This window comes from Sorex fumeus, unplaced genomic scaffold, assembly GCF_029834395.1.
Source record: "Sorex fumeus unplaced genomic scaffold, SorFum_2.1 ptg000131l, whole genome shotgun sequence".
Taxonomy (NCBI): domain Eukaryota; kingdom Metazoa; phylum Chordata; class Mammalia; order Eulipotyphla; family Soricidae; genus Sorex; species Sorex fumeus.
The window spans coordinates 24596271-24740449 of record NW_026606188.1 but is presented as its reverse complement, the minus strand read 5'-3'; the positions used below and the strand labels follow the sequence as shown (position 1 = coordinate 24740449).

The window sequence follows — 144179 nt, the reverse complement described above, 5'->3', positions numbered from 1 at the left end:
TGACACTCAAGCTTATGCCAAGACTCCCAGGAACAGTTCCTCCTGTGCCTGCAGAAGAAGCAGCCTCTGCCAACCACCCCTCCACCAACCCCAAAAGTGTCCTTCAGTTGTGGTGATCATTGCCCTGCCACCAGCCCCTAGAATTGCCCACCCTGACTCCCAGCTACTGGTCCACACTTGCTCCATTCAATGGGACCAGCCGCTCCTCTCGTGAGGCTCCAGGCCAACCTGCTATCCTTCCCAGGACCCTCAGAAGAGGGGAGCTCCAGTCAGGAAACACAGCAACCCCAACACACTCTTTACTCTGAGGCTCTGTGGAAGAAAGGGCATTCAAAAGTCCCAGCAAGGTGGAACCTTGGAATAAATAAATGTTTCCTTCCTTTGTAGTTCCTGTGGTAGCTGAATATGTTCAGATGTGGGCAGCGGGAGACTGCCATGCTTTCCTACAAGTATCCAAAGGGTGGATGGACAGTAGAGAAGCTGCCATGGACACATCTGGCTACTGCTGGAACGTTATTAATAAAACTTCATGTCATCCTCCCAGGAGGGGAGATGCATGTTGAAAGTAGACTATGGACTGAATATGATTGCCACTCAATGCCTCTTTTGCAGACCACAACACCCAAAAGGAGAGAGAGAACAAAAGGGAATGCCCTGTCACAGAGGCAGGGTGGGATGGGGGAATGGGTGTGGGAGGGATACTGGGATCCATGGTGGTGGAAAATGGGCACTGGTGGAGGGATGGGTATTTGATCATTGTATAATCGAAACCCAAACACAAAAATTTGTAAATCTACAACTGTACCTCATGGTGTTTCACTAATAAAAATTTTTTAAAAACTTCATGTCACTTCCCCTCTATGGGGAACAGGAACTGTGTAAATTGGGAAGTCAAACTGAATTACCACCCCAATTAATATTTGCTTTGTATCTTTGGGGGGGTGGGGTGGGAGAACTGACCTGTGGTTTAAAAAAATTTTTTTAGGTTTTGATCATTTTTTTATATTCACTGGGTATTTTCCTTTTTACCATCTGAAAAAAGATTCCTAGTACTAATTATTGTAGAGGTCACTTGATCACTTGACATTTGATCACTTGACATCCTGTTACTCATTGATTTGCTCAAGCGGGTGCCAGTAACGTCTCCATTCGTCCCTATCATGTGCTAGTGTAGCCCAATGGCATCTGCTCATTCTAGGAACACGAACAGCCTCAAACCAATTGTTCAGGGCCTTAACAAAGAAGTCTGACTATCTCATAGGTGGGCAGCGATGCAATCTTTTGATGTCCCGTGGAATCCAGTTGGTAATGGCTCTAGTCCTGAGGTCGTTTCCAAATCACATTACATGTCCAACCCATCTGGTTTTCGATGTCTTGGCAAACGAGACAGCATCCTTGATTCTTAATCGTCGACAGAGGTCGGAATTCCAGATTCTTGAGTGAAATGTGATACTCCAAGCATAGCTCTTTGGGAGACCCAAATAGCGTTCTCATCCTGTTTTTGTAGGGCCCAGGTCTCTGAGGTATACGTTAATGCAGGAAGAACAGTGGAATCAAAGAGATGTGCCTGGAGCCAGAGGTTCTTCGTCCTCTTAGCTATTTCTTTGATGCTCTTGAAGTTGTTCCAAGCCGCTCTCTTCCTCCTGCGCAACTCAGGTGCCAGATCATTCGTCATGTTGACTTCTCGACCTAGGTACACATAACTGTTGCACTCGGAGATGTTCGTTCCGTTGAGAGCATTTCTCATAAACATTTTCTTCATGAAATTTAGCTGTAGTCTGACCTTTCCACACTCACAGTCGAAGTCGGCCAGCATTTGTACCACTTGGCTGATATTTGGTGTTATTAGAATGATATCATCAGTGAAGCGGAGATGGTGTAGTTGCTGACCGTCTATCTTCACTCCCATTCCTTCCCATTCCAGTCATTGCATGACTCAAGGGTGGCACTGAAGAGTTTTGGTGAAATGGTATCACCCTGCTGAACCCCTCTCTTGATATCAATGATCACCTCTCTGTAGAATGGTGAGATCCCAGTAGTGAATCTGCAATACAGCCCACGGAGGATCCTGATGTATTGAGTTTGAATGCCCTGTTTGGCTAGGGCTTCAATGACCACTTCAATTTCAACAGAATCAAAGGCGTTCTTTAGATCAATGAATGTTAGACAGAGCGGCATCTTGAACTCCCGAGAAACCTCAATGAGCTTGTTTATCCTGTGGATATGGTCGATCGTGTTGATTCGTTTTTGAAAACTGGCTTGCTCGCATGGTTGTTCTTCATCTAGTATTATGCCAATCCTGTTCAGGATGACTCAAGTGAACAACTTGTAGACTACAGACAACAAGCAGATCGGGCGGTAATTGCCAATGTCGTGGTTGTCTCCCTTCTTATACAGTAGTACAGTCCTGCTCATTTTCCATTGGAATGGAACCTTGCATTCAGACAGGTAGCGTGTGAAGAGCTGAGCTAGTGTACTGATGAGCACTGAAGGCAGGTTCTTCAAGTGTTTGGGTCTGACCTTGTCTGCGTCAGGTGCTGCTTGCTTCTTTACTGATGAAATGGTGTTTCAGATTTCAGAAGGGAGAACGTTGGGAACAACATATCCATCCTGCAGAATTTGGTATGTGGAGGTAGTGGAGGTCTGCTGGGCTCCTGGGAGCAGGCAGAGGATCTCTGTTTCTGGATCCATTGTGCCCAGAGTCCAAGGTATAAAATGAGGTAAAAATGTAATTTAATACTTGTGAAGTGACCCTCAGCAAGGCAAATAGGAACTAGCACCCAGCTTTAGCCAGGCCATTTTTTGCCTCTCCTTTCCTCTTTTGTTCTCCCTTCCGAAATCCGACATGCCATTTCGTCAGTAAAAGAAACAAACAGCACCCGGCCCAGACAAGGTCAGACCTGAACACCTAAAGAACCTGCCGTCAGTACTCATCAATACACTGGCTCGGCTCTTCACACGCTACCTGTCTGAATGCAAGGTTCCGTCCCAATGGAAAACCAGCAGGACCGTACTACTATTCAAGAAGGGAGACATCCATGACATTGGCAACTATCGCCCTATCTACCTATTGTCTGTCATCTACAAGTTGTTCACTCGAGTCATCCTAAATAGGATTGGCAGAACACTAGATGAAGGACAACCATGCGAGCAAGCCGGGTTCCGCAAAGGATTCAGCACCATCGACCATATCCAAACGATAACCAAGCTCATTGAGGTTTCTCGGGAGTTCAAGATGCCACTCTGTTTAACGTTCATTGATTTAAAGAAGGCCTTTGATTCTGTTGAGACGGAAGCGGTCATTGAAGCCCTAGCCAATCAGGGCATTCAAGCCCAATACATCAGGATCCTCCGTGAGCTATATTGCGGATTCACTACCAGGATCTCACCATTCTACAAAGAAGTGATCGTTGATGTCAAGAGAGGGGTGCGGCAGGGTGATACCATTTCACCGAAACTCTTCAGTGCCACCCTCGAGAACATCATGCGACGACTGGAATGGGAAGGAATGGGAGTGAAGATAGATGGTCGGCAACTACACCACCTCCGCTTTGCTGATGACATTGTTCTAATAACACCAAACATCAGCCAAGCGGCACAAATGCTGGCCAACTTTGACCTTGAGTGTGGAAAGGTGGGACTACAGCTGAATCTTACGAAGACAATGTTTATGAGAAACAGCCTCGTTCCTGATGCCCCATTCGCTCTCAATGGAACGACCATCTCCGAATGCAACAGCTATGTGTACCTAGGTCGAGAGGTCAACATGACAAATGACCTGGCACCCGAGCTGCGCAGGAGGAAGAGAGCGGCTTGGAACGCCTTCAAGAACGTCGAAGAAATAGCTAAGAGGACGAAGAACCTCCGGCTCCGGGCACATCTCTTTGATTCCACTGTTCTTCCTGCATTAACATATGCCTCAGAGACCTGGGCCCTACGCAAACAAGATGAGAACGCTATTCAGGTCTCCCAAAGAAGAATAGAAAGAGCTATGCTTGGAATATCACATTTCACTCAAATGAGAGAAAGAATCCGGAGTTCTGACATCCGTCGACGATCAAGAATCAGGGACGCTGTCTCATTTGCCAAGGTGTCAAAAATCAGATGGGTTGGTCACGTAATGAGATTTAAAGATGACCGCTGGACTAGAGCTGTTACTGACTGGATTCCACGGGATGTCAAAAGACCGCGTGGCCGCCCACCTTCCAGATGGTCAGACTTCTTCGTCAAGATCATGAATGATCGGTTTGAGGCCCTTCATGTTCCCGGAGCGAACAGATGCCATTGGGCTACACTAGCACGCGACAGGGACAAATGGAGACGTTACTGGCGCCCGCTCGAGCAAATCGACGACTAACGGGAAGTTAAGTGATTAAGTGATTAAGTGATTCCTCTTTTATTACTGATAAAAGAGGAAATTAATTACTGATCGAAATTACTGATAATTTTACTTGTATCCACTACCAAAAAGAGACAAAACCAAAATTTTATTCCTGTCAGTCAGATGGAAACATAAATTTCTTGAAGTATGTGTCTTTGAAGAAACCCAGTGTCTGGAATGAAATAATTTTCAGAAACTTCCTATAGACACTTTCACAAACTGACATGAAAACCCATGGGAGCGTTTGAGCCGAAGACTCTGACTCCAGCTGGAAGTCCCACCTTCATCATCACCTGTGTGTCTTCAGTCTTATTCGAATCCCCAGCTCTGGCAGAAGTTGGGGATTAGTCTTAAAATATTTGGATCTAACTAAATTGTACTGGTTTTTATTTTTTAAAAATTTAAATGGGTTGGGACTGGAGCGATAGCACAGTGGGTAGGGCGTTTGCTTACATGCGGCCAACCCAGGTTTGATTCCCAGCATCCCATTTGGTCCCCTGAGCACCGCCAGAAGTAATTCCTGAGTGCCGAGCCCAGAATAACCCCATACATTGCTGGGTGTGACCCAAAAAGCAAAAACAATAGCAGCAACAACAACAACAAAATTTAAATGGTCAATTTTTAAAAAAGATGACAACGTGCACACACACACAAACACACACACAAAGACTCACAGACACACATATAAAAGAAACAAAGACATAGGACTAGAGAGATAGTAGAGCAGGTAGGGCACTTGCCTTGCATGTGACAGATCTGGGTTTGATCCCCAGTATCCAACATGGTCCCCTGAACACCACCAGGAGTGATCTCTGAGCATAAAATAAGAAGTGAACCCTAAGCACTGCTAGGTGTGGTCCCAAAACAAACAAACAAACAAACAAACAAAAACAAATTGCAGAAAGATGAAACCAAATATTGAAAAACAAAACAAACAAAAAAACAAAGACAGAGGCTAGTGTCAGAGCTTGATGGCAAAGCATGTGCCTGGTATGTGTGAGACCTAGGTTCTATACTCATCACTGTATAACAAGCAAACAACAAAAATTCATTTTTTCATTTTCATCATCCTGTTATTCGTCGATTGCCTCGAGCAGGCCCCAGTAACGTCTCTTTCATCCTAGCCCTGAGATTATATTCAAGGCTCTTTAGGAGAATGAGACCCATCATTGTTACTGGTATTTGGCATATTTGGTACGCCACGGGGAGTTTGCCAGACTCTGCCCTGTGGGCAGGCTACATTCGATAGCCTGCAAGTTTGTCCAAAGTAGGAGTGAGATAATAAATGTCATAAAAAGATGTCCTGATAAGACGTCGCGCTGCTGCATTTGCGGCCGCACGGTTCCGGGAGCTAGATTTTATAGTCTCTGAGTCTTGGCCGTTGATGGGATTACGCAGCACCAGGGGGCCAGGTGGTGGGTGTGTGCGGAGAGTGGTCTCAGCATGGTGGTGGCTGGTCCTGGATGTCTTCGGCTGCCGGAGCCCTGGTCGGGGCGGGGAGGAAAGCTCAACCTGCTCCCCTCCAAGGGGCCTCGGCGAGGAACAGCCAGGAGCGGGGGCAGAAGACTGCACTGTTCTCATCCGGGAGCTGGATTTTATAGTCTCTGAGTCTTGGCCGTTGATGGGATTACACGGCGCCAGGGGGCCAGGTGGTGGGTGTGACCCCCGCCTACTGGGATTTGGAGGATCTGGGTGGAAGATGCTCGACTTCAGTCCGAGTAGGCTTGGAGATCTCGGCCCCGGAACCCGCATGGCTTTGTCCCTCTGCCAGTACCTTCATGTGTGCGGAGAGTGGTCTCAGCATGGTGGTGGCTGGTCCTGGAGGTCTTCGGCTGCCAGAGCCCTGGTCGGGGCGGGGAGGAAAGCTCAACCCGCTCCCCTCCAAGGGGCCTCAGCGAGGAACAGCCAGGTGCGGGGGCAGAAGACTGCCCCTCAAAATTATCCCCTCAAAATTATCCCCTCAAAAATTATTATCTGGAGCTGAAGAGATGGTACAGTAGGTAAGGCTCTTGCCTTGAGTGTGGCTGACCTGAGTGTGATCCCTGGCATCCCCTACGTTCCCTGGAGCGCCTCCAGGAGTAAGTTCTGAGTGTACAGCCAGGAGTAGCCCCTGATCATCACCAGGTGTGGCCCAGAGACAAAAACAAAAGAAATCATTGTCCTCGTGAAAATAAATGAAAAGGAGTTCCTTCCTACTTCTCACATAATTTTACCTTTTGGCAGTAGCACACCCAATAGTGCTCAGGGGCTACTCCCAGCTCTGTGCTGTAGGGTTGCTCCTGGCAGTACTAAAGGGACTAAGTCAGACTGGAAGTTGAATCCAGGCCTCTGTCACCCATCGCATATGTCCACTGAGCTCTTTCCAGTGCTCATTTTGCATTGTTTATTTGCTTTCAGTGCTACTGTTTCTGCTTCCCTTCTTAGGTTTTTATTTGCCTTCTTTATACCTTTTCCCTGATTACTCATTTTGGATAAACTCCTTGATAAGCATCTCACAAAAATGGCTGGACAGTAAATTTCTTGTCTTATAAATGTAACCCCAAATAATTGTTTGATTCAGGCAGCCCTAGGCCCTTCACCCAGAATGGTTAGCATATCCTTGGCGGCTTTGAGCCTCCCACCTCTGTAAACACACCTAGAACTGTTTATCTCCATTTCTGAAGCCACCAACCTCTGACTCCAGTTTCCTACTGTGAGCTGCTTCAGAGCTCACTGTGAGATGAAAACCTACTGGCAGAAGCTCAAGTTAGTAGTGATAATGATCCACTAAACCTCAGCCCGAAGACTGACATGGGTTTGCTTGCCAGCACTCCATGACCCCGGAACTAATGTGATTTCCAAGATTCAGGATCTTCTTCATGGTCCTGATCACCTAACAACCAACATGGGGATAGGGGGCACCTCAACCCAGTCTGCCCAGAGTGGGGTGGGCACGAGTTGGCCTCCTGCACGTTGTGGTTTGTCCATTTGTGTGTGTGTGTGTGTGTATGTGTGTGTGTGTGTGTGTGTGTGGTTTGCCATTATTTTGGCAAGCTGAAAGTCCCCAAGGGCTGATTTACCCCACTGATTTCCACTTAACAAAGCAAAAACAAACACTCATGTTTGTTTATAGAGCAGAAAACCAAAGCTTTGGCAGAAGACAGAGACAATGTCTTTTAATCTCCAGGGTTTGATGGTCTAAGAAAATATTTATTGAGGTCATTTGAATCCTCTGAGAGTTGGTTAATCACATGTAATTTTCCAAATCATTTTGGTCTTGGAACTTCCTTGGCGGGTAGATAGTTGCGTTTGAGTAGAATCAGGTAATGGGCTAAGTAATCTCAATGTTTATAAAACCAGAAGAGAAGCAGAGAGATCCTGGACATCCCCATCCCCTCTAGGGCTTAAACCTAGCTGATCGTTCCATTGAGGTCCCATTTAAAATGTTTCTCTGTAAAGATGGGAAAGCAGGGGCAAGGAGAGAGGGTCAAAAAATGGTCACCAAGTTGGTCAGAAACCCCAGCGTTTTTACAGGCCAAACTCTTGGCAGAAGAGAGAAAACAATTAGGCAATCGGATTGGCGTGTGCTTCTCCGCGGTCAAGTCTGAGTCCCCAGGGCCGCTGCTCCCTCTGTTCAGAAGACAATTTGTCCAGGCTGTGCAGCTGGGGCTGCAGGGTGACCAATACAAAAGCCTCAGCAGCTGAAAGAAAATCAAAATAATCCCCATTATCTTAAAATTTAGAAACCCTAATGAGAAGCTCTCAGAGTGAGTTGAGCAGCAGGAGGGCACCTCTGATGGATACTGTCCTTGGTGAGAATGTCACTGTCAAGACAAACGTGTGTGGGACTCAGTGCCTCTGAATAGTAGCCAACATGTATAGGCCCACCACCCCCTCCAGCTAAAAAGCCTTGATGAAGACTCAGGAACAGCACTAAAGCAAGATCAATTCCCACCGCAGAGATCCTTGGCTTTCGGGTGACTGTTTTTCACCCCTGTTGTTTCCCAGGTCTTGAATAGATTGAACCCTCATAGTCCCCAATTCTTGAAGTCATGGTGCTGTCCTAAAGGAAGGCAAAATACCCATATGGGACACCCTCTATGGGTCTCCAACTGTGTTACTACAATTTCAAGTGAAAGAGCTTCTTAGGCAGTGATAGCTGGGAAGGCCTGGTGCCCTGGGTATCCAGTTGTGGAAGTTAGCTCACATGCGACCTTGACAAACGACTTCAGGCTGTTTTCTGTCCAAATATCATATCTCCTCAATTATAGCAGATTAGGTGCTTACACACGGTTGACCAGGATTTGATCCCCAGCAGATGGTTCCCTGATTACTGCCAAGAGTGATCCCTGAGCACAGAGCCAAGAGTCAGCCCTGACCACTGCTTGCTATGTGGGGCCCCCTAACAAATAAATTCCACAGCTCTTCACGGTAGGGCTGCATCTCAGTGTAGTGTGGCCCAACATGACCCAGCAGAACCACCTGGTTTGGGGGCATGGAGCCAAGATTTTGCCCTTGGTGCTTAGCGCCTCACAAGAGAGGGAATCTGTGAGGCTCAGAGCTGTCTTCGTCTCGCTGCTGCCGGGACAGAGGGGGGCATCAGGCAGCAAGACACAGTGTTGTTATTATTACCCTGATGTGTAATAAATCTGCATGGTGCAATAAATTAAGGCAAGGCTCTGTTCTCACTTTACAGGCTGCCAATGGTTTTATTGTAACAGCTCAAGAAGGGGGGTTTCCTTTTTAGGCAGAGCAGAGGAAGCTGTGAAATTTGAAGCTGGAACAAAAGGAAATTTGAATGCAGTTGGCAGGACAGGTATTGGCTCCTCCAACCAAGAACATTCTCATGCTGTGTGGTGTTAGCCAAGTGCAAAGTTACAATATCCCCAAGAATTAACTGAATTCATTCTCTTTATAATGTTTTGAGACTATCAGCACTTCCTGTAATGATAAACCTTAGATGACTGTCTGTAAAACTGTAAATTAATTCTTGGGGACAGCATGATAGAGGTAAGGCCTTCACCTTGCATACCGCAGACCCAGTTTGATCCCTGGCACCACATATGGTCCCATGAGCACTGCCAGGAATGACCCTAAACATTAATTGGTGTGGTCAAAATAAAAACCAAAACCCTCAAATTTTGATTCTAGAATTAAAGTCAGAAGATGAGCATTATGAGAGTTTCAGAGGCACAAATTATGATAATCTGTTCATGTCGGTTATCACAATGGAGATGGAGAAGGACAATGACAACCCCACAACTCCCAACTGGAAGACGAAGCTCCTCCCCAAATGCCTGCCCGAGAAGCAACACCCTTCCTCTTCCTCCTCCTCCCAGACACCTGCCAGAGGCAAAGGGCAGGCTTGAGAAGTTCTTCTCCTCTCCCCTATGCCAAGTTCAAAGCCAGGTGAGGCCTTCAGTCTTGTCCCAGGCACACCTGGCAATTAGTCTGTGTGGTCAGGAATCCTCCAAGGTAGCAGATCACAGTACTGTAGGATTTAGCCCTGTGTTAATCTGTTGATCTACTCCAATGTTAGTCTCTGCAGACTTCTCTCTTCCCTTTGTGTCTTTGTGGTTGCAGGGCTGGGCATAGGAGTGTAGGAACTCACCAGCATGCATGTGATTTGGTTGCAGAGTTCACATTTGATTGCCTTGCACTGGAGATCAAAGGCTGTTGTGGCGCCAGGAATCCCCAAAGACTGCACCCCGATTGGCCTGCCGCCTGCAAGGCAGGTGTTCTACCAGCTAAGCATTCCCTGGAGCTTGCTCCAAACACTACCTGGAGAGTATTTTCTCTTCCTGGTCCCATTCAGGCTCATAAGTTCCTTAGCCCTGCAGACCTCCTGGGAGCTGTGTCTCTGCTTTGTGTTACTGAATCCCCTGAATGCTTGGTGATCGGTTGGACACATAGCCAATATTCTATAAACACTGACCAATGGACTTTCAAAAGAGTCTTCAAACTCATTCTGCAAACCCCAGCACTTTTCCCCTAGTTTGCCATCACCCTTATATTGTCCTACAAAAACATGTCCTCCACATTTGCTTCCAGTCTCAAAGGACTTCACGCCTTGGTCATTCTGTACACAAAACCTTAATACTCTGCTCTACTTTTTGGTAGAAAATATTCAACTCTATTGCTTGAGTCTCATTTGTTAGTATCAAAGGCTAAGACAGGAGATTTCTTTCTCTGGTATGTAAGTAGTCTCATGAATTCTACTTTTCTCTCCAATTTTTAAAAATACATTCTACCTCTGGTTAATCTGTAACAAGTCTAATCAGTAGAAGCTCTGGAAAAGCTGAGGTCATAATTTCTGAATCTGGTTTGAATTTGGAATTTGTTCCTTGAACTCAGACTTAATATTGTAGAGAGACTAGAAATGATTTTTCAACTTTCTGGCTTTGAACTAATATTTTATGTTCACAAAATTTGGTATCTGGTTTAACTAGTTATTCAAACGAAGAGGAACTTTCCAACTCCTCTTTTGGCTTTGCACCAATCTTATCGACACCCCCCTCACCCGCACCCTCTGCACCCACACACCCACAGGAGTTCCAGGAGATGGGGAAGATAGAGTCCTTGCTTGAATTCCCCTTAGGTTGTATCATTGTTTGGAAGTTCCTGGTTCTGTTCCAGAAGCCAACACTAACAGTTAGAAGTTACTGTTTTAGCTCAGCTCTATCAAAGTAGTAAACTCCATGTTTTAACCTTCCTGTGTCTTCTCTGCTATAGAGTCTCACTGAGGGCAGAAGGGGAGTGACAGTCTTTCTTTCTGGGGAAAGAGGCTAGTGACACCCAGCAGTCCTCAGGAATCATTCCTAGTGGGGCTCTTGGGCGCCCCATATGGGGCTCTAGGGAATTGAATAGAGTCAGTTACATACTAGGCAACTGTATGCAACATCCCCGCTAGTATAGTGTAGTATAGTGTATAGTGCCTTTGCCACTATACTTTCTCTTTGGCCTTACTTCTGATAGATGATTAGATTCATATTAACAACAATTTATCAAGCACTTATTTTGTTTCCAGCATGATATTGTCTTTTATATTATCTAATTTAATTTTCCTCTTTAAGGCGGGTAGGGCCTTGCACACGGCTGACCCGGGTTTGATTCCTCCGTCCCTCTTGGAGAGCTCGGCAAGCTACCGAGAGTATCCCACCCACACGGCAGAGCCTCGCAAGCTACCCCTGGTGTATTTGATATGCCAAAAACAGTAACAAGTCTCACAATGGAGACGTTACTAGTGCCCATTCAAGCAAATCGATGAATAATGGGAGGATAGTGCTACAGTGCTAAGGTAGTATAGAGCAGAGCTGGTTGGGCTACACCTGGTGGTGCTCAGGGCTTACTCCTGGCTCAGGGATCACTCCCGGTGATGCTTGGGGACCATATGCCATTCCTGGGATAAAACTGTGGTAAAAGGCAAGAGTCTTAACCCCTGTATTATCTCTTTAGTCCCATTTATGATAGTATTAATATTTTTTTAATGTAGCAGTACTGCTATTTATTCAGCCATTGATTAGCTCATTGAATTGTGCATGAACTCCACCTTACTTTTTTTTCATTTTTTATAATTTTATTTATTGAATCACCATGAGAGCAGTTACAAAGCTTTCGGGTCTAAGTCTCGGTCATACAATGAAACACCCGTACCTTCACCAGTGTCCATTCTCCACCACCAAAAGCCCCAGTATACTCCCATCCCACACCCTCCCCCTACCTGTGGGGCAGATGATTCCCACATTACTCTCTCTCTACTTTGATCACATTCAATATTTCAACTCCAGACCCACCATTATTATTTGAGATTTTACCCCAACACTCAGATATGCTGAAAAGGCAACAGTAGACAATTTGTGTTCTATTGCTGGTTATGAATAACATATGATGTTGCGTGGCTGCAGTAGGGCCATGTGATTTTGTAATTCCGTAATTTTAACACTTAAATCTGGAGGGATTTCTGCCAAAAGCCACTGGGTTTCGAGATTTGCTCCTGAGTCTCTGGGATCATGGCCGTTGAGCAGCTTGATCAGGAGCCAGAGAGGCCATTCGTGGGCGATGACTTGGGGTCTCATTGGAACGGGGATACCAGGACTGGGGATACCCCCATCCTGTGAGGCCCAACAAGTTTTGTCACTGCGGGCCCAGACCTGACTATCCAATGGCCTCTGAAGGATGATGGCCACCTAGCTGCCAAGGGGGAGCAGACTGAGGGACAACACCCTTTCCCCCCTGGGGTGGCCCAAGGAAAGTAACCTACTGCGAGGTCCGGCCGCATTTCTGCCAAAAGCCGCTGGGTTTTGAGATTTGTTTCTGAGTCTCTAGGACCATGGCCCTTAAGCAGCTTGATCAGGAGCCAGAGAGGCCATTCGTGGGCGATGACTTGGGATCTCGTTGGGGTGGGGAGGACAGGTCCGGCTCCACCCACATCCCATGAGGCCCCATGTGTCTCGTCACTGGGGGCCCAAACCTGACTGTTCAGTGGCTTCTGAAGGATGGCGCCACCGGGCCGCCCGGGGGAACAGGCCAAGGCACGAAACCTATTCCCACCTGGGTTGGCCCAGCACCGGTAACCTACTGCAGGGACCGGACGCATTTCTGCCAAAAGCCGCTGGGTTTCGAGATTTGTTTCAGAGTCTCTGGGATCATGGCCATTAAGCAGTTCAATCAGGAACAAGAGAGGCCATGCTTCCAATTATATAGCTGAGCCGGAGGTGGTTTGTGGGTGTGTCTCCCACATACCTAACTTTTGGCCGTTTACTTTCTTGGTAAACTTTGCCCCAAGTTTTTGGAGTCTGGCCAAAGGCACAGCAGAAACTTTGGGGTATCTGGAAGTCTGAAGGCGCCATCAGGCTGCTGATGTGCTCTCCTCACAGGCACAGACTGACCTGCTGGCGGCACCATACCCCCCTAGTATTAATATTTTTATTTTATAAATGAGGATGCAAATGTTCAAAAGTATTAGGTGTGTGGTAGAAACGAGTAGTGTTTACTGACTTGGATTTGTCTTCTGGTACTATATGTCCTCCGAACATCACCATGTATAGTTCTGGAGGTCCCTGTCCCAGGTATCATTTGGGAGCCACCAAAATATTAATTTTAAAAAATTAAGGATTAATTGACTTGGACTGGGTGGTTGAATCAGATTTTTAGACATTAAAATTCTCTGCATTTTACATTTCACCATGTTTCCTTTTGCTTGACTTTTAACTTTGTTCTGAAAATGCCATATACATGAACTGAATCCATGTAAGTTGCTTGCTATAGAGTATGAAAATCCCATTATAACAGATGCCATTCAGGCAAAACTCTTAGCTCAGGCCTTAACTCCTGAGTTTCATCCAATCAGAAATATATAAAAGTTAACCCAAATTCTCTCACAAGAAATTTGAAGCTTAGGGGGTGAAGAGATAATACAGTGGAAAGGATGATCACCTTGCATGAGGTCAACCAGGGTTCAGTATGGTCCCTGGCATCTGATATGGTCCCCACTAAGCACCACCAGGAGTGATCTCTGAGCATAGAGCCAGGAGTAAGCCCTAAGCACCCCTAAATGTAGCCCCCATACAAAACAGAAATTAGAAGCCTCAGACACTTTCAAGATTAGGTTTAGGCCAGAGAGACCCGAGCCCCATCACATGTGAACATGAATGCAGGATGAGGAGTAAACTTGAGCACTGCTGGGTGTGACACACACAAAAAACAAAACCAGAAACAATCAAAGCCAAACAACAACAACAAATTTGGATTCGAGTGTTAAAACATGTTTTCATTTTGCCACACTCAGCAGTGTGCACGGCTTACTCTTAGACCTGCACTCAGGGATCACTCCTGTGATGCTCAGGGAACCATATGAGATGACACAATTGAAGCACTGGTCAGCTGTGTGTAATGCAAGCTCCCTAACCACTATACTAGCTCTCTAGTCCTCAAATGTCAAGGTTTAACTGAAAGACAAGAAGCCAGATGTTCTTTTTGCCACAGATAGTAACTCTAAACTGTCATGGAAATAGGGGTAAAAAAACACCTCCAAGGTGGATTTTTATTCAAGAATGGGGATTAAACCTATACCTGCAAGGCAAGGGTTCTACTGCTAAATCATATTCCCCGCTGTAGGATAACATTGATCTGTCCTTTTCGCCTTGCCATAGGGAGCTTAGGTTTATTGGGTTACTCCAATCACAGTGCTCCCATTCCTCTGTGTTTATTTGTAACCTCTTTCTTTGTGCTCTGTTAACTTGTAAATATTGTTTTTCTCTTCCCCTTAAGTTCTTTGCACAGCTAATTCAGAGCAATGTCCTTTTTGTTTGAACACAGGAAGATAGTTAATGCTATGGTTCTGTAACTTGGGAGTTAATTGGCTCTGAATGATATTCACTCTGGGGCATCTGTTCTCTCGACTTAAGCCTCAGTTGCCCTTAGTTCCTGGCACTCCAAGATCAGGGTCCTGACAAGTGACTGGATGAACCCAGGGCAAGCAGTGAGCTACCCTGTCATCAAAATGGGCCTGGCCAAAGTGCCACAATGCTTAAGTATAAGTTAAGAGCTTGGCCGTGAACAAATTCTAGGCTGGAGAGATAGCAGAGCCGGTAGGGCGTTTGCCTTGCACGCGGCCAACCCGGGTTCAATTCCTAGCACCCCATATGGTCCCCTGAGCATCGCCAGAAGTAACTCCTGAGTGCAGAGCCAGGAGTAACCCCTGTGCATCACCAGGTGTGATTTCCCCCCCAAAAAAAGCAAAAAAAAAAAAAGAGCTTGGTCATGGACAAATTCTACCATGACCCAAAAATTAATAACTAGATTCGGACCCTGCTAGGATTGGGAATAATTAATCTGGCCTGAGCACTGTAGTCTGAGTCTTTGGCAAGTTGTCCCCAAGGAGAGCCACTCTATAAGCTCAATGTATCTCTTACTGTGTCCATACAAAATAATTAATATTAAGAAGTAGAATTAAGATATTAATTAAGATGTTAATTGTGTTATTGGACCAAGGAAAGGAGGAACACCCGTAGGTGGAATTTTCACCCTTGAGCCTGATGGGCACTCAGGAAGTGCTTTGATATGTGATGTGCTACCCCCAATGCTGGGGAGTTGGAGAGTTGGAGAGAGGTAAGAGAGAGAGATCAGGGCAGCAAGATGGAGCGCGGAGAGACTAGCAAGGAGGGCAGAGGGAGAAAAATGTAGGGAAAGAACACAGGAGCAGGCGCACGCGCGCGTGTGTGTGTGTGTGTGTGTGTGTGTGTGTGTGTGGAGAGAGAGAGAGAGAGAGAGAGAGAGAGAGAGAGAGAGAGAGAGAGCAGGCTGTGAGAGACAATGTGGACTCCCAGCACTGCTTGACTGCTGCCCCATGGGGCTGGAGGGATTTGTATCTGTGCCATGTAGGTGCTTATGGCAGACTACAACAATCCTGACCCACACCAGGCATTTCCAAGAGCACTGACGGCGGAGATGGGTCTTGCAGAAAGTGGAAGCACTTTCTTGAATTTACCTCCCTTGCTCCCACTTTACCAAGCCACTGACGATAGAATCATAATGTCAATTAAAAACCTAATTTGGTTCATAACTAACTTTTTATTTTTCTCGTAAAGGTTTTTTCAGCATTTGCTATATATCATCTACAACTATAGACTTTTCCTTTTGGTTTTATGGCCACATCCAGTTGTGCTCAGGGACTTCTCCCTGCGTGGTCCTTAGGAGTGTCAGTACTGGAGATGTTCAGGGACCAGGTGGTACTGATGCATTTAACCCTTCGAGCTATCTCTCTCACCCCATTTTAAACTTTTATGTGTTAATTCATCTCCACAATTCTAGGAGATAAATGCTACCCTCTGTTTAAACAGAGAGAAACTGAAGCTCAGAGAAGTTTAGTAATTTGTCTAAGATTACACAGCTGGTGCCTGACAGGATTAGAACCTGAACTCACAGAGTGTGACTCTCAAGTTTACAGGTTTAATGCATTTAGAAATTGCAGGACAAATATAGGATACTCAAATCCTCTATCACATCCCCAATACTACAAGGGACATATTTATTCTAAAAACAATTTTTGTTGACTTTTTTCAGAGATTCAAATGTAACCAGATATCACACATCTATATTTGCTAAATCTAGAAACCCAAACCACTCTATTCTGCCATCTCTAACTTTATATATCTATAGAAATGGATTTAGCAGAAATTTCTCAATGTGTGAAGTACATCCACTTCAGTTTCATTACAGAATAAATGATGTTTACTCACATCCATAAGCTAGAGCAAACTGAGTTCTTGGATTACTTTTCCCTCCCTTTACTGAGCACTGGGTTGGTCTGGGGATGGTCCTGCCCCCGATAGGACAGCTAAGTGCAAGCTTTCCTCTCCTGATAAGAAAAGGCATACTTGCTGAAGGCATATTCTGGTTTTCTGCCTATGTTGAGTTTTGACTTTCATGCTAGCTATGTCCTGCCTAATGCTCTGCCTCCTCCAGCCTCCTCTCTGCAGAAGTCCTAATTCTAGGAGCTGCAAGGCTGCATCTTGGAGCAGCAGTGGAAAAGAATGAGTTTAATATGAGTTAGCAGAAAGGGACCCCACATATCAAGTCTGTTGTATAAAACATGTAAATAATAAATATCTGAAATACCAACTCTTGATTATCTGGCTACTCTAATGTACTTCATGCAGCGTACATGTCCTGATCTGGCTGTCTTCTTTTATCACCCAGACAACCAAAGCTGAAGAAGCACAAGCTGTCTTCATATATTTTCTTAACTGGGACAGAAGGGAGCAGGGGGATAGTTCAGGAATTAAAGCCTTGACTTGCATGTGCCTGGCTTCAGTTCAACTCATAGCACCGCATCTGGTCCTTCAAGCACAACCAGGAGTGACTCCTGAGTACAGAACTAGGACCACCCCCTGAGCATTACCAGATGTAGCACAAAAATAACAAAGCAAAGAAAAAATGGATGGAGGGTGCTCAGTAGTGTTGAGGGAGCCCAGGAGTCTCTCCTGGCAATACTCAGCCAACCTGAGCAGCATCTCAGTGCCAGGGCTTGACGCTGTCTTTCTGTGAGGTCCTGGAAGCTACTAGGGCTATCCCAGAAGTGCTCTGGAGTCTCCAGAGTCACACTTGGAAATGCTGGTGGGGCCCCTAATGCTTGGGGGTAGCAAATGATATTGGCAACCATACCCGAGTTGAGTGTATGCAAGGCTTGCACCCTAACCCCTGTACTGTCCCTGCCCCTACGAATGGCTAACTGTCCTCCCAGATCACCTAATATACTAAAAGACAATATGAAGGACTTTGTAATTAGCTGATCTTTATTAGCTTTTAGTAATGTGTGTCATTGAAAAGTGACCTTTTATTTACAAGCCTGGCAAGTTAAAGAATTGCTGCTACCATCGAGACTTTGGCTTGTTTTGGTTTGGTTTGGTTTGGGGCCACAACCAACAGTGCTGGGAAAAACCACTGCCATTGGATTCAGGAGTTGCTTCTGTCTGTTCTCAGGGGACTATGCATGCCAGGGGTCAAACTGAGACCACCTTCTTTCACAGTGTGCAATCAGTCTTGTCCATTGACCTCTCTGGCCCAAGAATTTTCTCAATTTTTCAAACAGCATGAATTATTATAAACTTAGATTAAAATAAGAAATAATGTTTATTATGACAACAAAACAGTATTTTGTCACTACATTCCAGACTCTATGAAAAGCACTTTCCTTAGCTAATAGCTTAATTTCTACTCTAACCCTGTGAAATTTTGTGTGCCCTTCTTATTACCATATCCTTCTCAATGCCGGATTGCTGACTCCTTCAGGGTCAGGGGAATGAGACTCATTGTACTTACTGGTTTTGGCATATCAAATCAGGGACGCTGTCTCATTTGCCAAGGCGTCAAAAATCAGATGGGCTGGACACGTAATGAGATTTGGAGACGACTGCTGAACTAGAGCCGTTACTGACTGGATTCCATGGGTCGTCAAAAGGCCATGTGGCCGCCACCTACCAGATGGTCAGACTTCTTCGTCAAGACCCTGAACGATCAGTTTGAGACTCTTCATGTTCCTAGAATGAACAGACACCATTGGGCTACACTAGCACGTGACAGGGATGAATGGAGACGCTACTGGCGCCTGCTCGAACAAATTGATGAGTAACGGGAAGTCAAGTGATCTTATTACCATTTCACATTTGAGTACGTCAAAGCTTTAAGAGTTAAACAATTTGCCTGAGGCCCGACAGTTGGTAGATGGCAGAAACTGTATCAAATTTTTGTCTCACTCTAGAGTTCCTTATGCTTAATAATGTTTTCACATTCAAAAAATAAGAAATGCAGTATCTGTATAAAAAGCAATTAAAAAAATTCCAAACCTTGGTACCAGAGAGATAGTACAATGGGTAGGGTGCTTGCTTTGTATGCGGTCAACCCAGGTTCAATCCTAGTACTCCATATGGTTCCCTAAGCACTGTCAGGAATAATTCCTGAGTGCAGACCCAAGTCTAACTCCTGAGCATTGTCAAGTGCAGCCTCAAAATAAAAACAAAAAATTCAAATCTTACAGCTCACTTGGACCAAAGGCATAAAGTATTCTTTTTCTGAAAAAGTAAAGAATATCCAGGAAGAGAGGAAGGTGGGAAGCGAATAGCTCCCAAATTGTTAGGGTTAAATGAAATGCTGTTTCACTAGTCCTCAGTTCCTAACGCAGGTGAGTTGGCCAGAACCCATACTGCTCTCTGCCTTGCCCAGCCAGACAAGCCTACTGATCACGAGCTTGTTTTCACAGAAATGCTGAAGTGCCACAAAACATTTGAAAGTTTACTTTTGTTTTCTGCACTTACCTTAAGGTCAGCAGGTGCTATGGTCTGAATGTGTGTGTTCCTTCAAAAGTCCTGTGTTGGTAGCATAACTCCCTGAAAATATTATTAGGAAGCAGAGACTTGGGAGGTACTTAGGTCAATAGGTTAGGGCTGTTATGAGTGGGAATTGCACCCTTGTAACAGAGCTTCCTTAGTCCCTTCTGTCAGGTGGAAAGTCATCAAGAAGGCACCATTATTAAACCAGAAAAAGGAACATAGCCAGAATATTACCATACTGCTAATGTATCTCAGACTTTTGGATCTCAGCGCTATTGAAATATAGGCTAGAGTGATAGTACAGCAGGTAGGTGTTCACTTTGCACCTGAGCAACCTGGGTTCAATCCCTGGTGTTCCATATGTTCCCCCAACTCCCATCAGGAGTGATCCCTGAGCACAGAACCAGGGGTAAGCCCTGAGCATTGCTGGGTGTAGCTCAAAAAAAGAACTGTTGAAATAAATTTCTGTTATTTTTAAGCTACCCACATTGTATTTATTCCAAAAGACAACTGGAAATAGTTTGTGAACCAGTACCAGTGGATCAGTTCAGCCCATGATTATGCTAATGCCTTAGATGACTGACACTTTTTCTCCACATACATGTATAACTACAATGTTAATTAAGAACATACTGTATACCTGGTATTTTTCTAGACTTTGGGAATATAGGAATGAATAAGACTCCCTCCCATTTTTATTTTTTCAAAACCTAAAGACCTGGGTTCCAGTTTGACACCCTGTCAATAAATAGCTCTATGAAATTCATTTAATTCCTATGAACAAAGAACAAGTCTTCTCCCTTAAAAAGCGAGATTCATATCTTTTTTTGGGGAGTGAGAGTGCAGTCAAGTAATGCTCAGGGGTCTTCAAGGCTACAAGAGGGTCTGAGCAGGGTAAGGCAAGGCATGTGTTACCTTGCACATGCAAGATATCTGTCTCTGATCCCTTAACTCTCTCCCAGGTTCCATATTATTATTTTAATAAATGCTTTTGGTAGGATAAAATTAGAATCATTTTGAAAACTGAAATGACAAACCAGTGCTAGGTCATAATTCATGTACTTTTCTTCTTATCCTGCTCCTCCTCCTCCTTCTTCTGCTCCTCCTCCTTCTCCTCCTTCTCCTCCTCCTCCTCCTCCTCCTCTTCCTCCTTTTCCTTCCCCTTTTCCTTCTCCTTCTCCTCCTCCTTCTCCTTCCCCTTCTCCTTCTCCTTCTTCTCATTCTCATTCTCTTTCTCCTCCTCCTCCTCCTCCTCCTCCTCCTTCTCCTCTTCATCTTCCTCCTCCTCCTCTTCCTCCTCCTCCTCCTCCTCCTCCTCCTCCTCCTCGTCCTCTTCCTCCTTCTCCTCTCTTACTTATTTTGTGGCCTCACACAACTGTGCTGGGGAATTATTCCTGGCTCTATTCTCAAGAATCACTCCTGGAAGCCTCAGGGAATCTGGTATAATGCCATGGATCAAACCCAGGTTAAATGCATGCAAGGCAGAACCTTACTGGGTGTAATATCTTTCTGGCCCCTCATGCATTCTTCTTGAGACAGGGAACATAGTTTTCCTGTGTCCTTCAGCAACAAGTTAGGTATCTGGCAAGCACTCAATTAAGGTTTTTTTGAATAAATGTGTAAAGTCCTATATAATGAGGTATTTTTGTGGAAAATATAACACTTGCTCTTCAAATACTCAAAAACAGTGCACCAAAAAGAAAAGCATATTAGTTATTACAAGGCATCACATATGCCTTATGAATTTCTAAGAGTTCTAGTTCAAAATTTTTTTTTCAGATGTTGGCTGGAAGAAACCTCTTCCACTGATTTATATCACAATCTGAATGCTTCTTACAGGCCATTTCAACAGTGCCTCTGACTAACTTTCTGGCCCTGTCAGTTTTAAGCACGCCCCTACTCTCTAGGATTATAAGCTACAAGTGAGCTGTCAAAGATTGGAAGCATTCACAAGAAATTTCAGACAACAGCAGCATGCAAAAAATATATAGTAACTCCACTTCTCTTCAAAAGTTTAAATCTTGGGGCCAGAGAGATTCTACAAGGGTTAAGGTGACAGCATTACACGAAACTGACCCTGGTTGGATCCCAGTCACCCCAGATGGTCTCCCAATCACCACTAGGGGTGATCTCTGAACACAGAGCCAGGAGTAAGGCCCCAGACACAGTGGACATGGCCCCAAAACTGAAAAGAAAAAAGTTGGTAGGAATTACAATAATTAAATTCTGCTTGATATCCGACTCTACACATGTAAAAGGTAAGTCTGGGAAAGCGAGACACAAAGCTGGGTAAATGTCAGAATTAAGCCATTTATATATCTAAATTTACAGCCAACTAACTCCTGATAATTTTTGAACGAGGGTGGGGTTGTGATCTGGTCACTGCCTCACAACGATAGTCCTGGCAAGAACACAAGATGGACTGATATAAAGCAATTATTCAGGACGCTCAATAGGCTGCAGCAAACCTGTGGGTCAAGAAGTGATCCGGACCTGACCTTGGGTAGTGGCACGGAAGAGACACTGTTTTGGAAGAACCTATACCTGTTCCGTACAACAGCCTTTATGCAACTACTTACATCAAAACTCAAATTCATTGAAATAAAGTATACAACTGAAAGTCCAAATCGCCAGCCCTATCAGCCACACTTTTTATGCTCAGTGGTCCCATGACCACTGTAGTGTAGCAGGCGATAAAGCACGCTCTGTGGGGCAGTGCCGGCCACTACTCTGTGCAGATTAATGGTGGTGGGGCGGGGGGGGGGGGGTGGTTAAAGCAGCTAAGGTGGTGCATGAGCCAAAAAGGGAAGGAAAGTCGGGGGGCGGGGAGGTGACAGAATTAGGAGAAACAATATCCTGTAGCTTCTGTCAAACACTGGGAAAGATAAAGTACACAAATGCCCAAGAACCTCCTCTCCTCTTCCATCCCCTTCCCGTTCCCCTCTCTTCCCCTCCTCTTCACTCCCTTTCCCTCCCTGGCCCTCCCCTTCCCTCATTCCTTTCTGGGCACACCTGGCAGTGTTCAGGGGAGCATGCACTATTGGGTCCCCGCCCTGAAATCCCACATGCAAGGCATGTGCTCCAGCCCTTCCAGCATCTCTGCGGATCTGAGCCCCTTTTTCCTTAGGTATCTTCCTTCCCTTTCTCCCAAGTGTCTCATTCCCCATTTATAATGGTGGATCCTTGAAAAGTCCCCTTGTTCCCACTTCCTTTTTGAACTTGCCCTGGGGAGCACCAAATCATTGACTTCTTCCTTGCCTTCTCTTCCCTCCTTGTTTAGATCTAAAATCTGCTCCCCGGCATATATCCCTCTAACCCTTCATAAATTTTTGTCCTCAAAACCCAACACTGGACAGAGCCAGTTCTCCTTCAACCCCCTCAGAGTGAAATATGGCTGAAGAAAAAACCACACAGCCTGGCTGAGTGTCTCACTTTAAGAACAGGACCATCAACTGAGGAGGAATTGAGCATAGTGCATACTCAACTTCTCTAGTATCTCTTCCTTGATTGGAAGAAATCTTTCTCTCCTCCCATCTCCTGAAATAACCAATAACCCCCAACCCTCTTACAGTTTTCAATGTTTGAACTAAAGGAAGGCATAGCCGCTAAGTATCTTAGCAAATCCAGTGATGCAGGTGGCACAGACAACTCACTGCAAACTGGGGAAAGGTACACAATAGTGTGTGTGTGTGTGTGTGTGTGTGTGTGTGTGTGTGTGACTTCTAAAATACTGCAGCAATTAGAGAATGCACTCCTTAAGGCAGATCAGAACCCATGAGGTCTGGTTTGCAAAACCAGGAGCAAGAAGGTGGATGTCACCTCCCACCTCCCCCCTGTGGTCAGCACACACCACCACTAAGCTTGACCTACCTACCTTTGCATCTACAACTTATCCTCCCCTCCAAAAATACTGTATAAACTGACTCTGCTCTGATCCAAGGCCATTGCTTCTTTTTTTTAGTTGTTGTATCTTTTTGGTTCTTGTTTGGGGTCACACCCAACTGTGTTCAGGGCTTACTCTTGGCTCTGTGTTCAGGGCTGGTGTTTGGGGATGGGGTGCCAGATATTAAACCCAGGTTGGTGGCATGCAAAGCAAGTGCCCTACCTGCTGTACTACTGCTCCAACCCCACAGCCATTGCTTTTACCTACTGAAGGTTGTTTACCTACTTACCAGTTGTCTCCTTTTATCTCCTTCCCTTCACTTTTATCCCTCACCTTAACTTCTTTTATCCCTCACCTTCATTTCTCTAAAGAATAGTTCCAGGGGCTAGAGCGATAGCACAGCGGGTAGGGCGTTTGCCTTGCACACGGCCGACCCAGGTTTGATTCCCAGCATCCCATATGGTCCCTGAGCACTGCCAGGCCTGAGTGCAGAGCTAGGAGTAACCCCTGAGCATCACCAGGTATGATGCAAAAAGCTAATAAGAAGAAGAAGAAAGAAAGAAAGAAAGAAAAGTGCCAACAGGAGGAACCGTTTTCCTTTTAAAATATCCTGTCTCATGGGCAGGAGACATAGAAGTTAAGATCTTATAAGTGGCCAATTCAGGTTTGATTCCTGCACCGAATATGGTTTTCTGAGCAACCTTCTGAGCACACAGCCAGGACAGCTCTGAAATACTATGGGGTGTGACTCCAACACCCTCCCACCCTTGCCCTCCAAAACCCTCCCAGATGAAGTTCAGTGGTTGAATGGGTGTTTCATATGTTGAGGTTTGATCCTAAACAAAGAACACAATAAAGAAACCATAAAATACCCTCCTTTCTTTCCAAGTACTCCTCTGGTTCTTTTCAGCAAAGCTATTTAAAAGCAGTTTGGTTTTGCTAAAAAACAAAAACAAAGAAACAAAAAACGCTTTCCTTCTTCTCCACTCCCCTTCTCTCATTAACTTACCTGAATCACTTTCTCCCCTGACTCCACTGAAACTGCTTTTGGTCAACCTGTCAGAAATCCTCATCAGGTTGAATCTAGTCTTCAAACTCAGTCCTCAGGTTACTTACTCCCACAGTATTTGATAAGACCAATCACTCCCACCTTCCTGAAATAATTCTCTTATCTCTGAATACTCCACCCTTTCGGTTCCTCTTGTCCCTGGCCCTGGAACTACAAGGGCTGTAGTTCCTTTAATCCTCTCCTCCAGTTACTTCTTTTCCTCCCTAAGGTGTTTATGTAGATTTAATGATTAAAATGCATCTATGTGCTGTTGAGTGGCAAATTTGCATCTTCGGACTCTCATACTCAATTGTTTATTCAATATTTAGACATATAACAACCACCTTATATAACATGCAGTAACCAAAGCTCTTGATTTTCTCCACCCAATTTTGCTCTTTGGAAATCTTCTCAATTTGTTAAAAGAGCATTGAGAACTTTGTTTCTTCACTTTCTGTTAAATCTATTCCAATTCACATCTATCTGAACGGCCTGCTTCTGAACAGCTGACCTCACAAAACAGCATCCTCTTGACAGATATTTGTGCTTTCAGATGGTGTATTTCACACTTTTTAAGAAGTTAACTTTAAAAAAGTCCAAAAGGTGGCCATTCCTTGTCTTATCTTCCCACATGTATCCTCTGATGACTTTGTAACTTTTCGTAAGACTCCAGTCACTTTCCCACCTCTCTCAATCTATCTACTACTACCTTCTGGGCTTTTTTTTGGTGGGGTTGGGGTGGGTTTGTGCCACACCCAACAGTCTTCAGGGGCGTGTGCTCAGGGAACACACCTGGCGGTTCCCTTGGCATCATATGCGGTGCCCAGGGTAAAAAACGGTTACATGCAAGACAAGTGTTTTAAAATCCTGTACTATCACTCTTGCCCCGGGCTTTGTTATTTTTGCAACATGACGCATGTATTCCCCTCTCTGGATTTAGGATGGGTTTTCTTTCAGCTTGGAGAGCTTGAACCAGCAGCTTCCCAGCTTCGTCCAGGGTGTTAAGCTCTATGCTGTGCCTATGTGTCTTGGAGGTCTCTCGGGCAAAGAATGTCCAGCTACACCACTGTCACTACTTGTAATCTTTGCCTACTTTTTTTTAACCACCCCTGTCCTCTTCCCTCACTATTAAAATGCAGAGCTTTAGCTTGCTTTACTTCCTAAATCTAGAGGGAATAAAGGCAGCAAAGTAGGTAGGCACCTAACTAGCTGCTCAATTAGCACTTGACGAGTAGTACGCATTCCCTCCAAAAGTCTATTCTCGCCTGACCCGTCCTCCTTTCACTTCCGGCCTTCCTTCGCCTCACCTCCCACCCCACCCGCACCCCCGCCCCTCCGCGCTTCCGGCGCGGCTCCTTTAAGCGGACTGCCGGAACGCGGAGGGGGGCGGGGCCGAGCCCGGCGACCGGGCCGGGGGGGCGGGGCGCCCTGGGGGGCGGGGCGTGCGTGCTGCGTGCGTGCGCGCTCCCGAGGCGCCCGCGCTCCCGAGGCCGCCGCCGCCGCTGCCGCCGCCGCCGCCGCCGTGCCGGAGCCGGAGCCGGAGCCGGAGCCCCGGCTAGAGGAGGGAGGAGGAGGAGGCGGAGGAGGTGCCGGCCCCGGGGTGAGTGAGGGGCGGGGAGCCGCGGGCGCGGGGGGCGCGAGGGGCGCGCCCGGCTCGTGCGGCCGCTCGGCGCCGCGGCGCCCTGGCGTCCGCGTCCGCCGCTGTCCGGGGCGGCGGCCGGGGGCCTGCGGGCGGGCGGGCGGGCGGGCCGGGCCGGGAGGCGCCGCGGAGCAGCCACACCCGGAGCCGGCCGGAGAAAGAGGACATTGTGTCCCCCGGCCCGCGGGTCCCGGGTGTCACGGCGCGCACCCGCCCCTCGGGCGGCCGGGCGGGGGTCGGGCGGCGGGACCCCGCGGGGCTCCTCCTGCCGCCGGGCTGACACCGCGGCGCCCGGCCCCTTTCCCGCCTCCCGTCCGCGGTCGCGGCGGCCCCGGGCGCCTTCTCCGGGGGTCGCCGAGAGGGGGTCGCCGCGTCCGTCGGCCGGAGGGGGCGGGGGCGCGTGCCGCTCGGCCCCGTGCGGGAAGTTGGGGAGCGCGGCGGCGGCGGGCAGAGGGAGGCCGGAGAGCCGCGCCAGCCCGCGGGACGGGACGGACCCTGGGGCTCGGACCCGCGCGCGGGGTGCGGCGGCCGGCCTGGGGCTCGCGGGGCCGTTCCCGGGGAAGGGCGTTTCGTGGCCGCGTGGAAGGGAGGAGGGTGTGAGAGAGGAAGGGGAGTTAGGAGGGCAGGAGGCCACGGGGCCACTGCCGTACAGGTGGCCGGAGTGTTCTGCTTCCTGGGTGTTTCCGCCCTGTCCGAGCATGGAAATGGGCTCATGGTTTGCATGTGGCGCCCCGCTCAGAGGCGTGATGCAGGGCAGCCTCAGAAGGTAGGTGCTGGCAACAGGATTTGGAAACTTGCATTGGTTTCCTGTCTCTGCCTGGGGGGGTGGGGGGCCCTTAGGGCAGTGCTCGTGCGGTGCTGGGGCTTTTTTTGCTTTTTGATGTAATTTGTGTCTTGCTACTTTGGTGTAATAATCTCTGAACGAGACTCCCATCTCCTGTCTGACTTTGTTATGATTTCCTACTGTACTTGTTTTTTATTTTTATTAATTTCGTTTTGAGCTGAGGCAGGGGTGGAACTCAGGACCTCCTGCGTGCTAGGCAGCAAGCACTGAATCACCGAGCATCCCCGGCCCACTTTCTGTTTTGAAATTGTGCTTGTGTTGGTTGAAATTCTCTTTAAATCTGCAGTTTCCTGCATGTTTTGAATTGTGCTGTGAATACTAGGTCCTGGTTTAAATGAGTGATTGCAAAGATAGTCGAGGTATTACATATTTTGTATCCTTTTACGTGGTAGAATATTGCGCTTGAATATTTCAAGGCCACTGACAACTTTGAAAGTATCAAGACAGAAGTTGATTCTGTCCCAGAAAAAAAGTAATAGGCGAATAGGCGTTTATGCAGAGTTTTGCATTCCCTTTCAGGGATCCTCTGAAACCAACCTTGGATACCTGCCTCAGAAGTAAAGTGGAGCTATTCAATATTATTCAGTTCCATGCTGAAGCTTCAAGAACCTTTGTTCGTGTTGTCATTAATAACTGTTAGCAGGTTTTGGAGGTTGGGCCACACCTGGCAGTGCTTAGGGCCTATTCCTTGCTCTGGTCAGGAGTGACCCCTGGCAGTGCTGGGGGTCCATACATGGTGCCATTTGAACTGGGTTCTGGTGTGCCCCTGATCTCATGCCATCTCTCTAGTTGCTGTCGTTTTTAAGCTGATAAAGAGATGACTTCTGAGAAAATAGAATTATTATAGTCACCTTGATAACTTGCGATAACTGGTTATTTTTATTGTGAAACCCCCTCCTTAGGATCAGCATTTGAGGGTGTTCACAAATTACTCATTTCCCCTGTTTCATTCCAAGCTTGTTTGTTGCCTGCTTTTTCATGTAGCTAATAATTACTGTATCAGCATTCAATATTAATTCAACAGGTACCTTTTGAATGCCTGCTATGTAAATAAAGCAAAAGTTCTAGTAAGAACTTACATTCTCAAGTTATGGGAAAGCTGGACCATAACAAGATGAGTTTATCATGATAAGAGCCACGCAGTGGAGTAAAGGCCGGTAAAGAGTAAAGGTGGGTGGAGAAAGGCAGTTAAGGGAAAACTCAAGAGCTGAGCAGAACCTGAAGGAGTGAGGGATATGCAATTCTCTGGGGAAGAAGGTCTTGGGCAGAGAGAACTCCAGTGCACTTGGCCCTTTTGAGAACAACTGGAAGCAAGTGGCAAGTGGGAGTTTGGGATGCAGAGGGGGCGAAGGCCCTGGTAAGGACTTTGGGTCTTTCTTGACCAGATGGGAAACCCCCAGAGGGTTCTGAGTGGAAGAGAGAACTGTTGTAACTTAAGCTCGTGAGAATCATTCTGGCTACTGTGTGGAAATCAGCTTGGCTGTGAGAGACGGGAAGGGCAAAAGTGGAATTGAGAAAACCAAATAGGAAGTTTATCCTCCATTTATTTTCTTTTAATTCACTTTTGGAGGGGCTACACTTGGCAGTGCTTGGGAGTTACTCCTGGCAATGCTTTCTGGCAATGCTTTCTGTGGTGCTGGGGCATGAATAAGCCAGGTCAACTCCCGTGCACAGATTGCACAGCTAACCTACCAAAGAGCTATCTCTTTGGCCCCTGATCTTCATTTCAAACCCAAAGGTAATTTCAGTGTAGCCCATTTATCAGCTGTGGATCATATATCCCCCCCCCACCCCCCACACACACACGTTAAGACAATAAATTCAACACTTTTCTGTCTATACTGTATACATTTTTCTTTTGGAATATTTCATTGGGATTGCTTTCCAGCAGGATTACTGAGTGATAGTATGTGAGTGTGCTTTTCTTGTTTCTGAGTTCTTCCAAAGTCTAAGTGACAACCAGAGGACCAGATAGTACGGAGGGTTAAGGCAGTTGGCCTTGCATGCAGCTGTGACTGTGACAGTGACAGTGGTTTGAATTCTGGTATCAAGTAAGTCCCCTGAGTACAAAGCCAGGTGTGTTCTCTCGCTTGTCCTGGCCTCCTCCCCCACCAAAAGTGACAACCACCGTTGTTGGTCTTAAGTTTCATGGCATTGTGACTAGCATTATTATTATTATTATTGTTATTTAGTATAGTAAACATAATTTGGGTTATACAGGTCTTTCAGTTAGGTTGAATTTTTCTATTCCTTTTTGCAGTAGTGGGGATTGAACCCAGAGCCTCAGACACGTAAGGAATATACTCTAGGACTAAACCACATCCCTGCCTCACGTTGAAGTTTTCAGCAGCTCCCAAAGAGTTCTTGTTCTCTCAGTTTTTGTTTCATTTTGTTTGTTGTTGGCTTTTTGGTTTTGGGGGGTAAGAAGGGGGCAGGAAGAGGAGCACACCCAGAGGTGCTCAGGGTTTACTCCTGGCTCTGTATAAGTCAGGGATCACTCCTGGCCCAACCAGAGGACCATATCAGGGACCGGATTTAACCCCATTGGCCCATGTAAGACAAGTGCCCTACCCGCTGTACTACTGCTTCGGCCCCTGTTAGTTCACTTTTAACATTCAACAACAGAGTGTTGGATTTACACAGGGTCTCTGCCTTCAGGGAGTTTTATGTTCTGTGGAAATTTGTTATCTAATAGTTAAATCATTCCAGATTTCCGTTATCATTTATTGTTACCCATGGACTTTGTATGTAGTTGCTGATCTTACATAAAATACACTTCCACTTGCGCGTCTACTATCAAATAAAGGTATTTTTTAACTTACAAAGGGATTTTTTAAAATTGGTATCTGCAATTTAATTTGTTTTGTCTGTCTTTAAAATCTTAAAACTATGACAGGCCTGTTTTGTTCTTTGTGGGTAAATTATGCAACTAGTACTCTTGAGGACTCTCACAGATGAATTTTTGAATTGTTGTAATTCTTTATAGTTATTCAAAACAAGAGACTATTGTTTCTATTAAATAGGGTCAGCATTGCATCTTTGAGATTTTATTGTTTATAAGATAGTATGATACCAGTCTGTTTTGATAGAAATTACATCACTGGAGGCATTATTCTCCATTTCTTGTCTGAAATCTACATGACTAGATGTGGCTTGTGTTGGAAATAGCAAATGAATGAATAGGGCAAGTTGAGTTGCCTGCAAGCACATGGATTAGTGTATATGTGCTTGGGACCCAGTAAATGTCATTGAACCTCTGATAATCTCTGAGCTCCCAGTTCAGAAGTTTTCTTATTTTAGAAGTTTAGTAATTCATTTTACAAGTAAAAGTAACTCGAAGCATTTATATTTTTATGTTGTGATGAGATTAAAGTGTGAATTTAAAATAAATTTAAAATTGTGAATATAAATTTACATTTGACCTGTTCAGATTAAATTCATCAATTGAAAAAAGGACATATTTCTAAGTATTTTTTGCTAATTCTTATGTCATATATTGTTGCATGACTTAATGCCTAATTTACCGCTTACAGAAACAATTCATGTTAAAGATAAAAATGTTAGAGCTTTCATGTTATTAAGCCAGATGAAGTGTACACTCCCCCCTTACCAATGTGGGGCATCCCAGCAGTTTTTGTGTGCTTTTTATCTATTTATTTAAATGCAGAGCTAATACTGGCCTATTTCCATTTTTAATTGGTAATAGTGGTTATGTGTTTGTCCTTTTTTTGATCTGCTGTACACACATTTTGTGATTAATGGTTAAGAGGGCACTCTGTTTCAAAGTTAAATGATCCAGATAGTATTGAATTTAAAGCTTAGCTTATCATAAAGTTCTGATCAACAAAGCAGTTCATCAGAGAACTATGCATACCATTTTCTCATTTCTAATTGAAAATAGGCCTTTCAGAGGAAGAAGGTACACAGGCACCAATAGAAAAAGGAAATTATGTTGATTAACGTGAAGTTAAAGCAAGAAATAGTGTACCTTTATAAGTGTCTAAAAATGATCATCCTTGTAATGAGATTTTCAAAAGTATATGACTTAACACAGAGAACTAAATATGTTCTATAAAATTAACTGCAGCTATTGGTCTAATGACATGTTCATTTAGGCTATATAAATTTGGGATAGCTAAATCGGAAGAAAAAAATATCCTTTGCATATTCCGTTTTCCCAAATAAGAGATCCTTTTTTCTCTCTAGCCTGGTGCAGACATATTGATAGGGATTCAGTTACTCAAGTTTGAATTAAATATGTAATCATGTTTGGTATCAGAATATACTTAAATTAAGTCATATTTTATGATAATAGCAATATACTATTCTACACTTTATAACTGATAAAAAGCACTGTTGAGGAAAGGCTGTAGCTCAGAGGGGAGGGACTTGCTTGCATGTCTGAGGCCTTGGGTTGCATCCCCACCCCTGTATCACTGTATCACTGTTGTCCTGTTATTTATTGATTTGCTCTAGTCAGCGCCAGTAACGTCTTCATTCGTCCCAGCCCTGAGATTTTAGAAGCCTCTCCTTACTCGTCTTTCCCAACGCTGCTGTATTGGAGGCTCTTTCAGGGGAATGAGGCCCGTTTACAGGAGGTAAAAAATGGACTAATTAAAATTTTGAAATGCCTTACTTAGAATTCACAAATCACAAGCACACACATTTGTTAGCAATACTATGTTACATTCTGATTTTGAAAAAATAATTTACTCAATATAGAATGCTGTGATTAGTTATCAGTGACAAAAGTATAAAATCAGAGAGACATAAGACCTGGTTGCAACTGTTTCTTTGGGTAAATCCCAAATGCAACTTGTACAGTTGTAAGGAAGTAGTAGTGGGAAATTCTCTTATCACAGACTGAACATTTCAGTTGTGTCAGATATGTAATTGTGAGACTAAATTCATTCACTGTATTTTCAGTGATATTTTAAAATTCATTTATAAATAGGATCATTCTGTATTGAAGTCGCCTCCTTTATAGAACATTACGCAAGCAGCCTTAACATAATTATTTTAGCAGTTGAAATTTAATACTTATTCTTTGGATGTTTTGTATTTTTCAGTATGTAGTCCAAATGTTGATGTCTTTGAACTACCTTTGCTTGTGAAAATGTTTCATAATATATATTTCATTAATAATAAATGTTTCATTTCATTTCATTCATAATAAATGTTTCTTTAATATATTTTAGGTTTATTCATTGAGCAGTAGTTGACTCATTATAAAACTCTTTAATGAAAACCAAACTTTGAAACTATAATTTCTAATAAATTTATAGTCTTTTGGTTAATTTTGTTTGCCAGAACAGGAGATTTTTATAAATATTGTACCATAAAATAGAAGGTACTATAGAATGCCTTAAAATAACACTTCTTTTTTTAACCACACCTGTATATGCTCAGGGCTTCCTCCTGTCTCTGTGCTTAAAAATCACTCCTGGCCGGCTCTAAGAACTTTATGGGGTACAGGGGGTCAAACCCTGACCAGCCATGTGCAAGGCAAGTTCCTTACCTCCTGTACTGTCTCTCCAGCTCCTAAAGTAATTCTTTAAAAATTTTAATTCTAAAAATATTCCTGTGCCATAAAAATTTAATGATACACATTCTCAGTAAAGTATAATAATTCATTATAAACTCATTTTGATACACATTCTAAGTAAATTCATTTAATGATACACATGCTCAGTAAATTCATTATATTTCAGATCCTCTTAGTTGATCAGCATCCATTTCTTTTGGTCTTATTTTCTAACAGCTTTTTAGTATTAGAGGAAATAATGTTCCAGTTTAAGAGTAAAAGCAGGACTATTTATGCTACTGTTGATTTTGCTTAAGTCCAAGTCTTTTTTTCCTTTGCAGATGCTTTTCTGCTTATATGCCATGTCATTAAAAGTTTTTTCCTATTTTAGTAAGTAGGGTTTTGTTTTAATTTTTACTTTTAATTAAACTTTTAATTTTTTTTTTGAGGGGGGACACTCTGGGTTGTGCTCATGGCTTACTCTGGACTCTGCTTAGAGGTAACTCCTGGTGGTTTTCATGCCCTGGACATAAGTGGTGCAGAGGATTGAACCTAGGTCAGAGGGCCTGCAAGACAACTGCATGGGACCTGCTGGACTATTGCTCTGACTCCTGAGTTTCACTTTTCTGTTTCATGTTGCAGTTTTAGAGAACAGTAGTTTTTATACACTATTTAAAATTATGCTGTGCCACAGAAGTTCTTGTTGCCTAGAACAGAAATTCAGTGATAAAATGCATCATTGTGTGTTTTTAGTGAATATGGATAGCCTGTCAGTTTTATTTTCAAGTTCTTCCTGCTTTAGACAAGATATTCTTGTAAATTAGTAACAGAATATTTAGTTAATTTGCAGAGCAAGACTTTTTTACTTTGCATATTTTGAGTAGGATTAGTTGGTCATTTATTCTCAATGTTCATAAAATAGTTCATTTAATGGGTGTGCTTTCTGTTGGAGTCTTGGCTGACTTAGAGATAATGTACCTTAAATACTCTCATAATACTTTCATAAATACTTTCATAAATACTGCTGAGTTTGGAGTGACGTTCTTTACCTAATTTAAAGTAAATGTGAACATAATAGAAATAGGAAACAGTAAACTTGATGTCATTTTTGGACTAGGAAATGTTATTTCTATTTCAGGTCATGTGCCCTTTATTAGGTTCAGGATCATTTTCACTGGCTATAAATGCTTACTTTTTTTTGTTTGTTTTTGTTTAAAAGAGTTTGTGTTTATCGTGGCAGATTTTGAAGAGAACATAACTATAGAGAAGTTGAAATTCATCCACAAACTTATCACCACATGATAGTTGTACTGACATTTAATGTATTTTTTTTAATTCTTAGCTTTAAATTTCTTTTAATTGAAAATAAAGTCATACATTTTGTTTTGCTCCTTTTTTCTCTGAGGAGATATTGGTCTTCTATGTGGAGCTTTTGTGGGTTGATTTTTTAAAAAATATTTCTGTTTTAAATAACACGGGACAAACAGTTTTGCACATTTACCTTTGATTACATCTCTCTCTTTTTTTTCTTCCTTCAGGCTAGATTCCCGAGGTGGGATAACTGGATCAGAGGGTGCTTACCCTGTGTATAAGAGTATGTGTCTCACTGCACCTTCAATGGCAATGTATAGGTCAGTTTTTACAATCTTTGCCAGTTTGATAGATATCTGTCACAGGTCTTGGGTGGTAGTTGTGAAACCTTAGTAAGCTGTAAAATCAGATTATATGATTAGTACTTTTTGCAGTAACCTTTGAAAAGTTGATTGGAATGAATTTCTTTGAAAAAATCTTAGTTAAAAGTAATCATGATAGATAATTCCTTGAAGTTGCAATTTGAGTATCTTTATATTTTGTTTAAAAGAAATAGATTTTTAATGATCTTTACTAAAATGGCAAGCGTGAGAAATCTTACATTTTAATACGGAGTAAGTTGAAATGCCTGGAGGAACTGTATTTTTCAAAAAGGCATTTAAAGTAATGTAGCTATTGTTAAATCTGGAGGGAGTTTTGTGCATTTAAAGAATTTGTGTTTAAAGGAATCAAAGTTAAAAAGTTGAAGAATAAAATTACATGCAGTTCTGGAAGGCTCCACAGGAGTTACCATTTTTGTTCCCTTGTTTGCATGATTACAGAGATGCAAAAGGCAAGTTGGAGGGGAGTGGTAGACTTTCCTTGTGTTAAGGAAGAGAACCAAGATAGTTCTGGACAAGCTGGAGATCTGGGAGACTTCACTTAAAAATGTGCATGCATAAGGCCATAAGTATTTATTAGGGACTTAAAAACTAGGTTTGGAAACTATGTTCAGAATCACATGTGTTGATTTCTCTCTCCATTGGAGAGAAATTATTACCCCCATCAGACTTTGTCTTTTGGAAACTGAATGCAGTTCCTAGAATACAAAATAGATCGAGGAAAGAAAATTCTGAAGACAGGGAGGCTAGATTAATGTTACGGGTAAAGCAAGATTTGAGATTTATTAGAAAGCAGGAGGAAGGGTTTGGGGAGAGTCTTTGCAGTAAAGATCTTTGCATACATTTCAAGAGTTTCCAGTTTGAAGAGGTTATTCAGAGGAAAGAGTCTTAAGCTTAAAACTCATTTACTTGGGTTATCCTAGTAGGATACAGTACACTTTGGTCATTGCTTTCTTTGTCTTGTTTTGTTTTATTTTGAGTCTTGGGGCCACAACTGGCTGTGCTCAAGGATCACTCCTGGCAGAACTCTGGGTAACCTGTGCTGTGCAAGAGATTGAAGTAGGGTTGGCTACATGCAAGCTCAAATCCTTAATCCCTGTACTATCTCTCCAGCCCCTATTGCTGTCTAGCTTTTTTTAAAGTGAGAAATAAAGATTCCCAGTATTTCACCAGTGCAAGGCATATTTATGTTGCAATATATAGTCTGCAGAAATTTTGACACTTTTGAGTTCTTAATAAGAATCCTTGCCTTTGGACTCTCTGTAGAGGTAATCTCTGCATAAATTCTTTCTACGTTCGTGAATGATTTCGGATTTTAAAAGCGTAATATAAGCAAGAAGTGATTAAAAGTGAAGCATAGTTTATTAAGAAGATGTTTGTTGAGGACAGTGATACATAGAGCAGTAAAAAAGAAGTTGAGTATTTGATCTTTAGAAAAATATGACTTTTAATACTTTGATTATCTTCCTTAATTTCTTAAAGAGAAGTAATAGTAATGCCATTTGTAACCATTCTGGTTTATGGCTCAAGTTTTATTCTGCTTACAATTTCTGCTTGGCTGAATAATAATAATAATGTATGCAAGTTCCCTGAAAGTTGATATTAATGTTTCTTTGAACTGATAAATCTGTGAACTGTGAGTTATCTGTTTAATATTTAAGAAGCAACACTTTTTAAAAAAATTACCACATGCCTGCGAAACTTTGAGGGTGTTTGCATTTTTTAAACCATTGCATTGTATCTTTTTTAATGTTTCTAATGTTTTCTAAACTCAGAATTAAATCCCTTATTATTTAGTTATTCAAATCTTGGCTTTTGAAAAATATCTTTAAAACTTTAAAATCAATGAATATAGCACACATAGTATTGGAGAGTGTGTGCATTTCTCTTTTGCAAATACCGTCACGATCCTGTTGTTCGTTGATTGCCTTGAGCAGGCACCAGTAACGTCTCCTTCGTCCTAGCCCTGAGATTTTAAAAAGTGCCATATTCAAGGCTCTTTCAGGGTTAGGAGAATGAGACCCATCATTGTTACTGGTATTTGGCATATTGGATACGCCACGGGGAGTTTGCCAAACTCCTGCCATGTGGGCAGGCTACATTCAGTAGCAGATACCATGTTCTAGGTAAAACTGTAAAAGCTCAGGCCTGGTCAATTGATTTGTCTTTTATTTACTAAATAATTTAGTGAATGATAATCAGAACTCCGATTCAGTGTCAGAACTCTAAAGATTCCAGTTGAGTCTGTTTTGATCGGCTTGAAGATAATTTTATCTATCAACAGAAATCAGAACTACCATTATTCCTCGAGCTGATCATTCTTACCCTTTCCCCCAAACTGTTGTTGAGAACACGGTCTTCCTAGTTTGAACCATTTTGGCACTGAATGCAGATGGCAGTGAAAGCCTTCCCAGTCTGCGTGTTTTACTTTCTTAGAAGCTTGCTTGCAACTTGGCAGGAGAAATCACTGACTTGAGTAGCTGGGTCTGGAGAGATAGCTGAGCAGGCGCGAGTACATATTTTGCATGTAAGAGGCCAGGTTGGATCCCTGCACACCACGGTCTCTCCAGTGCAGCCAGGAGTAATACTAGTATCCCCAGACTCAGATCCAGGAGTAGCCCTGAGCACTGCTGGGTATGATCCCAAAGCCAAAAAAAAGTTTTAAAAAGTTAAAAAAATAAATTTGTTTCATTTTAAATATTGTTGTTACTGTGTCTGGCATATCGAATACTCTCGGTACCCGAGTTCGATTCCTCCGCCCCTCTCGGAGAGCCCGCCAAGCTACCGAGAGTATTCGATATGCCAGACACAGTAACAACAAAGTCTCCAATGGAGACGTTACTGGGCCCGCTCGAGCAAATCGACGATCAACGGGAGGGCCTTTACCTTTACCTTTAATCACTTAATCACTTAATCCCCGTTATTCATCGATTTATTCGAGCGAGTGCCAGTAACGTCTCCATTCATCCCGGTTGCGTGCTAGCGTAGCCCAATGGTATCTGTTCGTTTTAGGAACATGTAGAGCCTCAAACCGATCATTTAGGGTCTTGACGAAGAAGTCTGACCATCTTATAGGTGGGCGTCCACGTGATCTTTTGATGTCTCGTGGAATCCAATCAGTAATGGCTCTAGTCCAGCGGTTGTCTGTAAACCTCATTACGTGTCCAGCCCATCTGATTTTTGATGTCTTGGCAAATGAGACAGCGTCCCTGATTCTTGAGCGTTGACGAAGATCAGAACTCCGGATTCTATCTCTCATTTGAGTGAATCGTGATATTCCAAGCATAGTTCTTTCGATTCCTCTTTGATTACCTTTAAATATTAGGTTTTCTTTTGAAAAAGATTAATAAGGTCATTGAATATTATTACAGGAAAATTTTAGCCTTGGAGAGATAGTACAGGAGGTAAGTTGCCTACTGGCCTGACCCCGCAGCTGACCCTGGTTCATGTCTCCAGACTACAGGTCATGTCTGAGCACATAATCAGGAGTTGTCCCTGAGCACTGCCAGGTGTGGACCGAAATGAGCTACTTTATATTTTTGTTGTTGTTGGCGGAGGGTCACACCGCCAAGTCAGTGTTCAGGGCTTACTCCTAGCTCTGTGCTTAGGGATCCTGGCAGGCTCGGGGACCATATAGTGTACTAGGGACAGAATCCAGAGCAGCTGCGTGCGAGGTAAACACCCTGTTCACTGTACTTTATCTCAGGCCTCCAAATGGACTATTTGATATGTCAGTAATTCCTCACTATATTGAAAGTTGGAAGAAAGGGGGTTTGAGCCACACCAGCTGTGCTCAGGACTTAAACCTGTCTCTGTGCTCAGGGCTTATTCGTGGTAGGATTCAGGAAATCATGTGGGGTGCAAGGGATTATATTTGGGTCAGCTGAATGTAAAGCAAGCACCTTACCCACTATAGTATCTTTTCAGTCCTGATACGTTAAAATCTACTTTTTATTTATTTTTCATTTATTGGATTTTGGCCATACCCAGCAGTATTCAAAGCTTATTCCTGATGGGGTTTAGAATAAACATGCAGTTGGAAATTGAATCCATGGTACATGGCTGTACTATCTCCACAGCCCTATACTGAAATTTTTAAAAGTGCAGCATTTTGGACTGGAGAAACAGTACGGTGGCCATCGGGGTTGGGGGCTTGTGCCTTACATGCAGCTGGCCCAGGTTTAAACCTGGGAGCCACATGCTCACTCGGCAGGCTCGCTCTAGAGGCCCCTGAATGCAGCCAGAGTTGGCCAGCGTCATTTCTCGCCAGGGCCTGAGCAGCACAGCATCCTTAGGCCCTTGTATGGACACCCTGCTCCTCACCAACCACCCAGTGTTACTGGGAGACCCCCACCCTTGGTAAAAATAAATCAACTTTTTAGGGACTGGGGGGTACTGGGGATTAAAGTCAGGTCACATGCTTGCAAGGTAAGTACTGAGCAATACCCTGTGCCCAGAGTTAATTAAATTTTTACTTGTGGTGACTTGAAATAAAAGAAATATGAGTAATCTTAATCCTAATGGATTATAATTAGAAGAAAGCCTAAATAGAATGATCTTGCTCCCCTTAACTAAAGAATTGCTCTCATGGAACTCTTTTGAGGGAAAACTCCTGAGATGATATTCAGTGTGAAAACTCAATGGTGAAAAGCCAGGCATGTGATGGTCTATAAGAGGAAGCGGGAAGTAGCAGCAAGTCTTCCAGAGCCTGTTGTGGTGAGCTGAAAAAGAAAGGAGAGTGGCAGTTCATTCAAGACAAAGATACAGGCTGTCACTACCTGCCTTTGTGGAAAATAAGTGTAAAATTTGATTTTGAAGGTGATGTTGCTAATGACTTTTGCCTAAAACAAATCTGTTTGGTGACTATTAGTTTCCCTAGACATAGAAAATCAGCAGTTCATGGTATGTGAGTTTCCCAGGGACATACAGAGGTAAGCATAAATTATTTTTAGTAGGGAGGGAGCATATGTTTTTGTCTTCTGTTAGTACATTGAGGGTGTGGCTTGTTCAGAAATATGAACTGATAGTTCTGAGGCATTTAATAGCCAGTAGGTTTTTTTTTTTTTTTTTATGTAGGAGAACTGTGATTTATTTAGCCACTGATTAGGCTGATTGAGCCAATAGGGTTATTTTTAAAAAAATTTTTAAGATTTTAAAAACTCACAGTGGGGTGAGTTTTTTTTTTTAAAACGGATGTCAGCACCTAGGTAAATGCTCTGAGAGTGATAAGTATGGTTTATATATAGACATATTTCTAATTCTTTAAATTAATATTCATATAAATTTCCCAACATTGTTTTTTCCCCACCCTTTTTTATTGTCTTACTGTCGGGACCCAGAGATGTTGTGGTCCAAGACTCACACAACTGGTTATTGTGCTCTAGGGGCCTACACTTCATTGTGGTACTTGCACAATCAGTTGTAGTGTGTCATGGGTCACACTTGTGACACCTGGGGTCATACCAGCAGTGCTGGGAACCATAGCTTCAGTGTGGTTGGTGAAGGAACTTTCAATGAACTTTAAAGAAGTGGATATTTAAGTAGATGTAGATAATCCACATGTAAAAAGTGGGTTTAGTGGAAGTTTGAGGGGGAATTTTGATAGAGGATTTGCCCTAGGGAAATGTATACCATGCAAAAATTGAACTGTGGGGGAGAAATTTATTTTCACTGGAAGAGAAAAAAATAATGGGATGAAGGCAATAAGGAGATAAATTGTTAGTAAACTGGTAGGAAGAACACTCTGGGTTAGATAAGGTAGCTTATAGGGAGTGTCAGAGAGAATATGCTGAATCTTTTGTGTGTGGCACCCTTTTCTCAGAGTAAGGCATCTGCCTTTTTGGTTCGATTCAGAAGTATTCTCAAAGGTAGAAGAGGTAGAAGAGGTTTGCTTTGGGGAAGAAGGAATGTTTTGTTTTGTTTTGTGTTTTGTTTTTACATGAATCTCTGTGAGGTACAGTTACAGACTTACAAACTTTCTTGCTTACATTTCAGTCATTCAATGATCGAGTACCCATCCCTCCACCAGTGCCCATTCTCCACCACCAATGATGCCAGTATCCCTCCTACCATCCAGGAACGTATTTTTTAATTGGTTTCTAGTAGTCTGAGACTATGGTTATTATATGACTGACAGGTATCTATGAAAAATAGTTTTATATGATATTTTGGTCCTTGGTATACTCAAAATGCCTTTTTTCTGATGGGTGGGGTGTGGTGTCCCAAGTGGTGCTGAGGAAGTCTGGGTGCTGGAGATTGAGAGTCTAGTCCTGTAGTGTGAGTCAGCTACGCTCTGCTGGCTCGGGGAGTTTGAGGGCTACTCTCTGTGGTGGTCAGGGCTTCTTGTGTGTGGTGAGTGGGGGAAGGGGAGTGGGGCTAGGTTTCTGAGTGACCACTTTTAGACTGTCTGCTCTTGTAGCTTTCACTGTTCATTCAAGTCACAGAATCTGGTTAGTTGTAATAGACATAATCTCTAATTCAGAAGGGATCATGTCTTCAAGTATCAGTTTGTCCTCTAGATGGTTGATATGTAAAAGTTATGTGGCTGAAATGTGTATAAATATAATTATTTAAGAAAATCAAATTAAGTGTAACTACCATGGGCAAGCAAATTTATTTGCAAGGTAAATCTTATGTCTCAGCCCATCCTTATTTATATATTTAGATGTTCAGAAAGCAGATTATTTTGATATATCTTGTACATGAAAATGATGAACTAGAGGGCTGGAGTTCAAGGGGTAAGGCACCTGTCTTGCATACAGTCAACCCTATCTCTTTCTAGCACCATACAGTCCCCTGAGCATCGCTGGGTACAGGCCTGGAGGCACACAGGCAGTGCTGGGGCAACAGGGCAATTCCTGCCACCCACCACAGGGCCCGAGCAGCACCACAACCTCAGGCCGTGGGGTTGAACCACTAGCAGGTTGGCCGAGAATCGCCTGAGCACCGCTTGGGAGTCCTCTCCCTTCTTCCCCTCTCCCAGAAAAACTCTGACCCTTTGGAAATTGAGAGTTGGTGAAATGATTTGTACCCTTTCAAAAAAAGTTTTCATGCCTTTTAGATGTTGAGTATCACATTTAGGACAGATTTCATTTGTAAAATATCCTTTTGAGTTTTAAATGTTTAGTGATTTCTCCTTAGTACTCAAATGTCAGGTTTTTAAATTAAAATTTTATTAATTTACCATTGTTTTGCAGTGTTATTTGCAGTTTATCATTCGAAGTGCTAAATTTCAGGAGTGTGTAACGTTACATTTCTTTTTTAAAGAAAGTTGCAGCTTTACAATTCTAAACGTATATAAACCACACTGCACCTGTATCACTGTGTCACTGTCATCTTGTTGGTCATTGATTGCCTCGAGCAGGCCCCAGTAATGTCTCCTTCGTCCTAGCCCTGAGATTTTAAAAGTGCCACATTCGAGGCTCTTTCAGGGTCAGGAGAATGAGACCCATCATTGTTACTGGTTTTTGGTATATTGAATACGACATGGGGAGTTTGCCAGACTCTGCCGTATTTTTGGTACCCTGCCAGGTTCTCCAGAGTAAGACCTAGATAATAAGATGTCACGAGGCTGCAAATGCAGCGCGCACTTCTGGGAGCAGGGTTTCACAGTCTCTGGGTCTTGGCCGTTGATGGGATTACACAGTGCCGGGGGCAGTTGGTGGGTGTAATGCCTACAAACTGGAAGATGAGTGGGGGATCTGGGTGGAGGAGGCCCCAGTCCCAATCCGAGCAGGCTTGGAGATCTACGCCCCAGGTCCCGCACGCCTGGGTCCTCTGCCGGTTCCTTCATGTGTGAGGCTCGTCCGAACGTGTGAAGAGTGGTCTTAAGCATGGCTGTGGCTGGAACTGGAGGTCTTCAGCTGCTGGGGCTCTGCTCGGGGTGGGGAGGGAAACAACCCACCCTCCTCCAAGGGACCCCGGTGAGGACAGCCAGGCGTGGAGGCAGGAGACTCTACACTTTTCTCTTCCGGGAGCAGGGTTTTATAGTCTCTGGGTCTTGGCCCTAACCCTAACCCTGTGTTGTGTGTTGTGTGTCCCATCAACACTGCACCTACTGCCAAAATTTTAGTCCTGTCATAATTCTTTATATTGGGATGTGATAGCATTATAACGGAAGGACTGACCAAAATCTGCAGTTAATATCATGGGTAGAGGAGTTTTTTTTTTTTTCATTTTTTATAATTTTATTTATTGAATCACCATGAGAGCAGTTACAAAGCTTTCGGGTCTAAGTCTCGGTCATACAATGAAACACCCGTACCTTCACGAGTGCCCATTCTCCACCACCAAAAACCCCAGTATACTCCCAACCCACACCCTCCCCCTACCTGTGGGGCAGATGATTTCCACATTACTCTCTCTCTACTTTGATCACATTCAATATTTCAACTCCAGACCCACCATTATTATTTGAGATTTTACCCCAACTCAGATCTGCTGAAAAGGCAGCAGTAGACAATTTGTGTTCTATTGCTGGTTATGAATAACATATGATGTAGTGTGACTGCAGTAGTGGCCGCACGATTTTGAAATTCTGAAATTTTAACACTTAAATACGGAGGGATTTCTGCCAAAACCTGCTGGGTTCCAAAATTTGCTCCTGAGTCTCTGGGATCATGGCCGTTAAGCAGCTTGATCAGGAGCCAGAGAGGCCATTCGTGGGTGATGACTTGGGGTCTCATTGGCGTGGGGAGGACAGGCCCGGCTTCACCCCCATCCTGTGAGGCCCAAAATGTCTCGCCACTGCAGGCCCAGACCTGACTGTCCAGTGGCCTCTGGAGGATGACGGCCACCGAGCCACCAAGGGGGAGCAGGCGGAGTGACAAGACCCTTTCCTCCCTGGGGTGGCCCAGCAACAGTAACATACTGTGGGATCTGGACGCATTTCTACCAAAAGCCACTGGGTTTTGAGATTTGTTCCTGAGTCTCTGGGATCATGGCCATTAAGCATCTTGATCAGAAGCCAGAGAGGCCATTTGTGGGTGATGACTGGGGGTCTCATTGGGGTGGGGAGGACAGGCCCGGCTCCACCCCCATCCCGTGAGGCCACATGTGTCTCGTCACTGGGGGTCCAAACCTGACTGTCCAGTGGCCTCTGAAAGATGGCGGCCACTAGGCCGCCAGGGGAAACAGGCCAAGGCACGAAACCTATTCCCACCTGGGTTGGCCCAGCACCGGTAACCTACTGCAGGGACCGGACGCATTTCTGCCAAAAGCCGCTGGGTTTCGAGATTTGTTTCAGAGTCTCTGGGATCATGGCCATTAAGCAGTTCAATCAGGAACCAAAGAGGCCTTGCCTCCAATTATATAGCTGAGCCGGAGGTGGTTTGTGGGTATGTTTCCCACATACCTAACTTTTGGCTGTTTACTTTCTTGGTAAAGTTTGCCCCAAGTTTTTGGGGTCTGGCCAAAGGCACAGCAGCACTTTTGGGGTATCTGGAAGTCTGAAGGAGCCATCAGGCTGCTGATGCACTCGCCTCACAGGTACAGATTGACCTGCTGGCGGCACCATACCCCCCGTAGAGGAGTTTTAGATGAAGTCATTCTGTTATTCCCACAATGCATTAGACTGAAATACTGTCATCGGCAGAACAAACGTGAGGTCATGTCACCACCCAGTGCCATCTGTTTGTGTATGTTTCATGTAGGAAATAGTAGGCCCTAGCAGCCAGATCTGAAGAATCATTGCTCTCTGATACTCTAAGCTGGCTCTGCTTAGGTTCAAACATCTCCTTGGTTGAGCTTATGTGTAGAGTGAATTAACATAGTTTGATCTTTTGCAACCTCATCACTTTAAAACCATGGCATTTAGTGTTTTTGTGTGTTGACATGCTAAAGATGGACAAGTGATGGTTTTTTAGTCATGCAGAGAAAATGCCTATTTAATCAGTAAAACTTAAATGCTTTTTTTATTTTGTGTACTGCAGGTAAAACACAGGTTTCACACATGAAATTTCATGCATGTGTTTTACCCACTGAGCTGCATTGTAGTCCAAAGAGCCTGTCCTGGCAGTGGAGGACAGGGGTCAAACCCACACATCCTGTATGCAAAGTCTACTTTTCATCGTATACTCAGCCCTCTGAGCTGTCTGTCCAGCCCGAGCCTAAATAATTTTGGTTTTGGTTTTGGGTTTGGTTTTTTTTGGCATGTGGGGTGTGTGTGTGTAAGGGACATACCCAGTGGCGCTCAGGATTTACTTCTGGCTCTGGCCTTAGGAATCACTCCTGGTAGGCTCAGGGAACTATATAGGGTGCCATGGATTGAACCTAGGTCAGCTGTGTACAAGGCAAGTGGCTAACCCACTGTACTATTGCTCTGGCATGGCCTAAATGTTTTTTTTTTTTTTAAATATATGAGCATTGGGGCTGAAGTGATAGCACAGCGGGTAGGCGTTTGCCTTGCATGCGACCGACCCGGGTTCGATTCCCAGCATCCCATATGGTCCCCACAGCACCGCCAGGAGTAATTCCTGAGTGCAAAGCCAGGAATAACCCTGAGCATTGCCAGGTGTGACCCAAAAAGAAAAAAAAATTATGAGCATTTGCAAAAGAATTTGGCCACGGGATAAATAGCCCCAGTGGTAGAGCAAGGCTTTTATCATGCCCCTGGCCCTGAGTTCATCCGTCTCCACCCTGTGTGCATTACCCCCACCCCTGCATTGGCTAGACTGAGATTACAAGTGGCCCCGAACACACCTTCTTCCGTCACAACTGGGTTGCCCCCACCTTTTTTTTTGAAGAGAGAACTATGTGCAGAATCAGCTATTCTGTCTCTACCTTGTGGTTTATTTCCAGTGTTTTAGTCTTAAAAGCTGAAATTTTTTTAAATTTAGATTTTAATTAGTAAAAAACCATGAGGTACAGTTGTAGACTTACACATTTTTGTGCTTGGGTTTCAATTATACAATGATCAAATACCCATCCCTCCACCAGTGCCCATTCTCCACCACCACTGATCCCAGTATTCCTCCCACCCCACCCTGCCTCTGTGGCAGGGCATTCCCCCTTGTTCTCTCTCTCCTTTTGGATGCTCTGGTTTGCAAAAGAGGCATTGAGTGGCAGTCATATTTGGTCTAGAGTCTACTCTCAGCACGCATCTCCCATCCTGGGAGGATCCTCCCAACACCCTTCATTTGGTCCTCCCTTCTCTATCTGAGCTGCCTTTTCCCCCAGCATGTGCGGCTGGCCTCCAAGCCATGGAGTAAACCTCCTGGTACCTAAAACCTGGTACTCTGCTATTCTTGGGTGTTAGTCTCCTATTTTGTTACTTTATGTTCCCCAGATGAATGCAGTCTTTCTATGTCTGTCCCTCTCTTTCTGACTCATTTTCGCTTAGCATGATACTTTCCAGGTAGTACCACTTGTATGTAAATTTCATGACTTCATCTTTTCTAACAGCTACATAGTACTCCATTGTGTAGATGTACCAAAGTTTCTTTAACCAATCATCTGTTCTCAGGCACTCAGGTTTTTTCCAGATTCTGGCTATTGTAAAGAGTGCTGCAGTGAACAAACAAGTGCAGATGTCACTTCAACTATACTTTTTTGCCCCTCTGGGGTATATTCCCAGGAGTGGTATTGCTGGGGCAAATGGGAGCTCCATTTCTAATTTTTTGAGAATCGTCCATACTGTTTTCCAAAAGGGCTGAACCAGTGGGCATTCCCACCAGCAGTGAAGGAGGGTCCCTTTCTCGCCACATCCGCACCAGTATCGGTTGCTTTTGTTCTTGTGGATGTGGGCCAGTCTCTGTGGTGTGAAATGATATCTCATTGTGGTTTTGATCTGCATCTCCCTGATGATTAATGATGTGGAGCATTTTCTCATGTGCCTTTTAGCCATTCAGATTTCTTCTTTGAGAAAGTTTCTGTTCATTTCGTCGCCCCATTTTTTGATGGGGTTGGATGTTTTCTTCTTGTGAAGTTCAACCAATACTTTGTATATCCTTGATATCAACCCTTTGTCAGATGTGTATTCGGCGAATATCCGTTTCCATTCTGTAGACTGTTTTTTATTTTGGTCACTGTTTCTTTTGACGTGCAGAAGCTTCTTAGTTTTAGATAGTCCCATTTGTCTATCTCTGTTTTCATTTGCTTGGCCAGTGGCGTGGCATCTTTGAAGATACCATTAGCTTCAATGTCATGGAGGGTTTTGCCAATTTTTCCTTCAGTGTACCTTATGAATTCCAGTCTGATGTTGAGGTCTTTAATCCACTTTGATCTTACTTTTGTACATGGTATTAGGCAGAGATCTGAGCCCAGTTTTTTGCATGTAGCCATCCAGTGATGCCAGCACAATTTGTTAAAGAGGCTTTCCTTGCTCCACTTCACATTTCTTGCTCCCTTATCAAAGATTAGATGATCATATGCTTGGGGGGAGATGTCAGTATGTTCTACTCTGTTCCATTGGTCTGCTGTTCTGCCTTTGTTCCAGTACCATGCTGTTTTAATTATTACTGCTTTGTAGTAGAGTTTGAAGTTAGAAAGGTTGATTCCTTCCATTTTCTTTTTCCCAAGAATTGCTTTAGCTATTCGTGGGGGCTTATTGTTTCATATGAATGTTTGCTCCATTTCTTTGAAGAATGTCATGGGTATCGTTATGGGGATCACATTGAATTTGTACAATGTAAAAGCTGAAATTTTATAGAAAATTCAGTCATATAATTCCACTTGTCTGCACTTTTTTGTTACGTTTGTTTTGGGGCGAAGTATTTCCAGTGGTTCTAGGGGCTACTTCTTGCCTGTGCTCAGATATCACTCCTTGTATCCTGGGGTGACCTTGTTGTGCCAGGAATTGAATCTGGGCTCCCTGCATGCAAAGCATGTTGCTCCAGCACTTTTAAACTATGTCCCTAATCTTACTGTCTGTCCTCTTTTTTTATAGGGCGCGGGGGGATGAGGAGCAGAGGGTGTTGTTTAGGCTACACTCAGTGATGCTCACGGGTTACTCCTGGCAATACTCAAGGGGCCATATGGAATAGTGGGTATTGAACCCTGGTTAACTGGATACCTGCCGTACTCTCTCTGCACCAAGGCGAAGCTTGTCTGCCCTGTTCTTAAAAGTGTGTTCTAGTAAAGGGGGAAAGCAATTTTTCATGGTTTATATTGGCATGGTTTTACTTTTACTTTTTCAACTGTCTATTCATATGTCCAATGTAGGCTTAAAGGAAACACCAAAAGACTGAAGAGTTTTTTTTTTTTTTCTAATCATGAATTAGTTGTTCTGCCCACTGGAGCAAATCGATGAATAATGGGAGGACAGTGCAGTGCAATGCAGTGCACTTTGTTAAGTTTTTATAGGGATCTCTAGTGATGCTGGGAGCTAAGAGCCCTCCTTGGAGTAGTAAGGGGATGCATGTGGTACCATTGGTTTTAATTTTGGCGCTAGAATATGAAAGACATAGTTGATCCCTTTGCATTGCCGGACTTTGGGGATCATGTGCATTGCTGGAGATTAAACTCACCAGTCACATGCAAGGCCTTAACCATTGTACTCTCTCTCCTACCCCACAGTGAGATTTTTTTTTCAATGCACGAGTACTAGGAAAGTTAATTCTTATAATGTAGATTTTGGATACAACTAGGATAGAAATTGCTGATAATGCTAATAATTGATACTCATTGTTTACATGCAGGACAGTTTGCTCTGTTGAAGTAAAATAACTTTCATTTAGGGATGTGAGGGGGGAGAGAGGAAGGAGGACAGGGAGAGGATGTGGGTAATGGCTGGAGGGAGCAGTAAGAAGCTTCTCTACAGGGAAGAGTGGAGGGATCCCATCTAGCTTTCCCTTGTAGTGGTCTTTAAAAACTTAACATCTCAAATATGTTTTTATTTATTGAAGCTATTGTTTAACTATGCTGGAGACTATTCCTTGGTGCGTAATTTAACATGTTTGCGAGTGTGCATGAAACTGGCTGATCCTTCACTGTAAACAGATGACAGTAAGACATGAGAGTTAATTCACCTGTGACTTCAGGTCATGTGCAAGACAGGTGCCCGCCCCAATACTCTCTCTCCTGTCCCAGATATTTTAACTGAATGTAATGTGAGACTATTAAAAATTCGTACAGCACAAGTTAAAATGTGGAGACTGGCTGGAGAGCTAGTACAGGGGTTCAGATCCTGGCCTCCATGTGGGCTGCTCAGGTTTGATCCTCAGCATCGTGTGGTCACCTGAGAACTCCAGGAAGCAACCTCTGAGCACTACCAGGTGTGGCCCCATGCCAAAATGTGAGAGACATTTGTGTTGGTACAACTTCAAAATACTAACATTTTATTGTTACATAAAACATTTTTTCTTCACACTAAGTATTGTGATAAATTAGTACCAACAAGACTTTAATTACCGTCTTGTGGGAAAGATTTTCTAGTTGGTTTGCCAGAATAATGTATTTCCACTTGAGAGTTGTACATTTTGTGCTTTTGACAAAAAGTAAATTGCTTTCCAGAAAACAGCAGGTAATTTATATAATTATTATCTTTTCAGAGTATCATTAAAATCATTTGAATCAAAGTATCAAAATTATCATTGATACTTTTCAAAGTATCATTAAAATAATTTCTGTTAAAGTTTTTTTGTAGTTAGGTTTTTTTCATCCTTGCTTGTTAACAGTTTTTCATATTAGAAATGAGACATAAAGAGTAGTCCTTACCAGCATGTTACACTAAGTAAAAATTCCATTCTTCGAAGACCTGCTTGTTCCAGTTTCCTCATTTCAACCCTTGCTCCTCCCCTTCTGTATTATGCTCTTTGATAACCACTCTTCTCCTTGAAAGGAGAAAAGTGTACTGTGGGAGGTTTCAGCCCTGCCTTGGCTGTGCTTTAGAGTTAACTGGAGCTGTGTCCAGCCTCCACTATCCAGAGATTGGCATTTAACTGGTCATGATGAGACAAGACTGTGGGAGTAGAGCATGATTTGTCCTAGCCTAAGCTCCAGAACTTAGCTTTGGGAGAAGCTGAATTCTGAACTTGGAATCCAGGGGGGCAGGTTTCCTGCCTTCAAGAAGGAATATTCAGCATTGGTCTTTGCAGTCTGTCAAATTTAAAGAATTTTCAAACTTCAAAGAATGCCATACTTAAGTCTTCAGTTTCCTTTTTTTCTAAGGAAAAATGCCATCATTTTGTAGAGATCAGACAGACAAGATGAGTTGATAACGCAATGTAGTGTTGCGGTTGACCACACAGATGCTAGAGCCAGACGTTCTGGGCTCTGATCCGGATTTTTTTCATTCTGTATCTGTTGAGCATGGACAAGGTTTTGTTGTTTTGTTTTTGTTTGTTTGGGGCCATGCCAGTGGTGTTCATAGAGGCTTTCTCCTGGTGAGGGTGGGCACCAGGTGAGGTGTCAGGAATTGAACTCCAGGTAGCTGTGTGCAAGGCAAGCCCCCTGCCCACTATATTATTGCTCTAGCTCATAATTCAGGTTTTAAAGGCCATAGAGTTTCTGTTGTAATACAACAAATTCTCCAATGGAGACGTTACTGGGCCCGCTCGAGCAAATCGACGATCAACGGGAGGGCCTTACCTTTACCTTACCTTACCTTTACCAATGTAAAGAACAGGCAGCTGTAGATGGTATTTAAACAAATCAGCACGATTGGACACTAACATTGGCATTTCATATATAGTTTTCATACATTCTTTATAATTTTCATGTCAGTAAGCACTGTTTTTCTTTTGATTTAGAACAATAATTATTAATGAATGTAAAAAAACGCTTTCAGTTGACAGGTCACACAAATAGGAAGTGGAATGATTTTTCCCATTGGTCATAGCATAATTTACTGATCCCTCAAGTAGCCTTAGAAGCTTGCACGTTCTGACAACATCTTAAGCACCCTTTCCTTGGGGAGGGGCTGTCACACCCAGCAGTGCTGTGGATGCAGCAGTAGGGGCCATGGGGTTACTCCCAGTGGTGTTTCGAGCTCGTGTGGCTCGGGCAGCAGTACCCCGTCCTTGTGCGCTTTTCTCCAGGCCAGGAATGCTGTTTTTAGGTACCTGTCAGAAGGAATCAGTTCTGAGCAGTTTTCATCTTAATGTTCTGCTCAATATTCAGCTTCCTAGAAGCTGGTCTTGTTGGCATAGTTTGAATTCAGGTCAGATGCCCCCCCCCTCGCTTAGTGGAGGGTGAAACTCCTTTGTTTACATTCCCACCAAAACTGCACTGAGGGAAACAAGGGTTATTTCCCAACAAAGGATGCTGGTGCCAAAAGAACAAGGAAGGGATATTAGACATACAAAAATAACAGGTGTCCACTTAATTGGCTCTTGATAGCTGCCTACATAGAGGGACAGCTGGTGGAGTTAACAGGGACCAGGGCCAAATGATGGAGAACTTTACATGACCTGCTGGTGAATTTTGGCCTGTTTTCTTGAATAAGGAACCACCCCTCTGATTCTTGTTTTTGGAGCCACACTGGGTAGTGCTCAGAGGTTACCCGAGGCTCAGTGCTTAGGAGGCCATGAAGTAGTGAAAATCGAAGCGTGCACTGTACCTCTTTGCAACCCCAGCCCCAAGAATAGTGAACCTTTGGACCCCCCATGAGAATCTGAAATTGTTGGGAAAATTTTGGACTTTTTTCCTCTCTGGAAAATTATACGCATGCCTTTAAAGACGCTTTGTATAGTATTTCAAGAGATTTTGTACATTCTAAAGTACATCCATATTAGTAAGAAAGGCTAGTACCTTAACCCAGAATGTTAAGAAATTATAGGAGGAGTCTGGAGTTTAAGAAATTTACAATGGGGAGCTACAGAGAGCTACATGCTAAGTAAATCATTTAGTCTGATATTGAAGGGTGGGTTTGAAGAATATGGAACTTGAAGCAGAACAGCAGTAGCTGTATATCTCTCCCCTTTGCGTCTGCATTTGCATATTCTTGGTTTTCCATATCTCTTTGATTTCCCATGAAAGAATTGGGTTAGAAATGATTGAGGACTCTTGTATTTCCTTACAAGGAACAACAAATTTAAAGAAATACAAACTCGGTGGCACTACTGTGGCTGTTTGTATATGGGAAACAGGATCAAGTAATAACCTATATATAGGTTTCAGCTTGCAGGACAAAGCTTAGGAGTTAGTCGAGGGGAGGCAGAAGAATAGCACTTTCTGTGAGAGGATAAAGGGTAAAAAAATTACAGCGTTTGGTAAGTTTACAGTGAGGGCAGGGAATGAAAATGAAATAAAGACTGAAACAGTGTTGATGCGCAGTCCTGAGCTCCTAGAGGAGACTTCAGATCGGGAATTGATAGTGTTACTGCTTTCTTAGACAGTGAAGGGACACTCTTAAGACTCATTTGTGTTGTGTGCATTTGTGTTGATGTTATACCAGCTCCCACCTTCCTAAGCTTAAGACATGACCTAATATATAAAGGTTTGTAACTGAACGAATAAGGTGGTTGGGGGTGGGCGGTCTTGTAAGTTTGAGAATAGTGAAGCAGGGTGGTAACTCAGTGGACAGGTTTGCATGCAGGAGCCCCAGCATCAGGCTCTGGTTCTGATGCACCCTGGAGCACTGCTGGGAGGGACCTTCAAGAACTGAACCAGGAGTAATTTGCCCTCAAAACAAATAGGGGGAAAAAATTTTTTTAATGACCTCGCGACATCTTATCAGAACTTTTTTTTTTATGACATCTTATTGTCTCATTCCTACTTTGGACAAACTTGCAGGCTATCGAATGTAGCCTGCCCACAGGGCAGAGTCTGGCAAACTCCCCATGGCATACCAAATATGCCAAATACCAGTAACAATGATGGGTCTCATTCTCCTAAAGAGCCTTGAATATAATCTCAGGGCTAGGATGAAAGAGACGTTACTGGGGCCTGCTCGAGGCAATCGACGAATAACAGTGAAAGGTTTCTCAGCATACAACAACCAAAAATTCAAAATCAAAATCAGATTGTAATGAGTCTAAAGTGTTTCTGGCAGTGCTTACCATGTTGCATTTCTTGGACAAAAATGGGGGTCATGAAAAGCAAACATCTAAAATCCCTGTACTGGTTTGCAGGAAGGAGGAGCATGGAATAGAGGGTGCTGGCTAAGGAATATCCAGACAGGGCCTGAGAGATGACCCTGCCTTGCCTTGCATGCTGCCAGCCTGAGTTTAATCCCCAGTACTGCATATGGTCCTCCAAGTCCTACTAGGAATGATCCCTGAATGCAGAGTCAGGAGTGAGCCCTGAGTACAGCTGGGTGCAAGCAAAAAAAAAAAAGAAAAAAAAAAAGAATAATTCAGATAAAGATGACAACAAGCAGACACTAAAAGCCCTTGTTCTGTACTAGGCACATATGCAAATACGCTCAAAATAACCCTATGAGGTAGGCACTGTTATCTCCATGATTAAATGGAGATATAAAAATCAAGACAGTGCCTAGGACAAAACAAGGGAATGGCAGAATTGGACTTTGTTTGAGTCACACCTGGCAGTGCTCAGGGCTACTCTTGGCTCTGTGCTCAGGAGTCTCTCTTTGTTGTGCTCAGGGGACCTTATTGGTGCTGGGGATTGAACTGGGGCTGACTGCCTGCAGGTCAAGTACCTTAACCCCTGTGCTATCTCTGGGTGCAGAATTGGATTTAATTTTTGTCTGAAGTCACACCCAGTGGTGCTCAGGGATTACTCATGGCTTTGCACTTAGGGATCACTCCTGGTGGTGCTCAGGGAACCATATGGGGTGCCAGGGATCAAACCCATGCAAGGCAGGAGCCCTGCCTGCTGTAGGCTGTACTCCAGCCCCAGAACTGGACTTTGAACCCAAAAAGTTATGTTCCATAATCTATATTCTTACCTAAACTTGTGATCACCCTTGGAGTTCAGAGGTAGGTGGAAGGAGAGATGATAGGATAGGAGATGGGGAAGGGATCAGGTTCTCTGAAGCTTTAGTGAAGGAAACTGCTGTGGGTCTTTCCTCAAAGCATGTATACAAACATACATGCAAGCCACACGTTGGGAAAAAGAAGTGGCTAGCCACAGAGCACTTGCGTTGGCTTGTGTGAGGCCCTAGGTTTGGCTCATGAACTGGCCCTTCCCCTCCCTCAGAGAGAGGGGCAAAACAGATTCACACAGTACCAGGGATTCCTAATGGTTAGAAGCTCTTTTCATGAGTCGTATTTGCATATTTAGATTGCAGAATTCTTTCTGTTCCATTCTTAGGTGTTGATTGTAAGGTATTTATAGAAGAGAACCTTTCTTTTTACTTTTATATGCTCCATCACCCTAGTTTTGATTTGAGCACCTAGTTTTTTTTTTACCAGTTTTTTCATAGTCTTTTCTCTCATACAATATCATTAATTAAGCAGGCAAATAAATTTTGTTTGTTCATTTAGTAGGGGCTCCTTAGCTAGATTTTTTTTTAATTGAATCACCATGAAATACACAGTTACAGAGTTGATCTTGATTAGGTTTCAGTCATACAATGTTCCAACACCTAACCCTTCACCAGGGTACATTTCCCACCACCAGTGTCCCCAGTTTCACTCCTATCACACTCCCACCCACAGCCTGCCTCTATGGCGCTCTCTCTCTCTCTCTCTCTCTCACACACACACACACACACACACACACACACTTCCTTTTGGGTATCATGGTCTGCAGTACAGGTACTGAGTGGTTATATGTAGATCTCTTCACCTCCTCTCAGTACTCAGTGCAGGTATGTTTTGTTCTCTCTCTCTTTTTCCCCCCCTCTCAGGGAGTTTATTCATGACACTACTTAATTTCCCTCCTAAAACATGGATTGTTCCATCAGTCTAACACAGCCCAGGATTTCTGTCTTCATATTAAAAGATGAAGCTTAGCTTGGAGCAGAAAAGTGAACGGACTATGCGTTGATCCAGCCCATCAAGTCTGCCGGAGGGGAAAGGGTGTTGCCCCATTCGCCCTCTCCTCTCTGGAAAGAAAGATGGCAGCCACATGGGAGCCTTGTGGACAGCAGGTATGAGCCGGGAGTGTGGGGGCGACTAAAACCTCATGGGAAGGGGGGCGTTTCGCTCCGCCCTTCACTCCCTACCGAGGCCACCAGTTGCCCCCCACGAGCGGCTCTCCAGCACGTCCACGACTCCAGAACACAGAAACCAATTTCTTAACTATCTGACTTTCAGTAGAAATACTTCCAGGGTCAATAGGTAAAATAGCAGAAATCCAAAACCAACATTTAATTCTTGAACCCAGCTGTAGAAAGCAAATCACTTCACAATGCTTTTTCAGCATGTCTGATTTGGGGGGGGGGGGGTAAACTCTAAATAATAGTGGTGAATCTTTTATTGAAACAATCTAATCAAAGCGGATAGAGTGTTAACTAGAATTCATCTGCCTCACAGGGACGGGGAGGGGTGGGGGGTGGGGTTTTATTGGGGTTCTTCATGGGAAAAAATAAGTATTGGTAAAGGGAAATGTGTTTGATATTTGCATGACTGAGACATAAACCTGAAAGCTTTGTAACCTTTCCCACAGTGATTCAATAAATAAATTAAAAAAAAAAAAAAAAGATGAAGCTTAGAACTGGATCACTTGTCCCTTTCTCTTTTTATCGCCTCCCAGTTCAAAATGCTTGCATCTCTTAATGGCCAGCATTCTCTTAGATCTGCAGTTGGGCTCGATGCATTCAAGTCTCAACACAATCTTCTTTGTAGTTTTAGCCTTTTCCCGGAAAATAGGCTAAATTTGACCTCCGTAACCACTCTGCTTCCTGTCATAATGACGCTTTCCCTGGGCATACAGAGAATCCTTGCCCTTCTAGTACTGTGTGACTTTGTGGAGCTGATGTTTGCCACATTTCTTACAAAAAGTCCGGCGGGTTTTCGGTATGTTCACCATACTTGCAGCAGCGGTGTCTGCGAGGAAAGGAAGTATTTTGTTCTCTTTGGGGAAAAAAAAAAACAAGAATCTGTCTTTAGGTTTTTCATCTAGCTTTTCATAATGACTTAAGGGGGGGAAAAAGACCCCCAGTTTGTAAGAAGATTTCAGCAAGGACAAACTATGGAAGTAAAAATTATATATATATATATATATATATATATATATATATATATATATCCCTTAAGACTAGAGCATTGTTAGCTCAGATGGAGAAGGGAATACCAAGTGAAGGTTTTTGGGAGGATCCTCCCAGGATGGGAAATGCATGCTGAAAGTAGACTATAGAATATAGACTGAACATGATTGCCACTCAATGCCTCTTTTGCAAACCTCAGCACCCAAAAGGAGAGAGAGAACAAAAGGGAATGCCCTGCCACAGAGGCAGGATATAATGGGAGGGGGGGGGGGGGGGGGAGTGGGAGGGATACTGGGATCATTGGTGGTAGAGAATGGGCACTGGTGGAGGGATGGGTACTCGATCATTGTATAACTGAAACCCAAGCACAAAAACTTGTTAACTCTACAACTGTACCTCAGGGTGTTTCACTAATAAAAATTTAAAAAAAAAAGACTTTGCTAGCTATCATTTGAGTAAAGCTGACCCTTATAACTCTTTTTTTTTAAAAAAAAAAGTAGAGCATTGTTAACATAGAACTGATTTTTCTTTTTGAAAAATGCTTGACTTTTTCCAGCATGTTTTATTACCCAGACTATATAATTGGTAAATTAACTAAACATAAAGTCCAGTATAATAGTTCTTTTTAATAGATAGAAAGGTAAATTTGATGTATGTGCTCAATATGCCTTGCAGATTGATTTAGGCTAATACCTTGATTATTTGAAATATATATATAATGCCAAAACTAAAAATTGTAGTTTATTTCATTTCTTATTTTTATTTTATTGAGGTTTAGCCATTGAACCAAGAAACATTCACATGCAAGGCAGGTATTCTGTTATCTCACTACACCTTTGTCTGTGTAGTAATTTATCTAAAATTTTAAATTAATTTTAACTTTATTGGTTTTGGGTCACACCTAGCAATGCTCAGGAGTTTCTCCTGGATCTGCACTCAGGAATTATTCCTGTCAGTGCCTGGAGGACCATATAGGATGCCAGGGATGGAACCTGGGTCAGCCTCATGCAAGGCAAGTGCCTACACACTGCACTATTGCTCCAGCCCAAAATTTTAATTAATTTTTTATTCTTTATTCTCTCCTTGCTCCCCTTACTTTCTATGTTGTTGACTTGTGCAGTGATCAAGGGTTGTACACTTGCCTGGCTTTGGTATTGCCAGGGGTTATGCCCTTTTTTAAAAAAAAACTTTTTTTTTTATTAGTGATGGTGCTTACACACCCAGCTATATGGTACCTAGAAATCTCTGGGGCACTGTGCATTGCTGACAGCAGAACTGGCAAACTTAAACAGAACTGCATGGATTGCACTTGGTGCATGTGGGACCCCAGAGAATTTGACCTCGTGATCACGAGTTTGCAAGGCAGATGCTCCCATCTACTGTGCCATTGCTTTAGGCCCGATAGTACTTAATTTTTAAAAAGATCTTTGAGAATTACAAGAGTTCAGGAGCAAGTAAGAGCAGTGAACTGGTAATTTCATCATGGTTTTGTACATAGCATTTCCCAAATTATATATGTTGTTGTTCTGGTACTTCCTGCATGCCACATAATTAAGATAGGTCTGGATTCTAAGAAACATTCAGTCACTAATGTAACTGTAAATACTGTAACACTATTAGTCTTGTAATCTCTCCTATATTGAGAACTCTACTCCAGTGGAAATAGCTGGGGTACTTGGTGTCTAGAATTAGTTTTACATATTACTATGTTTTCAGTTGCATTGTTTAAACAGTCATTGCTTAACTTTGATGTAATTTTTATTTATGGTGTTTTATGTGTTTTCTTGAAACTAAAGCAGAAATTTTGATTTGACAAGTCAAATACACTTTCACATTCTTATAATTTTAGTAAGTTTATTAAGTACATCTTTAGCACTGTTACCATATCCTTGAATATTTTTATGCTTGACATCCTTGCTCATTGCCCCTCAACATGATGTCAGATGCAAGATTTTGATCCTCCACCCCCTCCCTCATGATCTTTAGATGAAAGAAATAAAATCGCTTATACATAACACTTTTTATGTAGTTCAGAGGTTTCAGGGGGGTTGCTTACACCTTCCATGGCATAAATTCATGAGAATGGTTCCCTTCAAGGGTGTCACAGAGCATGTCCTGGATGGAGCAGGTGGCACTTCTCTTGATCCCAAGTGCTTTTCTCCTTGACTTCCTCTTTTTGATGATTTTCCCTCACAAATTTCTAGAACTGTCTCAGTTCTTAGAATACTTCATATGCTCAACACAAGCATTAATTCTCTTGGCAAGAATCTTGCCCCTTGACGTTTACTGTGCCACTTGCGTGTTACTTGTCTGTGTAGACTCTTCTGGTTTTTGTCATGTTTGTGGGGCATTCCCTATTCTCTTATGTCTAGAATATCATCTTTTCTATTGATCTGCAACTCTGTGCTTTCAACAGCATACTGCAGGTCCCCCTCCTTTTTCCCTTTGTGTTGACCATTTAGGTAATTTTCTGGAAGATGATGGTTCAGCCAGAAATGTAGGGCTCATGTGAGAGACAGGCACACTGAAATTCAGTAAGCATATTTTTTCTAGCACTAGAGGTTTTTTTCCTAGTCATTTTCCCTAGGATATCCATTGGGTTCAAAATAATTTTCCTAGTTTACAAGTATTTAAAAACATTCCTCTGAATTGCTTTCTTTTGGGGGGTGGGCAGTACACTCACAAGCAGTGTTCAGGGAACCTGGGACCCACTGCCAGTGGAACTCTGCTAACCAGACCTGACATTCGTGCTGTTTAGGCCTAGTGGTGCCAGGGGCACATCTGTCAGTGCTTGGGGGCTTTCAGCACTCTCTTTTACTCTGCCAGGCATTGCTCAGAGGGCTATGCAGTGCTATGGTTAAGACTCAGGCCCCCTGTACACAGGTCATATTCCTCTGATCCCTTTGCCTGGCCCCAGAATTGCGTTTTCAAGGAGACTAGTATATTAGTCTGTGCAGACAAGCAGCCTCATTATGTACCAGACTTTGCATTGATGTGAAGAAAAATGGGATAGGAAAAGTGAAGGTGAAATTCCTCAGTCATGCAGATGGAGAGTGGGTGGAACCGGGTGATGACAGACTGACTTCTTGTTTTGTTTATGTGTTTACAAGGTGTGTGGGGAGCACACTGGTGATGCTCAGAACACCCTGCAGTGCTGGGGATTGAACCTAGGTTTCAGAGACACCCTCCAATTGAGGTAGCTCTCTGACCCTACAGGTGTTTCTTGTTGATCATTTCTTCCAACAAACAGCAAGTGCTGTAGATAGAAGCACTTGTTTTAATCTCAGTGACTGTGGACAGCACCACTGGTATAGATATTCTTGAAAGAATTCAGCCACTGTGAGAAAAAAAAAACTTACTAAAATAAGACTTAGTCTTAAATTTTAAAATTAAAAGGGAAGCACATGGGAGCCTTGTGGACAGCAGGTATGAGCCGGGAGTGTGGGGGCGACTAAAACCTCATGGGAAGGGGGGCGTTTCGGTCCGCCCTTCACGCCCTACCGAGGCCACCAGTTGCCCCCACGAGCGGCTCTCCAGCATGGCCACGACTCCAGAACACAGAAACCAATTTCTTAACTATCTGACTTTCAGTAGAAATACTTCCAGGGTCAATAGGTAAAATAGCAGAAATCCAAAACCAACATTTAATTCTTGAGCCCAGCTGTAGAAAGCAAATCACTTCACAATGCTTTTTCAGCATGTCTGATTTGGGGGGGGGGGGGTAAACTCTAAATAATAGTGGTGAATCTTTTATTGAAACAATGAATCTAATCAAAGCAGATAGAGTGTTAACTAGAATTCATCTGCCTCACAGGGACGGGGAGGGGTGGGGGTGGGCTTTTATTGGGGTTCTTCATGGTAAAAAATAAGTATTGGTAAAGGGAAATGTGTTTGATATTTGCATGACTGAGACATAAACCTGAAAGCTTTGTAACTTTTCCCACAGTGATTCAATAAATTAAAAAAAAATAATAAAAAAAAATAAAATTAAAAGGGAAGCATTCAAAATGTTATCCCAACCTTTCATGGTTGAAGTCTTCCAGCGGTGGAGTTTTGACTAAATTAGCTACCTTTTCATCAGTTTCACTGTAGTTAGATATGTCTATTGTTAGAAGTTTTTTCTTGTTTTTTTCTTTTCCTTTTTATTATGGAAAAATCAGATAAGTGCAGTTGAGGAAGACCACAACTGAGATTAGGGTGTAGGCATTGAAGTCGTGTTGCTTCACTTCTGAGCCCAGCTATACAAGACTATCTATGACATTTGGTAAGGCACTTTTATTAGCTTCGCTTTCTTTAAATAATAATAATGGTACTCCTACCTTATGGTCATGAAAATCAAGTGGTTTGTTTTACATAGAGTGCTTGCTCCAGGATATTAAATGCTATCATTACTTTTATTCCCTTTCTGTTTGCCAAAACTTTACTATTCTGATTTGATTTTTAAGATTATTGCTTGGTTTACAGGGAGTTTTAGTGTTTAAAATATATTTAGTACATTATTCCTTTTTGCTTCAATAAGCTAAAGATGCAAAAGAACAAATACTGTCTTAGATTCCTAAGACTTGGGGAACCGGTCTGAATGCCTTTTTACTCTTGGTTAACCTTTATGCCTTTCAGAATGTGAGACTGGTTTATGCTGATTTCTATTCCTTTGTTAGAAAAACTTAAAAATCATAGTTTTACTATAATTGGGATTGTTAGGAGAAGTGTTAATTATGACTAAGAAGACCCAGAGAACTTTTGTTTTTTATCTTAATAGTAAAAAATTGGTTTTGTTAGCAGTCTTCTCATATTAGAAGAAAAATGTCTTTGTAAGAATGCTTTATACTCTTTACACTTTTGCCAACTTAAATACACCATATCTTATTTGATCTGTGAAAAAGGCAGGATAGGAAAACTGGGCATTGAGATGTAATTACTTGCCCAGAAATAAATAGCTTGTTCTATCTGCTCTGTGTTCTCTTTTTTTCTGTTCCTCCTTCCCTTTCTCCCACTCTTTTTTTTTTTTTTTTGTGGTGCCATTGATTCAATCTAGGACCTCACACATGTAAGGAAAATGTTTCACCCCTAGTGGCCCTAATCTCTTGGTTTTCATTCTACATCAGGAGTCTATATGTCAAATCTCTTCCTTCTACAGGAGGGACCTATAATTTTTAGAATGTAAAACTATGCTTTTTACACTGTATAATCAAATTTGAGGAAAAACCAAGTTCTTTAAAATGTATTGCTGTAATTTTAATCTTGTAGATTTAGAATTCATAAATATTTGATTCAGAAGTACATCCTTAAAATGCATTTGATAGTAGTAAGTTATTTGATTTATTAGTCTGAGAACGACACTTGGTGGTGAGGCTCACTCCTGGTTCTAAACTCAGAGATCACTCCTGGTGGGACTCAGGGGACCACATGGGGTCCTGGGATTGAGCCCATGTCAGTGCATGGCAAGGCAAGCAACCTACCCGCTGTATTCTCTCCAATCCCTGGAAGGTTATTTTAATAAGGTTTTTCTGTATACATGTTGGTGGGACGCACACCCAGGATATTTCAACAAGCTAATTGGCTCTAAATATAATTTTGATTCAGAGGGTATTCTGAAAGCTTTTTTTCCCCCTCTGATTCTTACGGCATTCTTAGGTTGCCCGATTTCAAAATAAATAATGACATTTTTCTTTTACTAATCTTTTTTAAATTAGTGGGTTTTAAATTGTTTTACATGCCTGTGGGGAGATATCTGTTTTTTTTTAAATCAAGGACATTCTTTGAATAAGTTTACTTCAACTATTTATGGCTACCTTAATATTTATGGTAGATCACTGTAAAGGAGTACTCTGTAAAGGAGTACACTGTAAAGGAGTTTTTGACTTTTACTTTTCTTCCCACAAAATTGGTGTTTATTGATAGACAAGACAGGGCTGTGAGAAAATCATCATAGATGTTGCCAAATTATAAGGTTTATTTTTATATGGCTCCCAAGCTAAGATGGTTTGCTTTTGGTTAAAAAAAAAAAATCAAACCATCAAACGGAAAACAGAATCTGTAGCAGAAACCATATGTGGTCCACAAAGCATAAATATTTATGTTCTGGCCTGTTATTGGGGGAAGGAGGGGGAACCTACTGTGTATTAGAGGAATATGTATTATACAGAGACTTGAGAATAGAAATCAAAACCACATTGAGTTATGATTTGACACTAGGATAGTTGTAATTAAAAAAAAAACATGATACAGGTGTTACAAGAATGTGGAGAAATTAGAACTCTCATACAATTGCTAGTGGGAATGTAAGTTGATGCAATAACTATAGAAAAACAGTTTGACATTTCCTCAAAGAATTATACAGAATTACCATAAGATCCAGCAGTTCTACTCCTTGGAAGTCACTGTCACTGTCACTGTCCTCCCATTGTTCATCGATTTGCTCCAGAGGGCCCAGTAAAATCTCCATTGTGACAGTTGTTACTGTGTTTGGCATATCGAATACCTCATGGGTAGCTTGCCAGGCTTTGCGTGTGGGCGAGATACTCTCGGTAGCTTGCCGGGCTCTCCTGAGAGAAACAGAGGAATTGAACCCAGCTCAGCCAGGCCGGCAGCGTGCAAGGCAAACGCCTTACCGCTGTGCTATCGCTCCAGATAGAAAAAATTAATTGGAAAAAAAGTATTCATACAATGACTTCTCTACTGTGTTCATAATAATATTAGTCATAACAGCCCAGAAGTGGAAATAGCTCAGATGTCCATAAACTGATGAATAAACAAAATGTAACATTGCTTTACAATGAATTATTGTATTACCATAAAAATTAAATTATGTACTGATACCTGCTACAACATGAATGAAGCTTGAATGTACTAGAATTAAAAAAGTCATACATGGGGCTAGAGTGATAGCACCGGTGGTAGGATGTTTGCCTTGCACGCAGCCGACCCAGGTTCGATTCCCAGCATCCCATATGGTCCCCTGAGCACCGCCAGGGATAATTCCTGAGTGCAGAGCCAGGAGTGACCTCCGTGCATCGCTGGGTGTGATCCAAAAAGCAAATAAAAAAAAAAGTCATGCATGGGCTGGAGCAGTAGTACAGTGGGTAGGGTGTTTGCCTTGCACGCGGCCGACCCAGCTTCAATCCCCGGCATCCCAGATGTCCTGCAAGCACAGCCAGGAGTCATTCCTGAATGCAGAGCCAAGAGTAACCCCTGAGCATCCCCGGGTGTGACCCAAAAAGAAAAAAAAAAGTCAGACACAAGAGGTCACATGTTGTTTATTCCACTTTCACAGATGTCTAGAACAGTCAAACCCATAAAGTGAGAATAGACTAGTGGTTGCTACAGGTTGGCAGGACTAGGGGGGAATGAACATACAGGGCGAGGAAAATGTTCTGGAATCAGATTGTGGTGATGATCGTTCAACCTTGTGAGTGGATTCAGAAAACGGGGTTAGGGGTGCAGGGTGCAACAGTAGAGCACTTGCATGTATGAGGATCAGGTATCCGGGTTTCAATTCCTAGCACATCAAAATAAATAAATTTTAAAATGTTCTCTCTCTTTGTGAATTAAATAAAACTCAGAATTTACACTTTAAAATAGAATTTTATGGTATATTACTATGTTTTAACAAAAGAAAGTAACCAGAGACTAAACAAGTTAAAATACAATGAGACATCGGATAAAGAGAAGACTAAAAAAGCACAGCATAGGTTAATCAGTAGAACTTTGAAATTGGGGTTGTAGTGCATCCCCACTAGTTCACGGACGATTTGAATAAAACGTGAGTATCGCACTACAGGTGTTAGTGTTTGACAGAAGAGGAAGTGGCAAGATGTGAGGGGACAGACAAGCTGAATCCCTTATTTTCTTGGCATATTTAGAAATTGGCATTTCTAAGTATCCCAATATAGCTTGACACATTGGCATACAGAGTAGTAGTACAGTAGTTAGGGCACTCACCTTTCACATATCCAACCTAGGTTTGATCCCCTGCATCCCATATGGTCCTCTGAGCCCCACCAGGAGTGATCTCTGAATGCAGAGCCAGAAGTAAACCCTGAGAACAACCAAGTGTCACCTAAAAAAAACCAATAAAATAAAAATAAATAGGCATGTGTGATTAATTTCAACTGCTGCAGATTATGTTTTGCATTGTTATTTTTATGGAATAAATTGTATATTCTTTAAACCCAAGGCAGAATTTTAAATTTGTGCGAGAAAGAGCTTAGTGTCTGCCATGGTACATTTATCTACTTTCTAAAGGATTTTTTTTTCCATTATAAGCATTTTTAAACCAATTTTAAGTGATACTAGCACTGAGTTTTGGGTTGTTGATCCAAGAAATTTAAAATAAAAGAAATTTGAGGGACTTTCATTCACCGCTGGTGAAACAAACCTTCTTTTGAAAGAATGTGGAACCTTCTCAGAAACCTAGGAATTGATCATTAATTGTACTTCTTGGCATCTACCCAAGGGACCCCGATTTTTTTCCCCTGTTTCCAATTTCTCACCTCCCAGTATTTTCTGAAGCCAACAGCCTTTTTGTTCCTGCGTAACTCTGCTGAATGAGCTCATCAAGCCTCCAGTGACCTCCAGTGGTCGGCACTCAGTCCTCACCTTGACTTGGTCACTTCTGCTGTTTGAAACAGGTGTGGCTTACTCTTCACTAGCTGTTGCTCTCTGACCTTTGCTGGCTAATTTTTTTTTTTGCTTTTTGGGTCCACCTGGCGATGCACAGGGGTTACTCCTGGCTCTGCACTCAGGAATTCCCCTGGCGGTGCTCAGGGGGGACCATATGGGATGCTGGGAATTGGACTGGGGTTGGCTGCGTGCAAGGCAAACGCCCTACCCGGTGTGCTATTACTCCAGCCCTAATTTTTTTTTTAAGGGAATATGGTAAGGATATTTTTTAATGTGGTAAAATACACAACAGAACATTTGCTGTTTAAACTTTGTAAGTGTATTAAGTTTAAATGGTATTAAGTTCAGTGGCACTAAGTACTTCAGGGCTTTTGTGAAATGTTCCAACCATCCAACTCCAGAATTCCCATACATACTCTGAAACTGCCCCTTAAACACTTAACTCACTGTCCCCCCCCCCCCCTTACCCTCCCTAGCAACCACCTTTCTATTTTCTGTCTATAAGTTTTTAATTGGGGGGGGGGGGCATTACATGCAGCGATACCCATGGTTATTTCTGCTCCACTGCCCAGGGTTCCTTCCAGTGCGCATGGAACACTGTGTGGTACTAGGGATAAAGCATATGCTCCAGTCTATCCTGGGCCTTCTGTGTATAAATTTGACTTGACTGTGCCTAGTATTCTTCATATAAGTGGAATCATAAAGTGTTTGCCCTTTGGGGATGGGGTTATTTTATTTCATGTACTCAGAGTTCATGTTGTAGCATGTGCCAGAATTTCTTGCTGCTTTCAGCCCATCACATGCCTACATTGTATGTGATACACACCTTTGATCTGTTTATGGGTACTTCCACTTCTGTCCTGGTATGAACAGTGCTGCTGTGAAGGCAAATACTAAGAATTTGTTTGAGTTCCTGCTTTCAAGTTCCTTGTGATTTACTTGGAGGGGTCGCATAATCTGGCAATTCTATTTTTAATGTTTTTTAGGACCTACCACACTGTTTGCCATTGTTTCTGCACCATTTTGCATCCCCACAAAGGGTAGCCATGCTAATGAGTGCGGTGAGTTAACTGGTTTTCTTACTTGTATTGATCGGCAGTAATGATCAGCAGTAGCTATTGAGCCTTATTTTATGTCTGTTGAAAAATTTGTATATCTTTGGAGAAATGTCTCTTCATGACCTTGATCTGTGTTTTAATTTTGTTGCTTTTTTGTTGAAGTTACAGGAATTCCTTATGTTCTAAATATTAACGTATAATCAGTTGTAAGAGTTGCAAATGTTTTCTTCCATCCCTTTGGGTGTCATTTTAGGCTAATGAGTATATTCATTGGTGCACACAGATTTAAGGTTGATGTAATTCAATTCAGTGGCTTTCAGTTTTTTAATACCTGCAGACCAGGTCTGGCCTATGGTCTGGCAGGTGAAAGCCACTACTCTAAACCAAATGAGGGTCAGAACCAGTGTTTTAATTTATTTTTCTCTTTTGTTACATATGCTTTTTAGATATATCTAAGAATCACACCAAATCCGTTGTCATGAAGCTTCTCCCCTCTTGCGCATTGAGTTTTTTTCCTGAGAGGTTTGCTCCATTTTCAATTAAAAATTTGAATATGGCAGTAAGTAAAGATCCAGCTTGTTTTTGCATGCAAATATCCAGTTTTCCAGCAACATTTGTTTTTAAAAAGACCATCATTTAAGGGACTGGGAAGATCATATAGGAGGTTTAGGTGTTTTCCTTGCCGGCAGTTAACTCCATTTCAATCAATCCCCACAGTATATATAGTTTCTCAAGCAGAGCACTGCCAGGTGTGGCCCCAAACCCAATACATAAGCAAAGAATTTTTTAAAAATCTGTTAAAAGTTTGGAAATAAAATGGAATATGATAAATATGGTCAATCCTCTTGACCAGTCACTGATTTATTTTAATTAATTAGTTTGGTTTGGGGACCATGAGGGTGTTCTGTCTTCTCGAGTGGAGAGGTTCAAGCTCCAATCTCGCGAATGCAAAGTATGTGCAATGACCCTTTGAGTTATCTCCCTGTCCCCTACTTTCTTAAAATTGAGTTCATGGGAGAGTGATCTTGGGCTCTCTCCTTGGTGCTCAGGGGCTATTCCTGGCTCTGTGCTCAGGGAACCATATTCTGGAATCGTCACGTCATGAAGTCTGGAGTTTGGAACTCGATGGTGTGTTTGTTAGTAGTTTTGCATCTGGAGAGCGGAGGAGAAGGGGGACAATTACTTGCTTCATGAGCACAGAACCAGGGGTAAGCCCTGAGTGCCATCAGGAGCAGCCAGTTCCCCACAAGCCCCCACCACCATCACCACCAAGAACGAAAAAGTCTGTTCTTTTCCAATTACATTTTGACACTCTTGTTAATAATCAGGTCAGTAAATTTTTTGAGAGGCGATAGAGATGCTTAGGGCTTATTTTTGTCTCTATCCTTCTGGCGGTGATTGAGGAACCATAAAATAGGATACAAAAGATTTAGCATGTTAACACTGATCAAAAGAAAGCTAGATCTCTATCAATTCAGACAAATCAGCCTTGATTTGTACTGGGGATCTAACCTGGGTTTGCTGTGTGTAAGGCAGCTAACGACATTGCCCACTGTACTATGTCTCAGTCCCCAAAAGGTCTATAAATTTTTAACAGTAATTTTTTAAATTGCTTCCTTTAAATAATGGACTCTTTGGAGGTACATTAGCTTCCAGATATTTGGGAACTTTCTTGGTGTCTTTTTATTATTGATTTCTAATAATTCCATATAATCAGGAAGCATTCTTCGATTTTTATTTCAATTTATTATTTTTTTAAATAATTTTTATTGAGGTAAGGTAATTACCTCAACCACAGTATTGATTTTTATGTGTTTGTGGTGTACAGAGTTGTTGATACTGCCATTTTTTTTTCCCTTTATTTTATTTTTTTTTTTTAAAGTTGTAGATTTACAATTTTTTGTGCTTTGGTTTCAATTATACAATGATCAGATACCCATCCCTCCACCAGTGCCCATTTTCCACCACCATGGATAATATCCCTCCCACCCCCATCCCCCCATCCCCCCTGTCTCTGTGGCAGGGCAATCCCCTGTGTTCTCTCTCTCCTTTTGGGTGTTGTGGTCTGCAAAAGAGGCATTGAGTGGCAAACATGTTCAGTCCATAGTCTACTTTCGACATGCATCTCCCCTCCTGGGAGGATCCTCCAAACACCCTTTATTTGGTGCTCCCTTCTCTATCTGAACAGCCCTTTCCGATACTGCCATTTAAGTGCCAAAAATCTCCACCTTTGTCCTTTCTACTTTATCATCCTCCTTTCTGTCCCCCAATTCAGTAATCTCAGTTCTGTTGTGTGGTTATTTTACAGTCTAGATTAGAAGACTTGATTGGCCTACCACCTCCTCTTCATCCGGCAGGTGCATGCCAGGCTATTGGTGTCCAGGTAGAGGGCCTGGGGAAAAGGAGCAGGCCAATCACTAGCTTGGAATAGCCGATCTTGATAAAGGCTCCAAGCAAATGGATTTGAGGTAGTAACTGATTTTGAAAATAAGGTGTATTTTATTTGATGTAATAACCTACAAATATCAGTTAGATTCAGTTTATTGATAGTGTTCAACTATAATTTGACTGATTTTCCATCTGTTAGTAGAAAATCAGTCAGTGATTGATGAAAGGGTATTGATGTTCCCAGTTACATTCTTCTTTGCTTTTCTAGCAGTCTTTGTGTCATGTATTTTGTTGCACATATACATTAAAGGAGTCAACCCACAAGCAGTCTTTATCATATATTATCCCCTGTTTGGGGCTGGAACAATAGCACGTTTGCCTTGCACGCAGCCAACATGGCCGGCCCAAGTTCGATTCCTCCGCCCCTCTCCGAGAGCCCGGCAAGCTACCAAGAGTATCTCGCCCGCAGGGCAAAGCCTGGCAAGCTACCTGTGAAGTATTCAATATTCCATACACAGTAACGACAAGTCTCAAAAAATGGAGACATTACTGGGCCCGCTTGAGAAAATCAATGAACAAGGGAGGACAGTGACAGTGACAGGGATCACCTCTTTATCACTGATAAGTTTCCTTATTTTCAAGGTTGATTTGTCTGAATTGATAGAGGTTATCTTTCTTTTGATTAGTGTTTACATACTAAATCTTTCTTCATCCTATTTTATTCTTTTAGTCTATTTATCTTTAGATTCAAAGTGGGTTTCTTATAAATGACATATAATTGGGTCTTGGTTTTTAAAAAAATTATTCTGACAATATGTCTTTTTTTTTGCTTCTTTGTTTTTTTTTTTAGATTTACAATTTTTTGTGCTTGGGTTTCGATTATACAATGATCAAATACCCATCCCTCCACCAGTGCCCATTTTCCACCACCATGGATAATATCCCTCCCACCCCCATCCTCCCCATCCCCCCCTGCCTCTGTGGCAGGGCAATCCCTTGTGTTCTCTCTCTCCTTTTGGGTGTTGTGGTCTGCAAAAGAGGCATTGAGTGGCAAACATGTTCAGTCCATAGTCTACTTTCGACATGCATCTCCCCTCCTGGGAGGATCCTCCAAACACCCTTTATTTGGTGCTCCCTTCTCTATCTGAGCTGCCCTTTTCCCTAGAATGCCCGGCTGACCTCTAAGCTATGGAGTAATCCTCCTGGTGCTGATCTCTGCTATTCTTGGGTGACAGTATGTCTTTTAATTGATGTATTTAAAGCATTAATATTTAAAGTGATTTTATATCATTGCTTTATATCTACCATACTGTTATATTATTTTCTAGCCATTGCCTGTATTCTTTGTTTCCTGCTCCTTTTCTTTTTTCTGCTCTTCTTTTGCTTTCTAAACTGATCATTTCAGGACTTTGTTCTTTTTTCTTTTACCATATCGATTATACTTACTTTTTTTTTTTTCTTGACCACACCCAGCTCTGCTCAGGACTTAATTCTGGCTCTTTGCTCCTGGTGAGGCTCAAGGGACCATACGTGGTGCTGGGAATCAAATGCGAGTTGGCCACAGGCAAGACAAGAACCCACTGTTCTAGCATTCCATCCCTATACTTACTTTTTAAATGGATTGCTCTTGACTTCAAATATACTAAATAACTAACTAAATAACTAACTAATCAGTAACTAAACTGGGTCCACATATAGGTACTTTGTAAGAACACTTTGAATTCTTCCCTGAACCAGTCCCTTAAAATACTGCTATAATTAATTTCATTTGTCCATAAACTATGATTTCTTAATATATTGTTGATGTTACTATTTTAAACTTTAGGTAATCTGTTTCAGCAAAGATTCACTGTCACTGTCCTCCCGTTCATCAATTTGCTCAAGCGAGCCCAGTAACGTCTCCACTGTGACAATTGTTACTGTGTTTGGCATATCGAATACGTCATGGGTAGCTTGCCAGGCTTTGCCGTGCAGGCGAGATACTCTCGGTAGCTTGCCAGGCTCTCTGAGAGGGGCGGAGAAATCGAATTTGGGTCGGCCTTGTTAGCCGCTTGTAAGGCAAACGCCCTACTGCTATGCTATCGCTATAACCCACAGCAAAGACTAGAATTAAAATATTTAGGACCAGAGATGATGGAGACGTTACTGGACCCGCTCGAGCCAATCGATGACCAACGGGAGGACAGTGCTACAGTGCTACAGAGAGACAGCTCAAAAGATCTTTCTTTGGTTCATGTATTCATCAAAATTATTTTCCTTATTTCAAAGAACTCTTGTGCACATTTCTCCTCCTTCCCTTCCCTCTGTGATGTTTTGATGACCGGGGTCACACATTAGGTTATGGTGCTCCTACTCTTGACCTCAAGGTCACCCTACTTTAACTGCTCTGCTTGCACCTGTGCCCCGCACAGTCCCCCTCTGCCCTAGGTGATGTGCTTGCCGAGGGCTGCACTCAGTGCTGCTCGGATACTGCAGGCTGCTGAGAATGTGTGAAGCATCGGGGACCATAAACCACAGAGCTGCCAGGCCCACGCTGGGCACACCTGCAGCACCCAGGACGGAGCTCACATGGGCCAGCCCAGTCCTCACTTGATGCATTTCTAACAGATCTGCTGTACTGGCAAGAAATTGGCCGTGGTGGGGGGGGGGGGGGGGTGGTGGATGGGGAGCAGGAGGAGGAGGAGGTTGTATGTAGTCTGCACTTCACTGGATATAGAATTGTAGCTTGATTTTTTTTTTCTTTAAACACTTTAAAATTTTTTATTCCACTTTCTTCGTCTCTGAGTAATTTCTGAGGAATTTAATGTAAATTTTATCTTCACTCCACTCTAAGCAAGGTTGTTTTTTCAGGGTTTTTTTTTTTTTTTTTAGTGGTGCCAGGAGCATGGTTTCTTTTAACATTTTCTTCTGTCTGATGGTTTGAATATATAACTATATTCAGGCTTGAATATATAACTAGGTGCAGATTTCTTGGCATTTTTTACCTTTTCTGAAGTTTTCTCAACATTTGGGGGCCTGTGGTGTGGTGAAGAAAATCCTGTTTATTATCTAGCAGTCATTTATTTCCAACTCCTCAGTACTTAATGGTCTGTCTTTAAAATGCATCTGGACAAGAGCTCTTTCTGACCACTGCCTCTGCTACAGTTTTGGCCTGTGCCATCATATCGTTTCATTTGCCTTCATTTCCCTTCCTGTGTCCTGAATCGCTTCCTTACTTCATCACAGAACAGCTTTAGAGAACTTTTTTAAATTTCAGTGGTATCTTCTCATTGATTGCCCAGGACCAGCCAGTAATGTCCCATCTCAGCCTAAATTGTTAACCAGTGTCCTTACCATGACCTCAAGAGCCCATATTTAACTGTTGTTGTTTTTCGTTTCTCTCTCACACACCTTACTGCCCTCCAGTTATAGTGCCCTCCTTTTCCCTTAAGCAAGGCAGCATGCAGCCCAAGGCTCTTTTCCCTTAGATTTCTGTATCAAGTACTTCCTGTCACTATTAGCTAAGGTAGAAAAACATTTTGGGGTATTTTTCTTTTCTTCTCCAGATTATATATTTATATACTCTGAACCTCATTATTTTGCTTTTCTTGCTTGCTTTTTCTCTAAAAAATCATACCAGCTGATGGTTTTTAACAGGAAGATTGCATGGCAGGAGAGAGAACATGAGAGAATCCCTATTTGGCTGTAGCATTGAGACGGGTGTGCAGGGCCTTGTGAGATGAGGCTGAGTGGGAGCTGGGAACCAGCTGCTGCCCTGGAGTGACATGAATGTCATTTGGGTGTTTCCTTAATGGTGTGGAAAATCACAATAGTCTCTTGACTGGGTTGGTTTTGTTTTTTTTTTTAATTTTTATTAGTGAGACATCATGAGGTACAGTTGTAGACTTACAATTTTTTGTGCTTGGGTTTCAGTTATACAATGATCAAATACCCATCCCTCCACCAGTGCCCATTTCCCACCACCACGGATCCCAATATCCCTCCCACCCCCCATCCCACCCTGCCTGTGGGCAGGGCATTCCTTTTTGTTCTCTCTCTCTCTTATTGGGTGTTGTGGTTTGCAAAAGAGGCAATGGGTGACAGTCATGTTTGGTCTATAGTCTACTTTCAGCATGCTTCTCCCATCCTGGGAGAATCCTCCCAACGCCCTTTATTTGGTGTTCCCTTCTCTATCTGAGCTCCCTTTTCCCCTAGCATGTGTGGTTGGCCTCCAAGCCATGGAGTAAAATTCCTGGTACTAATCTCGGCCATTCTTGGGTGTTAGTTTTCTATTTTGTTACTTTATGTTTGACTGGGGTGATTTAGAGAAGAGTCATTAACATGCTTAAATTTGTTCTACAAGGATCATTTTAGGTTCATCACGGAAAAAAAAAAGATTGGTGGGGGGATGGACTGATCATATACACAGGTGTGTAAACTGATACGGTGTGTGAAATCGTCATATTCTTTTCTGTTTTCCCAGTTGGTGCTGGAAGACATGCATTTCACCATGTGAGACACCTCTTTGACCAAACCTTTTTTATTTTGTAATGTCTTTTCAGATTATTCTTATGAAGAATCTGAGTTATAAACATGTGATCAACAAATCATAGTTCAAGTGCCAGATTGAGATTTCCCATTTGCAGAAACCCCATATGGTTCCATTTTAAGAAAGTTGACTCACCCAGTGTAATTCTTCAGAATAAATTCTAGAATTCTGTAAATCAATAGTCAAGCATCTTTTTGTATATTTCTTAGCAGAGGTCAAGAAATATTTCTTACATTTCTTAGAGAGCTCCAGTTAAGTTATTCTTATTCAGTCACCAATTTTCTAGATCCTAATCAAATTGTCTTATCTCTCAGAAAGCTCCGGTTTTATAGGGCTGGAATGATAGTAGGGTTCTTGCCTGGTACACAGCCAACCTGAGCTTGTCCCAGTACTGCCAGGAGTGGTCCTGAGCACAGAGCCTTTTCTCTTGTCATCTCAAAAATAAGGAAGTTGAAGGGGCTGGCGTGCATAAGCCTGACCAGGTTTGACACGTGGCACAACACATGGTCCTGAGCACAGGGCCAGGAGTAGCCCCTGAGCACAGGGAGCAGAAAGTATTATACTTTGATTTGGGGGCCCCACTCGGGTGTGTGTGGGGTGAAGGTGAAGGTGTAGGCACCACTCTGGCTTAGTGCTCAAGGAGGTGTTTCCAATGCTGCTCCTGCCAGGGGTTGACCCTGGTGCTTCCTCTCCATCCCACATGACCTGTCTTCCTGGCCCTGCAACAGTCATTTTTAGAAGGAGAGGTGTCTGTTTCTGTGTTGCTCTTGAATCTGGTGAGCTATCAAAACTTGCAGTAATCTGACAGCGGTGTGGAACTGCAGAGTTTGAAGAGAATCTGATGCACCAACTGATTTTTTAAGCCTAAGGGTAATTCTTAAGCCTAAGGGTAATTTCTGAATGTGACAGTGTTTTATTAAACATCAAAGAGAATCTAATGGGCTGGGTTTTTTGAGGGGGGGAGGGAGGTATGTGGGCTGTGCCACACCTGGAGGTGCTTGTGGGCTACTTTGAGCTCGGGGTATTGCTCAGGGGAGTTTGTGGAGCCAATTATCGGACCAGGCCTCGCTAGTGTCAAGCTTGCACTTGATCTTTTGAATCCTCTCTATAGCCCCCAGGGGATCTTACTTGTTTTGGGCTTCAAAGGGAAAAGTATTAAGTTTTCACATTTGGGGCATTTATATGTTACCCAAGTTTTGTTTGTTTTTCTTTTTTTGTTTGTTTGTTTGGGGTTTTTTGTTTTGTTTTGTTTTGGGGCAGATATGGGCCACACCCAGCTGTGCTCAGGGCTTCTCCTGGCTCTGCAATCAGGGGTCACTCCTGGTAGACTCGGGTTCCTTTGGGGTGCTAGGGACTAGCAGCGTGCCAGGCAAGTGCCCTACCCACTGTACTGTGTCACCAGTCCCAATTTTGTAATATCAGAAACCAGAGAACTATCTTAATTCAGCTTTATTTGTGCTAATAAGGAAATTGAAAACGAATGAGGACAAATAACTCACATGTCTACAATTTGTAGAGCTTGGTTTTAGATGTGAATATGCCAGCAGAGAGATTTTAATAAGGGACTGTTAATGTGGGTTTCTTGGGGAAGCAGAGATGCCTTCCCAGGTATATTTATGCTTTTCAAAGAATGGTGGCCTGGTTGATGAATTTCAGAATCAGTATTTTATAATGCCTCCTGGCTGAGGGTTCCTCATTTGGCAGTGCTCTGTATGCAGGCGGCCAGATGGGTGTGGTCACTCCCAGGCGCTGTTCAGGGAACCAGGACACTCCTGCAGATGCTCAGCTTGGCTCTGCCTGCCAGTCAGTTCTGAGCTGCACCCTGTAAGTAGTGTCCAGCAGCACGTGGTGCTGGGGCTTGAGCTCCACGCTCCACACAGCCTTGGCTGTTTCCCTGACCCCTTTGCACAGATCTTCTCCAGATCCCAGCAGCATTTGAGTGGCAGTAGCAAAGGCATGATGCTGACTTTCTTATTGGGTAATGTTTCCTGGGACTCTGTTCATTGCTGTATATGCATAATCTCATTGTGCTCACAACAGTATCACTCACTCGTTTATGTCCCTTATTTCTTTGGCCTTCTCATTTCCCTGCTCCAATTGCTGTTTCTTTTTCCTTTTTCCCTTTTATCGCCACTCCCCCCCCCCCCCCCCCCCCCCCCCCCCCGCGCGCGCAATTTTGTTTTGGAGGCACACGCATCTGCACTAAGAGCTTATTCCTTGCTCTGTGTTTGGGGGTCAGGGAGCCATAATGGTGGTGCCAGGTACTGAACCTGTCTGTTCTGTTAAAGGCAGGCAGCTTACCTGCTCACTCTCTGTTTCAACCTGCAGGAGACTTCCACATTGTTGGCTTTCTCCCTCAAATTCTCTGCTTAGAAACATCAGTTATTTTTTTCCTTTCTGATGAAAAGTTCGTTTTCTCAGGACATCAGAGAAGGAATTTGGTAGCTTGGGAACTAGCTTATTGTTTCAGCCACCTCTGTATTCACATCTTTTTCTTTCACTGTAAATACTCAAGCCATGCAGACTTTTTTAGAAGTAGTTTTTGCATTCAACTTCATTCTCTCGAATCTGGGCCCTTGAGCTTGGGCTTCCATGTCTATAATACCGTACCCTGACTTCCTCTGTTAGAACAAGAAGTGCTTGTAAGTTATCTGTAAGTTATCTCCCCTTCTGCATATCCCCTCATCCCTCAGTTTCCATCCAGGGTATTCTGTGCAGATGCAGGATTATCTGTACTTGAGATACAGGGATTGTAGTGTGAGCAATAGAACCAGGCTGCCTGGTTTATGAATTAAATTATGGTTTTTCTTCTTAGATGTCTAACTTGGGCAAGTTACTTTTATCTACCTCATCTGTATTTTACAAGGATTTATTATACATTGCCTAGCATATGGCAGCCCTGAGTAAATGTATGCTGTCATTGTTGTATTATTGTTATGTTACAGAACAGTATATTAAAAGGACGGCATTAAAAATATGAAGACATGAGTTTCACTGCAGCCTCCTCTCCTAAGTTATTTCACCCAAGTTAAAGTTTATATGGACTCCTCATCATCTTTGTAATGGGAATAAAAATACACCGTTTTGATTTTGTTTAGGTAAAAATTGAAACAATGGTAATGATGGCTGGAAATGATCACTCTGGATAAGAACTGCATGCTTAAAGTAGGTAAAGGAACAAACATGATAACTTCTCAGTACCTGCATTACAAAGCATAATGGAAAGAGGGGGAAGGAGAAAAGGGGTGGAGAGAGAGAGAGAGAGAGAGAGAGAGAGAGAGAGAGAGAGAGAGAGAAAGACCTGCCATAGAAACAGGCTGGGGGTGGAGGGCAGGAGGGAAAGTGGGGACATTGTTGATAGGAATAGGAAGTGTTCACTGGTAGAGGGATGGGTTTTGGAACATTGTATTACTGACACCCAACTGTGAGCAGCTTTGTAACTGTGTATCTCATGGTGGTTCAATAAATAAATTTTTTAAAATAAAAATTAAAAGTTTAGTTGCCGTCAATGACATCATTTTCCTTCCCCTTCCAGGACAGTTCTTAGCATTTAATTGACTATAGAAAGTGGAGTAGCCTATAAGAATTTTAGAAGATTAGTGACAGTGTTGCCATTTTGCTTTAGAAATTTTGAATTCATAATTTTCCATTCAGTATGAGTTGCATTATATTAGTCTTAATATAAATGTGTAACATATATGGCAATGTCATTAGACAGTAAAGTAAATGCGTCTGTGGAAATATATCTGTCAAGACTCTAAAATTGATATACTTAGCCATATATAGCGTAAATCAGTAAACCTGGTTCAGATCTTTTCCCCCAGTGGGTTGGGCAGGAGAGTATGAGGAGCTGCTATTGGTGCCAGAGGCTGGGCCCAGGGCTCCAGGGAGCCTAGGCTTGGGCTCTGCCCTCAGCCAACCCCAGCGCCATGCATCTTTTTGAAAGAAAAAAAAAAACTCAGTCTGAAACATAGTAACCACTGCCCAGGTTTTTCTTCATGGTTAATAACTGTTTTCTTTGCCTGTGACAACGATAACAGTTGCCCTAGAAAATTCATTATACTAAGAAAATAGTGATTTATATTAAAAAACAAAACAGCCCCTTTATTGCACTTTTCAGTGACTCTGCATTTCTGTAACAGAATGGACATTTCATTCTTTCTTGGCAGTGCATGGATTCAAGAGCACATGTTGTACCCAGAGCGGAGATGGGACATTTTTGGTTATTGTAATATTCTCCCTTCTGTTAGAGGCATTCTGTTTTTAACATTTAGAAGGAAAAGTCATAGTCGGAGGTTAGTAAGTGTGGTAGAGCAGGTGTCTAGCGGGGCAGTATGAATCCTGAGTTCCAACTTTCAAACGGTTCACTACACTGCCTCTGAGAAAGAGAATGAAACTGTGTCATCTTTGGCTGAAAAATCAACAGCAAACCCCACACATAACTTCTAAAAATGAAAATATAAATTCAAAAATTTAACCAGAAACTGGGGAGATATCACAGAGGCTTGATCCCTGGTACTGAATGCCCCTTCAAATGCCCCACAGAGCACTGGGACGGGGACTAGTGATGCTGAGGGTGTCTAGTGTTGCCCAGCATCCCAGGACCAAGCAGAACCACCTCCTTCCAGCCCCAGAACCAGCCAGCCCATTGACCACACCATCCCAGCCTCCCTGAGCATGGTGTGGGAGGCTTCCCAGCCCCAAAAGTAAATTCATAGACAGTTTTAACAGTAGGTCAGCTAGAAAAGTATTGGTAAGCTGGAAAATGTTCTGAAAAAAATAGAAATAGAGGCGAATAGAAAATTTGTCAGGAAAGAAAAGCTAATTGGAAATTATGGCAGTTTTCTTTACCTTTATTCTTAGTTAAAAAAAAAATTATCAGAAGCTTTGCTATCCAGCTAAAAATTCCATTTCACTGAGTTCTTCTTAGTGATGTTTGACTCTGAGATAAGTGTCTACAATTTGCATGTAGGTACAAGTTACATACTAATAGATGTGTGACCTTGCAGGTCGGGCCTGCGTGAAGAAAGGCCTCTTCTTCCTCTTCCTTGGGCGGAGAATGTGGCCATCATGGTTTTTGGATGAGAGTTAATACTTTGAAGTATGTGAAAGAAGTATTACTCTTTGTTGTTGTTTTGGAGTCACAACTGACAATGCTCAGGGCTTACTCCTGGCTCTGTGCTCAGAGATTACTATTGGCGGTGCTCTGGGGGACCCATGGGATGCTGGAGATCAAACCTAGGTGGGCTACATGCAAGGCAAGCACACTACCCCTGTACTATCTCTTGAGCCCCAAGAGTAGTACTCTCAAGGATAATAGAGCAACAAGATATAACAGAGAAGAAAAGGAATTACAGGCAGGAAAACAGAAATTGAAGAAAGTCTAGCTTCAGAAGATGGGGCTATTCTGAAATATGTGTACTTGGATGATTTCATTGTTGTACCAGCCTGGCAGGATATGATCACCCCAGCCTTGTACTCTGCACAGCTCTACAGTAGCCTGCTTGAGACCACCGCTGTGTATTTACAAAACACTGAGACTGAATCTTAGACACTAGTGAAATGAGCTAACCTGGTAAGATTGAACAGAAAGAAGAGATCACAAGTTGAAACTAGGAATGAAAAAGGTGATAGAAATTGAAGATACCCCGAAGTGTCACTTAGAAAGGAAGTACAAGAGGTTGTAGAAATTGCTTTTAGAGGTCATTTTTTTCCCCTACGTTCAAATAAAAATTTGATGCTTATACCACAAAAAGTGATGGAGCAGTATTGAGAATAATACTGTTTACACACACACACACACACACACACACACACACACACTTGTATATAGCTGTCAGCCCTGTGATGTGTTCAGAGAAGGAGTTAAGAAGTTAATTTACTAGAAATGCTTTTTTTTTTTTAGAAGGAACATAGTAAGTGGTAGTAATAGTGGAGTATGCTGTTTTGACACACGTTTTGTACCACAGATTATTTGCCATTGTTGGGTGTGGTATTTTAGAAGTACAGCTAAATCATATCTTCTTAACTTTTTATCCATTCATTTCTATCAGTTTTGGAGTATATTTATTTGGTTCTGGTGGGTCACACCCAACAGTGCTCAGGGACTACTCCTGGTTGTTCTCGGGAGACCATATGCAGTGCCAGGAATTCAAACTGGTTGGCTACACACAAGGCAGGTGTTGACTCTCCGGTCCCTTACTGGGTTTTAGTAAATCTTGTCATGATTATGTATTTTACTAGTTTAACCATTCTATCAACTTCTGCTGTGCATGTCTTATAATTTTCTCATTGAATATTTATCAGTATAATTACAAATATATTTGGAATGTTTTGCTATTTTTCCTTTAATTTAGCTGCTAATCCTTTATCTTTTCTAATTGGCAACCCATTCCAAAAGATGTGGCTTAAAATGATGGTGTGTATACGTATCATTTCTTGTCTGGTGTTGGCTCAGCTGGCTGGCTCTGCTTGAAGTCTTTCGGGTTTTGGCAGTCCACTTGTGACTGTTGTGCACTCTCAGAGGTTCCTATAAGCCACAGGCTGGGAGGACTCAGCCAGCCAGGGAGGGATTCATAGATAGCTCTGTTGTATCTGTGGTCTCCAGAATGCTCAAGGCTGTCATATAAAGCCCTCAGGGCCTGGCTCCCCAAAGAAGGAGACTTGGATCCCCTTTATAAACTGTTTTCAGAAGCCAGGCAGTCACTTCTGCTGTAGTCACACTAACCCACATTCAAGGAGAGCAATACTGAGTCAGTGTATGTGTTTCTATCTGTCTGCTGTCTGTCTGTCTGTCTCTGTCTGTCTCTGTCTCTGTCTCTGTCTCTCTCTCTCTCTCTCTCTCTCTCTCTGCTTTTGAGAAATGTGTCTTTCAGTTTGAAATTGCAACTATAGTATATTCAGTTGTTGGGTTTTTGGGGGGAGACAATCATTGACACTTGAATCCCTAAGGATTTCGAATTTCCTAGTGTTTTTTAATTCCTAGCTTTCTTAATTTATCTCTGGAAATGCCCTTAGTATTTCTGTGGTTCTCTGTTCAGGTTTCTGCCAGGTGGAACTGTGGAACTTGGAAATTTTCCTTTCCTTTGCTTTTGCTTTTCCCTTTCCCTTTCTTCTCTTTCCCTCTCCACCTCCTCCCTCTCCAACTTGTGACACCAGGGATTTTGTCCAGGGCCTCATACCTGCAAGTCAGACCTGAGCCACATCCTTGCCCCTGGGATCTCTCCTCCTTGCCTTTTCTTTCATACATTTACAGACTTCATTTACAAGTGTGTATGTCTCGTAGCTTTTCCTCTCTATATACCCACCCTGACACCGCCCCCGCCTTTGAGAACAAAATGAGAAAATATCAAGGGAGAAATTTCCTCAGTGAGACAGTGTGAATTCCTTTTATAAAAAGGATGGATTTCCATTAGGATTTGCTATGTAGAACTTTGTTCTTTATCTTTAAAAGTTCAATGTAATTATATTTTCACATAATACTACATACCCTACCCCTAGCATGTAGTAATGGTCGGTTATCAGTTTTTAGATATTTATTTAGGACTTGGAGCCTGGATATAATTCAAGAGATAAGAATGTATTTGTGAGGGGGTATGGTGCCACCAGCAGGTCAAACTGTACCTGTGAGGCGAGTGCATCAGCAGCGTGATGGCACCATCAGGCTTTCGGATACCCCAAAATTGCTTCTGTGCCTTTGGCCAGACCCCCAAAAACTTGGGGCAAAGTTTACCAAGAAAGTAAACGGCCAAAAGTTAGGTATGTGGGAGACACACCCACAAACCACCTCCAGCTCAGCTATATACTTGGAGGCATGGCCTCTCTGGTTCCTGATCGAACTGCTAAACAGCCATGATCCCAGAGGCTCAGAAACGATCCAAAAGCTTTTGGCAGAAATGCGTCATGTTTCTGCAGTAGGTTACTGGGGCTGGGGCAATCCAGGTGGGTTTTGTGCCTTGGCTGTTCCCCTTGGCGACCTGGTGACCATCATCCTCCAGAGGCCACTGGGCAGTCAGGTTTGGGTCTGCAGTGACGAGACACGCGGGGCCTCACCAGATGGGGGGTGGAACCAGCCCTTTCCTCCCCATCCCAGCGAGACCTTGAATCGCCGCCTACAGACGTCCTCTCTGGCTCCTGATCAAGCCGATTAATGTCCATGATCCCAGAGACTCAGAAAAAATTCTCGAAACCCAGCGGCTTTTGGCAGAAATGCATCTGGACCGCATACACAGCCATGGCTCCAGAGGCAAAAGGACTTAATCCAGAGCCCGCCAGCTTGCGACAGAAAAGTGAATGAGCCATGCGTTAAACTATGGCGCCATGCCTCCCTGGGAGGGAAAGGGTGTTGCTCCCTTCCGCCTTTTCTCCCCACCGGCAGCAAGGTGGTCGCTGCCTCAGAGCTTATAGGAAAGCCAGGTATGAGCCAGTGGTGACGGGGCAACTGCAGTCTCATGGGAAGGGGGGTGGTACCAGCTCGCCCTTCACGCCCTACCGAAGTCCTGAGTTACCCTCCACAAGTGGCTCTCCAGCACAGCCATAACACCAGACGCACAGAAACCAACCTTGTAATGATCTGGCTCTTTGTAGAAATCCAAAATTGGGTGGCTACAATAGCGACCACGCAACATTATATGATTTTTGTAACCAGCTATCGAAAACAAAGTATTTCACAATGCCTTTTCAGCAATTCTGATTGTTGGGGGGAAATTCTAAACAATAATGGTGCATCCTTTGTCGAAATGATGGATGTAATCAATGTAGAGAAGAGTTAAGTAGAAATCATCTGCCACACAGGCATTGGGTGGGGGGGTATATTGGGGTTCTTGGTGGTGAAAAATGAGTACTGGTGAAGGGAAAGGTGTTTGATCATTGTATGACCGAGACTTAAACCTGAAAGCTTAGTAACTTTTCCCACAGTGATTCAATAAATAAATATAAGACAAAAAAAAAAGAATGTATTTGTGGAATATAAAATAACATAATATGCGACTGACACCCAAGGACAGTAGACACAAGGGCCAGGAATATTACTCCATAGGTGGAAGCCTGTCTCATGAGCAGGTGGAAAAGGCAGCTGCAAGAGAAAGGATCACTAAGACAAAGATGGTTGGAGGAACTGTTCAGGATGGAAGATGTGTGTTGAAAGTAGATAAAGGACCAAATGTGATAATCTCTCAGTGTTTATATTGCAAACCATAATGCCCAAAAGTAGAGAGAGAGTATGGGGGAAATTGTCTGCCGGGGAGGCTAGGGGAGGGCGGGGAAAGGGGGGTATACTGGGGAGATTGGTGGTGGGGAATGTTCACTGGTGGAGGGATGGGTGTTTGATCATAGTAAGATTGAAATGCAAACATGAAAGCTTGTAACTATCTCACAGTGATTCAATAAAAAGAAAATTTTAAAAATTAAAAAAAAGAGGTGAATGTATACCTTTATCACTAAATGTATGAATGTATGAAACTAAATTATGAAACTGTGGGCTGGATATACATGTACACACAGAATTTCATATTTTGGCTTATGTAAATATTTAAATGTCACCAGCAGTGTAACTGCATTAGTAATAAATTAACCCATATTTAAAGAAGTGCCTTCAATGTTCCTTAATGTAAAAAATTTTTCTCCAGAATTTCTTATCACATTTCTTTTCATTCTTAGACTGAGTTGTACAAATCGGTTTGTATATTTGATGATAGGAACAATAAAGTTGCGACCAGTTACTTTACATGACAGTCCAGTAACATTATGATGTGAAATTTAGTATTTTTGCTGAAGGAAGAATAGAAAACAATTACACTATATCTTGGACCATAATATTAGGGACTCAAGATTGACTTAAAATTTAAACATAGTATAGCATTATTTCTGTTTCTTCTTATTTGTCAGAGAATCTTAACTAGAGTGAGAAATTCTCTGGTGCTGTGTGAGGAGCGCAGGACACAAGAAACTTCCATAAAAAGGCATGGGATTTGCTTGGAAGAACATAGTGGTTTTTAAACTTGGCAGTTATGAGTTAGAACTAACCCCCTCTTAAAAAAAATATTAATCTATTCCTTATTGGGTATTCCTGTGTGTGTCTTCTTATCTGAGCTATATTACTCTTAGATTGATATTGTGCATTTGCACACGTGTTCATAACCCATGGCATTTATTTGTTAGGTGTAAAGAAAATAATGTTCTATACATGCAATATCTGTAAAATGTTTTGGAACGTGGAGATCTTACTCTTAATACTTGAGTTCAGGATTAGAGGCCAAGTATTTTGTTGTTGCAGAATAACCAAAATAAATTTACCAAGTCTGAGTGCTTTCCCTAAATTCCATTGCCGTAGGAGGCAATTTGGGGAATATAAATGGATTTACATCATCTTAAAATGACAAAGTAGACTAAGAGTCACTGGAGGCCTGGAAATCTGTGCTCTTGCTGTAATAGTCTTTCCACCCCCTCCCGCACCTCTTGCCCTGCCCTCCCCTTTTCCTTTCAACACCCAGCTGTGCTCAGGTGTGTCTCAGGGCTCTGTGCTCAGGGGTCACTCCTCGAGAGCTTGGGGGACGTATCCAATGATGGGGATAGAACCTGTTGGCTGTGTACCAGAAAGTGCCCTTCCACTTGTATTATCTGTCTGACCTTGGCCCTTTCCCCTACCCCAGCCCCTCAGAGTTTTTGGGCCACATTAGCAATGCTTGGGGGCCATTCCCAGTGGTGATGGGGGGGGGGGGGGCAACGTGCTGCTGGGGATCAAATCTGGGCTCCCACATACAAAGGTCATCTCAAGCTTTTGAACTATCTGGCCCCAAAGATAAAGTCTTTGATAAGCAGACACTTTGTGAATTGTCCCTATAAACAACTTCAGTTTCTACATCATCTTTTAAGCTCTGCATTTTGATGTATACTGAGTTACATGATATTACCTGGGTTTTCCATATTTAATGGTTTGGATTTGTGTTTTCCTACTTAGAATACCTTTCTCTCTGTACCTGGAATATTCCTATTTAGCTTTTTTTGGTGGGTGAGAGGCACACACAGTGTTGCTCAGGGCTTACTCTTTGTTTCCTGCTCAGGAGTCACTCCTTGCAGTGTTCTGGGGACCATATGCTGTGCCAGGTATTAAGCTGGGGTCAACCACGTGTACACACATTATTTTCTTTAACACTTGCACTCTGTCCAGCCCGTCTTATTTTGATATTTGCCTCCATTGAAACTTTCTAGACTCTTCATCCCTCCCCAACCCTTTAATCTTGTTTCTGTAATAACTGTGCACATTCTATTGTAGTTATTTTTTTTTGTTAGTCTGAATGAAAGCTTTGAGGATGAGAAAGAATCTTTTTTTGTATATCCTTGATGCCTATTATAGAACCTGAGAAGTGCTTTGTAAGTGCTTGTTTCAGAACAGTTGTCACACTTGCCACCAGGTCTGCTACTGTAGTGCACTCATTTACCCTTACTGTGTTTCTACCACAGTGTGGGACAGAGAGAGAGAGAGAGAGAGAGAGAGAGAGAGAGAGAGAGAGAGAGAATGAGAACGTAGAGACAGGCTGGGGGGAGGGTGGCAGGAGGGAAACGGGGGACATTAGTGATGGGACGCATATACTGGTGGAGGGATGGGTTTTGGAACACTGTATGACTGAAACCTGACCACGATCAGAGTTATAACTATCTCACAGTGATTCAGTAAATAAACAAAAAACAATAATAGACTGGGTGGCTTCAAACACAGACATGGATTTCTCACAGTCAGTGCTGAAGACTGAGAAGTCCTTTTATACTGGAATTGTTTGAGGAGGATTTAAGAGCAGAAGTAGAGCACAGAGGACTTCCTACAAGGACCCTAATCCCATTCTTGAGGGTTTTGCCTTTGGATTTCTTTTAATCCTAATTATCTCGCAAAGGTCCTACCTCTTAATACCATTACACTGAGAGGAAGTGATTTAACATAAGAATCTTTGGGGTAGGGCTGGAGTGATGGCACAGCGGGAAGGGGAAAGGGGCGCTTTCCTTGCAAGGCTGACCCAGGTTCAATTCCCACCATCCCATATAGTCCCCCAAGCACTGCCAGGAGTGATTCCTGAGTGAAGAGCCAGGTGTAACCCTGAGCATCGCAGGGTGTGACCCGAAAAGAAAAAAAAAAAGAATCTGTGGGGTGACACATTGAGTTCATAACTATATCTATGATTGATATTATGAGAAGTTGAAAATTTCCATTTTCTCCCTTAAATTTTCTTAAAATTTACTTAACTTATTACATTTAATTTTATAGCACAGCGGGTAGGGCGTTCGCCTTACACGCGGCCAACATGGCCGTCCCGAGTTCGATTCCTCCGCCCCTCTCGGAGAGCCCAGCAAGCTACCGAGAGTATTCGATATGCCAGACACAGTAACAACAAAGTCTCCAATGGAGACGTTACTGGGCCCACTCGAGCAAATCGACGATCAACGGGAGGGCCTTTACCTTTACCTTTTACCTTTATATAACATGTGATGCATTTTAATATATTAGAATATATAAAATATAATCTAATATTAACATATAATAGAATACACCTCCTTTTTTTTTTTTTTTTTTTTTTTTTTGCTTTTTGGGTCACAGCCGGTGATACACAGAGGTTACTCCTGGCTTATGCACTCAGGAATTACTCCTGGTGGTGCCCGGGGGACCATATGGGATACTGGGAATCGAACCTGGGTCGGATGCCCTACCTGCTGTGCTATCATTCCAGCCCCAATACACCTCCTTTAAACACACAGTTCAATAAAGTTTTGCTTGAAAGTATTTTCTGGACTGAAGAGATAGTACAGGGACTAAGGTGCCTTGCACGCTTCTAGTCCCCAGCACTGCTAGCTCTGATTCCCGAGCACAGGGACAGAGTGTGGTCCAAAAACAGAACAAATAAACAGAGCCAGCAGGCTACCAAGAGTATCCCGCCCTCACCCACCTGCACGGGCAGAGACTGGCAAGCTCACCATGGCGTATTTGATATGCCGAAAACAGTAACTATAACAGGTCTCATTCCCCTGACCCTGAAAGATTGGGAAAGATGAATAAGGAGAGGCTACTAAAATCTCAGGGCTGGGATGAATAGAGACGTTACTGTCTCCAGCTCTAGTAAATCAGTGCACAGTGGGATTACAGTGATACATCTCTGTAACTACCACTACCACAATCAAGGTGATGTCAGTGGGCGCCACAGGTGACTTAAGTGAAGCGGGGAGGAGAAAGACGGTCACTTTCTCCCCAACCGCCTCTGCCACCCAGGACCTAGGGTTACTGGGTTCTTGTCTCACCTTGTCTCAGAAAGGAATTTCAGGAGTAAACAAGCAGTGAAACAAATAGATTTTATTTGGAGGATTTTTAGGTGTGGAGGGGGAGAGAGTGAGAGAGTAATGTACTCAAGAAAGAACACAGGCTTCGGAGAGAGCCCCTACACACATCCTAGAATTAGACAAAAAAGCATGAAAGTACACATCTCAAGAGGGTTGATGCAGGCAACTTATGTGCTCAGCCCACATGAGCTCAGGCAGCTTATGCGCGCCCTTTCAAAGTGGCCTTTATAGGGTTTCTCCAACCTGCCCCAACGTGGGGCTTCTTCCTAGGTAAAAATCCCTTGCTAAGGAGGTTACCAGGGAGGTTGGGAGTGGTGATGGTCTTCTTTGGGCTGAATCACTAAAGTTAATCAGATTAAGGGAGAGGTCCTAGGGCTTGAGAAACTTCATGGGGAGGAGGCCCATATCCTCAAGGTCTGGTCTTATCAGGTCTTTGTTTTCTGTATCCACAAGGTCAGTCCTAGAATTCTTCCATGAAGCTTTGTTAATCCAGGTTTCATTGCCAAGGGTCTTTCCCTATCTACCTGCCTACATCAAAGGTACTGACCATTTTCCTCACTGTCCAAAATTCTCTCATATTACTCTGTCATCACCCCTGCCATACCAACCCTTGGGGCCAAACATCTAAGAAACTGCTCTGCATTACTTACCACCAGGGAGATGCAAATCAACACAACAGGTCGCCTCACTAGAGTGAGACTGAAACACATCACAAAGAACAAAAGCAACCAGTGCTGGCATAAATGTAGGAGAAAAGGAACCCACATTCATTGTTGGTGGGAATGTCCACTCGTCTAACCTTTTTGAAACATAATACAGACACTTCCCAAAACATTAGAAATTGAATTTCCATATGACCCAGCAATTCCACTCTTGACATCTGCCACAACCCTCCAAAACACTATTCAGAAAAGACATTTACACTCCTCTGTTCATTGCAGCACTGTTCACAAAGGCCAAAATCCCAAGCAGTTGGCTGGGCAAACTGGCATATATGCACAATGAAATTGTACTTCGCTACAAGAAAAGATGAAGTCAAGCAATTTGTTGCTCTGTGGACAGATCTGGAGAGCATCAGTCTTCGTGAAGTTAGGAAAGGGACAGACATGGAGTGAGCTCTCACGTGTGCAGACATAAATATAATAGAGGAATAACAAATGCTCAGAGGTGGCCCGGAGTGATAACACAGCAGTTAGGTCATTTGCCTTGCATGCAGCCGACCCGGGTTCGATCCCCGGCATCCCACATGGTCCCGCAAGCACCGCCAGGAATAATTCCTGAGTGCAGAGCCAGGAGTAACTCCTGAGCATTGCTGGATGTGACCCAAAAAGTATTTAAAAAATAAATGCCCAAAGGCAGCCAGAAACTGAGACTTTAGTAAGAAGCTTTTTTGGGGGTTTGGAGTATGCAGGAATGTTGTAAACCGTGATGCCTAAAAGAAAGAAAAAACTTCATTTCAAATAATTTTCCCCTAGAGGTCCTATTGTCCTATCCTATCATAATCTATGAAGTCTCCAAATATTGGCGAATTCATAGATTATGAAATATTTTCCAAGTATAAACTTGAAGTATTAAAAGTCATTTATGTACCTGCAAAAAGAAAGAGCTAATTCACATGCTTTGATGTGAGGAACCTGGGTTTAAGCCTCAGCACTGCGTGATCTCTGTCCTCCCTTCCAAGTTACTGCCAGGAGTGTCCAGGAGCAATGTGCTATGCTGGAAGACACCTCTGTGCCCCTGTGATCCCAGAACACAAAACAGAACATTTGCAGTTCTGTTCCTGAGTTAATTCAGTTTTCAGTTCCACTCCCTGATCTATTCTCTCTCTCTCTCTCTCTCTCTCTCTCTCTCTCTCTCTCTTTCTCTCTCTCTCTCTCTCTCTCTTTCTCTTTCTCTCCTGTTAGCTATTCTAAATTTTAAACCATTGAGTCTGGGGGAGGGAGCCTTATTGGGATTATTGACATTGTAATCATAATATCAACATATATTACAAGTTAGGTCAGGGGTCCAGGGCCCTCTAGATGGCACCTGGCCAACCCAGCCCGCGTTTCTGTGCCCAAGGCAGCTCCAGCCAGTAGTGCTCGAAGGCTGCTGCTGGAGGTTAAAGAGGCATGCCCCCTAAGCCCCTGCACTCTATTCCCGGCCTTACAAAGTCCTCAGTATGTTAATATGTTAGCATGTTGTTAGGTCACCACTTAGCATTTTATTTCTCATTGGAGATTATAATAAAGGGTATATATAAAATCAGCGTTTCACTTTCTATTATCTCTCAAGTAGTAATTTATGGGGAGTAACGGGCCACACCCAATGGGCCTGGGGGGTCACTCGGGTGGTGCTGACTGGGCCAGGTGTTGCGGGGTTATAATTCAATGTCCTCACATGCAGAACCTGTGTTACCATTGGAGCCATCTTCCTAGCCCACAGTGGCACTTGTGTTTTGTTTGGAGACCACACTGGCAGTGCTCAGGGCTTACTCCTGGCTCTGTGCTCAGGGATCAGGCCTCTGTTAGCTGTGTGTGAGGCAAATGCCCAACAGTGGTTCAAGCACTCCCACCCCGCATATCCTCATAATTTTAAGATAATGTTTAAATAGTTAAGCTATAAAATCGTGTAGAATTACTACATGACATATATTTGGGAGAAGGACACACCAGGTGACAATCAGATTTACTCTTGGCTCTGTGCTCAGAGATCATGTGAAGCTCGTGATCTCATCACCAGAGTGCTGGGGAACAGTGTGAAGTATGGTGCTGGGACTGGGGTTGGCTGCTTGAAAGGCACGTGCCTTAACCTCTGTACAAGCTCTGTGTGCCACTATGATATTTGGGGGAAATAAATAGCTTCTATAAAATACTGTAAATCATGAATGAGCTTTTGAATATTATGTGAGTTGTTTGACCGGTACCTGTGGAAGACTGAGTTCATGTTATGTGTGTTGGTAGGGCAACTGCTAATTTTAATCCTCTTATTTTTGGTCAGATGCTCTTAAAGTAACATGAACAAGACTAGTGATCACTGCCGAAAGATAATCTTAAAAGAATTTAAACTTTTTAAAAGAAGTAAAATGCTTGCCACTAGTTCTAAAAACTTCTGTTCAGATCAGCCTGATTTTACTGTGGCCTGTATATTTCCTTTAATATAGAGATAGTAAAGGAGTTGAGGCGCTTGTCTTGCTTGCAGCTGACCCTGGCACAATCCTCAGTACCCACATATGGCCCCCAGTCCACTGCCAGGAGTGATCCCTGAGTACAAAAGCAAGTGGGATCTCTGAGAAGTGATAAGCAAGCACTGCCTGGTGTCGCTACAAAATGAGAAAGATGTATAAGGAAAACAAACCGGCGAGCAGGAAGATGTGGGTCAAAAGTGCCCACCCTTCCTGTGCCAGGATCTCAGGCCAGCTCTCTCCGTGCCCTCTGGGCTCTCCCACACTGCTGGTCTGAATAGCACTGGAGCACCTCACCTGCTTGCTGACTCTTGGGCTCTCCCCACCCCCCACCACCGTTTGGGAGGCCACCCTCATCTCAAAAAAAAAAAAGCAAAGAAATAAATCTTATTTTATTTCATGTAATCAGTATAAGTCTTAGGCTACTCATTGGTGTTTATTTTTCTTTTTGTTTTTCAGATTGTCAGTATTTAAAGTGGCCACATCATGCGTGAGTACAAGCTAGTGGTCCTTGGTTCAGGAGGCGTGGGAAAGTCTGCTCTGGTAAGTCAGCCACCTAACTCTTGACTCCTGTAAGGCAGGAACAGCATTGTTCTTTGCTGACTTGAGAACTTCTAGTCAGTGGGTCAGAGACAGAATACTGGGGTTGACACTTGCTTCCCTGTGGCTGATTCTGCTTCAGTCCCCAACACTGCTTATGGTCGGTCAGTCTCTCTCCCTCTCCCTCCCCCTCCCCCTCCCCCTCTCCCTTACCCTCACCCTCACCCTCTCCTTCTCCCTCTCCCTCTCCTCCTCCTCATCCCCCCCTCTTTCCTTCCTCTCTCTTAAAATTACTAGGATATAAAAATCATTTCTGTGTCAGATGTAAAATGGTGATGGTATTTTTAAGTGCCTAGTACCCTGTCTACAAGCACAGGGCATCATTTGGAAGCACAGGTATGAATTTTTCTTTGATGTACAAATATTTATTGGGCTGAAGCGATGGTACAACAGGTGGGGCATTTGCCTTGCACGCAACCGACCTGGGTTCAATTCCTCCGTCCCTCTCGGAGAGCCCAGCAAGCTATCGAGAGCATCCCGCCCACATGGCAGAACCTGGCAAGCTTCCCATGTAGTATTCAATATGCAAAAAAAAAACACACAGTAACAACAAGTTTCACAATGAAGATGTTACTGGTGCCCAGTCGAGCAAATAGATGAACAGCGGGAGGACAGTACTAGCTGTTAAGCACTAATATTTGTGAATCAAAGAGAATTAAGAATGTTCTCACTTTGGGACCATAAAAATAGCTTTAAAGAGTAGCTAGAATGGAAGAATCTAGCAAGAAAAAAGAAGGAAGGAGGGAAAGGAGGAACTGTAGGAGAAAGAAAGAAAGAAAGAAAGAAAGAAAGAAAGAAAGAAAGAAAGAAAGAAAGAAAGAAAGAAAAGGAAGGAATCTAAGAACATATCTACTTGGCTGCTCTGAAGTCAAGTGAAGACAACAAAAGCAATGCTCTAGGAATACAGGCAAGTAGCCTGATGCGGTACAGTCGATGCTTCCCAAAGAGACTGTGTTGGTGCCCTTCCAGGGTGGGCCAGGGGCTGCGTGAGAGTCGCAGAGGCACTCATGTAGGAAACGTGACAGAGGGGGCAGAGAGCAGATGCTGAGGAATCATGAAGCTCAGGGAGGCTCTTGTTTCTGTTTTAGGGTAGGAAATAGACTGTGCTTCTATACTGCAAGGAATATACTCCAGTAAAGAAGAAAATTATTTAAGAGAAGGAGATGATTGCTACAGGAAAGGAAGTAGTTGGGTACGATAGGATGTTAGAGGGAAAGGAGAGGAGTACTAGGGGGAAGGAAAGAGAGGGTATTCGAGGGAAAACTGAAAGAAGAAAAGTCCGTGGGGCCAGAACAATGGTACAGTGGGCAGGTAGCTTGCCTTGCATGTGGCTGACCCGGATTCGGTCCCTGACATGTCATGGGATTCCCTGAGCCCCTCCAGTAGTAATCCCTAAGTGCAGAGGTAAGAGGTAAGAGTAACCCCTGAGCATGCCAGGTGTGACCAAAAAAAAGACAAGGAAACAAGGAAAAAAAATCTGTATGAATGATAGGTGTTCCTGAAAACTGAGAGGATGAGTGAAGAGCGATTTTTATGGATCAAGAAACGTGGGGTTGTTTTTCAGTTTGGAAGTCTATTTTAACATATGACCAACAGTCGACACTTATGTTCTCATAAGTGCTTCTGCATGTAAGAAAGATGGAATATTATGGCATTAATAGGAATTTTCCCTCAAGTCTCTTCCCTGAACTACATTTGAATCTCTTCTCTAGCTTTAAATACCTAATCTGAAGAAAATGTATGGACTGTTTCACAGTTTGAATTATATATGGTACTAAGAATTGTACTTAGTGGAGCAATTAGCACAGTGGGTATGGAGCGATAGCACAGCGGGAAAGGCGTTTGCCTTGCATGCGGCCATCCTGGGTTCGATTGCTCCATCCCTCTCGGAGAGCCTGGCAAGCTACTAATAGTATCCCACCTGTACGGCAGAACCTGGCAAGCCCCCCCGTGTCATATTCAATATGCAAAAAACAGTAACAAGTCTCACAATGGAGACACTACTGGTGCACACTCGAGCAAATTGATGAACAATGGGAAGACAGTGCTACTAAGAATTGGTGATTACTCAGGGCCTCATGGGATGGGGGGTGGAACCGGCCCTTTTCCCCTGCTCCTGAAGAGACCCCGAGTTGCCATCCACAAATGGCTTCTCCGGATTCTTAACTGCCATGATCCCAGAGGCTCACAAACCAATCTTGGGACCCAGCGGCTTTTGGCAGAAATCCCTCTAGACTTAATTACTAAAATATCAGAAATCCAAAATTGTGCAGCCGCCGTTGTGGCTATGCAACATCATATGCTTTTCATAATCAGCAATAGAAAGCAAATTATCTGATGATGCCTTTTCGGGAGGTCTGATTGTTGGGGGGAAATTCCAAATAATAATGGTGGGTCTTTTGTCGAAATATTTGATGTAAGAGAATAAAATGGAAATCATCTGCCACACAGGCAGGGGGGAGGAGTGGGATGGGGGTATACTGAGGTTCTTGGTGGTAGAAAATGTGCATTGGAGAAGGGATGGGTGTTTGACCATTTTATGACCAAGACTTAAACCTGAAAAGTTTGTAACTGTTCTCACGGTGATTCGATAGATAGATAGACATACAGATAGACAGAAAGAACTGGTGATTAAGGTCTTGATAAATATAACAATTACTGTTCTTGGTGTGATCATATTCCAAGTTTCCTGTGGATATTAAGAGCTTAGTAGAGAAAGAAATTTTGAAGATTACTGTATCAAGTTAATCTGTTGAGTTCAAACTAAATAATTAGTTTATAAAATACTTCTCTGAATAACTTAAGTGTAGTTGATCTCATTCCACAGGTTTCTCTTTGAATTAGTGCAATATCGGAGTCTGCTTTAAGGCTCTCCAGGAAATAGTTCACAATCATCTTCTATATTTTTCATTTACAAAATGAAAAAATACCTAGTTTTTAGTCTGTGCTTATAGAACATTTATAATAGTAGATTCTCTGGACAGTGATTTTGGCAGCAGCGTTGCTGGTCCCCATCTTGCATAGCCAGGGTGCTCTTGATTACAGTGAATCATCGTGTTGGAAACAGTACAATTTACATTAGCATCTTTAGCCAGGATTTTTAATCTTCGCTAATTTGTGAGGTGATAACATTCAAGGGAGGTTGAATTTTATCTTAAATCCTTGTTTCTGCTTTTTTTTTTCTAGACAGTTCAATTTGTTCAGGGAATTTTTGTTGAAAAATATGATCCAACGATAGAAGATTCCTACAGAAAGGTAAAATGTGAAAATCAGCAACACTTGCTTACAAGAAGTTATTTATGACTTTAAAACTTGACCCAGGGGTTGGAGTGATAAAACTGTGGGTAAGGTGCTTGCCTTGCACCTAGCACATCAGGGTTAAGTCCTGAGCATGACTGAGTCTTGCCCCCACCCCCACCCCACAAAAAAGAAGATCCCTAGAGTTATTTTCTTAAAAAGTAGTATTGAGAAATGATAGGTTTTGGTTTGGGAGCCATACCTGGTTGTTCTCAGGGCTTACTCCTGGCTCTGCGCTCAAAGGTCACTCCCAGAGGGACTTGGGGACCATATGTAGTCCCAGGCATCAGGGATATGTGGAACCGATGTCAGTACCACACCCTGGGACTGTTCAAAACTGGCATTGTTCAGTTTTTTTAAAATTTCTCTAAGAAAAAAAATACTTCTCAGGTTTAGAAACCCCATGTAGCTGTTCAGATAACTATTTTTAATGTAGTCAGTTTTCAAGGGCTGGAGCGATAGCCCAACGGTAGGGCGTTTGCCTTGCACACAGCCAACCCGGCCGACCCGGGTTCAATTCCTCCACCCCTCTCGGAGAGCCCAGCAAGCTACCGAGTGTATCTCACCCGCATGGCAAAGCCTGGCAAGCTACCCGTGACGTATTTGATATGCCAAACACAAACAAGTGTCACAGTGGAGACGTTACTGGGCCCTCTTAAGCAAATCGATGAAGAATGGGAGGATAGTGACAATGACAGTTTTCAAATAGGGAAAATTAAGTAAATAAAGAGAAATTAAGTGGATTTCAAATAAAGAAAAATTAAGTGGATTTATGAAATATAAATAGTAGATATATGTTTTGGATGATTCCTTGTGAGATTAAATTAAAAATGTTTTATGCCTAAATTTAATCCAATGACTGAAAGCTTTTATTTTGGTTTGAACATATAATAACTTCTAAGACAATCCACCTTTCTAAAAAATCAATCGAATTCTGCCTGATGCTGTAATTTTGGATATATATCATAATTTTGTCACAAATATAGACTATCAGTACCAAGAATATGCAGTGTAAACTGTGGGGTTTGCATAAGAATAATGTGTTGATGTAGAATGGTCGGTTCTCACAAAGATACCACTCTGGAACAGAAGGTGATAGTAAGGAAGATTAAGTGTGAGCTCAGGTTTGCTGTGAACTTGAAGGTACTCTGTAAGATAAAACTTTAAAAAAAGATAAATTAGGCTTAACCAAAAATTATTTTTTATTTCACTATAAGGCTATTTATAATTACAGGGTATTATTTTTGTATTTCCCAAGTATGTTAAGGTGCAAAAAGACAGTATTAACTTTCATTAACTTAAGCTCATCAGGAAGTTATGCCAGTATATGCTGTAGTTTCACTGTCTGCAGTTTGTTAACAAAACTAGAGTTTCAAGATATTGAGAGTCTACAGCCATAGTCCATTACTCACTGATGACTCCAGTGCTTAGTCCCCTAAGTGAGTTTGTGGCACTGCTATGATGCTTCTTGTTAACTCCTAAGGTGACACAGAGCACTTGCAAATTATCTTTAGAATGGTGGTATTTTTTGAAGTAATTACCAAGATTTTCCCGAACTAAGGAGGATTGTTAAAGCTTTATATACAAATTGAGATATGTACTTAGAGCAGGAGGTTCACTCCATGGCTTGGAGGCCAGCCGCACATGCTGGGGGAGAAGGCAGCTCAGATAGAGAGGGGAGCACCAAGTAAAGGGTGTTGGGAGGATCCTCCCAGGATGAGAGATGCATGCTGAAAGTAGATTATAGACTGAACATGATTGCCACTCAATGCCTCTTTTGCAAACCACAGCACCCAAAAGGAGAAAGAGAACAAAAGGGAATGCCCTGCCACAGGGGTGGGGTGGGAAGGGGGGGTGGGGGAGTGGGAGGGATGCTGGGAGCATTGGACGTGGGGAATGGTGGAGGGATGGGTACTCAATCATTGTATAATTGAAACCCAAGCACAAAAATTTGTAAGTCTACAACTGTACTCATGGTGTTTCACTAATAAAAATTTTTTAAAAAAAGAGGTACTTAGAATATTGAAGACTTAGCACTTTTTAAAATCCTTCTTAATTATGTTTCCCATACATTTGATAGTTGATATTTTACTGACACTGGAAAAATAGAAGTCAGTATAAAATTTCAAACTGGAGCGATAGCACAGTGGGTAGGGTGCTTGCCTTGCATGTGGCCGACATGGCCAACCCGAGTTCAATTCCTCCGCCCCTCTTGGAGAGCCCGGCAAGCTACCGAGAGTATCTTGTCTGCACAGCAAAGCCTGGCAAGCTACCCGTGACGTATTCGATATGCTAAACACAGTAACAAGTCTCACAATGTTACTGGGCCTGCTCAAGCAAATCGATGAACAACGGGAGGACAGTGACAGTGACAGTGATAAAATTTCACCTTATGCATGCAATTTACTAAAATGCAGTATATGGCTATTTTCCTTTTACTAAAAACCATTGTCTCAGAGTTTACTATGGTCAGAAAATATCCGGGTTTCACTGATAGATAGAATTTCTTAAGACTTTGTCTTTACTAAATACCAGACACTAAATCTCCATCAGTAGAGCAAACTTTGAAGAATGCTTTTACAGAGAGGAAAGGAAAGGAGACTGATGTTATTTGTTATTTTTTAATGTTATCTTTTTAAATTTTCCTCCACTGCCTCCAACAGCAAGTTGAAGTAGATTGCCAACAGTGTATGCTGGAAATTCTGGATACAGCAGGAACAGTAAGGAAGTTTCTCTTTTTTGGGTCGGTGTTATTTGTGAGCAGATTTTGTCATCTGAATAGCTCTTTTTAATAAAATTAGTTATCTGTCCAAGAAGAAATTTATGTGGAACTTTTTAAAAAAATTTAATATGTATGAAACCATCTACAATGTCTTAATGTTTACATAAATTGTATTTTAAGCTCACCTTTAGAACGTGTGTTTGGGTTTTTCACCCAGTACTGAGATAAGAAGAATACAATTCATGCTTTAAATTTTCTGTCTACATGTAAATATATCTTAAATCAAGAAATTTAATTAAGGTCTTCTTTGGATTGAAATAAGACTCTGTCTCTTGGAACCATAGCCATTCATATTTAAAAAGTTATTTTTGCTTTTTATTAGCATTTAATTTATCAAGCAGCTGGTGATAGGTCCATGTTCTCTGATGATGGCAGAAATCTTTGGTATTATTTTGAGCCTCATTTTCCTCATCTTTTAAGTGGCATAAATGACATTGATATATCATAGGGTGCTTGATCAAATGAGATAACAGTGGTAAATCTCTGAGTTACTGTTATATAGTAAAAGCTCTGTTTGTTTGCATTTATTTTTATTGTCCGCATATCACCACTTGATAATTTTGTTATTATGCTGATTGTCAGTTCTGCTGATTCAAAAATGCAGACATTAGAGTTTTATCCCACCCTCTAAAAAAGGCCCAGGATTGTGGCTAGCTATGGAGCCCTCTGTATGTGTGAAGCCTGGGTTGGGTGCCCAGCACCTGTGTCGTTGCTTCTATTTAGTGTCTTAACCTGGTTCATCTTTATCTCCCAGCTTCTTAATTGTGGAGGGCCTCAGGGCTCAGTACTCCAGCTTCTCTGTCATCAGTTATCTTGGAGATGTTTTTTGTTACATAAGAATAATTGAATTGGGGGCTGGAGCTATAGTACAGCGGGTAGGGCGTTTTTCTTGCACACAGTCGACCTGGGTTCGATCCCTAGCATCCCATATGGTCCCCTGAGCACCGCCGGAAGTAATTCCTAAGTGCAGAACCAGGAGTAACTTCTGTGCATCTCCGGGTGTGACCCAAAAAGCAAAATATAAAATAAAACAATTGAATTAGAATCTGTGTGAAATATAAGTATATGCAGTCTTTCTAAATCACAAAAGTAAATTAAGGTAGATAAGATTTTCTTTCTAATTCTACAGCTTGTTACTGTTCTAGTTTTCTCAAGTAGAATATTCATCTCTGTTTCTCAGAGCCATGAAACATGTTTTGTTACTGTTGGAATAGCATGTAGTAAAAATTTGAGTAGCTCACTTGTAATTTTCAACTTAAATTGTTCCAGTATATGTTCAAGAAATCATTTTTATAATTAATATGTTTGGTTACAGGAGCAGTTTACAGCGATGCGGGATTTGTATATGAAGAATGGCCAAGGGTTTGCACTAGTATATTCTATTACAGCTCAGTCCACGTTTAATGACTTACAGGATCTGAGGGAACAGATTTTACGGGTTAAAGACACAGAAGATGTAAGTATTTTTCTCTTAATGAAACATACTGCTGTCTGTGTGCACCCTAATAAAAGTTTCTATTTTCTCACTCAGTAGATTTGGAGGGTATCTTCTATTACATGTCTAAAAGAGCCCTTCTGATCAAAAAAGTTTAAAACTTTCTCAATAAATTGACAGTATGTGCTGAGAAGATTGGAAAAGGAAGACAGATGTGTGAAAGCTCTTGATGTTGTGAGTCACAAACTCACAGAGCGAGACGAGGAATTGTCAGAGAATCACTGGCAGAAGAAGGGACTAACCCTGCAGTGTGAGACGTTATGGTAGAGGTGTTCCGAGTGCATTGTTGTCATTTATAATGGTGTGTTCTTATTTCTAAAATCCTTTGGTACAGTTTTTGTCTTTCTAAAGACAGGAGTTGTTGTCAACAACAGTATCACTGCTGTTGTGTCTTTTTCTTTTCACAAAGATAAAATGTAGGGCTGGAGAGATAGAAAGGGACTTAAGAAGCTTACCTTGCTTGCAACCTGTCCCAGTTCATTCCCCAGGACCCCATGTGGTGCCCAGGCACTGCCAGAAATGATCCCTGAGTGCAGAGCCAGGAGTAAGCCCTGAACACTGCCAGGTGTGGCCCGGAAACCTTAAGAAAATAAAGATGAAATGTATGATTTACATGTTTACCAAGGCTTTCAGCTGCAAAGTGATTTTTGCTTTCAGTTGCACAGATCCATATATGGCACTCCATTTGCATTTGTACCTTTTTGTTTGTTTTCGTGTGTTCTCTCATTAATGGGAACATATGCATCTGCTCAGACCTTAACTTTGGTAATATTTTAGGCAGAAGGATTTTTGCCTGTGACTCATGACCAACTGTAACCTAATGAATAGTTCTCATAGTTCTCTTTCGTTTCATGACTAATTTATCTGAGAGTTGTGCTTTCATAGGCAATTACATTCAGATCACTAAACTTGCTGATGTTAATTCCTTTATTCCCTTTAATAAATTTTTTTTAAAAAGAATTATACGTGCCTGGTGTGTTTTATCTAGTTTGTGACACTGCCTATTTTGAGTACAAGATCTACCATGTTCCATACATTCTTTTCTGTACTATCTTACCAACTCACAGATGACTTTTTTCTCTGGACAATTTCTTTTTTTCTTTTAAGCCAGCTCAGAGGTTACCACAGCTCTGCTCAAGGGGGTCATGCAATGCCAGGAATTGAACCTGGGCTACCTGCATGAAAAGCGTGTTCTCCAGCCTTCTCTGGAAATCCTTGGCGTAAGGATATTATGCCACTTGTTAGCAACCTTTTTTTATTTTAAGTAGAGAGTTGTAGATGGAGATAATCCTTTATACAGAAAGGGAAAAAAAGGCATCATTGCCTGGTGACTTTATTTTCATTGCTAGTCCTCCTTGATAGTTTACCTAAACTGTTCAGATCTAAAAGTCAAATAAAAGGATAAAACTTATGTTGCCTTTGCCCCTTTTCATACTTGTTGAATATGTGAAGTAAAGCATAGGTAGGCTGAATGAGATGTAATTTTCTATATTGCAGAGGCGTCTCTTTTCCTTCAAATTTTTCTACATGGAGTTCATATATTACATTTTATGAGGGAATTTGGGGAATCTTAATGGAGCAGATCGACGTAGTAGAGTCATTTGCATATCATCCCTGTCTCCTTTCCATCTCCTTCCCTTCAGTACCCACACATTAACTAAGCACTTGATGAGGCTTGTCGTCCTGATTCATTTCACTTGGTGGCAGGTATTTGCTTATTTATAAGCAATTCAGTAACAAGTATTCTTTTGTTTTATTTTCTTCCCACAGGTTCCAATGATTTTGGTTGGCAATAAATGTGATCTGGAAGATGAACGAGTAGTTGGCAAAGAACAGGGTCAGAATTTAGCAAGACAGTGGTGTAACTGTGCCTTTTTAGAATCTTCTGCAAAGTCAAAGATCAACGTTAATGAGGTAATCTACAATTACCAGGCTACACAAATCCCCTTTTAGCTTTTTTAAATTGTATTTTCAATTAATAGGCCTTTTTTTCCTTTAATTAGTCATAATTGTAGCAATTTATAGAAAACAGTAAGAACTTAATAGGAACCAATAATTCCTGGGGCTGGAGACATAGTACCTTGCACGCAACCAACCTGGGTTTGATCCCCTACAACCCATGGGGTACACTGAGCTCACCAAGAGATCCCAGAGCATAGAGCCAGGAGTAAGCCCTGAGCATCACCGGATGTGCCCCCCCCCCACCAAAAATAATAATAATAATAATAATAATAATAACCGGCAAAAACTTAGAATCTTCCTTGGTTTTTGTTAATTTTAACATAAACCCTTGTATTTCACATAAATAATATAGTAGGAATACTTCTTACATGCTATATACTCTATAGAGTACCATATATAATAATATTATAGATTATTAGAAACAATTTCATTCCATAGCAAAAAGCCACGCATTTATCTCTGAAACAACCAAATTCTGTTTCACATTCCAGTACTTTGGCATACTTAGCCTTATGAAGTATATAATCAGAATTAAAATAATTATCAAAAGTATTATGAAAAATATCAGAATGAAAATAGTCTGCTATGAAACAAATAATACTGAATTTTTGTCTTTAATATCTTGTATATCTCATTCAAAATGAATCCATACTGTTTATGAACAAGGATTATTCATTCAAATAAGGGTCAAACATTTTTCTATTTTTTATTTTAACCAAAACGATCAAAAGTGGCAAAACAAAAATCAAGTGCTTTCACATTTCAGAACACAGTATCTCTTTCCAGTTCCACCCAAAAATGTGTAACAGATGTGTCTGATCATGGGGGAAACATCAGAGAATGCAGATTGAATGGAAGTTTTATAAAGTTACTAGCCCTTATTTTCCCAAAATGGCTGTTTCCAGAAATCAAAAAATTGACAGAATGTATTTAAAAGAGTAATTGGCTAGAAATTAAATACAATATGTAAACTATTCTCAGACATGTGTGTGTACATGTAAAGAGAGAAAAATGATAAAATTCACACAACAAATATCACTAACTGGTGAGTATGAGTAAAGAATCTAAGACTTCACTGCTCGTACACTTCCTGTGATCAGAGCTGGCTGTGGAGGGGAGGGATGGTGTGGTGGCACTTCAGGGCTGCCCCTCGCTCTGCTCAGCTCTGAGCCTGATGTGCAACATTGCCGGGAGTTTGGATCACCGCCACAGTAGCCCATGCGCAGGAAGGTCCCTACATTTGGGACTGTCTCTGGCCCCATTTTGAGAATGAAGTAGATTGGGGGAGGGCGGGCCAGGAAATAGTTCCGTGGTTAGGGCGCATGCCCAGCATGCTCCTGATCTGATTCAGTGCCAGCACCACAATGCCCTCAGCATTGCTCTGTGCATCCATTTAGGCCCCTCGTGTCGCTTGAGTGACCCAGGAAATCCCCGGTCCTCACACTGAACCACTGCCCAGTCGACTGGGAATAGTGGGGCCCCAGGCTTCCTGAGAACTACTTGGGAGGTTCCCCCAAAATTAAAAGACTAGTGTGAATATGCAAATTGAGTATTAACTGTTAATAGATTTTGAGGTACCAAGAAGAATATAGCTTCACCTCATTTTTTTAACAGTAAATTCTTTTTTAATACTGAATATCTAGAATAGTACAGTGAGCAGGATAATTGTCATGCATGCAACTGAACTGGGTTCATCCCCCAGCACCATATACATGGTCCCCAAGCTCTGTCAAGAGTGATCCCTGAAAGCATTGGCTGTCACCCCCATGAATCAACTCCAGGGCCATCATGTAAATTCTACTACCAGCCCTGCTTCAGAGACCCATAAATAAATCTCGAAAGAGATCAAAAGCCGCAATTAATCTCGGACCCACGCATGACTGGACAGACAAGGGTAAATCGGAGAGGGCAGGTTGGCCGGTGCCTGCCCAAGCAGAGCCCCTGGCAGCTGCTTGCTCCCACAATCCAAAACCACTGCCATACCCTGGCCTGCCTCACTCCGCTGTCTCAGGACAAATCTCACGGAGACATAATCTGCTGAAAATTTTGGTATGCGGTTTTGTGACTGACCTCCAGGCTTTCTAGGGGTTGTAATGGGCTACCTCCTCCCAGCTCCCTGTACTTCTGGAAGCCTCGGCAGTCACATCCAAACGCCAAAGCGGCCATCCAATTGAAAAGCTACTCCAGCCTTACCATCCTGATAAAAATAGCAAGTCCGCTGAACAAAAAACATGACCTCTTAGCACCTGTATTGCAAACCATAATGCACAAAAGGAAAAGGAGAAAGAGAGCAAGAACGAAAGTGCCTCCCATGGGGGTTGAACTGGGGGTGGGGGGGGTTATTGGGGATAGTGGGAGGGAAACAGGGGACATTGGCGGTGAAATGTACACTGGTAGAGGGATGAGTGCTCGACCATTGTATGACTGAAACCCAATTTTAAGGAGCTTTGTAATGGTCTGTCTCCCTGATAATCAACTAAAAAACTTTTTTAAAGAAGTTATGTGGAGTTCGTCCCCAACTCAATGAGCTTAATCAGTAGCTGAATAAATAGCCATTCTCCTTCGTTTAAAAATAAAAAAAGAGTGATCCCTGAGCACAGAGCCAGGTATAAGCTCTGAGCATCGCCAGGTGTTGCCCAGAATCGAATAATAATAATCTCTAGAGCAAGTGAATTTCCCTCCCTGTGGGTGGGTGAGTCTACCTTTCCCTGTATGAGAAACAGCTGCAGGGCTGCTAAGAAAACTGCGTAACAGCAGCAACATACAAGTAAATGAAACAGGATCTCCGAGTTGGTTGGCTAAGTCCTTTTTGTCTTGCATTTATTTAGATATTTTATGACCTGGTCAGACAGATAAATAGAAAAACACCAGTGGAAAAGAAGAAGCCTAAAAAGAAATCATGTCTGCTGCTCTAGACCACAGTGAGCAGCAGCTCTGAGCCAGGTAAGAAGGTGAGGCAGAGCAGGGTCTGCCTCAGGCTGGGGAGATGGCACAGGGCGCAGAGCAGGGGTGGGCCTCAGCACCGCCCAGCAACCCTCGCCAGGCCTTCTGGGAATGCCCCAACCCAAAACAAACAGATGGCTTTCTCATTCTTTTATTTAGAGTTTTCCCCAACTTTAACCACTTCTCATTTCACCTGTTCGGGTATTTTTAGGTATCCGTAACTTTAAATGTGGTCTCTAACTTGTAGGTGGGCTCTGTATTGGATAATCTATTCCATGTGATTTTAAGTCCACCAAGTGCATGGACTATGCCTGTGCTGTTCACCACCAAGTCCACAGTGCCTGGTACAAAGTGGGCTTCAGAGAATAGCAGCAGGATGGATGGAATGCTTTCCCAGTGGGACCAAAGACATAGGCCAGGAGTAGGCACATGCCTTGTATGCAGCCAGTTCTGAGCACTGCAGGAGTAAGCCCTGAGCACATCTGAATGTGGCCCAGCAAGAACCCCCTCCTCAAAAAAAAAGGGGGAAGAAAGAAAATGCATGGTGAATTGAAGTGAAATAGTTTATCTGAAACAAAAAGGCTTAAGTGCATATTAGATTGTTTCAAAGTGAATACACCTATATATTTTAACAAAACTTAACAATATTTAAGCATACGTGTACTCCCTGGCATAGTTTCTAATACTATGGATTAGTTTTGTTCCTCTGAATATAACATAAAATATGTAATGAATTATTTTATTGTCTTTTATGCAGAAATGTTTTTCAGAATTATCTCTAAACATAGAAGTAGCTCATTTGCATTGCATGACTGTACAGGGCTGGAGCAATAGCACAGCGGGTAGGGCGTTTGCCTTGTGCACGGCCGATCCGATCGACCTGGGTTCTATTCCCCTGCTCCTCTCGGAGAGCCTGGCAAACTACTGAGAGTATCTCGCCTGCACGGCAAAGCCTAGCAAGCTCTCCGTGGCATATTCGATTGCCAAACACAGTAACAAGTCTCACAATGGAGACATTAACTGGGCCCAGCTCGAGCAAATCGATAAACAATGGAAGGACAGTGACAGCGACTGTACTACAGTTTACTTTTATTCTGATATTCAATATTTGGGTTTTATGCAATTTATTATGTATAATTATTCTGTGCAAGTTCTTATACAAAGTATCAGGCACAATGTGGGCTTATTTCTACTCATTTTTATCTCTAGGAATTGAATGGCCAATTAGTATAAAGAATATGTGGTTTGCTTTTGCAGCTGTTGCTAAAAAGTTTTTCAAGGTTTTTAATTTGTTGGTTGTTTTTGTTTGGGGGCCACACCTGGCTGTGCTCAGGAATTGAGCTTGTTCAAGGGTCAGTCCTATCTGTGTTTGGTGGACCATTTGAGACGCCAGGGATTGAACCTCAGTTTGGCCACATGCATGGCAAGCAACTTACCCACTATAGTATCTCTGCAGTTCTTAAAATTTGTTTTTGTTTTGGGGGGGCCATACCCGGCAGTGAGCAGGCTTTACTCCTGGTGGTATTTGGAGGACCATATGGGATGCCAGGCATCGAACCTGGGTCTGCCACATGCAAGGCAAGTGCCCTACCCGCTGTACTATCTCTCCAGATCCTGCTGTCCTTAAAATTTTTATACCAGCATACACACCTGCCATGGTTAATTAGTTCCACTCCCTGCTCATATTTGATAATGTCCTTTTTCTCAACTGTGCCATTTTATTAGATACATAGTGGTTCGTCAGTGTCGGTCTTTATAGTCATGTCCTCTCAGATAAGGGTTGACTTCTATCAGGTTTCATTATACATTTCTATGAAGGAGTTGGCTTGAAGTAATCAAGTTTTTATTAACTTAAAAAGTGAACCCATTGGAGAGAATTCAGCGGCAGTGTTAGGCCATGTCATGATGAGATCCCCAGCTCAGGGCCCACCTGTTTTTCCAGTCATATATATAAACTCTCCCTCCCCCCCCCAAAGAGTTTCTACTTAACTTCAGCAGCTCTATAAACAATTCCATAAAAGAATATCCTTAGGCAGTAGAGCATTGTTATCTGCTGCTAATTTTGTGCACATTACTAAATTTAGTGTGATTGGAAGTCAGTCAGCTCTTCCCCCATTAAACTTGGCTTGTAAGTTTTCTTGGGACCTTTCCTAGATTACCTTTCCCAGAGCACAGCATTAACCAGTAGGTGCTTCCATAGAGATGGGGGGGGGAGGGGTGTTTCTCTCATCAGGACCATTGGAAAGTGGACAGAAGGTAGAAAAAGGATAGGAGTTCTCCCTGGGGGATAGAGTTAAGAAATACCACATGGTTGCTTCAGGCTTTTAGTGAAATCTTGACTTACTTAACTATTGTCAGTTCTCTGAAAGTGATTTTTGTTTAAATTACAGGTTATTGGGTTTGCTTAGATAAGGGTGCACTAGTAGGGAAAATAAGAGTTCAGCTCCTGTTCTGAAGTATATCATTTAACTTCTCTGTAGTTGACTGGATCATTGATACCATTGCTAACCTTACTTACAGTGAATTTTCAGGAAATATCCTTTTAGCTCTTTTTTAAAGAAAGAGGTATGCCATCTCCTGGCCTGTTGTGAAAATTCATTCCTTCATACCCTGTAGTACATTCTCTTATTTCAAGGTGTACACCTAGAAATAAGACATTCCTATGTGCTAAAATTTTAATGCTTTGATATGTAATTCAGCTTATAATATGTGGAATAAATTACCTGAAATCTTGACAAATGTTTGATAATACTATAACTTTGCCTTTATTTTATAATGACCATGTTGTAAACTTAGACTGCACTTAGGTTACTTTGCAATCAAAATTCTTTGCAAAGCTTTTTTGTGTGTGTATGATTATAGATTCAAAGTATTATGTTGATTCCGTTTAAAGAGTAATGAGATACAGGATAGATTGATGAGGTTATTATGAACATTTTTATAAGCGTGTATAAATCTTGAGGACACCTTATCTGTGTATACCTATAGCTTAAACTATATTGAAATGTGTTGAAATATGTTATTCTTTAACAGATCTTGGGAGAAATTCATCTTCAAAAAATTATCTTATAATTTTTTTTCTGCTGAGCTCTAAAACTGACTTTTATTCGTCCACTCTTAATATGTGGGTCACCTCTGTCACTCATCTCTTCTGTCAACCTACTTAGAAAGAGTATTCCTGATAATATAAATTCACAAAATGTTGGAATAAAGAATCTTCCGTGGAAAGTGTATGCAGGCAGGTGTTACTTCCTTAGAGGGAAAAGGTGCTTTTGGAAAATAAGATGATGATGGATTGGAATAGAAATAATATGATAATAGGATAAAAATTTATAGACAGGGCTGTCTATATATATATATATATATACATAATCTAAAATGTCTTTAGTGTCTACATATATAATGTGAAACACTGGGTATGGTGAAACTTTTTAAACATTTTAAAAGGAATTTAAAATAATCCTGGGGCTCACTCTCCAAGCCCATGCTCTCCCTTGAACATGTATCTCGCCTTCTTGTCTGTTCCTTTGCTTGCTCATTTCCACTCTGGAGAAGCCTGTCAAATTCCTCTTTCTCTCTCTTTACATCTTTCTAAGTACATTTCAATAAAAAAAACTTACCTTGCTTCATAAAAAAAATAAATGACGCTAGTGCTGTCACTGTTCACTATGATTTAGATCGTAGTAACACTCCTTCAAGTCATTACTAGATATCTCCTTTTTTACTGCCATCTTCTCTTATCAAGAGACTAACTGTATTTATATCTATATGCATTCGGTGTTCTAGACTACAGGAATGAAGAACTGTTGCCTAATTGGAAAGTGCCAGCATTCCAGTCTTCAAAAATGAATCTGAAGAGGCTTCTCCTGTTTTATATATTATGTGAAGAATTTAGATCTTATATTGGTTTGCACAAGTTCCCTGGAGAAAAAAAAATTTGCTGTGTGTATCTCTTGGAAAAATAAGACAATAGTATTTCTCCTTTGCAATAGCAGCTATAACAGATGTGAAAATAAATATACTTGACTCTAATATGATTATACAAAAGAGCATGGATGCATTTCAAATGTTAGGTATTGCTACTATAATCAAATGATTTCATATTGACCTTTTTATCATGATTCCTCCCTGTCGAGCACTAAAAAGTCAAAACATTATACTTTATATCTGTAATGATATAAGAAATTTTTCCCCAAACTCATTGCAGCAGGTAACTTTTTTGAGTCATTGACTTCATTTTATATTTAAAAAATTATGAAATATCATTCTGTCATTATATTCTAATTAAAATTGTTTGTGCATAATGCTTTGGAAAAAATGGGACTTTTATAGGAAAAAACTGGGTAACTGATTTCTATGGCTTTCAAAGCTAAAATATATAATATACTAAACCAACTCTAATACTGCTTCTTGTGTTTTACTGTCAGATTAAATTACAGCTTTTATGGATGATTAAATTTTAGTACATTTTCATTGGTTTGTGTGTTTTGTTATTGTTCGTAGATGTAAGGCTTTTATTTTATAATGACCACATCGTTTCAGTGGAACAGGAGCTCCTTTCTCCCTAGTCCCTGAAGGGCACTTGGCTTCACATCCAGCTGAGTAACTGATGGTTTCCTTAGAACAGACCTCGCACTTGCTCTAGATCTATTTATTCTTACAGTACAGTAAAGTACATCAGAAGACATAGAATAGTTTTGTATATTCTCTCAATCTAAAAGATTGTATCTTGAATAAAATAACCCACTGTGTATTATTTTTATATGTAAAAAATAAGTTTAATACTGTATCAGGGTTTAACTCTTAAACTATTTTAAATCTTCCAGAGTTGGTAATTTCTTCAGAGGGATTCTTTTGCCATTGTTAATTTGAAGTCTTCCAATGAAATGTAAAATTTTTCAGATTTGCTTTATAATTGATTGAAGACTTTGAGAGAAGTGTGAAGATGTAAAGGCATTTAAGGGATATGTCAGTTACTTCAATTATATAACATACTGTTATGGTATGGAAAAGATTGTGAAATTACTAGCTGGCTATATAGCGGTGCTTTTCTTTCCCTTTTTCCCTCTCTTCTTTTCCATTTTTTACAAAAGATCTGAGACTTAAATTGGAAATTGAATAAGACATTGATCTCTAGTGATACTACTTCTTTCCCACAGAAGTAGAACAGACTCGCTCGTGAGTTACTTAATTACTGGAGAAGAAAAAGAAACGCACTTAGGAAAACCCGGTGCCTTGTCCCTGAATTTTAAGGAAGCTAGTCCAAGGAACGTACAAATCACTGCTCAGGGATCTCCATACTGTCCTGTTGGAACTAGATGTGAAATAGCGTGTATGCCTCAGAGCCGGGTCTTGGCTCCACACAGCGCCTGAGCACCCTGGGGGGACTGCAGGTCCCCACCCTCCAGGCAGAGCAGCAGCAGGGGCCCCTTTTGAGAAGAGCAGAAATCAAGAGAAAAGCCTCTTGCTGAGACTTCGGAGAGCAGCGAGCCCAGCCGTTAGTACATTGAAATTTTAAAAAATTTAAGGACCGGAGGGAGAGCACAGTGGGCTGGGAGCTTCTCTTGCATCTGGCTGACTGGGTTCAATTCCTGCACCCCGTTTGGTCCCCAGAGCCCTCCTGGAATGACCTCTGAGTATTGCCAGGTGTGGCCCAAACAAAAAGTAGATTTGAAATGTAAGCTCTGGAACTGGGGAGACTGTACAGGGGTTAAGGTGTAATTAGCCCTGGTTTGGTCTCAGGTACTGAATGTGGTTGCCTGGGGATGGCCAGGAGCCACTCCTGAACTCAGCAGAAATAGCCCTGAACACTGCTGGATATGCCGCAAAGCCCAAATAAATGCAAAAACATAAATGCTGGCTTGTTTGGCCAGCCCAAGAAAATATTGAAATACTCCTTAAAAAACAACTTGGGAATTGAAGTAGAGGCTTGACCCCCTGGCATCACATAGCACCTGAGCACCGCCAGGAGTCAGCCCGGAGAACCACCGGGTGTCACAAAAATAATTTTTTTTTTTGCAATTTTTTATGATAAACATTTATTGCTCACCTTTTATGGATCCAGTCATACTGGAATTGAGGGGCCAAAAGTATCAATAAATGCAATAATTTTTTTTAATAAGCGAGCCATTAGGGTCAAACTCTGCAACTTAGGGTAGTGTATTTTAGGGTCCTCTGGATTCATGCTGCTTTAAAAGTCACCTCATACATGTCTGTGAACTTTGTTGGGTCATTTCTGTTTTTATTTTCTATTTTCCAGACTAAATATCATTAAATAAGAATAACCCCCCTATGGGACCAGAGCAATAGTAGGCGAGTAGGACATTTGCCTTACACAGCCGACCTGGGTTCAGTCCTCCGCACCCCATATAATCCCCCCAAGCACTCCAGGAATGATCCCTGAGTGCAGATCCAGGAGTAAGTCCTGAGCACTACCAGGTGTGGCCCCCAAAACAGAAAAACTCCCAACGGTGTTGGGGGGAGGGCTCAGAGAGCTCCAGTGCACACTTGTTTAGAGACAGTCCCAGAATAAACATAAATGCAGCAAGTCAGAATCCACAGGACTTGTAGTGTGAAGTGCGTGTCCTTTGTTTTCAGATACTGGGAGAGAATGATAATGGGCCCTCCTGGTCTCTTGTCACCTCCAGTCTTGATAAAAGTAGAACTGTGGGAGCCAGAGACTTAGCACAGCCGCTGGGATGCTTTGCCTTGCAGTGACCAACCTGGGTTTGATCCCTGGTGCCACATCCCTGAGCACCTCCAGGTAAGGCCTGAAACCACTGCACTCCAAGAGAAAACACACAGAATTAATGTCAACAGCACTGCCAGGAAATTGGGGGGCGGAGACTAGAGCCATGAAGAAAAATGCTCTTTTGGCACCGAGAGGTGAGCAAAAGAGGACCAGCTAGAGATAAATATTACTTGCCCCTTAGAGAAATCTGCAGGGCTGAACTGGAAAGTGAGAAAGGTATATCCTCTTATAGTTCCCTGTGTATACTCATTAGACTAGATTAGCAGGGGAGATGGTTAAAGATACAATATATTTTTATAGTTGAAGTGAACCTCTCAAGGATATTATAGGAATCTAAAGTGACAAGAACTGACACAGTATCCTTATTGTGGTTATTTGAAGTATAATGGCTCTGGTTGTATGAGTAACATAGTCTAAAGGAGATTTTGTTACAATTGATAGTTTGCTTTATTCCACTAAAAGGCAGCTGTAATAGTGCCCACAATCCAACAGTTTAAATTTAAAAGTTAATAGTTAATACATCATCTGAGTCTAATTTCACCTGCCACCAGGGGGAGCGTCAGTATCAGTCAACATTCCTGTAAGCATTAAGTTGAAGGTTTCTGGCCCCGTCAGCATGTCATGTGTTGTGTGAGTCCGTCCCCCTCCCCCCCCCCCACCCCCCCGCCCTCACTGCATGCGAGACTTTGCTCTACTGCTAAACCCACTTCCCGACCCTCCCAAACCCTCTGTCCTCTGAACGCAGTATGCCTCAAGACTTTGCCATCTGAGTGGACAGGGAGTTAAAATAGATTCATCACGATATGGATAATGCTGTAAGGTGTGCTGCACTGTGGCTACAGAAATTAGTGCCCCTTGCAATGTTTAAAAGTCGCTGTGTTGAACTATTGTATTTGGCCGCTTAATCTGCCATCATTACTGGCCACTGATAATCTTAAATCCAGTCTGTATCTTTGTAGTTAGAAATGTACTTGAAAACGTTTTCTTGGAAAGATACTGATCTTTATTTTGTGAGCCCAGTGAGTTAAGCGCTTTTCATGCAGGCGTCCTGAGTGAACCAGCACTGAATGGGCCCCAAAGTACCACCAGGAGTGGTAAGTCTGCTGTACACACACATTGTCAGCTCATCGGTCTGATTTTGTTTTCAAAACTAAGGCAGAAAGAGAAGAATTACCTTGGTATTGTCCTCTGTAAACAGTGAGATGTTAGGAGGTATAAAATGACTGAGGTGTATATGCGTGGTGGAACCAAAGTATGAAGAAATTACCGTGTATATTTGAGGAGGAAAATGGCTTATATGAAAGAATGTTGTGTATTACTTGGGTCTCCACTTACTTATGGTGCTATTTACTTGCGTGTTAAACAGCCTCTCTCAGACTCACTGCTCCAGACTCTAAAGAGAAAAGTGTTTTGCGGCTTGTTCTGGATCTGGGAAGGGCCCATCTTGTAGGGGAGGAAATGAATGCAAGCTTTAAGGCAGCCTCACCACCCTGCTTTTATTATTCTGTTCCCCCAAAGTGGAAAAACTGAAGGTTATTCTTGAAACATTACAGTTCAGGCATTGCCCAGGACACAAGTGATTCTTCCTACAAGTTTTTTCCTGGGTGTGTTGAATGTACAGTCCATGTAATGCTGTGTCTTGCTTAAATCTCATGTTGAGAATAGCTGGGGGCTTTGCACTGCGTGTATAGTTCTGTATTTTTGGGGTTTTTTTTTTTTGAAAAGCAATGTGGATTCTGTTTTTGCACGATTGACAAGAACTTTTAAACGGGAATGGGATGGGGAGGGCAAGTTCTTTGGCTTACGAAGCAGCCTCCCCTGGCTCTGGGCCCAAGGTGTGACAGACGGTTCCTGCTAATTGCTTCTCTGAAGCATCAGCTTGACTGTTCCTCTCAATGAAAAAACTTAATAAACCTTCCCATTTTAAGCACTGGTGTGACTCTTATTGGGAGGGGAGGAGGGGGGCGGGTCTGGGCTGGGGGCGTGGGTATTGTTTTCAGTGTACTTTTAGACGCTTAGCCAGAGGTTTTTATACTTTTAACCATGTAAAAGTTCAGGTAAGGCGCACAAAATAGAACAGTAGGACAAGGTACGGTCCTTCCAAGTCCTGTTAGCAAATATTTATTGTACTTCTACTATATGCCAGGTGCTGATCTCCATGTTAGGGATTCAGGAGGACCCAAACCCAAATAAGGGAAGACTCTTACTAGTTTATATCAGGAGGCAGAAAGTGTGTGTGGGGGGGGGGGGGCGGGGGGGTTGAGGGGGGAGGGAGCGGTTAAGCAGTGTAAAGGGCCAGGCCTGCTGGGCAGAGCAAATGTGGTAATAGCAATTAGAGATTTAGATCATGCTGAACTTGAGTTTGAAGGAGTGGTAACGTGCAGCCCATGCAGCCGCCTGCAGCAAAGAATATCTGTCCAGGGGGAAGGGCTGTGCAGATTCAGGAAGACCAGTGTGTGCCTGATACCCTCGGGACTATGGCTGTGTGTGGAGCGGTGAGCAAGGAGAAGGAAAACAGCAAGAGCTGAGTCATTGCTGGGGTCAGGTGGAGTCTGGGTGGGATGCAGAGAAAGGAGTTCAGCAAAGGATCTTTAGGGGGACCTGGTCCACCCAACCTGCCATCAGCTCTCTGGCTATTAGCAGCTTTTAGAGGGGCAGAGAAGGAAATTAGGGTAAGCGTGAAGTAGGAGTCAGCAAGACTGAGAAACACATACAGAGTGTGAGAGAAAACTGAATCGAGAATGATTCTTGGCCAGTAGTCAAAATTGTGAAGAATATATGGCAAGAGCAAGTATGGTAAGGGACCAGTTTTGTGCGTAGTGTGAGAAGTGTCATCCTAGAGATGAGCAGTGGGCGGGTGGGTGTGAGCCCCTTGTTCAGAGGAAGAGGTTTACGATTGATATATAAGAACACAAAGCTGAGAGACGGGGAATGTTGCTTAGTCCTAGGACAGATGGCCCACAGACATGAAGCCCTTAGTTCAACCCCTGGCACCACCAAAAATAGAAAATACCATGAAGCCAGAGGGAGTCACTAGGGTTGAGTGTAGAGAGACAAGATCCAGAGACCTGGATGTGTGACTGGGAGGTGAGTAATGAGTCATGGAGAAAGCCGAAGTCCCTGGTAACCTTGAAGGGCATCAGTGGAGTGGTGAGGGCCCGCCCGTGTCTGGAGCAGGTGTGGGAAAACGGCAAAGACGTCGGATATGTGAAGCAGGCAAATCTGTTGGATGGTAAAACATACTTGGGTGCTAATGGAGGAGGACCCAGGGAAAAGGAAGACTTGAGTGGGTATGGGATGGAACCTCAGTTTCCAAGTAAAGAGACTGACAGCAGATGGATGTAGACACACATTAGGTCACCAAAAACTAAAGTTTTCCATAATGAGGCTTTAAGCAAAGTATTATGAAGTGGAAGAGCCAAATGGTCTCTTCTGGAAGAGCTGAAATGCAGGAGGGAGAAATCTGAACTAAGGCTGCGGGGGAAATTCTCGTTGAGCTCAGTGGGGAGGACTTTCATGAGCAGGAAAAGCAAGTGCAGGAAACAAATGAGATTGGGTTAGGTTCATAATGTTATTACTCCCCATGGAGTCCCCAGTCTTCAAGTCCTGCCTTTGAGATCTCTGAGGCCAGTGATCATGCGCATTTCCAGCAAAAGTTCATTTAGGAGGAAACTAATCTTAAAACACGGCACCACCGACCTTCCAAAGATCCAGGAGGCCACCAGCACATCCCTTTTCTCCAATGCTTTATTTTGGTTTCGGTCACTCTTGCTCAGGAGTCAATCCAGAAAGGGCTGGGACTCAAACCTGGGTCAGCTGTGTGCGAGACAAGCACCCTACCCCAGACCCTGTGGATGGGGTGCTGTTGCCTCTCTCCAGCCCTCTGGCACATGCCCGCTTGCCCATCATGGGGAGATGAGAGGCCTCCTTCGACCTTCTTTGTCCTCACAAGTGTGATTCCAGCTAAGTGCTTGGGGCACCACAAGATGAAGGAGACCTTTCCTCTTGGAGAAGTAGATCGTGGGTCCCTGCCTGCCTGCCTTGCCCGGAGCACATGCATCAAAGGGAGCAGTTGGAGAAATTTGATCCCAGCTCACTCAACAGGGGCCTGAAGCCAAGACCAGAAGCTTTGGAATTCTTTGGACTTTTTCAAGTCACCAGTGGAGTCCCACATCCCTTGTTTGGGGGGCATATAAATGGACACATCTGGACAGATGTGTGGAACCTATGAGGAGGGCGTCCAGCAGCTGCTTACGTCACTGTGGTCCACTGCATCCTCTGAGCAAGAGCAAGCATCCTTCCCCACCCAGAGCCTCTGTGGTGCTGGTAGCCCGACCCAGCACTCAGCACCCGACCTAGCAGATGCAGCCTCGGGCCCTCTGCTGGGTTTGCAGGGAGTCCAGCGGCTGCACTTTCCCCGTTGAAAGAATCTCTGGATTTTAACTTTTTCTTTTTAGAAGACAGCCTATCCCTGATACCCTCCTCTGCCCACCCTTTGCTGTACAAATGGCTCTGGCATGCTACATGGCGGTAACTCGGTCTTGGGGACACAATGCCTGGAGCCTGGCCAGGGAAGGTGCTGGACACCCACTCTCCACTTCCTTCCCCACTGGCCCGCCCTGCCCTGCTGCAATCCATAATCACAATGCAGGAAGGGGAGGCTGGCGGGGGCTGGGGGGCATGTCTCTAGCAACAGGTTTGCCAAAGCTTGAGTGTCAGGGAGGCCAGGCAAGTGGGTGCTGCTGTCCTGAAGGACAAGGAGAGGAGCGGGGCCGGGAAGACTTGTGAAAATGGCAGAAACACGCTGGGGTGAAAGTGCAGTTCTCCAGGGTGGAAACTGAAGAGAAGCTGCTATGACCCTCTGCACTCTGGGCAGCCCAGTGGCCACAGGCCAGGAAAGGGGGCTTAAAAATTGGGGGATGGGCTGGAAGGATAGCCATGCAGAGCTTAGGTGAGAAGCAAATCAACAGCTGGGACAGGGTCAGGTTTGGGGGTGCAACCAGCCTCACTCGGGGCTGCTGTCCCTTTATTCTGGGACAGGCTGAAGAGTAGAAGGCAGTGGGTGCTCTGAAGGCAGGAAGGCCATGACTGGACCTAATGTCAAGCTTTGCCCTGAACTGGAGGGCCCAGTGGGAGGCAGAGCTCTTCAAGAGATGCAGTGAGTGGGGCTATGAGGCTTCCTAGGAACAGCCTTGCCCCAGGCACCAGAGCTCCTAGGTAAGAGAGAGAAGGCCTCTGGAGAGCCCAAGGAGAAGGCCTGTAAGCTGCAGAAGGAGGGCTGGAGAGGAGAGTATGAACGCAACTTGCCCGAGTGCCACCAGAAGTGACCCCTGAGCACAGAGCCAGGAGATTGTCCCCAATCAAAATAAACTGCAGAGGGGATGGTGAGGAAGAGGCACCCCTGGGAAGCAGGAAGATGAGAACCCAGAAAAAGAACAGATGCAAAGTTGTAAAGCGTTTAAAAATAAATAATTGGGGTGGAGGTAACTCATCATCCCTGAAGGTGCAGTCAGGTAGATGAGAATCTCCCAGAGGGAGTGATCAGGCAGGGAGAGCCGGGGAGTAAGCATGGGAAGTACCGGGCCCCTGAGGCGTGATCATCCACCTCCTCCCAGTCCTCCCTCCCCTCCCCCCCCACCCCCGCAGCTGTGGGCTCAGGTCAGCCAGGAGGGGCAGGGGACCAGCCAGTGCAGTCAAGTGCAGGGAGCAGCAGCAAGGAAGCCAGCCCAGTCCCTGGGTGTGTGTGTGGGGTGGGGGTGGGGGGGGGGGGCGGGGGGCTGCTGTGCCCAGAGAGCCTTCCTCCCTGGCAGTTGGGAGAAATAGGAGAAATAAAGGTGTCATGAGGGTACCGGGGTGAGGGGTGGGGGGGGGGGGGGTCAGTGCTCCAGGGTGCGGCTAGAGTGGGGGCAACTCTGACTCCTGTCCTACTGTTGCAGGCACCCTGCAGGGCCGCCAGTGGGGCATGATTCGATGGCCAGACAGAGCCAGCCTTTCTGTTCCCTCTGCCCAGAGTCCTTCCAGTGGGTAGAAAGGCACACATGAGCTGAAGGTCGACCTGGGGGCAGTGCGTGAAGCAATGTCCAGCCTGCCCTGTTCCTCACAGGCCTTGTGGACCAGCAACACAAAAATATACTGTCCAAGGGCCAGAGAGATAGTGCAGGGGTAGGGGGTTGCCTTGCACACGGACCCCCAGGTCCCATCCCCAGCACACATTCACTTCCCTGAGCACAGTGAATAAATAATAAAGGACTTTCCTTAGAAACAGCCCTGCCCACTGGTGGAGGGATGGGCACTTAATCATTGTATAACTGAAACCCAAGTACAAAAATTTGTAAGTCTATAACTGTACCTCATGGTGTTTCACTAATAAAAAAAAAAAGAAAAGGAAAAAAAATGTTCTAACCAAAAGTCAAAAAAAAAAAAAAACACCCTGAAATCAGGGGTGGGCACCCTTGCCCCTACTGGGCCTGGTTGGACAGTAGCACTATAGCACTGTCCTCTTGTTCATCGATTTGCTCAAGCGGGCACCAGTAACATCTCCATTGTGAGACTTGTTACTGTTTTTAACATATTAATACACCACGGAGAGCTTGCCAGGCTCTGCAGTGTGGGCGGGATACACTTGGTAGCTTGCCGGACTGTCGGAGGGATGAAGGAATCGAACCTTGGTCAGCCGTGTGCAAGGCAAATGCCCTATCCGCTGAGCTATCACTCCAAACAAACAGAAGTACTGTGTTTTTAAGGCTGACTCACTCTGATGTGGGAGTTATAGGGGTCCCAGAACTTGGGGTGAGCATCCAGAGTTGGGAAGTTGTGATTGAGAGACACACCTGGCCTGAAGGAGGGATCCAGGAAGAGGGGCAGGAACAAAGTCCAGTTCTGATGGGACCTGCTCTGCAGGGTGGGTTGGAGGAGCAGAAGCAGACAAGAGAATATCTGCGTTCTGGGCCACAGCTCTGGGGGGACCCCAGGCCCCGGGGCACAAACCTGAGTCCCGAGAAGCCCAAAGAAGCCTTTGAGAACCAGAATCTTCTCCCGACTCCAGCTATCTCTCCCATATGCATCAGGAATGGCAGGCCCCCAAGGGCTGGCTGGGTGTGGGGGCGGTGAGGAGCTGCATGACTGGAGTGTGTCCTGAGTCAGGGTGTCATTCTTGGGTCCTGCACCCACTGCTGCCTCCCCGAGCCTGACACACACAATCATCCCCAAAGGCCTGCGACTGGCGAGGCCTAACTGCCGGTGTTTCTCCTAAAACAGCTGGTTGGCGGGTCCAAGGAGAGGGGACAGCCAGGGATGTAGGAGCCAGACAGCCCCGCCCTGACTCAAACCCCTGTTCTTTGTTTTCATTCTAAGGGGATTTGGACCACACTCGGCAGTGGTCAAGTCTTACTCCTAGCTCTGCATTGTGATCTCCTGGTGGTGCTCAGGGACAATTTGGGGTACCAGGGATCGAAGTCAGCCACATGCAAGTGCCCTACCCACTGTTCTAACTCTCCAGTCCAAACCCATTTCCAGGTGACCAGAAATGAGCAGCTTCTGTGATCCATAAAAATCTCCACTGGCTTCTCAAAAAGATGATCATTCTGCATCACTCTGATGAAAAAATAAAATAAAATAAAATAAAAACCTCAAACTTACTGCACACGCAATCTGGCAAATAGCAAAAAAAAGGGAAAAAATGCAAAGCTCTTGGGGCCAGGAGAGTAGAGCTGGTCAGGATCTTTCCTCACACGAGGCTGAGTGAGTCCTGGGCACATCTGGTCCTCCAAGCCCCGCCAGGAGTGATCCCTAACCCCAAAACCAAACCAAAAAACCTCTTTCCTTATGCTTTCTGCTACCCAAACTCAACATCTTGGTGTGATGTGGGGGGTGTTTGAGAGGCCCCTAGCCAAAGGCTCCTTATCCTGCTCTAGGCCAGGCTCCCCACCCCAGCACAGGACAGAGGGGCAGGGCTGCAGGCCAAGGGCTCCTGCTTTTCTCCCAATTTGCTCTTCACCCTTGGGGCAGGAAGGCCTTGTGCCTCTAATTGCAGCTGTCACACCCTGTTGGGCAGGGGAGGGTGTGGGCGGGCACAGGGAGGGAGTGTCAGTGGGCTGCGGGAACAGGGACCCACATTGTCTCTCCAGCATGGTGGGCGGTCCTGCAGCTCCCAGGCTGGGCTGGGCCGAGTGCCCAAGGAGGGTGCAGACAAGGCAGCCGCTCAGCCCTGGTCCTTCCCTCTGGGGGTGTGGGGGGGCTGGAAGATGAGGCCACTGGCAGTGCCAGCTGATGAAATAGAAAGGGACTTGAGGGGGCCATGTGATAGTACTGCAGGGAGGGCATTTGCCTTGCACATGGCAGAGCCCACCTGGAGTGACCCCTGAGAGCAGAGTAAGCCTTAGCACTGCCCAGTGTGGCCCCAAAAAGCAACAACAAAAAATATTTTTTGGAGAGGCTTTCCTAGCGGGCCGCTCCTGGGAGAAGTCACTGTCACCAGGGTAGAGGTTTCAGGCCCAGGCTGAGGTGCCAAACTGAGGGGAGGAGGGTGTGATTGTAGGACCCACACCTACACACCCACCCCCATCAGCCTGGTGCAGGATGTCACCCCAGCCCTGCGGCTCATACTGGCCTCGGAGTTCTCTGCCCCTCAAACAGTGGCCTGGAATGATTTCTGCCTGTGGTGGTGTTAAACCAGCACTTTCTCCTCTCAGTCAGCCACTCGGCAGTTTCTCAGATGCAGCAGAAAGGGCTGGGGCAGGCCCTGGCCTCTCCAGTGCAGAGGTTCCAGATGTCTGTGCCCGCATCAGAGCCTGGCCAGGAAGTTCAGTGGTTAAGCCGGGAACACTGGAGACAAGCTCTTTATTGGGGGCCCAAGGTCTGGTGCCTCCAGATTGTACAGAAGGTTCATCTGAGGTCTTAGGGGATAGTGCAAGAACATTAGGGTGTCTCCTGGTCTCTCCCCCATTCCTCTCCATAGCAGTGCACACTCAGTATGCATGCGCTCTCTCTCTCTCTCTCTCTCTCTCTCTCTCTCTCTCTCTCTCTCTCTCTGTCTCTCTCTCCCCTCACAGAGCACTGTCCCAGTGCTCTATACACCCCTATTGCTTCTCCCTCCTTTCTAAAAGAAAGGAACAGAGTTTGGCTTTCAAAAGCCATATCACCTGCCCTCCCCTGGGGTCCAGTATGGGGTTTTGCGGGGGCGGGTGGGGAGATGAGTCAGTGTTGAGTCTTTGGGATTCAGACCCAAACTGCAGTGTTGATATCAAAGCCCGAGGGTGAGGGCCGCAGGGCCTGGGGGCAGCTGCTGGGGTGCGTCTCCCCTCGTCTGGACCCTGCGTGGCTGAGGAACGGGAACTGTCCGCAGCCCTTGGTGCGGCTCCACTTCCCAGCCTTGTGAGCGCGGCCGGGATGGGGTTTGGGGGCCGTGGGGGTCGCCCAGCCAGGCTTCTCCTTCAGCAGCCGGTCCCGGTCGGGCCGCACACTGCGCAGGAACTTGCGGAAGATGTTTGCGGTGAGAGCAAAGCGGCGGCCCAGTTCCCAGGACGGGCCCCTCGGTGCTCTGGGCTGGCCCTCCTGCCCAGTCTCTCCCTGCTCGCCACCCTTCTCCATTTCCGGCAAGTCCAGCCAGTTGCCCACCAAGTCGGCAAAAGCGTTGTCCCCTAACACCAGAGGCTGGCGGTTCCGGCCACGGGACATCAGCGTGGATGGCCAGTCGTGCGCCTTGTCCAGCTCTGGGCCTGGTGGTGTCCACTCACGGGGCTCGGGCAGCAGGTCCTGATCGCTCCCACAGTCAGTCCTGCAGGGCGGGAACTCGGGGCCGTTGTCCTCAGAAGAATCACTGGAAGGGACACAGGCTGCAGGCCTGGTAGGTCCTCGGGGACCCTGGCGCCGCCGAGGGGGCTCGGACTGTGTCCGGGACCTTTCAGGAGAGCCTGCGCCAGGGCCCCCTCCAGAGATCTCCAGCTGTTCCAGAGCCGCCTGCAGCTGGAGAAGCTTCAGTTCCTGCAGCGCCCCCATCATGCAGTTCATCTGGTCCTGCAGACCGTCGCCCACCTCCTTCATGGACACCTGCAGGGGAGAAAACAAAGGTCATGAGCCATGGCCACGTGGGAAAGGACACTGGACTGACCCCCCTACACACACACACATGCACACACACAGGCACATGCGCACACAGATGCACACCCACATGCACACACACACACATGCACACACATGCATGCACGCACACAAACACGCACACACATGCACACTCATGCAAACACAGGCACATGTGCACACATGCACACGCACATGCACATATGCACACCCACACTTGCACACACATGCATGCATGCACACACAAACACGCACACACGCGCACATATACATGCACACACACGCAGATGCACACACATACGTACACACACACAAGCAGCCCGGGGTGACCCCACCCCCACTGAGCAGCCTGGGCTAGTGCAGGGAGGACTGGGCGTTGGGGGCTTGAGTCCCCAAGGGCCCGCAGACACTCGGAGCCAGTGTCTCCTGCCACTTCCACCCAGGGCTTCCTTCCCAAGTTTCCTTCCTGTGTCCCACCCACCATGTCCTAAGGCTTGACCCTCTGTGTATGTGATGTTCACCTGTGGCCTCCTTGGAACATCCCATGGCCCCCAGAGGGTTGTGCTGGCCCTGGGTGAGAAGCGCTGCCCAAGTGCGTCTGTGCAGTGCCTGCCCAGGTCGCCCCTTTAATCTCCCCTCCCACAGAGTTGGGCCTGGACAAGCAAGTTTCCATTGGACAGAAACAGGCACTCAGGCTAGTGGCTCACAATGACATGGCAGGGAGGAGGGGCTTAGGCTGCCTGCAGGGACATGGCTGCCGTGGCCGCCCCTTCCCCACCTCACACCCGTGCCTCTTCCCAAGCCTCTCTGGGCAACCTTGGTGTCAGGGCAACAATGACAGTGATCACTGGAGACATTTACTAAGTGCCAAGTGCTGTAGGCACCTCATGTCATTGCATCTTCGGGTAACTCAGAGTTGCTGTTCTCCTTCCCACAGATGAGTGCATCCCACAAATGAGGCAAAGTTAAGTGGTGCTCACGGTCACAGTGCTCAGGCTGGCAGTGGAGTGGCGCTAGCCAGAGCTGCTCAGTCCACTGCAGGGAGGTGGAGAACTCCTTTCCCTGAGCAGGAGGAAGGGGAGACTCCCAGTTCTTGATCTGGGGTGCCGTGCACACTTGGTTGGCCAGGAGGGAGGCCAGCCCTGTGCTCCATCCAAACACCTGTGCTCCCCTCTTGGCTCCGGGGCCCTTCCTGCCTCCTCAGCCCTGGCCAAGAGTGGGGACACTGGTGCGGGGCAGGGGGGTCCCCTGCTTCTTTGTGGACATCTATGACCGAGTTCAGGTGCCAGCTGGAAGGGCTGAGTGACTTGGGTGAGGGCCGAGCTTGGGGACAGGAGGGGATGCTAGGACTGATAACATTCAGGAGGTTCCATTCCCGCCCGAGCTGCCTTGGCCCGGCCAGCTCCCCTCCAGATCTGCTCACGTTACGCCAGCAGCCTTCCTGTGTGCATGCGGGGACCATCTGTTCCCTAAGCCCCCCAGAGCCCCACCAAGATCATCTTACTCCCAGCCTCGTACCAATGCACTGAGCTAAGCCCGCGGGCTGTGTTTGGGAGCATGGGGGCTGGGGGGCAGAGGGGCTCCCCTGGGCCTCCGGGGCAGCTGGCCCTTTCAGGCCTGGGTTTCACCCCAACTAGGTCAGGCTCTGCCGTGCCTGCAGCATTTATAGGCAGGAGGTACACGGTGCCCACCTGCGCCCCTTCCCTGGGGCAGGAGGAGGGGCTTAGGGAGATACATGCCTTGTCAGCGCAGGAAACAGCTAAATGGTCATGCGTGCTGGGGGCCCAGGCACGCAATCTCTGCCTCCTCTTTCCTGAGCTTTCCTAAGCTTGGCCCAGCCTTTTAGGGGCAGCTCAGCTGAGTCTCCCCAGTTCCGCCCCCCCCCCCCCCCAGCACACAGCTTCCCCCAACTCCCCTAGGTGCCCCAGCCCCCACAGCCTGCCCCTAGCCTTGAACTTCAGGGCAATTTTTACTAATCCCTCCCAACTGCCCCAAGGGGATGGGCCTTCCCGTCTCTAAGTCTTTTCTGCCTATATTAGTTTTCCCAAAACACATGCAAATGCACACACATGCATAAGCACACAGACACATACGTATACACATAGGCCCATGCACACAAATGCACACACGTGCACACACGCCCCATCTGTCCCTCCCACCTGACACCCCAGGGGCCTTGCCTCCCCATGAGACTCCGACATCCAGGTCCAGATGCTACTCCCCTGCAGGGACCCATCACAGCCCATCAGAACCGCTCCTGTTCCCCTCCCTGCTTCTCCCCTACAGCTGCTGCTCCACAGGAAAAGCAGTTTTGGAGTACCCAAACTCTGGACTCCATACTCTGCATCCTCCCAGAACCTAGCAGCACCTGCACCGCCCACCCCGACAGCAGAGATGGAGCACATCAGCCCTCCGGGCAGCCAGCGTCCTCCTGCCAGGGTGCAGCGCCAGGGCAGTCCCCGAGGGCCCCTCTGCTGAGTCTGAACCCGCCCGGCTGAGATGTGGGAGGAATGAAGTGACCCCATTCAGTCTCTGCCGCTCTGGAAAGCACCCTGAAGAAATAACACTGACAGTCTGTGCCATTTTCCAGGGAGAATGAGGGGTGGGTGGGGATGAGTGCAGGGCTATGGAGACGGCTCCAAGGCCTGTATAAGGCAGACTGTGAGTGGGAAGTCAGCATGTTCGTCAGCTCTCCCTGCCTCCACGGGGCAGGAGTCCCTAGGTCAGGTCCCCCAGAGCTTGCACAGCACCCCTTTCTCCATGACTATGGCACACACAGCCAAAGGACCTGGGCATGCGTCATATCTGACAGGGAACAACGTGTCTCCTGGGTCCTTTCCAGCCTTTCTGCTCTCGAGGAGGCTGCCCCATTGCCCAGGGCTCCAGACTGAGGGACAAGACGGAAGGAAGCCTGAGTGTGGGAACTGGGGGCGCCCGAGCCTCCACTGGGTCTAGACAGGACGAGAGCCAGCGGGACAGCTGTTCCCACCCCAGGGGGGTGATGTCACCCCAAGGCAAGAGCCAGAGGCCAGGGGGCCTGCGTTCCAGAGCGTGGGAGCTTCTCCGATCCCAGAGGGGATCCAGTAGCAACAACCCTATGCTAGCGGTGATGACCATGAGTCTCCAGGCCTTAGGGGTCCTTTCTGGATCCCCAGTACCCCAGAGCTTGGGACAGGGACCTGAGCCACCCAGCTCGTCCACAGGAGGCGGCAGAGAAGTCAAAAGAAGGTCTAATTTGTATGCAAGTGGATCTAAAGGCCCTCTTTGCCCGCCTCTTCTGTGTCTGTCTGTATGTTCTGTCTGCGTGTCTGTCTGTCTGTCTGTCTGTCTCTCTCTCTCTCTCTCTCTCTCTCTCTCACACACACACACACACACACACACACACACACACACACACACACACAGAGCCTGCTCCATCATCACACATCACACTCTTGCTAAGCATATTCCAGGGAGGTTGTCCGGCCATGAAAGATCTCACAATTCTCCTTTGCTCCATCCTCCCTCCAGGCCAGCTCCCACCCCAAGGAGGGGGCCTACACTCAACAGTGCTTAGGGCTTACTCCTTGCTCTGAGCTCAGAGAGCCCTCCTGGTGATCTCAGGAGAGCCCTTAAGTGTTGGGGCGAAGCTGGGGTTGTCTGCACACAAGACCACCTTAATTCCTGGACTATCTCTCTAGGCCTCACCATCTTTGCGGCTTCCTTCACAGCATGCTCTGGGCCCTTCTTCTGCAGCTGACATCCAGCCTCTGGTTTCTTCCTTGGTTTGGGCGCCACCAGGCTCCCCTTGGTGTGAGCAGAACCTAGGCTAAGCCCCGGGTCCAAGCTAACTTGCACATGGAGCAGATTCACCAGCCCTCTCTGCTTCGGGTGTACCCGGCTAATGGTGGCTTTTCCCAGGGCCAGCGCTGCCCTTTCCTGTCCTTCCCCAGGGAACGGGAGACAAATGAAGGAATAGACCTGCCCCCCTTGTGTGTCCTCTGCCTCGTGCCCCTCACTCTCCTGAGCCTTCTTTAATAGCCAACACCCTGCCTACCTGGGTGGGTCCTCAGTGCTCACTGAAGCAAATATCCCCACACAGAGACTTTCTGGAAATGAATACCATTTCTCACAGACAGATGGCCGCAAGAGTGATCGTTGCTAGAATTATAATTTATGCAGACCGTGTCAGTGCCAGGGATCGAACTTCAAGTCTCACATATGTTCCACCACCAATTAACACCCCCAGTCCCTATATAATTAGTTTTAATTTATTTTGTTTGCTTTGGGGGCCACACCCAGTGGTACTCGGGGCTTACGCCATCTGGGTGCTGGGGGCTGGAATCCGTGTGAGTAGGGCCTGAGGACTTCACCCAGGCCCTCTGTCTCTGGCTTCCAAGATAATTTTTTTCAGCTGAGGATCATCTACATGACATCTTGAACATCACCAATGGAGACAGGGAGCCATAGTCTGAGGCTCTGAGGCGTGTCCATGGGCCCCAAGGTCGGCTCTTTCGGCCTCCTCATGGTCCCAGGCTCCTCTGCCTGGAGCTGTGTGGGAACTCAGGTTGCTGGCGGGGAGTGCGAGGGCGGGATTATCTGCACATGGGCAGAGACAGTGTGAAGCGTTGGAGGGAGGCCAAGGCGCAGTGCTCGTCATCTCTTCCACGGAAGGCGCCTCTTCACAGAATGCTCTGAAGAGGGAAGAGGGACTTCCTGTGCGGGGGGGGGAGGGGGCAGATGCCTCCGGGAAGTCCACCATCTGGACCTCCAGCCCGCTCCCCGGGGCGAAGTGGGGTCAGCTGGCCTGGACAGCATCCGCCCCCTTGGCTCCAGCTGGGTCCCCTGGGGTGTGGGAGGAGCAGGATGGGAAAGTGTGACCCCAGCATCCACAGCCCCCCTTAGGCCCCCTCCTCGGCCCCTGACTGGGTCCACAGCTGCGTCCCCTGCCAGCCACCGCGCCTCTCCCAACTCAGAGTGCTTTGACACCGGCTGCAGCTCTGCCCAGGGAGCTGGCATGGTGCCCTTGCCTTGCTGCCCACCCCCAGTCCTCACAAGACCAACACACAGTGCCTTTCAGCCCCTCTGGATCAAGAAGGGGGCTCTGGGCTGGAAATGGGAAAAGTCCTGCTATTTTTTTTTTTTTGGCCAAGTAGCCCATTCTCCAGCTGAGTGAATAGGGACCTTCACAGACCCCTGCTCTTGGCTGAAACTCAGAACGGGAAGGTCAAGGAGAAGCTGGGCCAAGAGTTGGCAGAGGGAGAAGAGTAAAGAAAGGAGCGTGAGACGGATGAACCCCTCTCTTTGCTAACCAGCTATGGGACCCTGGCACACAGCCTAAGAGAGGGCTCCAACTGTGCCCCTCCAGGAAGCTTCCCCTGAGTCTCATCAGCCTCTCTCCCTCGGGAAGTCTTAGCTCCTCTCCACTGCTGCCATCAGACTCCCCAGATGCCCAAGGACCCTCTAGGGGTTACCTTCCTGTTGGCCTTCAAGTACGCCTGACTCCCGTCACAACCCTTTCACCCACTCCCCTACATGCCAAGGCTGAAGCTCACTGCTCAGCTGCACACCAGAGACCAGCACGATGCTCAAAGTCCCCCCACAGACGACGCCCAGCTCCCAGCTTGGCTGCCCGCTGTCGCCCACAGAACACAGCCTCTGTTCCACAAATCTGCATCAAGCGAGTCTTCTGGCAGCCCCACTAGATGGTGACTAACATATTGGCATATGAGGTATCATCACTGATTTGCCATACTAAAATGTCGAACTTCCATTATTCTTATAAATGAGACAGGGGATTTCATACCTCCGCCAATAGGAAGTGGCAGATCTGTCTTGACAACAGTCACTGCATCTTCTGCATGTGTTCATTATCTAACTGGAAAGTGGGTTCAGTCCTATTCAAGCCCTTTTCTACTGCCCCAACTCCTCACTGCAGGTGATTCCTCTCTTCTCAGAGCTAAAGTTCCATCTCACCTGGCTCACGGCCTATTTCTGTGCTAGAGGTTTGCAGACATGTTCTGGCCAAGAGTTCCACAGTCAGCCTGGTTGGAGCTGAATCCTAGAGCTGCACCTTATCAGCTCTGTGGACCGGTTTGAGCTACGAAACCACCCCATCTCATTTATAAATGGGAATGATGGAAGTATAACACATCAGTGTGGCTTTCACCAATCAGTAACAATACATTATTTGCTTAACATATCAATCTATGCTAACATTGGGGCTGGAGAGATAATGAGGGGCTAAGGATTTGTCTTGCTTGTGGCTGATTCAATCCCAGGCACCCACATAAGGTCCCCTCAGCACCACCAGGAGTGATGCTCGAGCTCAGAGCCAAGAGTAAACCCCAAAGAACACCAGGTGTGGCCTAAATCCAAAAATAAAATAAATGGTAACATCAATAAATTCTTGCTAAATATTAATGCAAATGTTACCTTTCTTATATATTTTCTATCAAACTCAGTTCCCTGAAGGCAGGTCCTATGTCTATTTATATTTATAACCACAAGTATTAGTGTCCAGTAAAGTGCTTTACCTGTTATTTATTTACGTGGGGGCCACAGTTGGCGGTGCTCAGGGGCTACTCCCAGCTCTGTGCTTGGGGGGGGGTCACTCCCGGTGGTGCCTTAGGAAAGCAGGTGGCCCCAAGCTGAACCTTTACATGTAGTCAGCGCACCGAGCTTCAGCCCAGAAAGTGCTTTAAACATATCATGAACTCAATCAATGTGCCTTGTGCACAAGAACATGTGCACCCCAGGGCAATCCACCACTGCCCCCCCCCCAGGCTACCCTTTGCCTCCAGCTCATCAGGTACTGCACTGTGAGCTGACACGGTCTTCATGGTTTTTCATGGCAGTTTTCTCTTTGGGATTTTGTTGGTTGGCTTTAGTGCCACACTTGGCAATTCTCAGGGCTTATTCCTGGCTCTGCACTCAGGGCTGGCAGGGCTTGAGAGACCATACATGGTGCTGGGAGTCAAACACAGGTCAGTGGCATGCAAGCAAGCACCCTACCTGCTGTACTATCTCTCCAACCCCCCCAAAGGAGGTATTTCAACCCCATTCTTACAGATGAGAAAAATCAAGGCACAGACAGTTTACATCGCGGGTCAAGGACACACAGTTAGGATATGAGTTCCAGTTGTCCAGACCCCAAGTCCCAGGCTCTGTGCTCTCCCCACGGACCATACTACATGTCTGACTAGGCCAGAGCCATCTCCCCCAGCCCTGAAGATTGGGAGAAACTGCAATAGGAGATCCACACTGCTTGTCCTGCCTCGGGAAATTTGCTCTTTTGCCCCCAGTAGCTGGCAGTTGCTCCCATTTGATCTTCCCATCACCCTCTTTCTCCTTATTTGAACTTTCTGTCCTTTCCCTTCAAACATGGAACCTCCTGATCCTGGGCACTGCACAAGCTGCCTTTTGGGTCACCTGCCTGCTCAAAGGTAGTGTCCTCAACTGCTTTCTGGCCTGTCTCCCTGGTAACATTGTTTCCTTCCTTGTGGACCCCAGTCTTGTGCTGTGACTACCCCCTTCCACTTATGCAGTTTTCATCTGTCCCCAGTGGGAGCCCACAGGGACCACAGACCCTGGCTGGGACATAAGTTCCCCCAATCTGATAGAAGTCCCTCTGTGCTTTACTGCTTCAGGGGCAGTGAATTCCAGGAGGTGGCCCCTCTCCGTCACTGCCTCTTCCAGGAAGTCATCCCAGACTGGCTGTACTTGAGCCTTACTCCCTTCCTCCTATGCCTTAATGCTGCTCTCCTGGGGGAGCAAATGCCCTGTGAACATCTGACACCTGCTTCCTCAAGGGGCCCGAGTCTGCCCCGTTTGCTGGCAGCCCTCAGGGAGCAATGTGTGAGGAACAGCTGGTCCCAAGGTCTGGCATTGGACAGGCCTCCTTTCAGGCGGCTGGAGGGGGAGAGTGCTCCCTGCTGAGTGCTTGCAGCCCAGGCCTTGTCCTAATGAAGCAGCGTCAGCTGTTGTCACTCTCCTACTGCAGCTCACCCCAAAAAACCCATCCCTTCCTCTTCCAGGCGGCATACAAGTATCAGTTCTTGAGACATCAACTGAATGGAGCCAGAACCCTCAATCCCACTCGCCACCTCCCCACGGCTCACTTAATACGTCGCAAACTTTCTGCTTCAGGAAGTTGAGAAATTTGGCTACTTCAGGTGTCCTTCAAGGTCAAGAACCAGAAATGGGTACTGGATAAAAAAAAGTCACAACCATTGGCTCCAGGCATGGCTGCTCACCATCTGCAGCACATAGACTTTGGGGAGATGAGTGAATGCGGAACCTGATGGTACTCTGGGTGCCACACCACTGCCATTACACGCAAACTTGGGACACAGCCAGGTGACAAATGGGGGGCTCTCCTGGTGGCATGGCAGATCCTGCCTAGAATGAGGTGTGTCTGCAGTGTGGAAGCATCATAACCTTCTCCTTGTGGCAGGCGTGGCCCAACGCCTAGCAGACCTGGGGGATAAACAAGCCACACCTTCCCAGCCTGCCACAAAAGACACTGCCTTGGACCTAGGAAGTCCCTAGGGAAAGGCAGTTAAAAGGCTGAGCCCAGGGCAGCCTGGCTTTACTCTCTCCTTCGGTCCCATAAGGAAACTGAGGCCTGCAGGACCGAAGCATGAGGCTGAGGTGCCAGGGAGTGAAGGAGACTCTGGCTGTGCCTGTCATTCCCTTCTGTGTCACCGCTGGGCAGGCTGGCACCCAGGAGGGGTGGAGTCCCGAGGGGCTATGTGCGCTGCTCTCACATCTGAGTGTCATTCTGGGCCCCCAGCCAGGCCTTCCGCTTCCTCTCCAAGAGAGTCAAAGGCTGAAGCTGCTCAGACAAAGGGCCAAATGAGAGCTAATGGGGAGCTGGTGACTTCAGCCTTTCCCCTTCCTCCTCCCGGAGGAGGTCGGTCGGGGCTCCAGGCTTTGGTGAGAGGGGGCACACATCGAGGTGCGAACAGAGCTCAGCGGGGTGCAGATTCCTACTTGTTTTTTTCATGATCCTGGCACCCACAGACTCTCTCTTCTTCCCCTCACCACCTCCCACCTAGGGTGCTGTAAAAAATGCAAATCAGTAGGATTTTAAAATTCCAGCCCATGCCAGGAACACCCACAAACTCTGAATTAAGACAGATCCTGAGGTGGGTGGCTAGGCCCCCAGATTCCAAGCACAAAGAGAGGATTCTATGAGATTCTTGTCTTCGCGGGGGTTGAGGTCTTGGACATCAGGCATTCTGGGTGACCATTTCTTGTGCTGGGCACGAGCATGGGAAATGCCAGCACTCAGGGTGCAAGGGCTAACCAGCCATCCCACGCTGGCATGCAAAGCACATGAAAACTAGCAGGGAAGGGGGGGGGGGCGGGGGGCTGGGAGCCTGTCTCTGCCTCTCCCCTGAAAAACTCTCCTAGTGGCTTTTGGAGCAGAGGGTCACACAGGAAAAGGGGTTTCAGGAGGAAGGAGCAAAGAAAGAAGGGGCTGGTCAAGGAAGGCAACCTTGGAGTGGGGCAGGCAGGAAGCAGGTCAGGAAGGCTTGACCAAGAAGCATCCCCAAGAACCCCTGGCCCTCTGAATTCCCCCTTCCTGACCCCCTGTCCCCACTGCCCTGCCCCCCACAGCTGCTGAGACCTGCAGCAGCGGAAGGGTCTGGGTCTCAGATGTGAGAGGCACAGACCTCCGAGGAATCTAGTGAGCCCAGGGTACAGCTCTGCTCTTGTGAGCCTGACCCAGGGCGTCTCTAGTTCTGCAAAGCAAGAAGAGAGAGGCACGAGCAAAGTGATACTCTGACCAGGTCGCGCGCAGGGTACACCCCCCTGGAAGGGACTGAAGGACACACGAATGCGGGATGACAGAGACTGAACAGGGGAGTGCGGCCCGGTATCATCTCAGGGCTTCAGACAGAAGCCTTGAGCGGCACATGGGTGCGCACGTGGTCTTCCGGTTTTGTTTTTGTTTTTGTTTGTCCGGGGAGGAGCTGCCATGAAGTCAGAAGTGAGAGAGCCCAGGTTGTCTCCGCCCGAGCTCCCGCACGCACCCCTGCCCCAGCACGGCCGCACCCCTGCGCCCGCACCCCGGCTCCGCGCGCCCCCTCCTCACTCCCGAAGAGCCGACATCTGGCGGGGCCCCCGCCGCTCTCCCGCGCCGGCCCTCCCCCGCCGCTGCAGCTGCCAGCCCCCTCCCTGCTGGCAGACAAGCCCGGGCAGACGGCCGGCCAAGCCTGCCCCCGCAGCCGCGCCGGCTCTGCCAAGCCCGGCCGAGCCAGCTCCCCTCGGCGCGGGGTCCCGGCGGGGCCCGGCCCGCGCGCCCTCCCGCCAGCCCCGGCCACCGGCTGCTGCCCCGTCCCGTCCGCGGCTGTCCCGCCTCGGGGTCTGTGGCCCCCGGCAGGCCGGGCTGGCTCTGTGCTGTCCCGCTCCCTCAATCGCTGCGGTCCGACTCACTCTCAGCAGGCTTAGGTGCAAATTTGTTCGGGGGTCCCCTTCCCTCCAGCCGCGCCTTCTGCCCCGCCGGCCCACCTGCCCTCCTCCCGCCCGCCCCGTGCCCGGTCGTGCCCAGGTAACCCCTGCAGCCCCGACGCCCGCCCGGCGCCTACCAGCTCCTGTTTGAGGCGACGCAGGTAGCAGTCCATGTCCCCGCTCTCCCTCATGAGTGCGTATGCCGAGGTCGGCTCTGCCAGAGTCCTGGGGTGCGGAGGCAGCCCCCCTGAAAGAGCGCTCCGAGCTCCGCGCGTGCCGCCGCCGCCAACCGCACCTCTGCCGGGCCGCGGGGACTCAGCGCCGCTTCCCGGGCCCCGCGCCGTCCGGCAGGGGGCGGGGCGGAAGGCGGGCCCGCCAATGGGAAGCCAGAGGGGAGGCCTCCGGCCAATCGGAAGCGCGGACGCGCGCCCCGCTTGGCCTTAATCCCGGGCTACCGCGGCGGGTGTTTGCTCCCGGCGAGGCTGCGGGGCTGGTCCTGGGGACATCACGTACCCTGGTCGGCGCGGCGGAGGGTGCCGAGCTATCAGTGTCAGTGTCCCGCACCCCCCAACAAAGCACGTCGGTCTTAACGGAGAGATCACAGTGGGTGCGTGCTAGATAACAAGTCTCGGCAAGGCAGAGTGTCACCCGTTGTCAGCTGTTGCCAACTGTGATCCATAGCTTTTGAACGAGAAGTCTTCCAAAAAGTGGATTTGAGGGGAGCGTGCAGCGAAGACCTTACTCAAGTCAGTCACTGGTTGACACCGCGGCACCCTGGACGAGTCTGGGGATGCTCAATAGGGTGCTGCTCAGAAGAATAAACATGGGGCTGGAGGGGAGAAGGATGCTACAAAAACGGTTAGAAAAGTACACAGAAATGCACACACGCACACGATAATTCCAGAAATATTGTTTATGAGAACATAAAGTGTTAGTGGGGTAGGGAAACGTTCGGCCGGCTGGATGGGGAGTGGAGCAGCGGACTGGGCCTTTCTCTTCCCAGTACTCCGGGGACGTGGCCTCCCGACTCTCACTAGGGCCTTGGGCAAAAGGACTAGGTAAGATCGGGAAAGCTGGGGGAGGTGATGGGGACACTCAAACTCAGATTCAGTGCCACAAACCGTGTGTGCGCACCTGCAGCCAGAGTTGCCTTGCATAGGCTGAAACTGACCCTCCTGCGGCCCAGGACTCCTCCCTGCGCGCCGGCGCTGCTGGGGTCCTCCCGCTACTCCAACCCCACCCCCTCACTCCCCCTTCCCTTCGCCTGCAGGTCTCGGCCCCGCGCCACCCCGCCTAGCCCGCGGGGGACGGTGTTGTAGAGCCCCGGAGTAATTAGGACAATTAGCTTTGTGTGTTTCCAGGTAATTAACAGGGAAAGACTTGCCCCAGGCAGAACTTAGGTTCTCCGACTGGGACTGAACCGTAAAGACGCAAAAGACGACGCAAAGGGAGAATTTGAGCACAGCGGTCATTGCCATCGGCCATGCAAGCCGGCCAAGCTGGCCACTTCAACTTCCTGCTGAGAGGTGAAGCGGGAAGGAACCGTCCTCCACAGAGTTGAGACTGCCACGCGCAGTCCAGCAGGCTCCGTTTACGCTCAGACTTTCACCTTTTTTGTTGTTGGCCGACATCAGGCGGTGCTAAGAGAACACTCCTGGCTCGCTCCGGGGAAAAGGGGAAAATACGCGGTGAAAGGATCAAACCCTGGTCAGCACCGTGCAAGGTGCGCGCCTACCCGCTGTACTACCGCTCTGGTCCTTACTCCCGAGCTCTTGTTTATAGTGACATGGCTGGGTTTGGACCAGGATAGAGAGCAGCAGGTGGGTTCAAACCCGGTCCAAGTCTCTGCCTCTTTGGCCGCTGGCCGACGATACCAGGTGCCCCAGCTCCCTTAGCTTGCGGTTTTGCTTAGGTGAGAAAACCCTGCATCCGGGGCTGGGAATGGAGCCTCAAGTCTGCTCAGCTCAGGTGTTTATTTCCAAGCACTCCTGGAAGTTTGGGATTAGCTTTCCTTTGGCACTTGGGGTGGATGGGTCACCGCGGAGAATCTTTCCCTTGAGTTCCTCAGAGTCTTGTCAGGTCCAGCCCTCCTACCCCTCCCCCTTCCTTATAGTTCTGCCAAGATTCTCAAGGGGTCCCCTTCTGTTGGACCCCAGAAGTGTTCCGAATGGCACCTGCAGAACCAGTCCTGGAGTTGAATTCTCCGGCATTGGGCTAGACATGGTGATCTCACCAATGCCATGAAGTTCACTGGGATCTCACACATGGGACGTTCCCTCAACTCTCAGGGTTGTGTTTTGCTGGGTTAGTGCTCTGGCACCCTACAGTGAGCCTGAGGAGGGCACCCAGTGAGGCTTTTAGGGTCCCTTTAGAGCCTGGTGTCCCCCATCCCTGAGAGCTAGAGCACAGCCTGGAATGGTCTTAGTGGTTAGGAAGGTGGTTAGTGTCAAAATTGCTAGTGACAAAAGCTGATTTCTTGACCAGACTAGACTGCGTGGTTCTATCTCCTGGACCAGTGCATTTCATCCTTGTTCCCATTCTCCCTTTCCTGTGTTTTATTCCTGTGTCTTACTAGCTGACACCCGAATCCTGTGTCATGCCCCCACTAATGCCATTTCACCTGTGAACCCCTTCTTGGAATATTGTAGGGGCCCAGGAGAGTGATATGGCCCCATGATTACCGTTTAACCTTATGTGAACCAACACTTTTATGCTCCCAACAAAACTGCTTTGCCAATGGCCTGAGACATAGGACAAGAGAAATCCACCTTAGAGATGAAGACCAGGTTGACAGAAAAGTTGGGTCACATTCCAATTACTTGTAAGGTCAGGAAGATGGCAAGAAAAAAAATAAAATCAAGAATCCTCATCTCAGTGCAGTATAGGGGAGCACACCGAAGGAAGTCTGAGGCTCGGTTGGTGACTGCGAGACTTTGAGGATGACGGCCCATCAAGATTTGAATGCGTCTGTGACTCTGGGCCCTTGCCCCCAAGAAGGCCAGCATTACTGGGCAGGGTGGGGAACACTCTCTCCTGTGTATTGCAGGAGGAGGACTCGGCAAAGGGCTGCCTTCCAGTTCTTTGTTTTAAAGGTTTAAGTGGTAGAGAATAAGGCTGTTGCCATGGTTATATAAACATGGGTAAATAAATATTCCTGGGTTGAGCATGGGGTGGGGGGTAGGGGACATGATTCATTTTTGCCAGAGAGAAAGCAAATGCTTCAGCCTCCTCCCTCCTGCCCCCCAAAATTCAGCCTGGAGGTAGAGGGAGATGATTTTCCTTGAAAGTAAATAATCAAAAGGTCTCGCAATCGGTTGGGAAAATACTTTCCAAAGCCACCCAGAACTGGGGTAGAACTCCCAATGGGTACCTGATGGGGATCAGTTTATGGTGACTACTTTTCCGAAGGGAGAGGGTGTAGCTCCTGGAAACTGTGCTTAAGAGTATCAAACTCCTGGGTTTCCCACCCTAGTTGGCTGGGGGCAGGGGGAGCCACACAGTTGCTCTGCCAGGACCTGAGGGTTCTGGCACTGAGACTGAGCTCCCAGGGAGGGGCAGAACCAGCTGTGTCCCAGCAGAACTCAGAGTGGAAAAGGTTCCCTTCTCCTCCTTTCCGCTGGGTCCACACCCCCCACCCCCCAGCTCTGGAAGATGCACCACTGAGGCAGCCACTGGGAGCCCCTCTCAACGTGCAGTAGAAGAGGCAGGCAACAGCTGGAAACCTCATCAGAACATCATCCTCTCAAGGGAGGAGTTTGTGTCCCCATTGTCCTCCTGTGTCCACCCCTTGAGACTGCAGAGCCATTCCCCCAGCCCCTCCCAATTCCCTCCCCCCCACACACAGACTGGTGAGCATCAACAGGAAAGGCTGGGCCTAGAGATAAACACATGCTGTTGACATTGTCTCTCTCCCGGGGGGCCTGTCCCAGCAGACCTGGGGGTGCTGAGCTCAAGCTGGGTGTCTGTGCATGCACGCATGGAACAGGGGGAAGAGCTACACCAAGGCTCAACCCTTCTGGAAAGACTCTCACAGTCCGGGGGCCAGACAGATAAGACAGCAGGGAACTTGCCTGCATACAGCCAACCCGGGTTTGATTCCTGGCGCCACATATGGCCCCCTGAACTACACCAGGAGTAAGCTGAGAGCACTGCTAAGTGTGGCCCAAAAACAAAAACCATAAAAGAATCTAGGGGCTGGAGATACAGTACAACAGGTAAAGCACTTGCCTTGTACACAGCTATTCAGGTTCAATTTCCAGAATTCCATATGATTCCTTGAAGCCACCAGGAGTAATCCCTGAACACAGGGTTAGGAGCACCACCAGGTGTAGCCCCATAGCCCCTAAAACAAAACAAAACAAAACAAAAGGAATACAAAGGAGAAAGAGAAAGAGAGAGAGAGAGAGAGAGAGAGAGAGAGAGAGAGAGAGAGAATGTGAGGAATTAATTAAAGCACTTACCTTGCATGCAGATGACCCTGGTTTCATCCCTGGCATCACATACTCTCCCCTGAGCACTGTCAGGGGTCACTCCTGAGCACAGGGTCAGGAATAACCCCTGAGCACTGATGGGTTTGTCCCTATCCCTCCCCCAAAAGGAGAGGCAGACAGAGGGAAGGTGTCTTGCTGCTAGCTTCCATGACGCCTTTGTAGGTCAGTGTATGCAGGGAGCTGGGCTCCTCTGGGAACGCAGAGGAGGCGTGCAATGCCTATGTGTTAGGACGTCTCCCTAAATAGAGATGGACTTTAGGTATTTAGAGAAAACCCTTTTGATTCGAGAAAGGAACCAAAGCCTTATCAGAAAGCTATCATTAGCTCTTGGCATCTTCAAACCATTGCTCTCTGCACATATAGGCAGAAGTTGAGACTCAAAGGGCTGAGTGGGAGTGATGATGGAGTAAGGTGTTTGCAAATCCTTCTCTTTCTACCTCCCTCTGCAAGACGCATGAGGGATGTGCACAAAGGTGGTTGGTGGGGAAAATGCCACTGGCTCCCCATTTCTTTGACACACTGTGCTGACTTGAACATGGTCCATGAGACTGGATCACCCTTCAATGGGCCCTGGTCAAGGAGGCCGGAAGGAAGGAATTAGAGGGAGAAATTGTCTAGGGTTTTTTGAGGACCCATATGAATGGGGTCCCGGGATCTCCCCTCTGAACCATTCTCAGGACAAAATGAGATGAGTTCAAATAGTGAACAATGAATCAATCTCAGCTGCTGGAACTGAGTTGGAATAATTTGCGCTCGGTCTGGTGCTTGGGGTGTCTTTGCAATTTTGCTAACTTGGGAGGAACATATATCCATTTTGCAAACATTTGCTGAAAAGGATTATTTTACCACAAATGACCTGGCCTTCTCTACTAGCTTCTGGTCATCCATAAGCAAAGATGGGAGTAGGCGGTCTGCCAGGGAGATGCTGGTTAGTGAGATGAAAAAGAGGCTCTCTGATTCTCCTCCCGAGACCCTGGGATGTGAGGAAGAAAGAGCCTTTCCCTTAGGTTTGCCTTGCTTCCCCCAGGAGGTGCCAATGCCTTCAACAGGCCAATGTCCTGTCAGAACTACCTTGATCTGACCTCAGCCCCAGGATGTGTGGTTTCAACCTAGAGCCCTTGAGGTAACTGCTGTTCTGTGAAAGGCCCTTTTTTTCTTCTTTTTTCTTTTTTTTATTGAATCACTGTGAGATACAGTTACAAAGCTTTCATGTTTGAGTTCTAATTATACAATGACCAACCACCCATCCCTCCACCAGTGCACATTCTCTACCACCAATGTTCCCAGTATCCACTCCCCCCATCCCAACCCTCCCCCTGCTTCTATCACAGACAATTTCCCCCATACTCTGTCTCTACTTTTGGGCATTATGGTTTGCAATACAGACGCTGAGAGGCCATCACATTTGTTCCTTTATCTACTTTCAGTACAAATCTCCCTCCAACCGTCATTGACTTAGTGATCCCTTCTCTATCCCAGCTGCCTTCTCCCCCAGCTCATGAGGCAGGCTAGAAAGGTTTTTCTTGACCAGGGAGTCAGTATCTACTCCTTGGGGCACTGCAGGGTGGAGATGGGGAGGGCATGACTACCCACTGCTCACCAACAGCCCGTTGAGGGAGTCTCAGAGTCCCAGGGCAGACCCCCAAGGAGGCTGAGGAGCTCTTTCCCAACCCACCAGGGGGAGCTGCAGATTTGGGGCCTTTCCTGCAGCCCCCCACCCCCACCCCAGGCCTTCAGGCAGGTTATTTTTTTTTTTGTTCTGATGCCTCCCCATGAATCATCATCCAAAGAAAATGATGGCGGCAATGGAGAATGAATAATGAATCCCCCAAACGGTCTTTTGTGTCCTCTGCCTGGAGGGATTCGGAAATAACTTGTTTTAATCTTCCTGTCTTAGAATCATAGAATTTCAGAGCTGAAAAGGACCTTACAGATCATCAGGGAACAGTGAGCTCATGGAAAAGCCGGAAGTCAAACTATGAAAATAGAATCAAGAAGTCAAGTCACTGAAAACCGAGGGAGAATGTCCACTGAAGGCCCTCTGAGAGCCAGGCCTACAGCTCTTCTCCCTGGCCCAGGGGTGGGGTTGTGTGGGGGGGTGTTCATTCTCCGCAAGGAAGGCAGGGAGGAGGTTTCCCAACCTTCCAACCCTCTCCCGCCCTCTGTCACTCCCCCTGTGTGGCTGGGGACAAGTAATTGAAGCTCTTTGGGCCTCGTTTTTCTCCTCTGATTGCTAATATTATAAAGCTCTAATGGGCTGTGTACTTCTTGCCCTAGCATGTGATTTTACAAGTGAGGAGCGTCTGTGCAGAAGTGTTAAGTGATTTGCCCCAGATCACCCAGCTCAGGAGCACCTGAGCCAGTGGCACTCTCCCCACCCCAACCCCAGGCGATCCCTCCTTCAGCTCCGCTTCGCCCTGGCAAGTGTTTCTCTAGGAATCCAGCTCCTGCCCAGGTGGCTCTGATCTCAGATAGGTTGGTTGGAGACATTGGATTGGGGTGCGGCCAGTTACAACACTGAAGGTGAGTTTAGGAGGCTGTTGGTATTTGCCTAAGCACCTTTGGTCTCATTGTCTGCTGTTATCTCTTTTTGGACATCAGGGTGCCAATCAAAATCCATGTGGTGGGGCTGGGAGGTGACTCACAGGGCGGGAACACAGCTTGGGGTGCGGGGCCGCAGGTTTGAGCCCAGACACTGGTCTCTGGAACACCTCTGGGAGAAGTTCCTGAGCGCTACTGGGTCAAAGAAAACAAACCTGAAAACCCCACTCAGAAACCACAAAGAATATGGTGAGCTCATGGCTGGCCTGGCCCTGACATGCTCTCTACTGGTGGCTGGTGTGGTGGCACGCTTCAAGTCTCACCACCTGGCACTGCCTCTCTCTCTGTCTCTCTGTCTCTGTCTCTGTCTCTCTCTCTCTCTCTCTCCTTCCTTCCTGGGGTCTGTGGTCAGAGGCTGCCCTGCATCCTGCTTCTCCAGTCCTTTGCTCCCAGCAGCTGGTCACTGGCTGTGTGATGTCTGCAGCATCTCCTAGAGCAATTCCTGCCTGCCTCGGGGGAGATGGAAAGTGGTGGGGGTGTTAAGCAAATACTTCGCAGACATCCTGGACACGAGGCGGGCACCCCGGGTGAGGCTCGCTGCAAACGGACTGCACACAAGCCCCCTGTGCTGGGCGCATGCGCACGGGGTGCTGGCACCCTGGAATGAGCTCTCACCTGCTGCGGAGCGGAGAATTAGCTTGGGCAGGTGAGGAAGCCAGCAGGTAACACAGAATTCTCCTCCTACTGCCAGTTAAGGATGTTGCTAAGGCTCTCCCCCTCCCTGGGGCTATTCTGAACTATAATTAAGAGACTGGCAAGGCTTGGGTGTGAGGGAGCGTGGGATGCTCACAGAACAGTAGTCTGGGATGGGGTGGGGGTGTCACTAGACCAGCAGGGAATGGGTGATCTGCAGATGGCCCACAAAGCAGCCCCTCTGTTCCTGTCTCACTAGTGGCTGAGATCCTGCCATAGGGCTGATGTTGGGGGCCAGGGTGGGCAGGACTGGCAGTCAGGGAGCCTGGCCCCACTGCTTTTCTCTGGATCCCTAATTGCTCTGGATCTCAGTTTCCCTCATCGCAATGTGGGATGAGTCCTCCCACTGCTCCCCCGGGTTGTGTAGGAGCAGCGCACACAGACACTTTGAAATGTCAGGATCAAGGTTTGCTGAGTGGGATTCGCACATCTCCCAAGCAGCCCCATGGCTTCTTCAGAGAAGCATCATTAGGGAGGATCACCTCTCCTGCCTTGGCACCTGCGCTGCCCAGTGGGCCCCTCCCCAGCCCTCACCGCCCTGCCTGTTGGTTTACGTGATAAGGTTACGAAGAAGAAATCAAATCAGTTGCTCTATTCGTCCTGCTCAGAAGTCCTCAGTGTCACCACCGAGGCTCAGACTAGATGGTGGCAATGACTTCTTCCCCCTGCCCCTACCCCCTCTGTCTCCCGCCCTGGAGGGGAGGCAGGCAGGTCTCCTGGACCTAAGAATAGACGCAAAGGAGCTAAGGAGCAGAGCTGCTGCCAGGCCCCAGAGAGCCCCTCTCCTGCCTTACATGGCCTTGTTCGAGGCTGAGCAGCAGATGGAGGGGAACAGAACATCTGAGCTGCCCGCCAGAACAGACTCGGAGAGGCCCAAGGCCACCTGAGGACAGAGCTGTGGCATCTGAACCGTCACTGATGGCCCTCGGAGATAAAAGCAATCTCCTTTCTTGTTGAAAACTGAGACATGAAGGCCTCTGGGGTGCACTGCAGGCCACACACATATCGAACACCTTTTTTTTTTTCTTTAGTGGAACTCCAGCAGTGGTGCTTGGAGCTCATGGGTTGGTGCCAGCAGCTCAAACTTAGATCCCTGTGCTAGACAGATGAGTGCCTTAGCCTGTGAGCCGTGGTCCCTCGGATCTGGACTCTGCAACCTCACAGTCAGACCTGTTCCTACACTTGGCATGCAGCAGGGAGTTGGGGTTCCAAGGTGGCAAAGGGGAGGTCAGTGGGCAGTGGAAAAAACTGGGGGTTCAAGGGACTCAGAGTTCCAGAAAATGTCTTCTTGCCTATGAACTCTTTCCCGGGCAGAGCCGTGGGTGCTCAGCCCCTTTTGCTCAGAGAGATCCAAAGAGCTTTGGAAGGAGCCTCCTAGAGTGATGACGATTCTTTGTCTTTCGCTCATTTGTGTCATTCTTCCATGGGGTTGGGCAACCTACAGGTGCATTCCTGCCTCCCACCCCCACCCCGGCTCCTCTCAGAGTCCCCCAGATCCCCTGCCCACACCACTCCCATCCACTGCAGGAGCCGTCCTGACAGTGCCAGAGAACCCTCCAGTGCAAGGTCTGTGGAGCCTGCCCCCTTGCTGCTGACAGCTGCTTTGTCAATTCAATTCCATATCCCAGTATCCAGAGACACCACCAGCCTCCCTACCCAATAAATCACAGGCCCCTTAGTTATTGTTAAGTGTTCCATCCGTCTCCCATAAACTCCCTGCCAGCAGAGCGAGCTATTCATTATCCTGCCTGGACAAGAGTGAAGGCTGGGTCCCCTTCCGCACAAGGAAGAGCAAATGTTATGCTTTCCTCCCTAAAGATTGAGGCTAGGGGTGGGGCTACGGCGATAGCTGGTACTTTCCTTGCACATGGCCGACCCAGGTTCGAACCCTGCCACCTGAGCCCAGCCAGGAGTGATTGCTGAGTGTGGTTCCACAAACCCTTAGCACCTTGGCCCAAACACTCCTTCCTCCTCCAAATAACCCACAATTTACTGATATCCTGGGGCTGAGGAGAATCTGGCATCCTTCCCAAAGGTCAGCGATGCTCAGTGGCTGTGCAGCACTCAGGTCTGTGCTGCTTCTCTCCTCTCTGAATTCCAGTCTGGAATGATCTCGAAGATATGCTGCCACAACCACCAGCCTCGGCCCCAAAGGTCATGGGGACTATGTAAAAATGATTATTCTCCATGTTGGGAGATAACCAGTAGGTGAGCAGAGTCCTAAAGCAATAAGGTATCTGAAAGACCAAAGCACTTGATATAAATTGTCATTAAGAATTTGGGGTGTGTGTGTGTTTGTGTGTGTGTTTGTGTGTGTGTGTGTGTGTGTGTGTGAGACACCAAGGATCAAACAGAGGGCACCTCAGATAAGCAAGGCAGTTGTGTTCACTAAGCCACATCCCCGTTCCCAACATAACTTAAGTTTGCTGATGGTGTAGTCCAGTGAGCAGAGGACCAAAGACTATGGGAAGAAAAAGAATCCATGCCTGGTGTGTGTCTGGGGGGGTGGGGGAGGGGTGGCAGGGGGTTATGCTTCAAAGGCTAGTGCACAACCTTTTCATTAGTTCAGTCTTCAGCACTGTCTGGTACCTCAGCACCACTGGAAGTGACCCCAGAACACTAAGCTTGGAGAAACTTCAGAGTATCACCAGGGATGCACCTTCAGAGCGTCACCAGGCATGAGTTTTTCTCATAGGCCAAAAACAAAACAAAACTGACAACAGAGAAATAGAATCTGAGTCTGGTGTCTGGGTAAAAATCTCAGCAACCATGGGGCTGGAGAGGGAGCACCGTGAGCAGGGTGTTTGCCTTGGACGTGGCTGACCTTGGTTTGATCCCCCATCTCATATGCTCCCCCAAAGCACAGCCAGGAGTAATTCTTGAGTGTAGAGCCAGAAATAATACCTGAGTATGCACTGGGTGTGGCTCCCAAACAAAAAAACTACAACAACAAAAAACCCCAAACCACAGAAACCTGTTCACTCACTGGCAGCACTCAAATGCACCTGACCTTGGGGAGCAGTACTCCAACCCCCTGAAGCCCAGAGGCTGTGAGGTTTCACATACTGAGTGAAGGGGGTGTGGCACTCACCCCTACAAATCAGATCCCAACCTTCAGATTCTGCTCCCTGGTCTGCACATTAAGTCAGATTCCTCAGGGACTGGGGAAACAGCCCAGACTCTGGGACATGTGCTTTACCTGGTTCCCTGGTTCCATCCCCAGCACCACATGGCCCCCCAAGCATCACTAGATGTGACCCGGGGAGCCCCAGTGAGGCCCTTGCACAGAACCACCAGCTTGGTTTGCTGAGAATTACCAGCAAGCCCACCAGAGCACTGCCAGGAGGCTCCTCTAAAAAGAAGTCAAATTCCTCAGCTTTGCAACTAAGCAATGCTAATCAACATTTCCAATGGAATTTCTCTTTTTTGCTACATGTCACTACCCAGCATGGGTGAGCCTAGCACACTCAAGCTCTCTGATGGCAGAGGCCTTAAGGAGCTCTGTTCTCCTTAAGACATTCAGGGCCTGGTAATCGCACAATACTTGCCTCTGCCCGTGAAAGGATGCACCTTCCTTAAATGCCTCCGGCTCCTCATGCTTCCACGCCTTTGCACAAACTGTTCCCTGTGCCCAGAATAGCCTTCTGACTTGCCTACTGAGGGAGCTCTCCTTCCACTCCCCCCGCCTGTGCATCTCCCGATCTGTTCTCAGGGCCGGTGCAGAAAATCACTCCCAGGGGGGCTCAGAGGACCTATTCTCTTGACTGGAGGGATTAGGGATGGAATGATCTATATGTTGAATTTTGCTTATAGGCCAAGCACACTTTAGACCACCTTAGAGATTCAGAGGGCATAGAGAAGGTCCCCTTCCTCTGCCTTGAACACCCAAAGCTCTTTCTCTCATGTTCTCAGTTCCCACATTCCTACCCTCTCCCTCGTGAGAGTCACACTAAAAGGAACATGTCAGTGTTGTGTAATATTTTATATACCACCTGTGACACATTTCATTCATTTAAAAAAAAAGGTTTTCTTTTTCAGGGCTGGAACAAATAATACAGTGGGTAGGGCATTTGCCTTGCATGCAGTCGACCTGGGATTGATCCCCAACATCACTTATGGTCCCTCGAGCCCCACCAGGAGTAATTACTGAGTGCGGAGCCAGGAGTAACCCCTGTGCATGCAGGGTGTGGCCCCAAAGTAAAAAAGAAATCTGTTGTGGTTTTTATTTGACCTTGTTTTCATCTTTCTCCCCCCTTTCTCCGCTTGTATTGTTGTACTTATTGGGAGTCTCACACACTTGGTTCTGATGCCCCAGATCTTTTAGTTGCAGTAGGTGCGTGCACATCGTGTGTGCATGAGTGTGATAGAGATAGAGATAGAGATCACTCTGTGTGCTATGTGAGTGTATGAATGTGTTGTAGAGATCAGTCTGTGCAGTGTGTATGCGTATGTGCATATGTGATATAGATCACTCTGTGCAGTGTGTGTGTGCCTGTGTGTCAGAGGTCACTCTGCAGTGTGTGTGTATGTGGTAGTAGAGTCACTCTGTGCAGTGTGTGTGCATGTATGTTAGAGGTCACTCTGTGCATTGTGTGTGTATGTGTAGTAGAGTCACCCTGTGCAGTGTCTGTGTATGTGTGTGTATGTGCAGTAGAGTCACTCTGCAGTGTGTATGTGTGCGCATGTATGTTAGAGGTCACTCTGTGCAGTGTGTGTGCATGTGTATTAGAGGTCACTCTGTGCAGTGTATGTGTGTGTGTGTGTGTGTGTGTGCGCGCGCGCGCGTGGGCACTAGAGATCACTGTGCAGTGCGTGTATGCATGAGTGCATGTGTGATAGAGATCACTCTGTGCGGTGTCTGTGTGTGCATGTGTGGTAGAGGTCACCCTGTGCAATGTGTGTGTGCATGTGTATTAGAGGTCAGTCTCTGCAGTGTGTGTGTGTGCATGAGTATTAGAGATCACTCTGTGCAGTGTGCATGTGCATGCGTGTTAGAGGTCATCCTGTGCAGCGTGTATGTGCATGTGTGTTAGAGATCACTTTGTGCAATGTGTGTGTATGTGTGCATGTGTGTTAGAGGTCTGTGCAGTGTGTGTGTGTGTGTGTGCGCGCGCATGTGTGGTAGAGGTCACTCTGTGCAGCGTGCGTGCATATGTGAGATCACTCTATATAGTGGGGGCACCAAGCATCAGAATCCAGGCTTTTGGAGTTGCTTTTGCCACTGAGTCACCCCCTGGTCCCCCATCTTGTGTCCTTGCACAGTGCCACCGGCTGATGTGTATCTCTGAGGGCTCTTGGTTTGTCCCACATCTATTTCTTTGGCTGATTAAAGTCTATTTCTTTGGCTGATTAAAGTCAATGTCCTGAAGAGTTTTGTTGAATGAATAGAGACTGTGTAAGACTACAAGAAAACCATGCTGCCTATCCCTTGCTACTTAGAAGTGAGGAAACGATAAAATCCTTAATCCTTTGTCTTCTTCCCACTTTCTCCACAGAACCCAGGCCTCCATTTACAGAATCTTCCTCCCCTCTTGGCACAGAAACCTGTTCTGAGGGAACTGGATGGGCGATGGGAAACTTACTGACTAGCCTAACTCCAATCCTGTTTTCCTCCTGCACCTTCTAATTTGGCACCTTCCTTGCAGCCTCCAGGGAGGAGACGAAAGGCTTTCCAAGTAGCTGCAAAAGAAAGATGCTGAGGTCTTACCTGGGATTTTCTCCTGAGGTAGCCTTGGAGGTAGAAAACAGTCCAACTGGTTTCTTTGTGTTACTCATACCTTATAGAGTGAGGAACCAGTTTCTTGCCTTTGTGATTTATTTTTTTACAGCACTAAAAATTACAGTCAACAACATTAGAACATTTTTTGACTACTGAGGAAACATTTTTATTGTGTTTTTAGCAATAGCAGTAGAGTTTACTCCTAGGAAAATGACTCCCAATAACATTACCACATTGTTTGTGTTCATAAAAACCCTAAACAACGCATGTGAGAATAGAGGGCCTATAAAATGTTAACTGTTTTTTTCTGGAAAAGTATGATGTTTTTTCTTGGAATGAGATTGGGTCTGGCCTCCAGGGATGGGTGTGAGCCCCACAAAACTCGACTGTGCCTGCAGAGACTTGGGAGACTGAGAGGAAGACTGTGGATTGCATCTACAAAAAGACTGATAAGGGTGCTGGGTTGGATATGACAGTCCCGTCCTAAAATTCATCTTCTTTTTAATATTTATTTTGGGGGAGGAGTAGGGGTCATACCTAGTGATTCCCAGGGGATATTCCTAGCTTGATGCTCAGTATTTAAGTGACCATACATGGTGCCAGGGATGGAACTGGGGTTGGCTGTACACAAGGCAAGTGCTTTCATCTTTGCCTAAAATTCAGTTGAGCACAAAGAATAGATTTACCAACAAGTAAGCAGAACACAGTGACTGGACTTCTCTAGAGTGTGAAGTGGGAAAGACGAAGTTATCAAAAGAAGTATGATCTGAAGCTGGACCTCAACAAAAGCCTGAACTTGCCACCAGATCAGCCCAGCACCTGTGGGGTTTGTAGCTGGGAGAGAGAAAAACTCTGGATAAGGAGACAGTGCAGGAGACACTTGGAATGCCTAGGGTGATGAAAGGGTTTAAAATAGAACAGATGCTAAGAGCTGGGAGATGGGAATAGGTAAAATAGTTGGAGGCAAAACTGCCTGAGTTCAGAAAATTGTTGATAAGAGGGGAGGCCAAATCAAGAACATGCCAGGTTTTGGGTTTGGGGATTAAAAGGATGAAAGAGAAGTATGAGAATTTCCCAGACAGCTGGACTGTTGGCATCTCCGTGGAGATGGGGAGTTTGAGTAGCTGTCTCCAGTTTGCCTTGTAAGTGTGCAAGTTCCAGGGCACTTTCAGGCCCTTCTGGCTGTGGATCACAGGCAGCAGAACAGTCCTGCTGTCTTGGGGGCATAAGGTAGAGCATGTCAGAGACTGTCCTACATTGTTTGGGGTCCAAATCATCACTGTGTGTGCGTGTGTGTCTGCTCAGGAGGCAGATAAATCTGACAAGACTAGGATGTCAGGACAAAGGAAAAAGCTGGAGTTGGATGCAGAATCCTTTGCATTTAAAATTGCAAATAAGATCAGATTCTAGAAATATTTGATTTGGAATTATGATTATGATTAAGGCTGTCACAGGAGTTCTTTGCCCATTCTGTTTCCCCCTCCCCGGCTCTTTCCATTTTGGTTGAGAATGCAGACTAGGTCCCATGTTAACAATAAGAGCTGACCAGAGAATCCACACATAATTTCAGATAATGAGAACCAACAGACAAAAGTCAAGCAAGACAAAGGAAAGTGGTGGGGACATGGGCAGGGCTGGACAACTATTTAAAGGGGTTCAAGAAAAGGCTGCTTTGAAAAATTGGCATTTGAGGGGAGACCTGAGGGCTGCAGGGGTCTACACCTAGAGAGGGAGGCGGGACAGCAGGGAGAGAACCGGTGTCAACACAGAAGCCAAAGGAACCAGTCGGGATGGGAGATGTGTGCTGAAAGTAGATAAAGGACCAAACATGATAACCTCTCAGTGTCTGTATCACAAACCATAATGCCCCAAAGTAGAGAGAGATTACGCCGAATATTGTCTGCCATGGAGGCAGGGGGAGGGTGGCAAAGGGGGGGGTATACTGGGGATATTGGGGGTGGGGAATGTGCACTGGTGGAGGGATGGGTGTTTGATCATTGTGTGATTGTAACTCAAACATAAAATATGGAATCGGTGTTCTGCAGCTTGATGTCTGAAGTATGGTGAGATTAACTATCTCACGGTGATTCAATTAAAAAAAAACAGAAGCCAAGTCTGGGACATCCACGTGGAAGCATCACGAAGGTACATGATGCACAGGTCCGGGGGAGTGGGTGCCCGAGGTGGGGTGAGAACTCGAGGTCCATCCAGCTCTGCTCCCCGGTCCCTGTGCCTCTCGCTTCCACCAAGCCAGCCAGGCGGTGCAGCAGACCCCGGCCAGTCGACCTGAGCGGACACTCTGGGCGAAGTTCTCCAACTCGGAAGAGGTAAGGCAGCGCCCCAGAGAGCAGGGAGTGCGGAGGTGGCATCGGCAAGACAGCGCCAAGGCAGCACCCTGACGGCGGAGCCGCTGCGGAGTCGGAGTGTGAGCGCGAAGCGCCCCC

At 45.3% G+C, this 144179-nt stretch overlaps 2 protein-coding genes and 2 pseudogenes across 2 annotated transcripts; 2 read left to right on the top strand and 2 right to left on the bottom strand.

Moving 5' to 3' along the window:
• The window catches only part of LOC130046093 (pre-mRNA-splicing factor RBM22-like), a 6165-nt pseudogene extending 6049 nt beyond the window's left edge, over window positions 1-116 (top strand).
• A 25519-nt stretch (window positions 117-25635) lies between these two features.
• Window positions 25636-105440, top strand: RAP1A (RAP1A, member of RAS oncogene family). Its single transcript, XM_056106565.1, has 8 exons — window positions 25636-25719; window positions 88348-88431; window positions 91675-91743; window positions 94449-94505; window positions 95883-96023; window positions 97833-97976; window positions 100853-100967; window positions 104754-105440. The coding sequence occupies exons 2-7, from the start codon at window positions 88375-88377 to the stop codon at window positions 100937-100939; spliced, it is 555 nt and encodes a 184-aa protein (XP_055962540.1). The 5' UTR covers window positions 25636-25719; window positions 88348-88374; the 3' UTR covers window positions 100940-100967; window positions 104754-105440.
• LOC130015800 (60S ribosomal protein L36a-like) lies at window positions 54305-54658 on the bottom strand (annotated as a pseudogene).
• Window positions 105441-116539: 11099 nt separating the features above from the next.
• INKA2 (inka box actin regulator 2) lies at window positions 116540-128536 on the bottom strand. Its single transcript, XM_056106564.1, has 2 exons — window positions 128370-128536; window positions 116540-117765 (listed from the first exon to the last, which is right to left on the bottom strand). Exons 1-2 carry the CDS (start codon window positions 128421-128423, stop codon window positions 116935-116937), a joined length of 885 nt encoding a protein of 294 aa, XP_055962539.1. The 5' UTR covers window positions 128424-128536; the 3' UTR covers window positions 116540-116934.
• Window positions 128537-144179: the final 15643 nt, after the last annotated feature.

Coding starts and splice junctions, on each gene's coding strand:
- RAP1A (XM_056106565.1), top strand. CDS start 88,375: ATGCGTGAGTACAAGCTAGTGGTCCTTGGTTCAGGAGGCGTGGGAAAG. Junction 88,432..91,674: donor GCGTGGGAAAGTCTGCTCTG/GTAAGTCAGCCA, acceptor TTTTTTTTCTAG/ACAGTTCAATTTGTTCAGGG. Junction 96,024..97,832: donor GGGTTAAAGACACAGAAGAT/GTAAGTATTTTT, acceptor TTCTTCCCACAG/GTTCCAATGATTTTGGTTGG.
- INKA2 (XM_056106564.1), bottom strand. CDS start 128,423: ATGAGGGAGAGCGGGGACATGGACTGCTACCTGCGTCGCCTCAAACAG. Junction 117,766..128,369: donor GTCGCCTCAAACAGGAGCTG/GTAGGCGCCGGG, acceptor TCTCCCCTGCAG/GTGTCCATGAAGGAGGTGGG.